The sequence below is a fragment of the Phascolarctos cinereus genome, unplaced genomic scaffold (assembly GCF_003287225.1).
Source record: "Phascolarctos cinereus isolate Bilbo 61053 unplaced genomic scaffold, phaCin_HiC Scaffold_5;HRSCAF=322, whole genome shotgun sequence".
Lineage (NCBI taxonomy): Eukaryota > Metazoa > Chordata > Mammalia > Diprotodontia > Phascolarctidae > Phascolarctos > Phascolarctos cinereus.
Genome location: NW_027555958.1, coordinates 245,422,275 through 245,542,976, shown reverse-complemented (window position 1 = coordinate 245,542,976; position 120,702 = coordinate 245,422,275). Strand labels below are relative to the sequence as shown.

General features: G+C 41.1%; 2 protein-coding genes, 3 long non-coding RNA genes and 4 pseudogenes across 12 annotated transcripts; 3 read left to right on the top strand and 6 right to left on the bottom strand.

Annotated features, from left to right (window-relative positions):
- Nucleotides 1–9,476: 9,476 nt before the first annotated feature.
- On the bottom strand, nucleotides 9,477–12,477 carry LOC110199329 (class I histocompatibility antigen, Gogo-A*0201 alpha chain-like; annotated as a pseudogene). The gene is made up of 8 exons (XR_013487066.1): nucleotides 12,131–12,477; nucleotides 11,552–11,798; nucleotides 11,123–11,377; nucleotides 10,869–10,966; nucleotides 10,332–10,364; nucleotides 10,100–10,144; nucleotides 9,853–9,864; nucleotides 9,477–9,816 (listed from the first exon to the last, which is right to left on the bottom strand). The product of XR_013487066.1 is annotated as a class I histocompatibility antigen, Gogo-A*0201 alpha chain-like (transcript).
- A 19,195-nt stretch (nucleotides 12,478–31,672) lies between these two features.
- Nucleotides 31,673–34,880, bottom strand: LOC110199331 (proteasome subunit beta type-8-like; annotated as a pseudogene). Its single transcript, XR_013487065.1, has 6 exons — nucleotides 34,630–34,880; nucleotides 33,980–34,127; nucleotides 33,704–33,815; nucleotides 32,929–33,058; nucleotides 32,222–32,425; nucleotides 31,673–31,984 (listed from the first exon to the last, which is right to left on the bottom strand). The product of XR_013487065.1 is annotated as a proteasome subunit beta type-8-like (transcript).
- A 603-nt stretch (nucleotides 34,881–35,483) lies between these two features.
- LOC144457609 (uncharacterized) lies at nucleotides 35,484–41,506 on the top strand. Its single transcript, XR_013487070.1, has 3 exons — nucleotides 35,484–35,888; nucleotides 36,230–39,765; nucleotides 40,195–41,506. It is a non-coding gene; the product is annotated as an uncharacterized LOC144457609 (long non-coding RNA).
- Nucleotides 39,634–51,052, bottom strand: LOC110199321 (antigen peptide transporter 1-like; annotated as a pseudogene). The gene is made up of 11 exons (XR_013487064.1): nucleotides 50,192–51,052; nucleotides 49,559–49,673; nucleotides 49,264–49,394; nucleotides 45,699–45,904; nucleotides 44,312–44,509; nucleotides 43,651–43,779; nucleotides 43,321–43,509; nucleotides 42,658–42,831; nucleotides 42,276–42,438; nucleotides 40,875–41,011; nucleotides 39,634–40,460 (listed from the first exon to the last, which is right to left on the bottom strand). The product of XR_013487064.1 is annotated as an antigen peptide transporter 1-like (transcript).
- Nucleotides 51,053–51,180: 128 nt separating this feature from the next.
- LOC110199328 (proteasome subunit beta type-9) lies at nucleotides 51,181–55,646 on the top strand. Of its 3 annotated transcripts, none has more exons than XM_020974118.2 (6): nucleotides 51,181–51,397; nucleotides 53,550–53,617; nucleotides 53,991–54,122; nucleotides 54,541–54,670; nucleotides 55,141–55,282; nucleotides 55,462–55,646. In XM_020974118.2, the coding sequence occupies exons 1-6, from the start codon at nucleotides 51,323–51,325 to the stop codon at nucleotides 55,587–55,589; spliced, it is 675 nt and encodes a 224-aa protein (XP_020829777.1). In that variant the 5' UTR covers nucleotides 51,181–51,322; the 3' UTR covers nucleotides 55,590–55,646. The 3 variants fall into 3 exon arrangements, with proteins under 3 accessions (XP_020829777.1, XP_078011568.1, XP_020829778.1); XM_078155442.1 differs by having other exon boundaries at nucleotides 51,182–51,397; nucleotides 53,535–53,617; XM_020974119.2 differs by lacking the exon at nucleotides 51,181–51,397 and adding an exon at nucleotides 51,411–52,453.
- Nucleotides 55,647–79,977: 24,331 nt separating this feature from the next.
- Nucleotides 79,978–83,791, bottom strand: LOC110199356 (uncharacterized). Of its 3 annotated transcripts, none has more exons than XR_013487068.1 (6): nucleotides 82,160–83,790; nucleotides 81,674–81,904; nucleotides 81,414–81,518; nucleotides 80,867–80,887; nucleotides 80,637–80,681; nucleotides 79,978–80,450 (listed from the first exon to the last, which is right to left on the bottom strand). It is a non-coding gene; the product is annotated as an uncharacterized LOC110199356 (long non-coding RNA). The 3 variants fall into 3 exon arrangements; XR_013487069.1 differs by having other exon boundaries at nucleotides 80,637–80,887; nucleotides 82,160–82,854; nucleotides 83,562–83,790; XR_013487067.1 differs by having other exon boundaries at nucleotides 80,637–80,887; nucleotides 82,160–83,791.
- Nucleotides 83,792–87,705: 3,914 nt separating this feature from the next.
- On the top strand, nucleotides 87,706–90,450 carry LOC144457930 (uncharacterized). Its single transcript, XR_013487533.1, has 2 exons — nucleotides 87,706–87,836; nucleotides 89,378–90,450. It is a non-coding gene; the product is annotated as an uncharacterized LOC144457930 (long non-coding RNA).
- Nucleotides 90,451–96,469: 6,019 nt separating this feature from the next.
- LOC110199355 (olfactory receptor 2G3-like) lies at nucleotides 96,470–97,280 on the bottom strand (annotated as a pseudogene).
- Nucleotides 97,281–117,434: 20,154 nt separating this feature from the next.
- Nucleotides 117,435–119,551, bottom strand: LOC110199354 (osteoclast associated Ig-like receptor; the record flags this gene model as incomplete). Its single annotated transcript, XM_020974160.2, has 3 exons — nucleotides 117,435–117,605; nucleotides 118,021–118,302; nucleotides 119,245–119,551. Coding segments are annotated over 3 exons (720 nt in total), but the record flags the coding sequence as incomplete, so codon positions are not given.
- Between the last annotated feature and the right edge of the window lie 1,151 nt (nucleotides 119,552–120,702).

The window sequence follows — 120,702 nt, the reverse complement described above, 5'->3', positions numbered from 1 at the left end:
AAGCACACCCATTCTATGGAGAGCCTGTGCAGTGACAGAAGCAATCAAGTACAGCATGGGCCCTGCCTTTTTAGAATCAGCTGGTATATAGGAAACAGAAGTTTTCACAAAGTGCTATCTGAGACCTGTTAATGAAAAAATCATTTCCACATGAGGGCATCTGGGAAGCCATCTTGGAAGAGGTGACATTTGTTGAACAGGGTCTGAAAGGATAAATAAGATTTCTACTGATTTGGTGATAGAGGTGCATTCTGGGCATAGGAAATGGTATGAACAAAGGTATAGAGATAGTGAAGTACAGGACATGGAGGAAGACTGATTTTTTTTCATGTGGGGGCAAATATTCCTCATTTATTAATAATTTGGATGGAGGGAAGCTGTGCAGGCTTGAAGACTTCTCTGAAAGGGAAACAAGTCACTATTCTGCCTCTGGGGGCAATTGTTTTCCTTAGTGACATGGATGTCTACCCCTGGCCCTCACTTAATATGAGGGAGGAGTTGGCCCATTTTAGAAGAAAAGTCTTCCCATTCCTCCACCCATGATGCCCCAGCAATCATATAGGACACTAAACTTATTAAACATACTTTAGAGATAGAACCCTTATTTGCAGTTAGGAAGATGAGGGTCAGAGACATACTGCAATCTGACAATGCCCAAGCATTAGCAATAGAAACACGATTCATCCTTGAGTCCTCTGCTTCCTGTTGGAACAACAGTGAATAGAAAGTAGAGAGGGCTTGAGAGGTACTAGTGGGAAAAGGTCCGGAACGCAGATTGCAGCCTGATTTTGGACGAAGGGTCCTCAATTGGATAAAGTACACAGCAAACCATTGGGACAAGAACACAATATGAGCTGGTCCTCTAGAGCTCAGTAGTAAAGCCTTCACCACAGTCAGCTGGAATAGTAATAGAGACAACTCATAGAATGGAGAAAATCTGGTGGAATAAACACAGTGTATCTTTGTCTGCCTTTGTTGCCCAGGGGTGTTTTCTTCCTGGTCAAAGTATTCTCATGTAAAGATCATTCTTTTTAAACTGCCCTTCTTATTTCCCTCTTTATTCAAATTCACAGTCAGCTCACTAACTATACTGTAAACATTTACTCAATTAATTAACAAGCACTTGCTACCTGCCAGGCTCTATACATAAGGATCCCAGGGCTGCATATTGGCTTAGAAAACCACATATTAACATTATTTGTGTTTTATTGTATCTCTATTTATTTTGTTAAATATGTTTGAATTATATTTTAACATGTTTCTAACCAGTATTTGACACCTCTTGTCTAGATCATTAAGATCTGATACTCAGTTCATCTAAAAGAGAGAGGAAGTCTAGAATTTCTCATCTTTTTCATCCTCATTTTTTTTTCTTTTGCTTTTGCTTTGGTGGGGCACAGTATTTTTCTGTATTTCTTGTATTCCTTGGGCCAGGACAATTGTCCAATAAAGTCCTGAAAATATTGAAATGGTGGAAGGTCCTTTAGAAGATCTGTGGGTCTTTAGGGTATGTGATATGTGATAGAGCCAGGGTTTCTAGTTTCCCAAAAACAAGGATTAGCTTATGTAAAAAGCAACAAAGCAGTCCCTAGGATTTGATTGGCCCTTGTCTCCCTTGAAGTAACTTCCTAATGGGCACCTAAAGTCCCATCCACATGGAGTTGTGGCTCCTTCAACTTGGTGACTTTTTTTGTTGCCCTGCCCTATTGATCAGATAAGTTTCCATGTGGAGATAAGAGGGGCCATATCCAGAAAAGTGTCACTGTATCCTTGTTACATATCCTGACTGTGTTAGGGTGAAGTAAACCTTTCTTTAAGTGTTCAATGATGTATGAGTGCTTCATTTCATGCAAACATTGAACCTGGACTACTGGATAGCTGTTGTTAGACATGCCCCTACCAAGAGGAGCAGACAAGATCCTGAATATCTTTGGGAAGAATAAAGACTCCAGAATACTGTAGGCAATCACTGGAAAGGATGAAAAGACTATATATAGGACTTTTGTCAAATTTCTTTTCTGTGTTGCCTTCCTCCTATCATCTCTTCCCTTCCTCTTCACTCAGAGTGGTCCTAGTCAACTAGGTTCTTGACAAGCTGAGCAGCCCAATACAACAAAGCCATAGCCTAGCATCTGACTTAGTCACTGATGCACAACCTGTAGCTGACATGAACCAGTTGTGACTTGATGGGAGTTAGTCTAAACTAGCACTGAGATTTTTCGCTGCACTTGTGCCATAGGCCCTGCCCATACTCATGTAGCTCCCTCTTCATACTGTTGCCACCTCAATGCCACTTAGACCTACAGAGTTGAGGACTGTGTTGGGGAAGTTACAGAACCAGGAGACATTGTGACTGTGATTACCCACAAGGGTTGGTACTTAGCATCCTCCAAAAAGATTCAGTTGGTTCATTGTAGGCTTCCCACAATTCATTTTGGAGAGGGGGGCGAAAAAATCAGAAGCTTCTGGAAGTGTTGGAACTTTGGCCTGAGAATAGCAGTTGAACTTGAGCTGTTACAGATAGGGGACTTTAGGTGAAGTTTGGCAGGAGCGATTGGAGGTACAGAAGATTTCCATTTCAGGAAAGGTGAAGGAGGAAGGGAAGAAGCATTTATTAAGTACCTAATATGTGCCAAGTGTTTTACATATATTATTTTATTTGATCCTCCCAATAACTCTGGGAGGTAGATGGATTATGGGGGTGAAACTTTATCTACTTGCTTAGGCTCAATTTTGCTTAAAGCTTATGTTTTTCTCTTGGAAGGAAGGGAACTATTGGGTAGAAAGGATGGGTCACTGGGAAATGAATCTTGTCAAAATTAAAATGTATTAGTAAAATATTTTTAAAACTAAAAATATAAAATGTATTTGAAGAATAAAAATTCTCCTTAGTGGAATTAAAACAGCACTTTAAAAAAACCCAGAAAACCTGGGAAGATTTATGAATGGATACAAAATTGAAGTGAGCAGAACCCAAGAGAATAGTTTTTCCAATAACAAAACTATTGTAAAAACAATCAACTTTGAAAGACTCAATAATTCTGATCACTGAACTGACCAACCAGTATTTCATAGAACTCATGATGAAACACATTACCCACTACCAGACAGAGAGGTCATGGGAAGATTGGAACATATGATTTTTTGGACAGAACCAATGTGGGAATTATTTTTACTTGATTAGCAATATTTGTTACAAAAGTTTTGGTTTTGTTTTTGTTTTTTATCAATAGGGAAGGGGAGCTAGGAGGAAGAAAAGTAAACTTTTGTTTATTAAAAATTAATTTAACTTTTTAAATTTAATTTTAACAATTCCAATAAATCTATCATGAAAACTGCAAAAATTAAAAAAAAAGTAAATCCCAGAACCAGGGAAGATTGTAATTTTGTAAAAATAATTTACTTATTTGTTAGATGGTGTTTGGGTCTGGAGAATGGGGTAATTTGGGAGCTGCTAGTACCAGTGACTTAAAAAAAGAAAAGAAATAAAATATCATCAAAGAAGCACATAAATGCACAGAAGAGAGCAGAAAGAAATTCAGAAACACAGAAAACAAGTCAGTTTGGGAAATGTATTTAATTCTATCCAAATTAAAATATGAAAATAAGCTGCATACAATCAATTCACAATTCCAAATACAGTCCATTTTTCTGTTCTTTCTTTGTTTAGGGAAAGATCATGTTTGTCAAGTTCATAATAACATAAAAGTAAAAACAGCAGTGCTCTGATCAAATGCAGTGACAGAAAACTGGTCCTAGATAAACTTCGACAGGATGTAAGTGCCTTAAAGGTAGGGGTTGTTCTATGTATATCTTTCTATCCCCAGCACTGAGGATCATCATACAGCAGGCTATTAATAAATATTTATCAATGAATTGATTGATTGGTTAGCAATTATTGTCTCCCATACATATATATGCATACACATATATACATACATGTGGGTGTATATACACACTCATATATACCAAAAGTGCCTAAGGGTACCTAACATGCAGTTGTATTTCTCTGATCATTCTGGTACAGGGAAACAAGTCTAGTTCTCAGTATTGCTATAGTCTAAAAAATTCATACCTATGTATGATGATATGTTTTATCTAAAATGACTTGGCCAATATGTTAATATTGGTATGGTTATTGGTCAAGACCAACAATTAACAGACTGACATTTACCTAATAACATGTTCCCTAACCATTTCTATTACTGTACCATCTACCCTCCACCTAGACCAGGGCATCTTAACCTCTTTGTGTGTCTTTTGGTGAAGTTTATAAATGCCTTCTCAGAATGTTATTGTGGTTTTTTAAATTTAAGAATTAGAGAAACTATTACATTTCAATTAGACATTAATCAAAATAAAAATGCATTTTTTCCCATCTAAATTCATTCCTCAGGGGTCAATGTATCCCAGGTGAAGAACTCCTGGCATAGATAAATATAGCTTTTACTTTGAAATCGAAGTCCCTTTCTCACTGGGAAGCCTTCCCTGGGTATCCCAGGCTATCTTTTCTGAGCTCCCATGAATGACCTAGCCTGGAGTCACAAGCTAACATCTAATCACAATCTTGTGTTGTTTACTATTATTCTATATGTGTGCATTTTATTTCCCAGTTACCTGAAAAGCAGCTTAAGGGCCTTCTATTCCCAGAATCTTCCTTCAATAATTTATTTATCATTGTTCTGCTTAATAATCAAGTTTTTATTTTAATTATCAAGCAGAATTTCACTTTCATAGAAAAGGCCTAGAGATCAGAGGGGTGGATTTGAGGATTGGAATCAGTCAGGCAAATAACATTTATTAAGAGTCTGCTATGTACTAAGGCACCTAAGCAGCTGAACTATATCCGAGGCCTCTTCTAGACTGATGATACTATTGGAAGTCCCTAAGAAATATGAAGGCTTCAAGTGCCAGTTTTTCAGAGGATGCACCCTCACTTCCCCTCTTCACACACATTATTTTAGAAGACATGCTACTATGATTCTATATCCTATAATACCATGAATATCCATTGGGTAGAAGGAGTGTCCCTGTTTAGGAGATAATTGATTGATGCCTCTTTCACACTGGGAGGGATTCTTTTTTTTTTCAAGCAGAGTAATCTTTATTTAATAACTTTTGATACTTAAAATACAACTTAGTTGTTCATCCACTAAAAAGAAAAAGATAGAATCCTTAATGTTCTTATAGTACTTTGGAAGTCTGACTTTTCTAAGGACCAGACGTGAAAACCTTTGTGTGTTAATAATTCCAAATAGGTGGAGCCAAGATGGTGGAGTGAAAGCAGTGACTTGCTTGAGCTCTCCCCCAAACCCCTCCAAATACCTATGGCTCTAAACAAATTCCAAAGCAGCATAACCCACAAAAAGAGAGAGTGAAACAAATTTCCAGCCCAAGTCAACCTGGATGGTTGATCAGAAAGGTATATTGTGCCAGGCTGGTGGAGGAGTGCAGTGTGGCATAGGCACACAGGTCAGTTGCAGCAAACCTGGAGCAGGCATCAGAGGACTGAATCGTGGGCAGCTGTGGCAATTTCCAGACTTCTCAACCCACGAACACCAAAGACAACTTAGAAAGTTGGTGGGAAAAGTCTGTTTCTATGCTAGGAGAGGGAGAAGCTAGCTCCCAGTAGCAAGTCCTGAGAGTGAACTAGGACGGTGGCTGCCCCCTGAGCTTCTGGCCCACAGACTGAGGGGGAATCTGGTGGCTGATCAGAGGGGGATTGCAGGGATCTCTTTGCCAGTGCTGAGGCAGGAATCTATTGCTTTGCCTGTGCTTAGACCTGGGTCATAGTTGTGAGGAGCAATCCTGGGGCAAGGAAGAGCACTGGCCTGGTGAAGCTTGTAGTGACTGTACAGAGAAAATCCTCCTTACAGTTCCAGGACAGAAGGGAGTGCTTGTGGTCACTCTTAGACAAGTGCACAGGCCAAAAAAGGAGTAAACACCTTGCCCTTGATCATACCACCTTGGAAGAACTGAAAATTTACAGGTCCCTAGAAGTATCTCTGAAAACAGATGTACAAACCCCTGAAGCTTGGGACAGTACATTCTCCACACTGGAAGCAGACCTCTACCTTAACAAAGAGTTTATAACTCAAGTAATTGGCTGGGATCATGACCAAACCTCAAAAAAAGAGTCAGACCATAGAATCTTTTTTTGGTAACAAAGAAGATAAAAACGTACAACCAGAAGAAGACAACAAAGTCAAAGCTCCTACATCCAAAGTCTCCACAAAAAATGTGAATCAGTTCCAGGCCTTGGAAGAGCTCAGAAAGGATTTTGAGAAGCAAATAAGAGAAGTAGAGGAAAAACTGGGAAGAGAGATGAGAGTGAATGCAAGAAAATCATGAAAAACAAGTCAACAGCTTGCTAAAGGAAACCCAAAAAAATACTGAAGAAAATATTACCTTTAAAAATAGCCTAACCCAAATGGCAAAAGAGGTCCAGAAAGCCAATGAGGAGAAGAATGCCATAACGAGCAAAATTGGCCAAATGGAAAAGGAAGTCCAAAAGATTACTGAAGAAAATACTTCCTTAAAAATTAGAATAGAGCAATTGGAAGCTAGTGACTTTATGAGAAATCAAGACACTGTAAAACAAATCCAAAAGAATGAAAAATTAGAAAAGAATGTGAAATATCTCATTGGATAAACAACTGACCTGGAAAATAGGTCTAGGAGAGATCATTTAAAAATTATTGGACTATCTGAAAGCCATGATTAAAAAAAGAGCTTAGACATCATCTTCCAACAAATTATCAAGGAAAACTGCCCTGATATTTTAGAACCATAGGGCAAAATAGAAATTGAAAGAATCCACCGATCTCCTCCTGAAAGAGATCCTCAAAGGAAAACTCCTAGGAATATTGTAGCCAAATTCCAGAGCTCCCCAGTCAAGGAGAAAATATTGCAAGTAGCCAGAAAGAAACAATTCAAGTACTATGGAAACACAAGGGACTGCAAGGCATGGAATATAATATTTCAGAAAGAATCGCCTACCCAGCAAAACTGAATATAATCCTTCAGGGGGAAAAATGGTCATTCAGTGAAATAGAGGACTTTCAAGCATTCTTGAGGAAAAGACCAGAGTTGAATAGAAATTTGACTTTCAAATACAAGGCTCAAGTAGAACATGAAGAGGTAAACAGGAAAGAGAAATCATAAGAGACTAATTAAGGTTGAACTGTTTACATTCCTGCATGGAAAGATGATATTTGTAACTCATGAGACCTTTGTCAGTATTAGTGTAGCTGGAGGGGAAAAAAATTATATGTACGTGTATATATAGATAGAGGACACAGGGTGAGGTGAAGATGAAGGGGGTGATATCTGGAGAATAAAATTAAGTGGTGAGAGAAGATTATACTGGAAGAAGGAGAAATGGTAGAATAGGGTAAATTATCTCACAAAAAAAACAGAAAAGAAAAGGCTCTTACAGTGGAGGGGAAACAGGGGAAGGTGAGAGGGAATAAGTGAATCTTATTCTCATCAGATTTGGCTTAAGAAGGGAATAACATACACACTTAATTGGGTATGGAAATCTATCTTACCCTACAGGAAAATAGTGAGGGAAGGGGACAAGAGAGCAGGGAGATAATAGAGGGGAGGATAGAGTGGGAGAGGAGGTAATCAGAAGCAATCATTTCTGAGGAGGGACAGGGTCAAAAAAAGGAATGGAATAAATGGGGGGGCAGGATAGGATTAAGGGAAATAGAGTTAGTCTTTCACAACATGACTACTATGTTTTGCATAACTGCACATATATAACTGGTATTGAGTTGCTTGCCTTTTCAATGAGGGTGGATGGGGAGAGAGGGAGAAAATTTGGAATCCAAATTTTTAAAAACACATGTTAAAAAATGTTTTCGCATGCAAAAAAGAAATATAGGAAATGGGGTACAGAAATCTATCCTGCCCTACAGGAAAATAGAAGGAGAAGGGAATAAGAGAAGTGGGGGAGAGACAGAAGGGAGGGCAGACTAGGGGAAGGGGTATTCAGAATGCACACCATCTTGGGGTGGAGGGAGGGGCAAGATGGGATGAAAATTTGGAACTCAAAATCTTGTGGAAGTGAATGTTGAAAACTAAAAATAAATAAAATCTGATCCAAAAAAAATAATTCCAAATAAAATCAGATAAAGTTGTACACACTAAAGGGCTGCAGTGTACTAAGAAAATAGTACTGTCACAGGGCACTTCTATCATAGTCAAAACAAAATGTTTTTTTCACAAATTCTATATATTTAAAATTTTTATTTATACAGAGTGTTAGTTACAAAAAGCTATTACCAAATAATCCAGTGGTATAGAAATCAATTACTTTTCAAGTTTTTACTGGGAAGAATTCTTATGGTTCTGACAGGATAGGACCAAGATCATAATTTTGATGAGTATTGCAATGATTGAATGACTATTTGTAATTGGCAAAATCATAAGAATTAGTCCTTGAAAGCTATAATAATAACAGCTAGTATTTCTATAATAAACTTTGCAAAGAACTTTATAAATATGATCTCATTTGATCTTCATACCAACCCTGGGAGGTAGGCACTATTATGATCTCGATTTCACAGATGAGGTGAGAGGTTAAATGACTTGCTCACAGTCATACAGCTATAAAGCATCTAAGACAAGATTTGAATTCAGGTCTTTCTGACTCAAAATCCAAGGCTTCATTCACTGAGCCACCTAGCTACCTTGAAATTTGGACCAATTCTCTGCAACAAATGAGGAAAGTAAGCCCCAATTTAATCTCACATGGATACCTATGAAAATAAAGTTTGGCTGCTGGCTTGATATTCCACTAACTTTAGATAGGACCAATTTGGTTGATTTCAGGCATGTCATTGAGGCTCAATGGCAGCAAACACAGGTGCTGGAAGCACATGGCAGTGATACACAGGGATGCCTCCTCTCCCCTCCCATTGTGCTTATACCTTTATCAAAAGATTTCAAAGATATGTACAGATTCCAAGGAAGATCACTACTATAAAAAGAGTATTCATGAGAGGGAAATGTACAGAATGAGATATCAATATTTAAGGGATTAAGTGGAGATTCAGAGGAAAGATTTCTGAGTTAGACCTTCACAGTTCTATCCATATCATGCTTCAACCAGGGCTGCTGCTAGGATTTGGAGTGTTGGGCTTGAGAAGCACCATGGTAGAGTGGAAGACCTGAGGTCAAGTCCTAACTCTGGCCCCTTCCCATCTTTGGCCCAGCCCCACCTGCAATCACAGGCTTAGCAGAGCAAATAAAAGAATTCTTAAAAGTCTTCAAGCTTTAACTTATTTTCCTGGTCACATGGTCAGGATATATCTACATTGTCATCCTGTCCCCTAAACTCCGCCCCCAACACACACACACACACACACACACACACACACACACACGTAAAGTCCAATTGAGATTGTGGAGAGAAGTTGAAGATTCAAGAAAAATAATTCATTATGCATGTTTTTTCAGTAGGGAAAAATTTTTATTTTAATTAATCAACAATCACTTGCATAAGCTTTCGAGTTTTACATTTTTCTCCCCTTCCCTCCCCACATACCTCCCCAAGATGTTTCAAATTCTGATATAGGTTATACATATACATTCAGGGGGGCTTATTTCCAAACCCCTCTTACTTTTACTACTGCTTGTCTACCTGCAAAGTGAGGCAGGCAGAAAGGAAGAAGGCAGAGGCGGGAGGTCTTAGATAACAGGGTGAGGGCACTAATGATGTTTCCCTAGGAGTTGTGATCTGGAGGCTCAAGAATTCAGATTGGCGAGACAGGAAGGGGGTCATTGGCCAATAGAGTACAATGATGATCGCTGGAAAGAGAAGCCAGAGGTCAACAGGAACAAGACAGGAATTGGAGACTTGAATATCTTTGTTTTCTTTCTCAGGTTCACACAAGGCAATTATCTCAAGCTGGAGAAAGACAGATTAAGGGAGATCCTCAAAGTCCCTTCTGGCCTCAGGTCTCTCATCATTCTAACGAGCCTGCTTCACTTCCCATTCAATTTTCACCCCAACCACTCACATAACCCATGCTCTTTGCTTGGCCCCCTTTACACCAGCCCCTCTCCAGTTCCATGACCCCCAGAGTCTCACCTTTGGCTGCAAGAGAGACATCTAACCCCTGTGCACTGTCACTGTCTGGTGACAAAGGAGGGAAACAACCCAGTCAGCCACATATTTTACAGAAGGGGAGCAAAGGAAGGAAAGAGGACACTGAGGAAAGGTTAGTGGGGTAAGCCTCTCCTCTGCCTTCTCATTTCTCATGTCCCAAAGATACCATGGGCTGGCCCCTTCTTTCTACCCTCCATGTCAACCTTTCACTTACCTGCAGCCTGAATGTAGTCCCCTCCTTTTCTCCCTGGAAAAGAAAAAAAAATTCAGTGGGGAATCCAGAAGAGGAGACCATACTAAGGCCCCAGAAGGTCACTGATTTGTCTTGGAGACATAACAAATTACAATTGTGGCTGCCCCCACCCCCCACTCCAGTTCAGTATCTAGATCCAACAAGAAGATAAAAGAGGCTCCACAAATGGGCATTTTCCAACCTCAGGTCCTGCATCAATGTGTTTCCAAGTCTGGTCTACAACCCCTGGCTGGGGAACACCCAGTTCCTTTGCAGAAATCCCCATATTCATTTCAGATCTGGGTCTGAAGCAGTTTTCCTACTTAGCCAGGCTGTTATACCACTGCAAGGCATTCTCAAGAAAAATGTTTTCTATTTACAGATTTGTTCATCTAGCCTAACAGTCTCTTAGATGGGAAATAGAGAACTTGGGGACAGAAAGCCAAGCTTCCAGTTCAGGGGAAGCCAGATCTCCACTGTGCCTGCTGCCCAATGTAATCCCCTTCCTGTCTTGTCTACCTGAATTCCTGTTCCCCCAGATCACAACTCCAGCAATGACTGCAATGAGGACAACATAATGCCCCCCACAATGATCCAGGTGAGTGAGGACTGTGGCTCTAAAAGTGGAAAAGGGAAATGAAAGGCCTTGATCCCTCTCTGGCCTGAGATTCACTAACCTCTTCTCCAGCTCCCTCCCAGTAACTCCACATCCCTTAGCTCTTCTTGGGAGGTGGGGGATGGCCTTTTCCCCAGCTCCTCCTCACTGTCCTTACCCCATTTCAGGGTGAGGGGCTCAGACAGTACCTCGTGTTGAACTCAGCAGGTATATTTCCCTTCCTGGCCCGAGGTGATTCCCACAGCTGCCCACTTCTGGAAGGTCCCATCTCCTGCTGGCCTGGTCTCAATGAACTCCGTGTCCTGGAGCTGTTCCTCCCCATCCCTCAGCCAAGTCAGAGAGATCTCCGCAGGGTAAAAGTCCTGGACCCGGCACCGAAGGGTCATCTCCCCATCGGGGGCAGTGTGGGTCCCTCGGAAAGAAGAGGGGGTCTGGAGGCAAAAGTCAGAGGCATTTCCAGGCTCTCTGGCGACGGAGAACAACCCACATTCAGGTAATGAGGGTCATGGGGCCCCTGATGTCAGGAATCTGGGACTGAGGCTGTAGGGGAAGTGGAGAAGGGCCGGCCAGGGGCCTTGTGTGCCACTCACATTCGGTCAGGGACCTGCAGTACCTATCCTCTTCAGAGCCTCCTTCCCGATCTCCAGGTACTTGTGCACCCACTGCACGCACTCCTCCTCCGGATAGACTTTCTCTCCTTCCATGATGCTTCTCTCGGCCTCCCACTTGCGCTTGGTATTCACAGCCTCGGGCACCGATGCCGTCCACGTGTAAGTCTCCGTGTCCAGGGCGATGTAGTCGTGCCCGTCGTAGGCATTTTGTTCAAACCCGCGCTTGAAGGTGAGGTCGGGGGAAACCTCGCAGCCGTACATGAACTGGATTGTGTGGACCCTTGCCCCGCCCCCAGCCCTGGGGTCAGTACAGTCAGACTTTCCCCACCAGGAGCTGATTCCGTGACCTGCCCGCCACCCGGGATGGAACCAAAAGTAGCTCCTTCAGCCTCGGGAGGCTTCCCCTTGCCCGGTGTCCCCAGTGAGACCCGCAGGTGACTGTGGCTCTCCTCCTCCCCACTCTGGTCCGTGGACGTGATTTGTGACCCTGGGGAACCACTTCACGCACCTCCCTCCCTCTGGTTGTAGTAGCGGCGCAGGTTCTGCAGGTTCACTCGGTAATCCTGTGCGTGCTCCCTTATGTTACGCATCTCCCACTCCCAATAGTCCCCTGGTCCACCTTGTGCATCCACGGAGCCCGCGGCTCCATCCTCTGACTCTCGCTGTCGCTGTCGAAGCGCACGAACTGTTGCTCGAGCTCCGGCCGCAACACGGCTGTGTAAGAAATACCTCAGGGAGTGAAAGCCTGAAACATGGGGACCTGGGCCCAGACTCAGGGCAGTGATCATTCAGCCCAGACCCTGGCGGCCCAGCGTCTGCGGCCAAGCCTGGGGTGTGACCCTTGACCCCGTCCCGCCCGGGGTGTAACCGCGGACTCCGAACCCAGCGGTCTAGAGTTGCCTCCCCACCTCCTGCCTCATAGCCCCTCCTCCCCCCTTCGCTGCAGGGGCACCGCGCCAGGTGGTAGTAATTCTCTAGACTATAGAGCTTTGAGATCAGCAAAATGCCTTACTGACAACAACCCAGGCAGGTCCTAGTGCCCCTTTTCTTAGACTTTGCCCTTCTGTCTCCGCTCCCCCCCCCACTTCTGGTACAGGTTCTGGATCTCTCACATTCCTCACCCTCAGCACCCCCAACTTGTGTCCTTGCCTGGCCCCACTCATCCCACCCGCCCCCCACGATCCTCTAGGAAACGCTTTAACAAAGCTTCACCTGGTTCTCTGTCCTCTCTCTTGGATGTCCGGGGGCTCCCAGACAGCCCTGCTCCTTCTTAACTCCCACAGGACTGTCGAACCCTTTCTCTCTCCTAGCACCTTTACCTCAACACCCTATGTCCTAACAATCCACTCGACACCACTCCCCAAACTAAGAGACCTACACCAGGACCCCCACTCTCCTACCAAAGCCCAGCTAAGGGATGGCAGACCAGTCTCCCAAGTCACCCATAGGCTTATTTATTGCTTCTTCCCTTCAAGCACCACCTTGACTTCACCTAAGATTAAGGAGCTGGTTCCCTGGAAACCCACTCTGGGCTGCTGTTGGAAGAGCTTTCTTTAGCAAAACCCCTCCTCACCCACACAACTACTCCTGAGTGCTTTATCCAGTCTCCAAGTGGCAGTTTAATACTATCCCCTACTCACCTGCCCAGGTCTCTGTCAAGGCCAGGGTCACCAACAAAAAGAGAAATCGAATGTAATTCTTCATGGTCAACAGGCTGATTGAAGCACAAGATCATTGAAGCCAGTTTACACTTATTGGCTTCAGAGATTCTGCCATCCAATAGTCATTGGTAAAATCTAAGAATGAACATGCACAATTGAGGAGACCAAAACCGAAACTAACACAGAGGAAATCTCCAGCTTTATAGACCTTTCATCTCTCTGCTTTATTCACAGAACAGCCTCCCTCCCTCCCATTATCACTCCAGGAACACATAGTTCTTGTGCTTCCAGCTTGAATCAGATAAAAATAAGGTCTCAGCTCTCAACCCTCCTCTGCTGGCCTTCCAACCTCCAGCCCTCCTCAGTGTGACCCTTTCCTTTCCTTTCCTTCCACACAAAAAATTGATGGCATCTGAGGACTGAAGAAATCTGCAGGCTAATTTGTGAAGGGGTGTGTTGCCACCTCCATTTTAATAACGTCTGTCCCAGCTCTGATTCAGGCAAGTCTTGTAACCTCTCTAGGCTTTGTAGATAACCAAGCAAGGGACCCCAGAATCAAGAGTAAATCAGAGTCCAATAAATGTAATTTGGAATCAGAGTAGAAGACTTTGTCTCACTGTAAAAGGGGCAGGTATGGGGCACAGTGGATAGAGCCCAGTGCCTGGAGTCAGAAAGACTGAGTTCAAATCCAGGCCTCAGACATTTACTAGATGTGTGACCCTGGGTAAGTCACTTAACCCTGTTTGCCTCAGTTTCTTTATCTGAAAAAATGAGTTGGAGGAGGAAATGTCAAACTACTTCAATTTCCTTGGGAAGAAAATACCAAATGAGGTCACAAAGAGTCAAACACAACTCAATAACAACAAAACAAAAGAGCTTAATTATTAAAATGAGGAGGACCACTATTTCAGCATAAGGTTGGTTCTGAACTGCCTGAAATATAAAGCTGTGAATCTCTAGAAACATTTTTTTCAGAAGCAAAGAACCTAGGCACATTTGATAAGATTTTCCCTCTTTCTAGTCCCATCACCAAAACTAAATGCCTAACCCTAACACTAACCCCAACACTAATTTGAACCTTAAATGCCTACAACTCCATACTTAATCCTAAATGCCTTCCATTCAGACTCCAAAACTCAAAATCCGATTCTAACCCTAACCATAACTCTAACCCTAACTCTACCTCTACCTCTAGCCCTAAACATAACCTTAACCATAACGTTAACCCTAACCTCAGCTGAACCCCAACCCTAACCCTAACCGTAACCCTAACCCTAATTGCACTCTAACCCTAAATCTAATCCTAACCCTAATTGAGCTCTACCCCTAACCCTAACCTAAACCTAAACCTAACCTTAACCCTACCCCTAACACTAACCCTAAACCTAACCCTACACTTGACCATAACCTTAACCCTAACCCTAACCCTAACCCTAACCCTAATTGCACTCTAAGCCTAACCCTAACCCTATCCCTAATTGTGGTATAACCCTAATCCTAACCCTAATTGTGCTCTAACCCTAAACCTAATCCTAAATCTAACCCTAAGCCAAACCCTAATTGTGCTCTAACCCTAACCTTAACCTTAACCCTAACTCTAACCCTAATCTTAACCATAACCCTAACCCTAACTTTAACCCTAATTCCACTCTAACCCTAAACCTATCCCTAACCCTAACCTTAACAATGACCAAAACCTAAAACCTAATCAAACTTTAACCATAACACAATGACAATAAATTTAACCCTAACCTTAAACCTAACCCAAACCCAAACCCTAACCCTGACCTTAACATTAATCCTAACCCTAACCCTAACCTTAACCCTAACCCTAGCCCTAAGCCTAACCCCAAGCCTAACTGTAACCATAACACTATGAAAATAAGCTTAACCCTAAACCTAACCCTAACCCTAACCCTAATTGTACTCTAACTCTAAGCCTAACCCTAACCCTAACCCTAATTCCACTCTAACCCTAAACCTATCCTTAACCCTAACCTTAACAATGACCAAAACCTAAAACCTAATCAAACTCTAAGCAAAACACTATGACAATAAGCTTAACCATAACTCTAAACCTAAACCCAAACTTAACCCTAAACCTAACCCTAACAATAACCCTAAAACTAACCCTAGCCCTAACCCTAACTGTAACCCTCACCCTAACCCTAACCCTAATTGCACTCTAACCCTAAATCTAATACTAACCCTAAACCTAACCCTAATTGAGCTCTACTCCTAAACCTAAACTAAACTTAATCCAACACCTAATCCTAACCCTAACCATAACCATAACCATAACCATAACCATAACCCTAACACTAACTCTAATTGTGCTCTAACCCTAAACCTAACCCTAACTGCACTCTAACCCCAGCCCTAACCTTAACAATGACCCAAACAAAAACCCTAATCAAACTCTAACCAAAACACTATGTCAGTAAGCTTAACCATAACTCTAAACCTAACCCCAAACCTAACCCTAAACCTAACTCTAACCTTAACTTTAACCCTAACCCTAACACTAACCCTAACAGAACTCTAACCCTAACCCTAATGCCACTGTAACCCTAGCCATTACAGTAATCCTAACCTTAACTTTAACCCTAACCCTTACCCGAATTCTAACCATGATCTTAACTGCCCTCTAACCTTAACCCTAACGCTAATTCAAATGATAATTTCTCTCTAACCCTAATGCTAACCCTAACTCCACCCCTAACCCTAACCCTAACTGTGCTCTAACCCTAACCCAAACCCTAATTGCACACTAACCCTAACCCTCACACTAACCTAACACTGTATACCTCAGATTAAGACTCTAACCAAAACATTCTGACCCTAAACTTAACCTTAACAATAATCCTAAGCAATCTAACCATAGGCCTAACCTTAGGCCTAACTTTAACCCTAACCCTAATTGGGCTCTAACCCTAACCTATCCCTAACCCTAACCTTCTGACTCTAGCTCTAATCCTACCACTATACCTGGAAAGTTAACCTTAACAATAATGTTAATCCAAACCCTAATCAAACTCTACCCATAACACTCAGACGCTAAGCTTAATCCTAAAACTAACATTAACCCTAAGCCTAACCCCAACACTAACCCTAATTGCAACTATAACCTGATAGCCAACTTGACCCTAATCCTAACCAAACTCTAACTCTAACCCTAATCCTAAATCTAACTTAATCCCCTAACCCTAACACTAATTGCATTCTAACCATAATCCTAACCTAACAGTAACCCTAATCCTATGCCTAACCCAAACCTTCTTGACCCAATGTGATGAGAGTAAGGTTCAAACAATGCTCATCTACCTCCCTTCTTTCCCTTTACTGTAATAGGTTTTTGTGCCTTTTCTTGTAATGTAATTTACCTTCATCTGCCTCCTCCTTTCCTTTTCTTTCAGTACATTTCCTTAATTAGATCAGATTAACCCACTTGATTATATTTTTTTATCATTACATCAAAGTCAACTTATATCCACCTCCTTTATGTATACCCCCTTAACATGGTGCAGTAACAATACAGTTCTCAAGAGCTCCAAGTATCATCTTCCCTTGCAGGGATGTAAACAGTTTGCCCTCATTAATAACATGTTGTTGTTTCTTTCTGTCCTGTTTACCTTTCTATGTCTCTCTTGAGTCTTGTATTTGAAGATCAATCAGGAAGATTTGGAAGTCCCCTATTTCACAGAATATTCATCTCCTCCCCTGAAAGATCATGCTCATTTTCGCTGGGTAGTTGATCCTTGGTTGTAATCACATTTTCTCTCTCAAGAATATCTGACACTTGGGCTTTTGTCATTTTTATTGCTGTTTTGATGAGAATTTTGTGGCATTGGATGGACTCTGTTTTGACTTCTCATTGTGCCATCTTCCTGGAAGCCTCAATTATTAAGATCCTTCAAATAGAGGGAGATTCCAAAAGAATTTAAAGGTTCTGAGTATTTTACCACCACCACCACCCCAAATAAAGGCAATGAAGAAGAAAAAAGTAACTATCAGAAACCTATCAGCTTGTTGTCCCATCTTTGCAAAATCATTATGAGAATAGTCTCTGTATCCTTAGAGGACAGTTTCTATTAAAAACTGAGAAAGGGCAGGACTTTGCAAAATAGTTTCAAAGCACACATCTTGTCAGATAACCAACTGAAACATAGAGTATATGAGATCCCATGCTGTCCACTGCTAATGTGTTTTTTAAAAAAAACATTTGACTCAGTAGAACTGATGTTCCCTTAAAGGTTCTCATCAAACAATTTCCCATCATGTGTTAAAAAGACAGAAGATTTTTTGATAAATACAATAGAGAAATGTTACATGAACTACAGAGCACTGCCATGAAATGAAAAATAAAACAGAAACATGTACACCTATAGTTATATGACATAGATATAATTGAGATTTTAGACATTATTTACACCAATTCTTTTACAGGGAAGGAAACTGACTCTCAGTAAGGTTATAGTAAATAAGAATGCCAGGATTGGAACTCAGAACATTGGATTTTAAACATTATTTATGTTCCACTACACCAATCTGTCAGTAGCATGGAGTATGTTATGCACAGACTTTAAACAAAAGAACAAGCCTTTCTGGATGCCAGGATTCTCCAGTTCCACCCATCCACACAAATTAGAGCAACATTACAGAGCCTCTGAAGTAAAATCTATGGCAACACCAAAGAGATTGCTCTAACCATCTATATAATGAAAGAGTAAAGAGGAGAAAACCCCGATATTGTTTGAGCTCTCTATGATAGGCACCTTGATGGGTAGTTTGTTTATCCAGGCTGTCTGTTAGTCTCTTGGACAAGAACATCAGATGGATAATGAGCTGGATCCAGAATTGAATAGGAGGAAAAGAGTAGACTATAATTCATTTGAAAAATTGCGTGGTGCTTTCAATAATTACAAACTGCCCATCTCATTAATGTCTATTTCTACTGATGACATGCCTGCCTAGGAGTCACAGAACACCACAATCTAGTGGGAGGAAGCAACAGAAAAAGGCATAATTTGGCATAAGTAACCTGCAGTGGGTTACAACAACTTGCCCAGGAGAAGTGGCATGAAATCCATTATTAGACCAGAAAGGACATGACCATTCATGTAGTGAGAATTAGAAACAACATATGGGTGGAGATTAGCAAGATATTAAGAGAACCAGAGGGAAGCCTATGGTAGGTTTATTGAAAGACAAGCATCAAGGAAGGAAATGTCCCTTCTTAGCCTAAATAGCTGTTTTACATGGGCTTTAGGTTCCTCACCTATAACAGCAAGAAGGTTAGAACAAATCATGTCTCCCCTTTCCTTCAAGAAATCTCTCTTATCACTGGAATATAGGTACTAGTTTAGGAAGTGAGAAATGTCATGATTTGCCTGCTTCTATATAAAATCTAGAAGGTGCTTGCCCATTGCCTAACTTCAGTAAAAGAATCTGATGGGAGATGGTATGCAGACATAAAAGCAGATTGCCCCTCCTGACAAGTTGGGTGGAGAGCAAGAAGTAGTGGTTTCATGGAAAGAGACCACCAAAGTTTGTCATTTTTACCTTCACAACAGTTTTGCTGCATGTCCCCTTCTCTCCCCTCACACAAATGTCACTCTCATGGGTCTCCCTGCCTCAAGCCTCTTCTCACTCCAGTCCATCCTCCACTCAGTTGCCAAAGTGATGTTTCTAAAAATAAAGGTCTGACCATATCACCACGCCCCTTACCATTCAATAAATTCAAAGGTCTCCCTGTCACTTCCAGGATCAAATACAAAATCCTGTTTGATTTTGAAAGCTCTTTGTAACCTGGCTGCTTCCAACCTTTTCAGTCTTTTTTTTTAATGGTATTTTTCCCCACAATTACATATCAAGAAAATTTTTAGCATTCACTTTTACAAGATTTTAACTTCTAAACTTTTCTCCCTTCCTCCCTTCCCTACTTTTGAAAATGGCAGGCAGTTTGATATTAAATATATATATATATATATGTATATGTGTGTGTGTGTGTATAAATATATTATATATATATAATGTAAAATGTATTTCCATATTCATCACAGTTGTGGAAGAAAAAACAGATCAAAATGGGAAAAAAAACATGAGAAAGAATAAAGCAAGTGAAAAAAAATATGCTTCAATCGGCATTCAGAGTCCATCAGTCCTTTGTCTGGATATGGGTAGCATTTTCCTTTGTGAGTCCTTTGTACTTGTCTTGTGTTGCTGAGAAAAGCTGAGTCATTCAGAGTTAATCATCACACAGTGTTGCTAATACTATGTATATTGTTTTCTTGGTTCTGCTCTTTTCATTATGCATCAGTTTGTACAAGTCTTTCCAGGTTTTTCTGAAATGTGCCTGTTCATCATTTCTTATTGCACAATAGTATTCCATTACATTCATATACCACAGCTTATTCAGCCATTCTTCAATTAATGAGCATCCCCTAAATTTCCAATATTTTGCAACCACAAAAAGAGCCACTATAAATATTTTTGCACACATAAGTCCTTTTCTCATTTTTATGATCTCTTTGAGATACAGACCTAAGAGTTGTATTGCTGGATCACGGTTTGGTTGCCCTTTGGGCATAATTTCAAATTGCTCTCCAGAATGGTTGGATCTGTTCTCGACTTCACCAATAATGCATTAGTGTCCCAATTTTCCCACATCTTCTTCAACATTTATGATTTTCACTTTTTGTCATATTTGACAATCTGATTAGCGTGAGGTGATACTTCAGAGTTGTTTTAATTTGCATTTCTGTAATCAAAAGTGATTTAGTGGGGGCAGCTAAGTGATGCAGTGGATAGAGCACTGTCCCTGGATTCAGGAAGACCTAAGTCCAAATCTGACCTCAGACACATAACACTTACTAGCTGTGTGACTCTGGTCAAGTCACTTAACCCCATTGCCTAACCAAAAAAAAAAGTGATTTAGAGCACTTTTTCATATGCCTATATATGTCTTTGATTTCTTCATCTGAAAACTTGTTCATATCCTTGGACCATTTATCATTTGGGGAATGGCTTGTATTCTCATCAATTTGACTTAGTTCTCTATATATTTGAGAAATGAGGCTTTTATCAGAAACATTGGCTGTAAAAGTTGTTTCCTAGATTTCTGCTTTCCTTCTCATCTTGGTTGCATTGGTCTTGTTTATATAAAAGCTTTTCAATTTAATATGATCTAAACATTCTATTCTACATTTTGTAATGCTTTCTGTCTCTAGTTTGGTCATGAATTCTTACCTTCCCCATAGATCTGACAAGTAACCTATTCCTTGCTCTTCTAGTTTGATTACTTTGTTGTCTATGGTACCTTTTAACAAAATGTAGTTTCCTTCTTTATCTCTTTTAATTAGGTTTATTTTTGCTTTTACTTTGTCTAAGATCAGAATTGCTACCTCTGCTTTTTTTTTTACTTCAGCTGAAAGGTAATAGATGATTCTGCTCCAACTTCTTACCTTTATTCTGTGTATGTCCCTCCGCTTCGAGTGTGCTTCTTGTAGGCAACATATTGCAGGATTCTGATTTTTTTTTTTAATCTATTCTGGCATGTGCTTTTGTTTTATGGGAGAGTTCATCCCACTGACATTCACAGTTATGGTTACTACCTGTGTATTTCCCTCCATCCTATTCATCCTCCTGTTTATTCTCTCTTCTTTCACCCTTTCCCACTTCACTAGTGTTTTGCTTCTGTCTACCACCTCCCCTGATCTGCCCTCCCTTAATTCAGTCCCCACCATTCCCCTTTACTTCATATCCTTCCCTCCTACTTCCATGTTGGGTAAGATAGATTTCTAAATTCAATTGATTGTGTTTATTATCCCTCTTTGAGCCAATACTGATGAAAGTAAAGTTCAAGCAATGCCCATTGCCCCACTGTAATAAGTCTTTTGAGTCTCTTCATATGACATAATTTACCTTATAATACCTCTCCCTTCCTTTTGTACCCATTGTGCTCCTGTTTCTCATCCTTTAATTTTTTTGACGTCATTCCTTCAGATTCACCTTATACCCACACCCTGTTTATGTATATTCCTTCTATCTACACTGTTAGTGATACAGTTTTAAGAGTTACAAGTGTCATCTTCCTGTGTAGGAATGTAAACAGGCCTACTGAATCCCTTATGTTTTCTTTTCCCTTTTTACCTGTTTATGCTTCTCTTGCATCTTGATATTGGAGGTCAAATTTTCAGTTTAGTTCTGGTCTTCTCCTTATGAAGGCCTGAAATACTTCTATTTTGTTGAATGATCATTTTCACCTTGGTGTATCATGCTTAGTTCTGCCAGATAAGTGATTCTTGGTTGTAGTCCTAGCTCCTTTGCCTTCCTGAATTTCATGTTCCACAATCTCCAGTCCTTTAATGTTGTAGCTGTTAAGTCTTGTGTGATCCTGATTGTGACTCCCCAATATTTGAATTGTTTCTTTCTGGCCACTTACTGTAGTTAAATTTGGCTATAATGTTCCTTAGGGTTTTTATTTTGGGATCTTTTTCATAAGGTGGTTGATGGGTTCTTTCAATACCTATTTTGCCCTCTGATTTTAGGACATCAGGGCAGTTTTCCTTGATAATTTCTTGAAAGATGATGACCAAGATCTCCTTTTGATTATGGCTTTCAGGGAGTCCAGTGATTCTGATATTGTCTCTCCTAGATCTATTTTCTAGGTCAGTTATTTTTCCCATGTGATATTTTATATTTTCTTCCATTTTTTCCTTCTTTTGAATTTGTTTGATTGATTCATGATGTCTCATAGAGTTGTTAGTTTCTACTTGCACAATTCTAATTTTTAAGATGTTATTTTCCTCAATTAGCTTTTGTATTTACTTTTCCATTTGGCCAAGTGTACATTTTAAAGAGTTTTCTTCAGTGGATTTTTCTATCTCCTTTTTCATTTGGCCAATTCTACTTTTTAAGCAGTTTTCCAAGCTGTTGTCTCTTTTTTTCATAATTCTCTTTAATCACTCTCATTTCTTTTCCCAATTTTTCTTTTACCTCTCTTTTTTTGTCATTATCTTATTTAGTCATGTGTTTGTACATTTTGTATGTTAATTCACGAATGACTTTTTTTTCAGTTAAAAAAATACATATCCAAGGGGGGGAAAAAGGATAGAACAAAGAACAGAAGTTGGTATGTGGGGAAAACAATATAGATGGTTAAAGAACTGGTAGCACCATGGGGGCAGGGACAATATGATTGATGGAATATCTGAAATTTGAGCTGATAACAACCCTTCTTTTCATCTTGAAAATGTCGATACTCGGGGCAGCTAGGTGGTGCAGTGGATAGAGCACTGGCCCTGGATTCAGGAGGATCTGAGTTCAGATCTGGCCTCAGACATGTAACACTTACTAGCTGTGTGACCCTGGGCAAGTCACTTAACCCCATTGCCTAACTAAAAAAAAAAGAAAGAAAAAAAAAGAAAACGTCAATACTTTCCACATGGATCTTGCAGAAATAACTAATGATAGATTAAAAAAATCCTATAATTGTACAAAAAAAACCCTAGAGACAATATTTCCAGGAATGGCACCATCCTAGCTGGTAGAGATAGCAACAAATGTCCTATAATTGAATCAGTATAGTTAAAGATATAGAAGATAACAAATTTCCTTGACATGAAGTAATTTGCAGGTGGTACTCAGTAATAATTCCTTTTGAATTCAAGTGTTTTCTGAGAGCCCTGCACTGTTAAAGTTAGCTCAGTTTTTCTTCAATTAAAAGTTACTGATAGAAAAACTGAACTTTTGCATTTAACTGAGAGAGGAACACTGAACTTTTGGACTCATGAGCTTTTTTACCCACAGATTGTTGTTGTTGGCCCTTTGTTCTCAAAGAGGACCAATGACTTCAGGGGGATGATGTCTTGACTTGCAAGTGAGTGGGATTTAAGTGAGGCAGAGCTATGCAAAATCATCAGCCTCATTTTCTCCTCCAGAGTCATCAGAGTCCAGCGACAAGACAGTAACAACTGGTGATGGGCTCCACCATTTCTATATAATCTATAAACCTATCCACAACTGACAGATTTTAGGGTCCCAAAGTCATGGCTCCACCATTGTTTACAAAAACAAATCACAAAATTATAAGATTTTACAAACTAATTTATGGTCCAGTTTGGTGTCACCTTTGGCAGCTACCTATCTCCATTTGTCAAGGAAGTCAGATGTTTGCTGATAAGTGTACTTCTAAACTCTCTTGGTCTCCTTTGTTGGAATAATTTGTAATGCTTATACTTCTCATTAAGGAATTATATGATAAGAAAAGAAAATGAGCTGGCCACATGGTAAGGAAGAGGGCTATTAGGTGGACAGCCAGAACACTGCACAAATCCCCTTGAGGAGAAAGGAAGGAAGGACTCCATCATATTAGATGGATCCTCTGTGGTGAACTTATGAGAGGGCATAGAGAAGAGTCACATAGGATGGAAAGATAGACATGGATGGTTTGAGATCTACATTATTGGAAGGAGATTCCAAATTGAAGAAATCACACATCTGGCCATCAGATTATATAAGTTAGTCACTGTGTATATTGTTTTTCTTGGTTTCTTCTACCTCTCTTATATGATTTTTTAAGTTCCTTTTTGAGTTCTTCCATGCGTTCTTTCTGGGCTTGAGACCACTTCCCATATTTTTGTGGTTTTACCCATAGGTGTTTTGACATTGTCCTCTTTTGAGTTTGCGTCTTGGTCTTCCCTGTCACCATAATAGCGTTCTGTGGTCAGATTCATTTTTGTTGTTTTTGCTCATCTTTTTTTAGGCCTTTTTCTTTTCTTTTAAATTTGATCTCTGCTCCCAGGATAGAAGGGGCTCTGTCTTAGGCTTCTTGTGCCGTTGGCTATAGGCCCTGGCTGTTTACCTGGTGCTGTGCTGATGTTGCCCTAAGGCCCACAGGAGACTCTTGTGTCAGGTGGTGTGTTGAGGGAGTGGGGTATGGGGTGGCTGGCACTGCTGGAGGCTGTCAGAGTCTAACAGGTGCTGAGCAGGGTTCCTAGTGGCAATGTCTGGCATGTGCTGAGGCTGGATGATATTTTTCTTTGTTTCCCTGGAGCTGCATTGAAGCCCATGGAGATCTGGCTGCTGGAGGGTGCCTATTTGCCCTGGGCTGCACAGAAGCATGTGGTAGCTCTTAGAGATGGAGTCTGCCCATTCTCCTGGCTATGTTAAGGCACATGGTGAGGCATGGGGTCCTGCTGTTAGCATTTGCCTGCTCCACCACACTGGGGCTCAGAACCTCCCACTGAGTTACTGAGGTGGGGCTTGCTGCTGGCTTGCTGGGATGCTTCCCATCCTGGAATACACACCCCTTTTACCTGAGTAAGACAGACCTTTCTTGTGGATCTTCCAAGTCCCCAGGGCTAAAAGGCCATTCCACCTCAGAGAGAGCCCTCCTGGAAGTCCCGCCTTTCCAGTCTTTTCACGCTTTACTCCCCTCCACTTACTTTTGGATGAGGAGACACTGGACTTTTTTGGCTGTTCTTCCCACAGGACTCCATCTCTCAACTTTGTGTTTTTCACTGGCTGTCCCACATGTCTGGAATGTGCTGCCTTCCCACTTCTGTTCTCTGCTTTCCCTGGCTTCCTTCCAGATATAGCTCAAATCCCATCTTCTGCAAGAGACTTTTCCTGCTACCCCACCCACCCACTGCCTTCCTTCTGAGATCACCTTTCATTTGCCTGGTATATATCTTCTATGCACATAGTTGATTGCATGCTGTCCCTTCCATTAGACTGTGTGCCCCTTGGGGGCAGGATCTATTTTTGCCTTTCTTTGTATCTCCACCTCTTAACACAGTGCCTGGCGCATAGTTGGTGTTTGATAATTGCTTGTTGAATGACTGACTGGATTCACAATCCAAGAACCTAGGTTAGAAATCAAGATCTGATTCCTATTACCTGTGTGATCTCAGACAAGTCATTGAAAAGTTCTTTGCTTTATTTTCTTCATCTGTAAAATGATGGAGTTGGATGGCAGGATCTCTAAGGTCCCTTCCACCTCTAAATTTTATAGCCCTTTATGTTGTTATACACACACACAGAGGTAATGAGTGCTTCAGGAGGTACCTGGCTGGGGGTGGGGGTGGGTGGGGAGGTGAGGAGGTAGTTGGAATAGTTACTCAGACAGCTATATCTCATAGAGACACAAGGTGGCTCTCTAGGCTTGAGCTCACAGCTCACGTAACTACTACTATAGACGACCTATCAGTTCCAGCACTGAGAGAATGTACTTGGTTACACCAGTCCGTTGATATCTACCCTTAGTCTCTATAACTCCCCAGTTGCCTAAAGTCTACAAATTTTAATATTTCCTTAATATTTTGTAACTCATGTAGCTCATTACCCTCATGTCTTTTGGTTCCCAGATCTCTTTTCCCTCTTTATTGTGACTCCAAAGAATTATTCACTAAGCAATTAAATGCTTTTTCTTTTTACTATAATGAAAAAGAAAAGACAACTAACTTCAGATCAGACATTTCACATGGACAGCAGATCCTCTGGTTAAAATATGCAGGGTGTTTTTCTTCTACATACACCATTTCTTCTGCACCTGGGTTTGTTGTTGTTTTGTTGTTGTTTTTCCTTTTTAAAAAACTTATTTATTTTATTCTGAACTTAAGAAATACAACAAGCATTTCCATAACAAAGTAGGATAGAAAAACAGAGGATTGCACCTGAAATTGCCGGTCCATTACTGACAAGCTGCTATTCGTTTCAAATATGCAAGTTATCATGTAACTGTTTTTCCCTTTCTCCCTACCCCAAACTTTGAGATGGTTACCATTAGACACAAATCTGTATGCGGGTATGTACTCACACACATGCATATACATATATGTATGTACATATACATATATATGTATGTGTGTGTATGTGTGTGTGTGTGTGTGTGTGTGTGTGTGTGTGTGTGTGTGTGAGTTCTTTTTCTGGTTTCAAACAGCATCTTCCTTCATAGGATCTTTGTGTTTAATTTGGGTATTTATAATAGAACGATTTGGTTGCTCAAAGTTGTTCTTAAAACAATACTGCTGTTACTATACACAATGTTCACTTGATTCTGCTCATTTCATGGAGGCCACTCCATGCTTTTCTAAAATCATTGAGCTCATCATTTCTTATAGCAGAGTAATATTCCATCATGACCATATACCACAATTTGTTTAACCATTCCCCAATTGACAGATATCTCTGCAATTTTCAGTTTTTGCCACCACAAAGAGAGATACTAAAAATATTTTAGAACATGTAAGTTCTTTTCCATTTTCCCTAAACATCTTGGGAAACAGACTGCATCACCAATAGTGGTATTGCTAGATCAAAGGGTATGTGGTTAGATCAGTTCACAGATTCACCAACAATGAATTAAGGTCCCAATTTCTCCACATCGCCTCCAACATTTGTCATTTTCCCCATCTTTCATTTTAGCTAATCTGATAGGTTGTAAAATATCTCAAGGTTGTTTTAATGTACATTTCTCTAATCAAGAGTGATTTAGAACTTTTTTTATTTGACTATAAATTGTTTTGATGTCTTCATTGGAAAACTTCCCATTCATATCCTTTGACCATATATCAATTGGAGAATGACTCACATTCTTAAAGATTTGACAAAGTTCTTTATCTACTTGATATGAGACCTTAATATGATGAACTGTCTATAAATTTTTTTCTAGGTTACTGCTTTTCTTCTGATCTTAGCTACATTTGTTTTATTTGTACAACAACTTTTAAATTTTTTTTGAGTTTTAAACTTTTTTATTTATTTAAATATTTATTTTTAGTTTTCAACATTCACTTCCATAAGATTTTGAGTTCCAAATTTTCTCCCCAGGGACAAGATAGATTTCTATACCCCATTGCCTGTATATCTTATTTCCCAGTCACATGTAAAAACAATTTTTAATATTTGTTTTTAAAATTTTGGGTTCCAAATTCTCTCCCTTCCTCCCTCCCCACCCAATCTCATTGAGAAGGTAAGCAACTCGATATAGGTTATACATTGTGTAGTCATGCAAAACACTTCCATAGTAATCATGTTGGGAAAAACTAACTATATTTCTCTTAATTCTATCCCACTACCTGTTTATTCTGTTCTTTCATTTGACCCAGTCCCTCCTTAGACATGTTTGCTTCTGATTACCACCTCACCTAATCTGCTCTTCCTTCTATCATCCCCCCTTATCCCTTTCTCCCCTATTTTCCGGTAGGGCAAGATAGATTTCCATATTCAGTTGAGTATGTATTGAGTATTATTCCCTCCTTAAGCCAATTCCAGTGAGAGTAAGATCCACTCATTCCCTCTCACTTCCCCTCCACTATAAAAGGCTTTTCTTTTTTGTTTTATGTGAGATAATTTACCCCACTCTGCCTCTCCCTTTCTCCTTCTCCCAGGATAATCCTCTCTCACCCCTTAATTTTATTTTTTAGATACCACCCCTTCATCTTCAACTCACCCTGTGCCCTCTATCTAGCTATCTATCTATGTATCAATCTGTCTACCTATATTTGTATATCTATATCTATATCTGTATATATATAATTTTCCCTCCACCTACCCTAATACTGACAATGGTCTCATGAGTTACAAATATCATCTTTCTGTGTAGGAATGTAAACAGCTCAACTTTAATAGGTCCCTTATGATTTGTCTTTCCTGTTTACCTTTTCATGCTTCTCTTGAGTCTTGTATTTGAAAGTCAAATTTTCTATTCAGCTTGGTCTTTTCTTCAAGAACGTTTGAAAGTCCTCTATTTCACTGAATATCCATTTTTCCCCCTGAAGGATTATACTCAGTTTTGCTGGGTAGGTGATTCTTGGTTGTAATCCTATCTCCTTTGACCTCTGAAATATCATATACCAAGCCTTTCAGTCATTTAATGTAGAAGTTGTGAAATTTTGTATTGTCCTGATTGTGTTTCCATAACACTTGAATTGTTTCTTTCTTGCTGCTTGCAATATTTTCTCCTTGACCTGGGGACTCTGGAATTTGGCTATAATATTCCTAGGAGTTTTCCTTTGGGGATCTCTTTCAGGAGGTGATCAGTAGATTTTTTTCAATTTCTATTTTTACCCTCTGGTTCTAGAATATCAGGGCAGTTTTCCTTGATAATTTCTTGAAAGATGATATCTAGGCTCTTTTTTTTTATCATGGCTTTCAGGTAGTCCGATAATTTTTAAATTCTCTCTCCTGGATCTATTTTCCAGGTCAGTTGTTTTTCCAATGAGATATTTCACATTGTCTACTATTTTTTCATTCTTTTGGATTTGTTTTGCAATGTCTTGATTTTTCATACAGTCACTAGCTTCCATTTGCTCCATTCTCATTTTTAAAGAAGTATTTTCTTCAGTGAGCTTTTGGACTTACTTTTCCATTTGGCCAATTCTGCTTTTTAAAGTATTCTTCTCTTCATTTGGCTTTTCGGACCTCTTTTGCCATTTGGGTTAGTCTATTTTTAAGGTGTTATTTTCTTCAGTATTTTGAGAGGTCTCCTTTAGCAAGCTGTGGACTTGTTTTTCATGATTTTCTTGCATCACTTTTATTTCTCTTCCCAGTTTTTCCTCTACTCCTCTTACTTGCTTCTCAAAACCCTTTTTGAGCTCTTCCATGGCCTGGGACTGATTCATATTTTTCTTGGAGGCTTTGGATGTAGGAGCTTGAACTTTTTTGTCTTCTGGTTGTATATTTGATTTTCTTTGTTACCAAAGAAAGATTCTATGGTCTGACTTTTTGTGCAATTTGCTCATGACCCTAGCCAATTACTTGAGTTTTAAACTCTTTGTTAAGATAGAGGTCTGATTCCAGTGTGGAGAATGTACTGTCCCAAGCTTTGGTGGTTTTGTGCAGCTGTTTTCAGAGATACTTCTAGGGACTTGTAAGTTTTCAGTTCTTCCAAGCTGGTATGATTAAGGGAGAGGTATTTACTCCTTTCCTGGCCTGGGCTCTGGTCTATGAGTGACCACAAACACTCCTTTCTGTCTTGGAACTGTGAGGAGGATTCTCTCTGCATCAAGACACAAGCTCCACCATGCCAGCCCTCCTCCTCGCCCCAGATAACTTCCCAGAACTCTGACCCACATTCAAGCACAGACAAAGCAAGAGAATCCTGCCTCAGTACCAGCAAAGAGATCCCTGCAATCTCCCTCTGGTCAGCTGTTTGATTCCCCCTCAGTTTGTGGGCCAAGTTCTGGAAGCAGCCGCCACTCTAGAGCTGCACTGGGACTGGGGCTGGGACTGAGCTTCTCTCTCACCATGGTCACAGACCTTTCTTACTGACCTTCTAAGTTGTCTTTGGTGTTCGTGGATTGAGAAGTCTGGAAATCACCACAACTGCCCATGGTTCAGTCCCCTGAGGCCTGCTCCAGGTATGCTGAGGCCTGGTTTTTGTCTGTGCACCTATGCTGAACTGAGTTTCTCTCCCAGACTGGCACAATAGACCTTTCCAATCAACCATCCAGGTTGTCTTGAGCTGGAAATTTGTTGCACTCTATCTTTTTATGGGTTCTGCTGCTCCAGAATTTTTAGAGCCATTTTTACAGGTATTTGGAGGGGTTTGGGGGAAAGCTCAAGCAAGTCACTGCTTTTACTCTAGATTTTTTTTCTCATCCATTCCGCTGAATTTATTCTCCATTTCACGGACTTCATTTCATACCTTTAGGTGTGGCACAGTGGGTAGGTTGCTAGGCTGAGAGTCAAACCAATTCAAATATGATCTCAGAAACTTGCTAGTTATGAGGAGCCTGGGTGAGTTGTTTAAATTGTTGGGCTCAGTTTCCTCAATTGTAAAATGGAGATAATAATAACTATTTCTCAGGATTGTTGTCAGGATCAAATGAGCTATTTGTAAAGAGCTTACTTAGTACAGTGCCTGGCATATGTGCTTAATGCCTATTTCTTTCCTTTCTTGCTGTTCCTACATTCTTGGAATCCTACATTAATTAGCATCAATGTTGAGCTTCCTCCTTTATTTCCTTTTTAAGATTATCATATTTATCGTTTTTTTTTTTTGCTGTGTCTCATTCCTGGAAATATACATTGATGACTGATGATTGTCCAACAGAAGCAATGTCTTATAGCAGGAGTCCCATTGTCCTGAGACATGAGGTGTGAGCATTCACCTATTACTATGCCCTAGTTGACAGAAGTGCTTCCATGATTGACCACTGATTGACCCATTTCTATAATGGGAAGTTCCTTTGTACCCAAATATTGACTGAGTCAGCTACAATGAGATTTGGGAAGTCCAGGTCAGCAAGCTATGGTGTTAGCACACTTCCTCTGATGCAGGTGGGTCAGGTTAAGAAACATTATTAATCAGTGTCCTTGTGGATAAGGGGAGTAGAAGTCCATACCTGCTAATTGACTGCTCCTGCCCCTGCCCCCTATATCCTCCTAAGTCCCCATAATTCCCCCCAGCAACAACCAGATATAAGGGTAGAGACTCAGGAGATCTGAGCTCTACATTTGGGTAGGAGCCTGCTCTGCACCCAAACCACTGTCATCACTGTGTACCTGTGGGTCTATAGAGTGAGGATACCATCACCCTCAACTGAAATGCCTGTGAGTAATTAATAACCTTTAAGTGCTTATGTTCCTTCTTGAAATCTCCTCTCCTACAGCTCCCTCAACTGAGGCCCAGCCTATCCTCTCCCTGATTTCTGGTCACTGCTAAGGGCAAGTTATCCTACCTCTGCTTGTCTCCGCAACACCTTGGGTTCTTGCTGCTCTTGGGAATTCATATATCCCCTTCTCCTGGGAGAAGGTGCTAGCTATTTATTGGGTCTGAATCTTCTCCAAACTGTAAGGCTAAGAGCCCCCTCCTAAATGTTTGATTTTGAGCAGGATGTCATACAATACAGCTAGTGTGTCAGGAAAATATTTTAATTAAGTCATGACATTTAAAAAGTCATAACATAATTCTCCTTCTGTCCCCTGCCCCCAAAAAATTTTGGGTATAGACAGTGGAGAACAGTGAAGCTCAGAGTTTCCCCTTTCCTGTTCATTATTCCAGCAGGAAAAACTCTTTCTCATCTCCTTTTGCCTATGCTGGTTCCTTTCTTTACTTTCATACCTCAGCAACTCACTCTTGTCTTTCTCTGCTATTGGGAATTCTCTGAGAGGCCTCACAGAGGATCCCTTGGACAGAAGGAACTACTAGACTCTGAAGAAGACCTCAAAGATGGAGTTCTTAACTGAAAGAGATATTAGTCAGTGCTGCCAAAAACAAAGTCCAACCTCCTGTAGGCCTGGAAATAATAAGAAAGACAGAAGACCCTGAGGAGGAATAAAACCATATGTCTGAGAAGTTTGAATATTAGGATCAAAACTCCAGAGTGTATACCTAAGGGGAATCCTAATGTCTCCCCATTTTACCAAAATTCTTTCCCAATCCCACAAACCTTCTAATAACCATAGCTCCAGTCAGCCATAACAGAGTCCTTTTTTGAGCACTTATTTTATTTTACAAGACTGACTACAGAAAATGCTACTAAGTTAGAAAATCAATGGAGAATTGAATTATGCCTCAAGTCCGTTTTATCTCAGTTGGGCTCAGGGTGCTGCTCTTTCTTCTCCTGGGGAATCCTGTTCTCCAATTTCTGGGGCCTTGGCTGGATCAGCTTCCTGAGTCTTCCCAGTGTCAATCCTGCAGTCTCCAAAGTCATCCCTGGGTCTTCAGGTACTCATGGAATAGGTTACTGACATCTGAACTCTCCACCTTCATCCAGCCATCCTCTTTCATGTGGTACACTGTGGGAAAATGGAAAAGAAATGAAGAGTTCTTTATCACTGGAAGAATTTCCATGCCCCTTATCTCAGTACCCTTAAATTTTGACAATTAGAGCTCACTTTTCTTTTTAGGATATTTAGTACCCTGAATATCTCTTATCCCTCCCATGACAGCAACACAAGTCTTCCACTTCCTCTTGGCCTCCTGATCCCTGACTCTAATGGGACTAGGAAAGGGAGTTGGTGTTAGTCTTTTACTATTGACGAAACCCCAGAATAGCTATCCCGGTGGATGGCATGGACGATGGCCCGCCAGCCAAGGGCATAAGCTTCCTGAGGACTGAGGTCAGGCCGGTAGCCACTGTTCAGAACTCCATAAGCATAACTATTTCCACTGCCTGTGGAAAACATAGGCCCTGAGAGTCTTGTCCCATTGTCATCCACACAATACAGTCCAGGGCCCTGAAGGACAAGAGGAAGACAGACTTAGGGGGAGAAAATAAAGAATTCAAGAGAAGCAATAAAATGAGTCTAAAACCAAGGCACTGATCACAGAACCTGGGAGATTCTTGTAGAGCTTTGAACAGAAGCATGGGATCTTGGAAGAAGGTGTGAAATCAGGTGGCATAGGAGAAAGGTTATGGACCTGGTATCAGGAAACCTGGATTTGAATTCCAGATGCCACTTACTAACCATGTCTGGGAAGCAATCACTTAACTTCTCTGAGCCTCAGTTTCCTCATCTGAAACATGGGAGAAAAGTGTTCATAATATGTTTTTGTGAGGAAAGGGCCTTCTGAATCTTTAAGTACCACTCAAACAGCAGCTGTTATGGCAGAGGAGAGGAGGAGAGTTTCCTCCAGTCATACACCTATCTTGTAACATCTAGCATGTCTGATGAAGTGGAGTCACCAGGAGAATGAAGCTCAGGCAGTTCACATTTCCAGTGCAGTGAAAACAATACACCTTCTTGTCCCAACCACAGATCATACTGCCCATGGACAGCCCCATGCCTCGGTACTGGCACAAAATGTTGTACAGCAACTTGGAAGTAGCAGACACAGTGATGCACTCCCCATTGCTAAGGCGGTACAACCTGAGGAGGAAGAGGTTGGTGGAGGGCATTTTAATCAAATCAATAAGCATTTATTAAGTGCCTACCAAGGGCCAGGCATCCTGCTAAACATTTAGGGCTAGAAGGAGACGGGGAGAGGGAGGAAAAACAGGTCCAAGTGGTCTACTTCAGCAGACAGAGTTCAAAATGTGTGAGGAGTCAAACAGTGGATAAAGATGCCTCTAGGGAGCCTGAACATTAGGGGAAATTTGGAGGTTAGATTTTGAAAGACCCAAGGCTTCAAAACCCCAGAGAGCAGAGCATGAGGGAGTATGCTCAGAAAGGGCCCTGAGACTCCCAAACCATTTAAACTTTTTAAAAGCTCCTAAGTCTCTCCATTTTCAGAAAGGATTAAAGATTACATACAATCCATGTTATACTTTTTAAAAGGTCCATATAGTTTGGATTTCTCTTTCATAGATTTTTACTCATTTGTAGGGCAGGCTGTGAAATCTGAGAAGGCTAGTGTCCTATGGAAAGCTTTATAAGGTTTGTGAGGCAGACATTTGTGGGTGGAGATTAAGTACAGGATGAGGACCAGTTAAGAAGAGGTGAGGAATTCCATCTTGGCAGGAGTGGAAAGGAAAGAACTGAGAAGCTTAGGGTGATGTTTAGGGGCTCCCTTACCTACACTCTTTGGCCAAGAGACGCTCCCATTATTGACAGTCAGCTGCACTGCCTGACATGGTGCCCAGAAGGTAAGGATTAATCTCAATTACTTTGTTCATATGCAGAGTGCCTGAGTGAGCAATGAAGCAAGGGTTTAAGTAGAAGGCAAAGAGCCTGACCCACATCCTTTCCCAGTCCCAAATCTTCCTTCCTCAGTCCCAATCACAGATGTAGGTTGGAAGCGCCTCCCTTATGGAAAATGTCCAGACTCCAGACCCCAACAGTCAAACTCACTAATATAATTCCCAGCTGAGGCCCAGGAATCTACTGCCACAACCACACCGTGCTGGAACTTGAAGGCTAATGTGGTAGTACCATGGGCCATCTCAATTCGGACTTGATTGGCAGCATTTGCCTCCAGGGAATGAAGGAACTCAGGAGGCTGCCCGGTGGAAGGAGAAAGGGGGCCAGTAAGAGCCTCAGAATGAGTGGACCAGGCAAAGGGATTTGGACAATGTGAGAAAAGGGGGGAGCACTGAAAGTCACCCATCAGGGCACAAGAGCTTAAAGGGCTGAGTGATAGGAACGGTCGAAGGATCCAAAAGGAAAAAAAAAATACCATGTAAGTAACAGGTTGGGAATTGGCCTAAGGGGACAAGAAATAAGACAGGTCTTTCACCTTCCACAAGAACATTTGTCCCCCTGGCAGGCTGGCAGAAATAGAGGAGAGATTTGACTAGAACTCACTCTGAACTCTGAAAGAACCCCTTCTTCTCACTCCCACTTTTGACTCAATCTCACAGGTCAGCAATCTATTTCCCACATGGCCGCTAACATCTTTGATGTTTTCTGACAGAAAGGATGCCTTCCTAGCCTCACCTACCTCCGTCCCTCTACTCATGCCAGCTTTTAACTCATTACTCCCATTCCAATCCAGCCCTGACCTGCAGCCCTCGTGGGACGGCCAGTTCCGGGGTCCGCAGGGAGAAGCTGTAGTGTCCGGGATCTTGGCGGCGTCCACTCTTGGTGCCACACGAAACCTGACTCCCCCAGGGAGCCCCGCAAACTTCGAGTAGCGCCATGATCTTTCCTCTTCCACTCCGCTCACGGACTAAGCCTCCTAACCCACGGGAAGTGAAAGCGAAAGCCTGGTACAGAGAGGGCGGGAGCCAGAACTAGAGCTTTCCTTCCCCATCCACCCACCTCGCCCACCCCACCCCCCATACACACACACCTCAAGCCAGGGGGAACCAACGTGGATACTGTCACAGTATCGTAGAGTTCTGTCACGGAGGCCTCAGAAGAGAGAGAAAGTGTGGATAAGAAAAGATGGGCTGTCAGAGGGAGGGGAGACGAGGAAGATGGGGACCACATGTAAGGACAGGAAGTTCAGAGAGAGCAGCTTTCTATCGAGGGACATCTGAAAAAGACGGGCTGAGCCTTGGACAAGATCAGAGAAGCTGGAACCTGCAGGAATGGGGCTTGGGTCCGATTAACTCTCCTGGGCTAGGGAGTCGCAGAGATGGGGGTGAGGATTGAGGGAATCGCCCTCTGCACGGTCTGGCTAGCAATCCAGAGTGTGGCAGTGCTGTGGGGTGGAGTGAGAGATGCGTCTGGAGACACCTCACTCCGTCCCTTCTCCCCACCTCTCCGCCCAGCAGCCACGATACTTTGGCAGTGTGCAGTTCTACTTGGGGAGATGAAACAAAATACTAGGGGAAGGGAACGCCCTCCCGCCCATCTATTTTCTTAAATTGCTGCCACCCAAAGGCAGAGTCTCCCCCCCCCCGCTCTCCGAACACCCCACGGTTAACTTCATCTAGCTTCTCAGGGTGCAATTTCCTAAACTAAGCTCCAACCTGTGACAGCCTAATCTGCCTAGCAACCAAATATGTCACGATACAGATCCCTTCTTGATTGGACTAGATTCTCAGGCGCTCTCCACAGGCGAACCTGAGTCAAGAAAGCTACCAAGAGGCAATTGCGAAACCTTGGAAAGCTAAGAAATGCCGTTGGTTTGGAAAGACGGTGCAGAGAAGTGAGGGGAAAAAAGAGAAGAGGGGTGAGCGCTTCAGTGGAGAGTGCAGTGAAGCCTGTTCCTCAAAGTGCTCCCTCTCTTTGCTCCGCTCCCCTACCTCCACCTTTCACTTCCAACATAGAATAGAGCAGCAGGAGCATCCCACCCCCAGCCCCAGGACACCAGGTACCCGTCATCCTGTAACAGATGCTGGAGGGGAGAGAACTGGGGCCGGAGGAAGGCGGAGAAGAGGTAAGGTAGAAGAGATTAGAAAAGGGATGGCTAAGGGGCTAGTAGCGGGGCAGTAGAGCAGCAGTCTGAGAATTGATAATGATGAGGCATTGCATTTGTATAGAGCTTCCCATTTTACGTGCACTGATTTGCCGATTATAGCAGCAGCAGCATTCTGCTTTTAGTACTTTGAGGTTGGCAAGGAGTTTTAGGTAAGTCTTCCTATTTGATCCTCTCATAGGGTCATAGAGCTAGGAATGTTAGCGGCCAATTAATCCAACGTCTTTATTTTACAGGTGGAGAAAGCGAAGCCTACATAAGTTAAATGACTCACTCGAGGTCATACTGGTAGTAAGTGGCAAACTTGGATTTTAATCCAGATATGCTGTCTGCAAATCCAGCAATTTACTCACTGCACCGTCCTGATTCCTCCAAACTTGCGGTTTTACAGCAGAGGGATCATCAGATTTTGACGTAGGCAAAAGCCTTAGGGATCATCCAGAGAATTTCAACGTCCTCCTTTTGCAGAAGAGGAAACCAAGGCTCAGAGAGAGGAAATTTGAAGCAAGCTCCTCTAAATCCCAAAGCAGTGCCCTTTACCTAACAACTCAATACAGCATGCTTTATAAATCTTTAGGCTTTATATGTAGTGCCTCTGGGGATTTCCACCACCCCCTGCAACTCACAGATTTGGTTTTTCCCAAAAAAATAGCTCTTCACTAGTTTCAAGGTACTCTGAAGGTCTACATTTCCCAATACCATAGCTCATGGGTCCCATAGTTAAACTTTAATAGACAGAGGAAATACTAATAAATAAAACATTTCTAGCATAAACATGTGGTGCACTAGCCTACAAATTCACACATCACTGTTTGGAGTGGACACATGTAGGAATATGAATGGATAGGGGCACACGTAAGGAAGGAGTGTAACCAGAGCACAAACACAGAAAAAGATTATGGAGGCCACTGGAAGGACGGGTCATATTATTGTGCTGCTCCCACCAGGTCTACCTGGGCAGGGGGAGGGGGAATACTCGTGGTATCATAGTTTCACTCTAATACTGCTCAAATAGATGCTACTTATTGCCTCCAATTTCTGACTCAGCAGAAAGCCTTGGCTTTCTCTTCCTCAAAGGAATAAAATGACAGTGCATCCATTTTCTTTTAATTTAAAGTATATAGGTCTTTCCTATTCCTTTTAGAAAAAGTCAGAACCTTTGGCATGGCACCAGCAGGATACCTCCACTTGGGTTCTCCTGGTTTGTTCCTCTAAGCTTTTCTTGTATCATCCAGTCCTTTGACAATCTGCTAAAGCCTATGGACCTCTTCTAAGATTGATATTTTAAAATACAACATGAAATAAAATACTGAGGATTACCAAGGAAGCCAGTTATATTAAAACACAAAAATAATTTTAAATAAGTTTGTGGATCCCAAGTTAAGAACTCCTGCTAGAGTATTGCTTTCTACATTATTCCCACATAGTGCAAAGAAGCCTTTTCTCTCCCAATCAGGTGATTCTCAGCCCTAGATGCTAAGTTAGCCAAAGATCTGGGTTCTTTCAGCCCAGCTAACTGTTTTACCTTAAGCCATTTCTCTGAATTTGTCTTCCTGGGTCAGGATACTGAGTCCCTCTACCAAATACCTCAGCCTTGCTTATAGTGAGCATTCCATATCCTTCTAGTTGTAGGCAGTGGTTATTTGTCTAATAACTACCAAACAGCCCTGGGATTCAAAGTTCCCCAGTTTTCAAACTCTAATTTTTTTCTGCTGTGGAGATGAGTAGAGGAGGAAAAGGCAGAGATATGCTAAGCTCAGGAGATAAACTCTCTCTTCTCCTCCATATAACCACATTCTTGCCCCCTTTCAAATGAAGACAGAACCAACACAAAGTCTCTGAGTAGCTTGAGAGACAAGCTCCGGAATAAATGTGCAAAGGTCTTTTCTGGAGATACAGACAGAAAACTGAAAACAGACTCTTTCCTTCAGAAACTTACAGTCTCCTTGGTATGCAACATACAAACACATAAGTAAATATAATTTGCAGTGGTAGAGAGGGAACAAGGGAGATTAGGAATGTCTGTCCAGAGAAAGTGAATCCCAAATTGAAACTTAAAAAAAGCAAAAAGGCTCAAATGAAGAAGGAATGATTTCCAAATATGGAAGGACAGCCTGTGCAAAGTCCTGGACATGTAAAATTCAATATCAAGCTCAAGGAATAGCAAAAGGGGAAATTTTCCTGAAATGTGCAGTACTTGGAAGCGAGTAAAATGAAACGTCTTGAAAAGGAGATTAGTGACCATTTGTGAAGAACTTTAAATGCCAACTGGATCACTTTGTATTTTATTCTAGAGGCAATAGGAAGCCAATGAATACTTTTTTTAAGATCAGGATTGGGAATGAGGGACGGTAATGGTCAAATCTATGCCTTAAGATTATTTTAACAGCTGTGAGGAATATGGAATGTAGAAACAAGACAGTGGAGGTAGAGAGACTAATTAGAAAGCTGGTGTAATAGTCCAGGAGAAAAGGGGAGAAAGGCTGGAACTTGAGGAAAAAAAAGTGGAAGTAAGAAATGTTGTGGAGATATAAACAATAGGAGTTGACAACTGATGGAATGGTTGAAAGAGACTGAAGCTCCATGGATGACTATGAGGTTGATGACAAATCTGGGTGACTACCAGGATGGTGGAACACGCAATAGTAATAGGAAAATTTGAGAGGGCGGTAGGTTAAGGAAGGAAGACAATTAGTTCCATTTCTGGACGTGTTGAATTTGAGATGCCTGTGGGACAATTGAATTGGAGATGCGCAGACAGTTAAAGATGGGAGACTGGAGCTCATGAGAGAGATGATGGCAGACTATATAAATTAAGAGGTTTTCTCAAGAGACGTAAATGAACCTCGTGGGAGCTGATGAGATCATTGAGTCTAGAAAAAGAAGAAAAAAGGACCCAGAACAGATTTAGTGAACACTCATGCTTAGGGGGCAAGACAAGGTTGATAACCTAGTGAAAGAACCTCAGGAAAAATGGTCAGATAGGTAGTAGGAGAACTAGGAAAGAACAATGTCATGAAAACAGAGATGAGGGTATGTATCTAGGAGGAACCTGTCAACAGTGTCAAAAACTGAAAATTCAAGAAAAATGAGAACTGAGAAAAAACCATTGGTTTTAGTCATTAAAAGAGCTTTACTAACCTTGGAGAAAACAGTCTCCACTGAATGATGGAGGGACACAAACCAAATGACGTGAAATGAGAGGAGAGTGATAGGAGGAAGAAATGGAGTCAATGACTGTAGAAAATTTTTGATAGAGTTTGGAAATTAAATGGAGGAGATATGCAGGAGGAAAGCTTTAGGGGATGGCAGGATTTAAGGAATGAGGGAGATCTGGGTTTGTTTCTAGATAGCAGGAAAGACACCAATAGGTATAGATTGAAAATGAGAGAGAAGAAGGGGGCTCAGAGTCTAAGTGACTTGCCCAAGGTTACACAACTAGCAGATAACAAAAATTTGAATGCTCAACTCTTCTGACTCCAACTGTATACTTCTAACCATACTTTTTTAGGAGACTAGGGAGAAGAGGACAGAAAAGCTGAGTTTTGAGGATTCCAATACTTAGTCGGCATGACATCTAGGAGAAGACCTGCAGAGGCCCTGAACTACTGTAACTGCAAAAACAGAGGAAACACAAAACTTAAGAAAATACCAAGTTTATTCTCAACACCAAGAATTTCCACAGTACTTCTGGGTCAGCTGCATAGAGGATTAATCCTCCAATGCCCCTATCACCACTTTGTATATAGAGACACCACAGTCAACCTCTCTGGTAACTTTCTTCCTCACTTTCTGTGCCCCTTTAACTCAAAGGTCTTGAACTCTAGCTCTATAAAATATGACATTGTTATCTGTACTTTACAAGCTCTAGAACTAGGCAGTAATAAAACATAATCTCCTTGGTGTTGTTTTCTTTCTGTCTTCATATCTCCAGTGCCTAGAACAGTGCTGGCACAAAGTTGGTGCTTAATTAGTGCTTGTTGAAAGGATGAATGAATTCCCACTAAGTTATTCCCATTAAGAGAACATTTGCCTTCCCCTCCACTAATTGTAATTTAAAAGAGTGAAAGGAATTAGTATTGGTGATGGGAATATAATTAGTAGGAGTATAATTGTGGCATGGAAAACCTTTCTGGAACTGCTAAATCATATCATGTGGGAAAAAGAGACTAACATTCTTCCTCTGTCCTTCCATTTTCAGGAGATGAGAGAGTTGTATGTTCCATCATAATGGGGATTCAAGTATGTCACTCATTCCTGAGGAGCTGAGTTCCCACTTATGGCCTCCACCATGGTCCAGTATCGGCCCTTTTTCTCCATAAGCTGCCTATGGGTCCAACTCTCCTGAATGACCCCCTCCTCAAAGAAGAGTATGTGGTCAGCCCTTTCCACAGAGCTGAGACTCTGGGTGATGAGTAGCACTGCCTGAGAGGCCCTCCTGGGGGCCTCATACACAAGCTGCTCCACCTGTAGGAAGGAAGGCACAGATGCTGTTAGTAGTTTAGAAAGCCTCATGCACAAACCACAGCATTAATGCCATTGGCATTAACTGTCTCATCCATAGTAACCCCTTACTGTACTCCCATCCCAAAGAACTAGCTATAAGAATTCTATGAGCTCTAGGGAAAGAAGAATAAACCCAGCACCTCCCTAGGCATAGTTCTGCATGTAATCAAGGTTTTTTGGTGGTGCTAATGATGGTGATGATGCCAATGAAGAAAAAAAAGAAAAGAAGTTAAATTTAGGAATTTTATCTAGAAGATTTGTATAGTATAGGCTTTCTCAAACAGAAAATTCTCTGGGCATACCAGGAAAGAATTAGAGTTCCCTTCAGATTTAAAGATTTGGGAGTTAGGAGAGTTGGACAGATTGCTGTCTCACCCTCAACTGGTTGTCTGTATCCAGGGCACTGGTGGCATCATCTAGGATGAGGACTCGAGAGTTCCGGATCAGAGCCCAAGCCAGGGCCACTGCCTGCCGCTGACCACCTGACAGCTGGCTCCCAGACTCTCCTATCTCTGGAGAGAGAACCAGATGCGTTGAGAGCAGGACAATTACAGCCACACAAAAACATATGCTTTCTCCCTTGGAGTAAAGGAGATGGATAGGGCTGAGACCAGTTCCTCAACACAGTAGTGGGATGATAGACATTCTGTGAGAGTCCATGGAAACCAAGGAATGAGATTTCAAAGGCCTTAATCCACCCATCTTTGTAATTCCTGCCCTAGAAGACAGGAGTCTGAACTATCTAGGCTCTTGAATCAGTGGGAGAAAACTCACCTAGCCCACTGTATCTAGTCAACCCCAAACCACATTACATACGCCATCCACTCATCCATGTGGATATCTTGCCATGGGCACTGCCACTGCAAGTGTACACTTTCCTTCTCTTTCCACCTCTTCCTTTGGACACAGTCATGCTATCAATAGTACCATTGCTTCTAAAAAGGACTGTTCTATGGATTACTCAACATCCCTGTGATTCTACAGTATAAAATTATTTTCCTTGGCTACTCCTTGCCTATGTGTGTTGCCTCTCTTTATTAGAAGATAAGCTAGTTGAGGGCAGGGACTTTCTTACCTTGGTATTTGTAACCCCAGCACTTAGCACAGTGCTTGGCACACAGTAAGCACTAAATAATAATAGGTAACATTTATATAGCACTTACCACGTGCCAGGCACTATGCTAAGCCCTTTATAATTATTATTTATTCTACAATTATTATTTCATTTGATCTCCCAGAAACCCAGAGGGGTGGGTACTGTTATTATCTCCACTTTACAGGTGAGGAGACTGAGGCAAACACTTAAGTGACTTGTCCAGTGTCACCCAGCTAGTAAGTGCCTGAGACTGGATTTGAACATTTATATTTTTGAGGCAGCTAGGTAATGGTATAGTGGATAAAGCCTAGGCATGGAGTCAGGAAGACCTAAGTTCAAGCAAGGTCTCAGACACTTAACTGGGTATGAGACCCTGGTAAGCCTGCCTCAGTTTCCTCAGTAGTAAAAATGGAAATGATACTAGCACTTACCTCCCAGAGTTGTTGTGAAGATCAAATAAGATAACATTTGTAAAGCACATAGCAACGTGCCTGGCACATAGTAGCTACTTAATAAATTATTGTTCTATTTTCCTTGTTCCCTTCCTCTAGTATTGATTAAATGCTTTTTCAATGATTCATTCATTACTTGCCTATTTCTGATAGCCGAATTAAAGATGAAATGGATTTAGCCAGGTGTTGGAAGGGAAATGTCAACTTGGGAGTGAATTTTCACAGTACCTGTGTAGTAGCCCTGAGGCAACTGAGAGATGAAACTGTGAGCTCCAGCCTGCCTGGCAGCCTCCATGATCTCCTCTAGCTCTGGCTTCTGGTCCAGCCCATAGGCTATGTTTTCATATAGATTCCGTCCAAACAGCTGTGGTTCTTGTGACACTGCAGCTACCTGGGATGAGCCAGAATAAGGGAAGGTGAAGTCAGGAGGAGAAGGAACTCAGATCAAGGCTTGGATATTTCCACTCCTCATGATAAATTCTTCATCATTGTCACATCCACCAACTGCTGCTAGGACCAGGAGTTCTGCCTGTCCTTCTTTCTCCTATTCATTCCTTCATTGACCTATTCTCCTAAGGGTATTCTGACCTACCCAGGTGATAATCCTCACCTGTGAGTGCAGGTATCAGTGCTGGTATTGGGGCAGTGGCTTTCCATCTAGCAGCAGTTGGCCCTTTGTAGGCTGATACAGATTCTGCAGCAATGCAGCCACTGAGCTCTTCCCAGCCCCATTGGGCCCCACTAATGCTGTCACCTTCCCTGGGTACAGAGTGAATGTCACTCCCTAAAGGAACAAGAAAGGGAAGGCATCAGGGGAGAGATAGAGAGAGCCTATCCTCTGGTTGAGCAGGTACATACCAACCCCACCATCACATATAAATACAGGGACATCCTCACATCATGAGACAGGGCTAGAGTAATTCCTGCATAAAAGGGAGGAAGAAAGAGAAGGGAGAATAGAACAGAGTTGAAAGGGGAAAAAGGTACTCGGTCCTCACTACCAGAGCAAGGGGAAAGTGGAGACACTTCATAGTGAGATTTTATGGCTCCCTTGAGACACCCAACCTGATTTGTGAGTTTGAGACAACCTTGTAGGTAGGTTCTCTCTAATCTTTTCTCTTCCTCATATGGAAAGAGTGGGGGAAGTTAAAGCAAAAGCATCTCATCCAGACCAGGAAAGAGGACAGATGAATTGAGGAAGGGTTCTATCTCAGAGGACATCTGAGAGCCTGGGAGTTGGAAGAAATGGAGTGTGAGAGGCAGGAGGTGATACCTGTAGGACCAAGAGATCTGGCCAGCTGGAGTAAGCAAAGAAGACATCTTGGAACTCTACAAGGCCATGCAGGGTAGGAGGTGTCAGGGGACCACTGGAAGGGCATTGGGGTATCTGGTCTAAGTACTCAAAAATCTTCTCCGAGGCTCCCACAGCCTTCTGCACACTGGGCAAGGTGGAAAGCAATACCTGAAGAAGAGGGATGAGCCATGAGGAGGGTGAGGGGATACCATGTGTTGTCTGGGATATCTGACAGGAGAGCTGGAAAGGGGACACTGAAAGTGATGGGAAAGGAGGAATAAGGAGCAATGGTCAATGCAGAGGTCTCACCTTAACAGCAAAGGTAAACTGGATCTGGTAAAGGACAAAGTTGACAAGGTCTCCTCTACTCACATCCCCATTGGTCACCATCTTTCCCCCCATGTACAGAATGCCCACCTTCAGCAGGAGTCCTAAGAGCTGAGGATAGATCAGAGAGTACAAGTTGGGGACATCAGAGGACTATAAGAATAACTACTTCACATTCACGGAAATAATGGCATTGTAGCCTCAAGTATAGTCACAGAATCACATCATTAGGTATCATACAAGAACAGGAGTGGGGATCTAGGGAAGGAACTAAGGACTCTCTCTGAACTCATGATATCCATGCCCATTGAACAATATGTGTTCTTATCCCCAAATGCCCCCTCCATTAACCCTGGTGCCTTAGATGCCCCAAGAAAGGGAGAGGCAAGATGCAGGGACCTCATGGCACCCCAAGGAGGCTGGGAAAAGAAGGACTACACAGGAGAAAGACAAGTTATTTCCATGTACAGGAAGTAATGCTCTGTATCCCCTTGATGAAAGCAACTATCTAGAACCTCAAATAAGGGAAAGAGTTATAAGGCCAATCATTAGAAAGGGAAATTTGGCCCTGGAGCCCCTGGATGGTGATTAGGGTCTATAAATCCTAGGCTAGTAAGTGAGTACTCTATCCCCAGATACTTACATTACTGATGCACATGTTGACAGTGTAGGCCAGTGCCTCCTTCTGATTAAGTTTCTGTATCTTCTGGAGCTGATGGGCAAACTTCTGTGCCTCTCCCTCCTCACTGGCAAAGCTTCTGACTGTGGGCATAGCAGACAGTGCCTCCACAGCCACCTGGCTTGACTCTGCCAGGGATGTCTGCACTTGGATTGCCAAGGCCTGTGGGGACACAGTGTTGTGCAGAGAGGATTTTCTTAATACATTTAAATGATTGTACAGAAATTGATGGTGTGAAAGAAGAGGGAAGGCAGTCCTGTGGATCTGAGCACTTTCTATGTCCCTAGTCACAGAAGGGGACAATGTCAGGGGGTGGTTGAACATTCTCCCAGGTCCCTGCTGTAGAAAGGAGGCAGTGTAAGAAAACAGTGCCAAGAGTACTGCTTAGGGAGTTAGGAATCATGAATTCCAGTGTAAGTTCAGCTACCAGCTGGTTAGCCACAATGACCTGACAAGTTATTCATGTTGTCTGTTCTTCGCTGAAAAATAGGAATAGGAAAAAAATAAAAATAACACTTAAATTAACTAACTCATGGATGGGTGTGAGGAAAGAGATTTGTAATCTGTGAAATATTCTGTGGCTGCGTCATTAAAAACTATATTACATGACCTGCTAGTTGGTATAGTAGATAGAGAACTTAATTTGGAGCCAAGCAGACCTGAGTTTAAATCATCCCTCAGACATTAGCAGTGTGGCCCTAGGCAAATCACTTAACCTCTCCCAGGCTCAGTTTCCTCATCTATAAATTAGAGATAATAGTCCCTACCTCTCAGGGATATTGTGAGGATCAAATAAGATAATATATATAACGTGCTTTGCAAATGCTAAAGCACAGTGTAAATGACAGAAAATATTGTTATTGCTGTTGTTGTTGTTGTTATTCTCTAATGCAAGGATATAGAGACACCAGTACATACAGAGGAATTCAAAGACAGAGAAGAGTGAAAGCAGAAGGAAGGGATATACCAATCCCTTGAGAAACTGTAGGAATATAAGGATTCCAGAATTTGGGTACCCAGAGAAGAAAGAAGAATACAGGGAAAGGGAAAGAGTATCTTAGAAAGGACTGCAGACAATTGGTATAATAAGGGGACATGGTGAAGAAAAATGGGTAGAGAATGACCTAGAGACAGAGGCTATGGTAGGAAAGGGCCAGAATTCAGGCAAGAGAATCATCATGGCCACAGGGCAAAGGCTATGCACCCTATAGTCTTTTTAAGTATAGGGGGGCAAAGGAGGGCCAGAGGAACTAAGCTTGTCAAAGCTAAGTGTAAAGAACCAACTGGGGCTCATGAAAGTAGAGACAAAGGTGGGGAAGGATGCCGGAGAAGAGAGGTTCCCTGGACTTACCTGGTGCCACTTGCCCATCTCCTTGGGTATGAAGAAGAGTACAGGCAAAGCAATCAGTGTGACAAGGGTGAGGGTCGAGGACCCCCAGAGCATAAGTCCCAGCAGACACAGTCCTCAAAAAAAGTACCACAAGAGCAGGTTTAGCCTCTCATTCAGGGACTCACTCAGCATGACTGTGTCCTGTGACACACGAGAGGTGATAGCACCTAAAGAGGAAGAAGAAAAGTTGAGGGTCTGGAATAGTTGGAAAGGGAAATGGAAACATGAAAAGGGGCTGAGGCAGATAGGAAAATGTCTGGGAAATTTTTGGAATGAACGTAGGAGCTCATTAGTTCAGCCACTGTCTAAGGGCTCCTAAAGGGGTTATGGGGCCCCAGAAATTTTAAAGAGGGATGTATAAGGTTGGGTGCTGGAGCAGGACCACAGCTGCAAAGTTCCCCTTGAGGATATAATGATGTCAGTCATGCCATCATGAAGCCAGAGGACTAAAGGTTCACATTCTAAATGTGGCAAGTTATGGGGGAACAACAAAAGTATTAGGAGGCAAATCTCTCTGGTTCTGAGAATAAAGTGAGTGTAAGATTAATATTTTTGTATAGATGGGATATATAGTAGTTTGTCTTTTCTGATCTTAAAAGGCTTAAAAGGCCAAGGAAAGTATGATGAGTACTATATAGGACTTTATAAAAGGCATAAGGAAAGAAAGAGTGTGGGGGGTGATATGTTTCATTCCCACTGATACCACTCTGGGATAGACCTTCCTCCTAATTTCCACTCACTTGGACTATTGCAAGAGGTTTTTTGTCCCTACTCTCTTCTTCCCCTAGTCTATCCTTCATATTGCTACCAAACGATTCATTCTTGTGCATAGATTTTATCATGTAAATCTCTCTGTACAAGTTTTCAGAAGTTCCTTATTGTCTACTAAATAACATTTGGATTCCTCCTGTCTATCATTCTAGGTCCTCCCCAATCTCCCACTTTCACTCATTTCATAATATTCTCTACACAATCAGCTCCCTATCCTCGTAAACTGTTCTCTCATACTGACATGCCTTTGTTCCTTATGCTTGGAATGTCCTCTTTCTCCACCTCTGCCTGTGAATTCCTATACGTTCTTTCAAGCTCAATTCCAGTGCTACCTCCCGCAAAAAGCTCACTTTGATTTCCTCTTATCCCTCAGACTGCAAGTAATATTTTTCTTTCCCATAACTTTCTATCATACTTATCATTTGATATTATGTATTGTAGCTAGCCATATTAGCATTCTGTTCCTCAGATGCTGTAGTGCCCCTTAAACTATGATTGACATGATTCATCTCAGTGTCCACTTTGTGACCTTTCTTACATTGTGCATATGGACATACTTGCTTCTTAGAATTTTGTAACTTCAAGCAGCACCCTTGCTCTCAGGAATAGAAATTAGTTGACATTGTTGCCAGAAAACATAAACGTATATGCATATATATGTATGTATATATATTATACATACTACATTAACAATGAAAGCTACACACACACACACACACACACACACACACACACACACACATGTTAGGAACTGGAATTTTATTTCCTCCTCCTCTACAGAATCTGAGCTAGCATTCATGTGTAGAATGTTTAGGAGAAAAGTTGTAAGTTCTTTCATCAGAAAACCTTTGATTTTTCACTTGAGAAAATGACCCAAAGTCATCCTTCTCCTACTGGTCAGGCACTTTAGAGACAGAACTCCTTGGAAATACCTTTACCTCTATTACTCCACTAGTATTCCACCCAGATGCACTCCTCTGGACATCTCCATCTTTGGGACCCTCTTTGTCCTGCAAAATCACTTCAGCCCTGGAACTCACACTGCATCAGCGCTCTCTGCCCCTGAGGCCCCTTGCTCCATCTGATTGGAAAGCTTTCCCAGAGCCTCTTCCATTTAAGGATAGTGCCCAGGGCACCCATCTCTTCATTTCTATCCCAGCTGCATTTCACTCTTCTGGATTTCCCCATCATGCCCCTGAGCTGGGTACCACCCCTCTGTTCCCACAGCTTTTCAGCCTCATTTTAGATGTTGTCTTTCTTCACTAAATTATAAATTCCTTCAGGGTGGGAGCTGTTCTTTCCCTTTTTTTCCCAAAATGCTTAGCACAGTACCTAGCACATTGTTGTTGTTTTGTTAATTAGTCATGTCCAACTCTTTGTGAGCCCATTTGGGGTTTTCTTGGCAAAGATACTGGAGTGCTTTGCTATTTCCTTCTCCAGCTCATTTTACAGATAAAGAAACTGAGGCAAACATGGTTAAATGACTACTCCAGCGTCACACAATTGGTAGGCATCTGAGGCTGGATTTGAACTCAGGTTTTCCTGACTCCAGGTCTGGGACGCCATATACTGCACCACCTAGCTGCCCCACCTAGCACAAAGTAGGTGCTTAATAAATATTTATTGACAAACTATCCTGTATACCTAGGTGTAACCTAGTTACTCCTTATAATTTTTTGTTTTCACCATTCTACCCAGCCAAAAAGGTCTCTTCCATCTTCTGAAATATGACTACATAGGTAAGTATACATCTGGGCTCAAAGTGTACACTCCATGATAACTGGGATCATGGATCAGATCCTCCATCATCTCCCTTTGTTGGCCAAGAGTAGATTGAGAAGCATTTGAATTCCATACTCTCCCTAAACCCCCACCTTCAATCAACTGTTATACTCCAAAATCGAAAAGCAGAACTTTGGAAGCGAAGGTTGCAGATAGCACTTGTTCCCCATCATTTCCCATGTGAGAAGTCCTGCCCCACAGAAAGAGGAGTTTTTAACGTGCGTTAGAGATGGGTCTTTCCCTGTCCAAAAAGGAGAAGCTGGGAAGCCATATTTGAAGCTGCCACATCAGCTCAATTGGGACACAGGCGATAGCAAACAAGATTTAGAACTGCAAAAGCCCTAAGAGGGCACCAAGTCCACCCTTTTCTTTTTACAGATGAAGAAACAAAAATTAAAAGACTTGCCCAAGGTCATGCAGCCAGGAAGTGCCTGATGCTGAACTGAAACCCAGGTCTTCCTGACTTCCAGTCCAGGACTGTATCCACTATGCTATGTTGCCCTTCCTTTGAGGACCACCACACTGCTCTTGTCTCCAGTAATCTTCAGGCCTCATCCAGCTTTATAGACTATTCTTTGACATACGTCCCTTGGAGACAGAAGTCTTAGGCATGGTTTTCTCTTTGTTCCTTGGTGTGGACCCCTGAATTACTACATGATCATTGATGTGGGGAGGCCTTTGGGGCCAAAAGTCGAGGACAGCTGATCAAATGTCCTCATTTTAAAGCTCCTTGAACTCACACAGATCTCACATTCAAATTGATGTAGTGAGTAGTCCCTCTTCACCCTATTATTAGACGATAAGCTCCAGAAGGGTAGGGACTGGGTCTTATCTAAATTTTCTATCTCCCCTAGCACCCAGCACAGCTCTCTGAATAAAGCTAGTGTTTAATGAATGTTTGATGCTTTTTGTTGTAAGGGAATAGATAGAAAGTAGTATAAGAATGTTCTTGTGTGAGGGTACAAGGACCCACCTGCTTAGTTCTGTTGAAAAAAATCAGCCTCCTGGGACAGCACAGCCCGGAACACTTGTCCCTGAAGGTTGTTGTGGGCTTGGCCCATTGTGTAATTGTAAATTCCATCACCCAAGAACTCTAACAAAGCACTGGGAAGAAATGAGAGGAAGGGAGGAGGATTAGGTGGAGGCTTAATATTTGGGAGTGAGGGAGTCTTCTGCTGTATCAACCTGCCCAGAGTGCCGGTCTAGCTTCCAACTTCCTCAGTTCCCTAGTTCCCCATTCTCTGAGTTTCCAAGCCCAGTTCCCAGACCTGGCTAGCGTGAGTATCGACATGAAAGCGATGTTGCAGTTGAAGACGGCAGCTGCTTCATCCTCCAGGATCCAGTCTGTGAGGCGACCAGTAAAGAATGGGATAGCCATCTCTCCTGGAGGTGATGAGGTAGCATCAGGGAGGGAGAGAGTGACAATTAATCCACTAATAGATGCTTATTGGAGGTTTACTATATCAAAGCTGGGGACTTGCAGTTGGACTACAACTCCATCTTCCCTGGTACAGAGATAAAAAGATAATTCCCTCATCTGAAGAGTCACCTTTATCACACAGTTACACCCCAATCCTCTCACTATTTCCACAAACCATAGGATGTTACACCTCTCTGTTAGGCCCCTATGAGATTACACAGGCCAACCCTCCATCTGAGACAGAAACCCAGAGAGGTAAGATGAATTTGCCAAAGTCATACAGCTTAACACACAGCATTAGGACGTAGATCTCCTGACTCCTAGGCAGTTGTGGTGTAAAGGCAAGACAACTAGATTTGGAGTCAGACGTTCTGGATATAAAGTTCTGCCTACAAACCTCTCTCCTGTTCCCCTGACTCACCGCCCATAATCTTCAATTCTCCCCAATTTGCCCAGTCCCTTGCATTCTCCCTCTCCTCACCTAGACAGGACAACAGGAGGAAGAAGATCACTAGTGGGAAGCGACGCAGTTCTGGGCCCAGGAAGCCCAGCAGCCGGTGTATGATGGACCCCGAGCCCTTGGGACTCCCCGGCACCCAAAGATCTCCAAGTTTCTGCCACAGGAAAAGCGCCAGCAGTGCCACGGCATAACTGAGAGCGAAAGCATCGAGCCGGCTCCCCCAGTACAGCTGCCCGGCCTCGCCTCCACCCCTCGGAGCCTCCCTCCCTCCCAGAGCCCTGAACGAGGCTAGCCCGGGCAGCGTCAGTCCCAGTGCTGCGGTTAGGGGCCCCAGCGCAGTCCTCCAACTTTTAGCTCCGACCCCTTCCTGCTTAGTGGTCCAATGCACTCCCAGCCACAACATCCCCCAACGGCCCAGGCCAGCCATCCAGAGCCGGAGAAGCGGAGGCCCAGTGGGCAAGAGCACAAACAGTAGCTGAGGTAGCGCCGGACGGAGCAGCGCCCAGTCCATGAGAAGCAAGAGCAGCAGCGCCTGCAGCCCCCCAGAAGAGGTTCGGGGGCATAGGAGCGACCCGGGAGACCCAGAGCCAGCCATGCTCGGGGCGCTGTCCGGGGTCCTGAGACGGGTTCCTCTGCGTCCCTCCGCCCTGTGGCTAAAAGTCTGGGTCCCAAACCAAAGGGTGCCCAGTGTCTGTGTCTGGAGAGGCTCCTGGACAGGGCTAGGCGTAAAGGAAGAGTGTCAGATAACTTCAGGCAGCGAATTGTGCGGGTCTGCTCACTAGCAAGAAGCGAGGCCGTTTCCAGGAAAAGAAATCGAAACCTACTGAGGTTCCTTGAATCAGCCCTGACAAAACCGCCCCACTCAGGAGACCTGGGCCTGAGATTTAAAACAAGCCGCTTTTCCCCGCCCCTAACCCCACGTCTCCAACCGCTACCTCAACCCCACAAGTAGCTCAGTTCTCGGCTCATAAGAACCACTCCCTCCAACTGCCCCTAGCACAGCCTGTAGCGTCACCAATCACTGAGCAGATCAGCCCTAAACAGGTTAGGAGCTGGACTAGACCACAGGCCAATGCTACAGAGGAACCCGTAGAGGGAAGCAGAGCAAGAAGGGGCGGAGCTGGCGCTCTGTACCGCTGGCGGAGAAGAGCAATGCACAGCGCTGTCAGGATGCTGGAGAGTTCTTATTTTGGGAACCTTCCCGGAGTCGGAGAAGTCCATACCGGGGTAAGAGTCTCGAGGGACAGCAAAGAGGGATAGAGAGGGGGTAAAGCTTTGGAAGCCCGGCGTCACGGACCAAGCCGAAGAATACACGTGGAAGGAACCCTTCACCATCCTTCCTCTGGCAGCCCACAGTAGAAGGAAAAGTCTCACTTTGGGAGAGGCAGTCTAGGGGTATGGAGTGCGGATGAACTCTAAAGGCTGCCGGAGGAGGCCAAAGAGGGGCGTCCATACTCCGCGGCAGAGGCCGAGGGAGAAGCGACTTCAAAGCCCTTTCGCTTTCGCTTCATTGGGGAAACTTGGCAGGGGTGGATTTGGAGGAAGAGTAGAGAAAAAGAAGGTAGATTCCAGGAAGGAGCCCCGTGGTCACTTGGACCATGGGATCTGTATGAGTGAAAAAGTAAAGGAGTAAAATTTTTCTTTAAGAACGATCAATTCATCGCATAGACTGCTTCCAGTAGTATTCATGGGGGAGAGGGATAGCTATAGGAGGAAGTGGGGGAGTACCCCTGGTCTGGTGATGCCCCAGGTAATCTTCATCCTTGGTTCAGGCGTGACCATGCTAATCACGTCACACAAAGCTATTCTGGGGACCTAGTCCATAAACTGATTGCCTAAGGAAGATAGGGAGGAGGAAGTGGAGTGGCAGCAAGCAGACAATTGACCTGCCCTCACTGCCACTACTCAAGGATTGGGGTAGGCACAGCTCTGTAGCACACCAATGACTGAGGAATGTAGGGCTGCCTCATCACTCCTCGTGATCGATTTAATTCAGCAGACATTTAATCAGCACCCGCACAGACCCCAAAGCACTGGGTGAAGAGATAAAGAAAGTCAAACAAGGTCACTGACTTTATGGAGCTTTCAATGTTAATGGGCATAACACTGTGCAACATCTACACAGAAACTACAGTTCCGAAGAAGGAATGAGGTGATACAGTGAAAAAAATTTTGGAGGAAATGGCGTTCTTTTAGTTGGATCAAGAAAACTGGACAGGATTTAAATGGAGAGAGAGAGAAGGCATTAGAGATATAGGGAAAGACATGAACAAAGGCATTGAGGTAAGAAAATGGGGAGACTGGGGATCAAAGAGTTGAAATCATTAGTCCAAGATCACACAGCTGTTTAGTAGCAGGCCTGAGTTTGGACTCAGGTCTTCTGAATCATAATGAACAAATGGTAAATGAGCGGCTAAAAAAATAAAATATTTAAGGGACAATAGCATGAGATAAGTGTAAGAAGGTAAATTATAACCAGCTTGTGGATAGTGAGTGGTCTGGTTTGAATAAGTCACAATAAGTCATTAGGACAGTCTTCTGGAATACAGAAGTAGTGATTTTTACTTCAGGCAACAAAGATAATAATAACAGATATTTACAAACCAGTCAAGCATAAGTGTATAATGTTCTAACTAGGTTCAAACCATAGATTCCAGCTTTTTTGGAACTCAAGATTTCTCCTCTGGCTACCAGAGAACTCTATTCCCCCCCCCTTATCAAAACCTGCTTAACTAAATCTCTTCAGTTTAAAAAAAAACGTCCCCATGGCTGAGCTCCTAAAGACCCAACCCTCACTTCATCATCCTGAGAGCTTACCAACACAATCATCTAAACTTACTGGGAACAGCCAAGCAACAATTTCCATTTAACAAATTCCTGGTCACCCCCTTAGCTAATGCCATACCATATCTAGATACAAAACATCACAAATTCCAACTTTTTACACTGGAGGTCACTTCAACATGGGAACAACCAGGCCTGTAAAGGTACCCACAGTCTTCCCCAATCCCACATCCCACAACCTTCCCTCACCAAAAAGATAACAAGTGGTCCCTGGGATTTTTCTAATATTCTTTTCCCTATGGTGGGGAAGGATGTTCTTGGGGGAATCTAAGATTTAGGCACTGAGATCCTGACCCTTTGCCAGGTTGAGATACCTCCTCCCTACCATATAAAGGAATGGGGCATAATAGTGAGAATAGCATATTGGAAGTCAGACCTCTTGATTCCTCTTCCAGCTTTGCCACTAACCAACCTTGTGACAGCTTTTGTGTGTCTGTTTCTTGTAATCTGTCTGTTTTCTGTTACTTGTAAAATGAGGGGGAGAGTATAAAAGTATCTTTCAGCTTTAACATTCTAAAAGTTTATGTTTCTATAGACAACTATAATGGCAGTGGAGTTTGATGGTGGTGTCGTGGTGGGTTCTGATTCCCGAGTTTCTGCAGGGTAAGTATCAGGGGAGGATCAGGGATTAAGGCACTCTCCCCAACAGGCATGTTGCCTAGCCCAGGCATAAAAAGCACTGCAGAGGTAGTTTTAGAACAACTGGGGGTCAACATGAATAACAAAGCAGGGGCCGGCATAATAAGAAGTTGGAAGCAGACTATGGAAGGAAATTTAAAGGGATGAGGACCTAGGTAAGTGTATACTTAGGTAAAATAGGGATACTGGGGTGGAGGATATCTTTGCTAAGACTGAGAACACCAGGATAATTGAGAAGTGTAACTAGAAAGGATGAGCAAATAAGGATTATGTCTTTATTCCTCAAGTCTCTTCCTTAATAGCCTCTCCTTTATCATCTCCTTCCTCTACCATTCAGAGAAGCTGTAGTGAACAGAGTGTTTAACAAGCTGGCCCCTCTGCACCAACGAATCTATTGTGCACTGTCTGGTTCAGCTGCTGATGCCCAGGCCATAGCTGACATGGCCACCTACCAGCTAGAGCTTCATGGGTATGAGTCAAGAATGGTCTTGGGATTTTTTATTCTCTTCTTCATATACTCCCCACCTAAACTACTACAGCTAGATTATCTCCTTCATTATATTCCCCTAATCCAATGCTACTTAACACATATAGAGTAAGGAGACTGTGGTGGGTGGTGGGTGATTAAGTGACACAGTGGTGAGGGTATAGAGACCTCTTTAGACACAATGAGAAGGACTCTAGCTCTCATCAAAGGAATTTATAGTTAGTATTGGAGTAGAGAAGGGGAAGCAGATAACAAATGAAGAGATAAGTGAAAAATCAAAAGTGTACTGAAATTAAGTTTGGAGTATTATAGGTGTAGGTTTTCATGTTTGGTTTATGAGGATTTGAGAGAGAGGCAGGAGTGTGGTAGTTCGGGGAACAATGGCTATCAATCTCCACAGGATGGAGTTAGAAGAACCCCCTCTTGTTCTGTCTGCTGCAAACACAGTGAGGAATATCACTTATAAATACCGAGAAGAGCTTTCAGCCCATCTGATGGTGGCTGGCTGGGATCCATACGAAGGAGGACAGGTGAGACCCTCCCAAAAGGATCACTACACTTGCAATTAGTTAGAGGAGTAACAAATCATCCTGTCAATGAGGGCCAGAGCTACTGTTGCTGTAGGTTAATGTGTGGTTTCAGTGTGAGGCCTGAAGTTGGGAATCTAAGGCCTAGGCAAGGGAAAGAGGCTCTCTCCTTTGGGACTCCAAAAGAGGAGAACTGTAGTCAGGAAAACCTGAGTTCAAATCTGGCCTCAGACACTTACTAACTGTGTGAGCCTGGGCAAGTTATTTAACCTCTTTTTGCCTCAGTTTCACCATCTGTTAAATGGGGATAATAATACCACCTACTTCCCAAGGTTGTTGTAAAGAAAAAAAAAGATAATAATTGTAAAATGTTTAGCATAGTGTCTGGCACATATTAAGTGCTATATAAATGTTAGTTATCATCATCATCATCATCATCATCATCATCTAACTTTTTGATTACCTTATCTCAGGTGTATGGGACCTTAGAAGGGATGCTGATTCGACAGCCTTTTGCAATAGGAGGCTCTGGGAGTAGCTACATTTATGGCTATGTGGATGCCACCTATAAACCAGGCATGTCCCCTAAGGAGTGCCAACAGTTCACTACTAATGGTAACTATCCCTTGGGGAAGGGAAGGGGGAAAATTAAAACTAAAGCAGTGATCCCTGGGGAGGGAGAAACAAAAAGGATGGATACCCTGGGCTCTGAGAATAGCCTAAAGAGATAGACAAGAGAGTCTATAACCAGGATAAACCTGCCTCTTCCTCTGCCTGTTCAAATCTTTCAATAGCTATTGCTCTGGCCATGGGCAGGGATGGCTCCAGTGGAGGGGTCATCTATTTGGTCACCATCACAGCTGCCGGCACCAAACAGGAAATCATCCTGGGGAAAGAGCTACCCCAGTTCTATGATGAATGAGGCATCATCACATATTACTCCATCTCTTTGATTTCTAATAAACTTCTTGTATTCAGAGTCTGGTGTAGTCATTGGGAGCAACTCAGAGGATTTGGAAAGAGGAGAAGACAATGTGGCATAGGGGCAAAAAACCAGGGCTGAGACTCAAGAGTGTAGCTCTAATCCCTATTCTTCCATAATTTTGCTGTATGACACTGGGCAAGCTACATCCTTTCTCTGGGACTCAGTTTCCCCATTTATCATCTGAAGTTGACTTATATGATCTGTAAAGTCATTCTAAGATTCATTCCTGCTCAACAGTCTATGAATCTGTTAGTATGAATCTGAAGAACATGGTTCCTCATCAGTGAGGAAGCAAATATTTCTATCTCCCTCCTGACTCTACCCCTAGGCCCTGCTTTCACAGAATAGAAGAGACAAACAAGGCCCCAATCTTGGAAAGAGCTCTCTTACTAGGTCCTATGAAATGTAGGGAAAACTAGCGATAGTGTGTGTGTGTGTGTGTGTGTGTGTGTGTGTGTGTGTGCGCGCGCACATGTGCATGTGCGTGCGCATGTATCATATATAGCCATAGCTCTGATACGGTTCAAGTCTAATAGTGCTTGGTAAGAGACAAGATAAATATGAATTGCAATGAATTTAAATGTAGCTTCAAAATGCTTAATTTCTGAAATAACCATAAAACAAACATTAGCTATGGAAAAGATTTTAGAGATTAGCTTAATATTACAATCTTCAGTACTTAGCACAGTGATTGGCACATAATCGATACTTAACAAATGTTCATTGACTATTGACTATTCTGCAGTGAAACAGAGGTACAAAAAGGAGTAGCAACTTGTCCAAAATTGTATAACTGGTGTTACCTAACCTCATATTGTAGAATACATAAGTGTCATATACTGAGAAATAGCAAAGAGGTTCTAAGAGGCAGTGTGAGCTAGTGAATAGAAAGCCAGCATCGGTATCACTATAATTTTCATTCAGATTTCACCTCTAATGCATGCTAGTTCGCAAATCACTTAACCTTTCAGTTTCCTAGGAAACTTTCTAAATCTTTACAGAACAGCCGCTGGTCTGTGTAAAAAGAGGGAGCTTCATAACCAGGACTCCCTATTCCTATAAAAATCACAAGTTTGGGTAAAATAATAAAAACTTTTACAATAATGTAACATTTGAGTAAATAACAACATTGGGGAAAATTAGGAAGCAGGTTAGCAGAAAGCACATTTAGTGTTTTCTAGTTTCTAGTATTAACTAGAAACTAGTTAGACTAGTTTCTTGCACCATATACCACTGTAAGTTCCTAGCAGAGTCAATCAAAACAAAAAAACAAAAAGAAGGAAAAATAGGAGGTGACATTCACAACTGTGTTCAGAAAGGAGAATCTGTAACCAAACAGAGGAACAGAGGTGATCTTAAAAGATAAAAGAAACAATTTTGATTATGTAAAATTTATAAGATTTTTCATGGACAAAAGAAATTTGACTACAATAAGAAATAGAAGATAATGAATGGGGAAAATTGTAATCATCACACATCTAATAGAAGTTTCATATTCAAAATCTGTAGAAAATTCTCTTACAAATTACATATATGTCATATATCCAATATATGTAGAGAATTGTCTTAGTCTTTTTTTTTAAAGGCAATTGGGGTTAAGTGACTTGCCCCAGGTGACTTGCCCCGGGTCACACAGCTAGTAAGTGTCAAGTGTTTGGTCAGAGGCCAGATTTGAACTTAGGTCCTCCTGACTTCAGTGCCAGTGCTCTATCCATTGTGACACCTACCTGGCCCTAGAGAATTGTCTTAGTCTTACAACAAATATGTAAGACACTAATCTATTCTCAAATAGATATGTGGTCAAAATATGTGACAATTTTCAAAGATGAAATTAAATCTATCAATACACGTATGAAGAGAAATGCACATCAAGACAAGGGATGTGAAAATATCAGAAAAGAACAGTCACTACTGGAATTTATCAATGTGGGTGTTAACAGAATTTCCCTGAGCCATTCTCTAACCTGGGAATTCTTGGAGCCACACAAAGCAGGCCTAGAAACAGGAGTGCCAGTAATCAAGTATTGGTTTGATTCATCAGTTTCAGAGTAAGGAATGCTCTCTAAGCTGGGATAAAAGCACAGCTTATATACATGAATCACAAACAGGGAAGGAGGAGTGGATTACAAACAATCATTTCCAGGGCCTTAGTGGTTTCCCATGACAAGCCCTCAAGTCCACAACATAGGTGTTCTGGAGTCCTGTGGGAACAGTATTGTTTTGAGTACTTGGGGGTCGTTATTTAGTGGGGTGCAGGACAAGAGTTATGTGATGAGAACAAGTTCTACAATCTGATTTGCTTCACTTAACATACACTAGCACAGGAATGTGGTGATTGTGAGAGTGTTGTCAAGGGTTTGATTGACCATTTCAAGCTGCATTGTAAGACTCTGTCTCACAAGCCAGAGTCTCCTGAGAAATCTAAATTATTGGTATATCCATTGCACATATCATATCGATTAATATGAAAATCGTAATTCCCTTCACATTCCCTCCTTTTGGTCAAAGGGTAAGAATGACTTGTAGACTGAAGAAGAACATTCATTTGAAACATGATTTTTATAAAACATTTTATAGAAATTTGCTATAAAAGGGAAAAGAGGGACATGGTAGGGAAAAGTTCTGATTCCAGACATAAGTCATATCTGACAGCCAATCATGTCAAGGCTCAGGATTGACAAAGTGGGAATTCTCCTTTTCCAGAAAGGAAATGACACAATGCAGAAATAGAATCAGGAGGATCCTACCTAGGTTGTTCCCACAACCTTTTCCAGGCACAGATATTGACTTTAGCAGTCCTCAGACTGCTCAACATGCCATTCTCTATTATTGGCTTTGTGACAATTCAGATAACCACCCCAGTAATCAAAATTCAAAGCAAATTACAGTCCCAGGAATTTTTACCATAAATGGCAAAACTTTCACTAATCACAACTTAGGGAAAGAAGTGCAACATAAAAGTGAAAGGAAAATATACTGCTACTTCCATGAACACTGAGACAGTAACAAGGAGAAAGAAAAGGCTTAGTTCATAAAGAGAGGAACTGCAAACCTCAGCCCATGTCAGATTTCTTGGATCGGTGGTCTACATCAGTTGTAGTCTGCCTCTCAGCCTGGGGGTCTTGAGAATAGCTGTTTACCTCTGATGTCAGCTGCTTTGGAGCCTATTTAATTTGGGGGATCAGGTCACCAGTGGGTTCTGCAATCGAAGTGGCCAGTATTGCCCTTTTGATATGTGACAGGTGGATCCAGGACTCCACTCCCCAGAGTTTGGCAGCAGTGGTGGTGGTTATCAAGACTTCAAAGGAGCCTTTCCACTGTGGTTCCAAGGAGTGTTTTTGGAGATGACATTTCCAGTAGACCCAGTCACCGGGTTGGATCAAGGGTTTAGTATTGGTTAGAATTTCTAAAGGATGGGAATAAGACAAGTTGGTAAGTCTCTATTACTTTCTGAGTATTGGAGGGAGCCTTTGGCTGCTATGCTTCTCATACATGGGTACAATGGCATTGGGCATCTTGTTACTATCTCATAAGGACTGAGCTTATGGGAACCAAAATGGTCTAGATCTAAGGCTTAGCAGGGCTAAAGGAAGGGCTTTGGGCCAGGGGATACCTCAGCTCCTCAGAGAATATTTCAAGGGAGGTTTTAAGTATCTCATTAACTCTTTCAACCATTGCTGATGATTGGGGGTAATAGGCAGAGTGGAGGTGCTAAGTAATTGGCCGAGATGAAAACAGCTTAGCTAATGCAGCTCCTGTGAAATGGGTGCCTCTGTCACCTTAGGAACCCCCCCATAATGGAATGATTTTTTCCTAAGAGTATTTTTGTTACCCCCAGAAGCTGTGGCAGCATGACAAGAGAACACTTCCACCCATCAGGAGAACATACAGATCATAACCAGAGCATATTTGTAACCACGGGTGGGTGGCAATTGAATGAAGTCATATCTGTTAGGTTTCAAACAACACATCTGGGAGAGGAAACTGCCCACAGGCTGGCTTCAGAGGCTTTGATGCACTGTGCTAGGGGCAGGTGGGACACATCTCATAGGCCATGACAGCAGCCCTGTGGAAATTCCCTCACCAATATTTTCAGGCTAGCTCCATTAGCTTGTTGGGTCCCCAATGGCTGAATGAACAAAGGTGCTCCATCATACAGAGGAATAAATCCTTACGGAGTACTGTAAGTGTGTTTGGGCTGACTCATAGTCCTGAAATCTTATGAAGTCTACATTCCTCCTTTTGAAGCTTTTCGTGCTTTGTGATAAACACTATTTTCTGGGTTGTGGCTATCTCTCCTTTTGTTAGGTTAGGAGGCATAGCCAGGCCTTCAGTTTGATATGAAAATGTTAACAAGGCCATGCTTAGAGGGTCTTGTACCTCAGGAACTTGAAGAGTCAGTTCTAGCTGCTTAGTGTGGGGTAGAGGGAACTGAAAGATAGATTTAAAGTGGGACAAAGTCTAAGCAAAGGCCAGGGGCAGAGAGATGATGTCCTAAGAACTTAATAGAGGGGACGGCAAACTGGACTTTGTCCCTCGATACCTTATGACTTCTTGCTGCTGAACCATTAAGGAGGTATACAGAGTCGCAAACAAAAATATCTTGGGAAGGAGAACAAAAGAAAAGGTCATCAACAAACTGGCAGAGGAGAGAGTCTTTGAAATCTAACTGGGACAAGGCTTGTATTAATATCAATGAGAATTAGGATGGTGACTCAGTGAATCCCTGTTGGAAGGACAATCCAGGTGTATTGGCGTCACTCCCAGGTAAAAGCAAAAATGAATTGGCTTTCAGGGGCAACTGAGACTGAAAAGAAAGCACTACAGAGGCCAATCACCATGAAGTAGGTGGCCAACGGTGGTACCAGGTTAAGCAGTGTGGGGGTTTGGCAGATGGGTGCTCTGGGTGTTACAATAGCATTAACTGATAGAAGATCATGCACAAGTCACCAGCCCCTCCCACCAGGCAAGATGGGCATGTTCACAGGGGAAGTACAGGGGGCAATAAGGCCCTTAGATAGATAGGCATTGATGAGGGGCCAGACTCCCTCAACAAATATTGCTGATAAATATGCCAAGTGAGTGTTGATGTATGGACGGTAAGGTAAGTTTAAATGGGTCCAACCGCAGAACAATAGATGGGGCACTGGTAACTAACCCAATATCAGTAGCATCTGAAGCCAACAAGCTAGAATGAACTCAATTGAGAGCTGCATAGTCAGAAGGGGTTAAGGAAAAGAAACCTAAAGGAATGGGAACACTTTCAAATGTGGAGAGTGTTGGGGATAAAAGACACAAGGAATTCTGGAGGGAATATCTGTGCTATCCTTGTTGCTGTTTCTTGGGGTATTGACTATTGTGTTGATTCAAGGTCTCAAGACCAGCTCAAGCTGGGGATCTATAAACTTTCAATGATCTCAGAGCTGTCTGATTCAAGGCAAAGTCTGATAGTTTCTCTCCCTCCCCTTTCCCCAGTCTGAGTTCGGCAAGTTCCTAACCTGGGTTTGGATCTGAACAATAATAGACAAATGTGGACTCAGCCACTATCAGCCAGCTGGGTAGCTGAGTGATAGAATGGCAAATTCTCCTTTGGCCTGGTATTCTTGCCCTGGTTATTCCTTTGCAGACTTCACACTGGGCTACAAACTGGAAATGAAACCCAGCTCAGCTCCTGATGTTGGAGCTACATTGTTGCTTCTTGCCTCTGAACTTGTTCCCCTCTTTACATACTGCCTAAAGCCATCCCTGGGTGCAGGTAATCTCCTCAGTCTGCCTTGGATCTGTGACTCAGAGATGGGGTAACAAAGCTATTGCTGTCGGAGTGGCCTGGTCTGCATCTGGGAGTGCCAGATATGGCCTCAGACCTTGCCCTAGTGTACAGCTTCTTCCTGTGCTGGAGTGCTCCACGTGGGCTGTGCTCTTCCCTGGACCCTGTCCTTCTCTGTCTGTCTTCCTACACTGACCTGGCATGGGCATATGACTGGCCATTACTTTTTCTTGGATTTTTCCATCAGGAGTCAGTCTAGTCCATTTTCTAGATTTCTTTTAACAACAGTAGATGATTTCATCAAATAAAATGAAAGCAATAAGACAACATGCCAAAAATTTGTGTAATGTGGTCAAAGCAGTCCTGAAGGTTAAGTTTATATCTCTGTATAATTTCATAAATAAAAAAGCAAAAGGAAAAATAAATGAGTTAGACCTAACTTTAAAAAAAAACTAGAAAAACAACACATTTCAAAATCCCAAATAAATACAAAAAAAGATATTCTAAAAATCAAAGAAGAGGCAAACAAAATTGAAAACAAAAACTAATAAATTAGTAAGCCAAGTTGAAGTGTAAAATGGCTAAGTATCAGTCTCATAAAACTGCTTTATCTTCTAATGAGACTTGACTATTAGCCTCCCAATCCATTGTAACTAGAGTTAAGTGGCTGAATTCTTTTTCAACCATTCTATTACTGCATGCTTTGATTCTTCCATGTTTAGCATTTTATTTCTGTATAGGAATCAACTACTTGTCTTATATCTAATTCATGCTTCTACATTGAATGCCATTTTACTCCCCCCTGGGGAGAAGTGGCTAGCTGTAAGCTGTAATTGCAACTTTTCCCTTAGACACAGTAGGGGATTAAAGAGCTGAAGAATGTGAGAATAGGAAACCTAATCTCCCCAATTACAGGTCAGACTTCCCCAGGACTGAATCCAACCCACAAACCACAATGTCTCAGTACACAGGGAATCACTGCGGAGTATTAAACACTCTCCCTCACTTTCTCTTGATCCACATTCCACCTGCACCCCAAAACTGAAAACTACACTGCATAATACTGCAAACAAGAGAATTCTTAAGTCTTCCAGTCATATTTTCCCCTTCATTGTACTGGAATGCCTCTTTCCCCTTCCTGCCTGATTTAGATTTTTTAAAATAATGAACTCTAAGCATCAGGTCATGCTAACAATATTCCAGATTTATATGACACTTTAAGGTATGAAAAGTGATTTGCATACATTATTTTATTTTATCTTAATAATAACCTGTGAGGTAAGTGCTTCCTGTTTTACATATGAGAAAACTAAGGATCAGAATATTTCAGTGATTTGCTCAAAGTCATAGAACTGATAATTGTCTAAGGTCGGATTTGACCTCAGCTCTTTTTTTACTCCAAGGCCAGTGTTACACACTACATTGAGTGTTAGGTGATATGGCTTTAAGTCTTGGCCCTGTCATTTACAAGCTGAGTGGGATTCAATTTCCTCATCAGTTAAATGAGGGGGTTGAACTTGTTCCCAGGGAACCATGGCCAAAGTGCTGAATTTGAAGTCAGAAGACTTCAGATTGAATCTCAATTCTATCAGTTAGTACCCATGTGACATAATGTTGGATGTAAGGGGGGGGGGGAAGAAAGTGAGGAGATAGAAGGAGGAGGAGGAAGAGAGAGAGAGAGAGAGAGAGAGAGAGAGAGAGAGAGAGAGAGAGAGAGAGAGAGAGAGAGAGAGAGGAGAAAAAAGAAAGAAAGTGAGAGGGAAGGAAGGAGAAAAAGAAAGAAAATAAGAGAGAGAGGAAAAAAGGAGAGAAGGGAGAGTGAGACAGAGAGAAGGAAAAAAGTGAGAGAGGAGGAAAGAGAAAAGAAAGTGAGAGAAGGAAAGAAAAAAGCAAGAGGGAAGGAAGGAGAAAAAGAAAGAAAGTAAGAGGAGGGGAAAGGAGGGAAGGAAGAGAGAGAGAAACAGAGAGAGAGAGAGAAGAGAGAGAGAGAGAGAAACACAGAGAGAGAGCTCTGAGAAGAGAAATAAATGGGGAAACAACTTGGATGTCAGCCTGAGCCCCAGTCCCTGCTTCTGCCTTCTCTCCACATCATCCCCACTCACCAACACCACTGAGTACCAGCAGGGCTTTAGTGTCACTAGATGCCAGGCTGATCATCTCTGCACTAGTGAGGAGTTAAATGGGACTGCAGCCATTTCATTTGAGGGGGAGGAGGATGGAAGTGCTCCAGTAAGAAATATGTTGAGGGGCCCACATAATGTTTACTTTAAAGAGCTTTCTCTCGCTCTAAAACAGGCTACAAGAAACAATGCAATGCTTTGACAGTCTGCACTCCTATGACAGTCTGCAAACTTTGACTTGGAGGGAGGCAATCTGGATGTGTAGGTCAAGGTAGGACTATCTAGACACCTACAGGATCCTGGGGAAGAGGCTCCCGAGCACTTTTCCTCTCACTCCTTACGGGAATATCTGGGACTTAGAGTTGAAGGGTGAAAGTTAGAAAGGAAAGCGGCATCTGGGATCTCTTGTACCATGGGAGGGGGAGCTGGGAGCCCCTAAGACTCTGCAATGAAGCCATAGAAAGGTATTATTTGAAAATAATTCAGCACACAATCTACTTCTTGTGATACGCATGTGGGGAGAGACAACTACAGAGGTGAGTGTAGAAGTCTCCCTGGTATAGTCGTGTTCCCAAGAGATAACACAAAGCTTGCCCCCATTTCCCCCCTTCCGTTCTTGGCTCAGGTGCTGCCATTGTAACCACATCACCCAACCCTGCCTCCCACTGTGGGAACATTGTCCATAGCCTGAGGACATAGAACATATGGACAGGAGGGAGTAGTAAGTCTCCAAGCAGCCACCTGGTCTTCATTCACTGCCACTACCAAAGATCTTCAATAGGCACAGACCTTTGGAATATCAATAGCCCAAGGGTTTTGAACCCAGAGTCCATGAACTTCGATGTATGGATGGATACATACATACATATTAGTAATTGCATTTCAATATTACTGTTTCCCTTTTTATTCAATTGCATTTTATTTTATGCATTTAAAAATATTCTGAGAGAGAGTCCATAGGCTTCACAAGAACTGCAAAGGGATCCATGACTCAGAAATGGCTGAAGAAACCCTGCTTTAATTTTACATGGTGAATGGAATTCAGAAAACACTTAAATATTTACTATGGACAGGAATCTACACACTGGAAGGAATAACAAAATAAATAAAATACCTTTCTTCCCTTTATGAAGTTTATAGCCTAGCCTGGACTAATCAATACACCCCACAAATACCTATTTATAATGCAGCTTTAGAAGAGTACAAAGTACTATTTGAGGTATGGGGAGGACATAATCATTTCCATGAGGGAAGGCTTCTTGGAGGAGATGACGTGTTGAGCTGGGTCTAGAAGGATGGGCAGGATTTCAAAAGATGCACCAGTGAAGGGCGTTCTAGGTAGAGGAGTGGCATGAACAAAAGCGTGGAATTAGGAAAGTGCAAGTTAATAGGATTTAGAGCTGGAAGGGACTTTAGAGATAAACTTTGTTTGGAGATGGGAAAGTGAAACCAGAGATGGGAAGTGACTTGCCTAAGGTCATATGGTCAGTAGCAGAATTGGGATCCCAACTCAGGTTCTCTGAACTACGTGGGGGTAAATGAGGAGTAGGGTCTTTCCAAAGTAGGATCTTTGATAGAAGGATGACCTAGTCCATTTACCCTCTATCAGTACCAAAATATCTACATTTCTCAAGAGACATGATTTGTTTACACACTGCATCCATATAACCATACATGTAGGTGTTCACAGACTATGCACACGCATACACACACACTTTATCTCTCTCTTTCTCTCTCTCTCTCTCTCTCTCTCTCTCTCTCTCTCATACACACACACACACACAACACACACACACACACACACACACCACACATACTTGCACCCCATAGCCAAGGGCTACCTAGCTATTTGAAGAAGATAGTACTTGAGAGGCAGTAACAGAGATAAAGCTGAGAAGGTTAAGTTGCACCCAAATTGTAGTCAGTGAGTACTCCATTTTGAGTGAGTCACAGTATATAGGAAGGGGGAGGTTTAACGAAGAGGATGATATTGGAGAGGAAATGGACTGAGGCAAAACTTCCTAATTTGGCATGGACATTTAAAAGGAAAAAAGAAAAGCAAAGAATTAGGATCTAAGTGGGTGCCTTAGATGGTCTCCCACCCTCACTCCTGGCATGTAGGGTGGACCTCTCTAGAGAAACTCTGGGAGGTCATGGATGAGGATTGTCAGAGAATACTCATACTGAAGAGATCATGGTTCATATAGTTCAAAGGGGGAGGGGTTATCTATGCAATATCTCCTTTGACAAGCACAGAAGATAATTATAATAGAAAACATTTCTGTAATTCCTTAAGATTTGCAAAATGTTTTGCTTATTTTGTCTCACAATCCTGTAATGCAGGTGCACTCACTACCCCAATTCCCAGATAAGGATGCTAAGGCTGACTGAGGTTAGGTGATTCCTGCAGGCTCACATAGCTAGTTAGTAACTGCCTGAGGCAGCATTCAAAGACGCATCTAAGGTAAATGCAGTGAACTAATCATGCACTGGACATCTAGGCCGTGAAAATATTATCACAACCATTTTAAAGATGTAGCTACTTTAAATTGGAGGAAAGCAAAGTTCACTATAGGATCTCAACCGATCTTATTACTTACTTCATGCCCCCTAGTATCTCCAGAATATAGGTGGGAACAGTTCACAGATACCATTTAGAATAGACACTAAAACTTAATTGAGCAATAAACATTTATTAGGAGCCTACTAAGGGCCTGGCACTGTGCTGAAAATGGGGCATACAAAAAGACAGGACCTGTCCTGAAGGAGCTCACAATCTATTATGGGAAATAACTGTATGCAACCTAGCTATAAGCAGGAGAAATAAGAAGTAATTAAAAGAGGAAAGGCACTACTAGAATTAAGAGGGCCTGAGAAAGGCTTGATATAAAGATAGGATTTTAGCTGGGACTTAAAGGAAGCCAGGAAAGTCAGTAAGCAGTATTGAGGAGGGAAAGCATTCCAGCTATGGAGGATAGCCAAAGAAAATGCCTAAAGCCAAGAGAGGTGTCTTGTTCCTGGAACAGCAGGAGGCCAGTGTCACTGACTCAAAGAGTATTGTCCCGGAGTAAAGTATAAAGAGATTAGAAAGTGAAAGGGGGTTATAATTTTTATATTAGTCTATATAATATGTCTAATGAATATACTAACAATTTTATTTTCTCAAGAGCTGCCTCTCAGGCTCAGGAGTCAGAGTTCACAATGCAGCTGAAATTGATTAATCAAAACTGACAACATTCACAATCACTGGATCTTAAGTGAAGCGAATCAAAGATTATAGAACCTGTTCCCATCACAGAACTCTGGTTTTGCACTCTAGGGGAGGTGGTCATGACCACCAAGGATTTGACTCCAGAATTGTTGCATTGTGGGAAATCATGGGTTTACTCTTGGGAAACCACTAAATGATTGGTTGTAATCCACCTTCTCCCCCCTTCTTCCCCGCTTCTAATTTAAGTATATAACCTGTGCTTTTTCTTCAGCTGAGAGAACATTCCTTACTCTGAAACTGATTAACTAAACTACTTGATTACTGACACTCCCATCTCCAGGCCTGCTTTGTGCATCTCCAAGCATTCTCAGGTTAGAGACTGGCTCAGGAAAAATCATTTTAACAAAAAGTAGAAGGGGGTTGGGTTATAAAGGCTTTGAATGCCAACCAGAAAATTTTATGTCTCATCCTGGACAATGGGATGCCACTGGAGTTTATTGAGTAGTGGGATAGTGTGACCAGAACTACACTTTGGAAAAATCACTAGTACCCTAATGGAGGCTGGATTAGAGTGAGGAGAGACTTGAGGCAGGCAGACCCACCAGGAGGCTGTTGCAGTAATCCAAGCACTAGAGTGGTGTCAATGTCAGAGGACAGAAGAGGGCAGGTAGGAGAGATGATGCAAAAGTGAAACAAGGGCATAAATGAGATGTGTTGCAAGGTGAAAGGTAGAGAGGGAGAAAAGAAGGGCTAGGACAGAGGACCCCCATTGTTAATGGATATGACATGGCTGAAGATCCAGCAAAGGAGACAAAAAAGCAGGAATCATATTGGTGAGAGGAGAACCAGGAAAAAGCAGTATTACAAAAACTTGGAGAGAAGAGAGTACCAAGAAGAGGGTGATCTACATAGTCAAATGCTAAAGAGAGGACTAAAGATGATGAAGACGGAGAAAAGGCTATTGGATTGGCAATGAAGAGAATGTTACTAACATAGGAGAGACCAGTTTCATTTGAACGATAATGTGGGAAGCCAGACTGTAGTAAGTTAAGAAGAGAGTGAGAGGAAAGGAAGTGGAGCTGCCGAATGTAGACAGCCTCCTCAAGGAGTCTAGCTACAAAAAGGAGGAGAGATTGGGGATGATAGATGGCAGAACTTAATGTATGCAGGGAGGATTTTTTGGTTTAGTAGTTCCCACAATTGCAGATCAAGGCAATTTTGATCATTCATTTTTACAAGATTTTGACTTCTAAATTTTTCTCCCTCCCTCCTTCCCCTCCCCTCCCTTCTTCCAAAAGTGATAGGCAATTTGATATAGGTTACACAGGTGCTATCATGTAAAACATATTTCCATGTTAGTCACAGTTGTGAAAGAAGAAGCAGATCAAAAGGGAAAAAAACATAAAAAAGAAGCAAGTAAACATAACATGTTTCGATTTGCATTGAGAGACCATCAGCTCTTCATCTGGAGGTGGATAGCATTTTTCTTAGTGAGTCCTTTGTACTTGTCTTAGATCATTGTGTTGCTGAGAAAACCTGAGTCATTCATAGTTGATCATCATTGCTGATGTGGTTGGTGTACAATGTTCTCATGGTTCTGCTCATTTCACTCTGTGTCAGTTCATGTAAGTCTTTCCAGGTTGTCTGTCTGTTCATCTTTTCTTATTGCACAATAGTATTCAATTACATTCATATATCACAGATTGTTCAGTAATTCCTCAATTAATGAACATCCCCTCAACTTCCAATATTTTGTCACCTTGAAAAAGGCTGCTGTAAATATTTTTACATATGTACTCCTTTTCCTTTTTTATGATCTTCTTAGGATACAGACCTAACAATGGTATTGTTGGAATGGTATTGCTGGATCAGAGTATATGTGAAGTTTTATACCTCTTTGGGCATAGTTCCAAATTGTCCTCCTGAATGGTTGGATCAGTTTACAACTCCACCAACAGTGCGTTAGTGTTCCAATTTTCTCACATCCTCCTCAACATTTGTCATTTTCTTTTTTTTTTCATCTTAGCCAGTCTGATAGGTGTGAGGTGGTACCTCAGAGTTGTTCTAATTTGCATTTTTCTAATCAAAAATGATTTAAAGCACTTCTTTGTATGCTTTGATTTCTTTATCTGAAAACTGCTTGTTCATATCCTTTGACCATTTATCAATTGGGGAATTGCTTGCATTTTTATAAATTTTATTTGGTTCTCTATAAATCTGAAAAATGAGGCCTTTATCAGAAACACTTCTCTAAAGATTGTTTCCCAGCTTTCTGCTTTCCTTCTAATCTTGGTGGCATTTATTTTGTTTGTACAAAAGCCTTTAATTTTAATGTAATCAAAATTATCTATTTTCCATTTCATAATGCTTTCTATCCCTTGTTCAGTCATGAATTCTTCCCTTCTCCATAGACCTGACAGGTGGACTATTCCTTGCACTTCTAATTAGCTTATGGTATCATTCTTTATGTCTAAATCATGCGCTCAGTTTGACCTTATCTTGATACACAGTGTGAGAAGTTAGTCTATATTTATTCAGTGTCCTATTATTTTCTAGTTTTCGTAGCAGTTTTTGTCAAATACTGAGTTCTTATCGCAAAAGCTGGGGACTTCGGGTTTATCAGACACTAGGTTACTACGGTCATTGACTACTGTTTTGTGTACTTAATCTATTCCACTCATCCACCACTCTATTTCTTAGCCTGTACCATATAGTTTTGATGATTACTGGTTTATAATATAGGTTGAGATCTGTTATTGCTAGGCCACCTTCCTTTGGTTTTTTCATTGATTCCCTTGATATTCTTGATCTTCTGTTCTTCCAAATGGATTTCATTGTTATTTTTCTAGCTCTCTCAAATACTTTTTGGTAGATTGATTGTTATGGCACTGAATAAGTAAATTAGTGTAGGCAGAATTGTTATTTTTCTTATATTGGCTCAGCCTATGTGTATCTCTCTGTGTCAAATGTGTTTCTTGTAAACAACATGTTGTAGGATTCTGCTTTTTGATCCACTGTGCTATCCCCTTCCATTTTATGGGAGAGTTCATCTCATTCATATTATCAGTTATGATTACTGTGTATTTTCCTTCATCCTATTTTTCCTCCTGTTTGTCCTCTCTCTCCTCTCACCCTTTCCCTCCTCACCAATATTTTGCTTCTGTCTACCACCTCCCCCATCTGCCCTCTCTTCTGTCCATCCCCTCCCTCCTTACTTAATTTTATCTCCTTCTATAATCTCCTTCCCTCCTACTTCTCTGTTGGGTAAGATAGATTTCTATATTCAATTGATTGTGTATTATTCCCTATTTGAGCCAATACTGATGAGGGTAAGATTGAATCGATACCCATCTCCTACCCTCCTATGTGCCCCTCCACTGTAATACGTCTTTCCCACCTCTCCATGTGAAATAATTCAATCCATTCTACTTTTCTCTTCCTTCTGCACCCAGTGTACTCCTCTTTCTCATCCCTTAATTACTTTTTATGTCATTACCTCAAATTCACCTTATACCCATACCCTCTGTCTATGTATATTTCTTCTAGCTGTACCATTAGTGATACAATTTTTAAGAATTGCAAATATCATCTTCCCATGTAGGGATGTGAACACTTAAGCTCTATTGAGTCCATTATGTTTTCTTTCCCCTTACCTGTTTGTGCTTTTCTTGGGCCTTAATATTGGAGATCAAATTTTTGGTTTAATTCTGGTGAAAGCTTAAATCCTTCTATTTCATTGAATGACCATTTTTCCCTTGATGTGTTATGCTTAATTTCACTGGGTAAGTGATTCTTGGTGGTATTACTAGCTCCTTTGCCTTCCTAAATACCATGTTCCATGACCTCTGATCTTTTAATGTTTCAGCTGCTAAGTCCTGTGTAATCCTAATTGTGGCTCGTTGATATTTAAATTGTTTCTTTCTGTCCACTCACAGTATTTTTTTCTTAACTTCATAGTTCTAAATTTTGGCTATAATGTTCCTGGGAGTTTTTATTTTGGGATCTCTTTCCCGAGGTGATTGGTGGGTTCTTTTAATACCTATTTTACCCTGTGGTTCCAGGATATCATGGTAGTTTCCCTTGATAATTTCTTGAAAGACGCTGTCCAGGTTCTCCTTTTGATTATGACTTTGAGGTAGTCCAATGATTCTGACATTGCTCTCCTGGATCTATTTTCCAGGTCAATTGTTTTTTCCATAAGATATTTTACATTTTTTCTATTTTTTCATTCTTTCCCATTTGTTTGATTGATGTCTCATAGAGTTATTAGCTTCCACTTGCCTAATTCTAACTTTTTTTCCAATTCTAACTTTTAAAGAGTTGTTTTCTTCAAGTAGCTTTTGTATTTTCTTTTCTATTCAGCCAATTGTACTTTTTAAGGAGTCATTTTCTTCAGTAAATTTTTGTACCTCCTTTTTCCATTTGGATGATTCTAATTTTTAAGCAGTTGTTTTCTTTTTCCAAGCTGTTGACTTTTTTCATAATTCTCTTGAATCACTCTCATTTCTTTTCCAAATTTTTCTTCTACCACTCTTATGTGTTTTTCAAGCTCTTTTTTGAACTCTTCCATGAGTTCTTTCTGGGCTTGAGACCACTTCCCATTTTTCTTTGGGGTTTTGCCCACAGGTGTTTTGACATTGTTGTCCTCTTCTGAGTTTGTGTCTTGATCTTCCTTGTCACCATAATAACTTTCTATGGTCAGATTCTTGTTGGTTTTGCTCATCTTTTTTGGCCTTTTTCCTTTCTTTTCAATTTGAGCTCTGCTTCCAGGGTGGAAGGGGCACTGCCTCAGGTATTTTGTGCCAGGGACTGCATGCCTTGGCTGTTTACCTGGTGCTGCATTGACGTTGCCCTGAGGCCCACAGGGCACCCTCTTGTCTGGTACTGTGTTGAGGGGTGGGGTGGGGTGGGGGTGGCTGGCACTGCTAGAGGCTGTAGGGGTCTAGCAGCTTACCTGGTGTTGAGCCAGGATCCTAGCGCTAGTGTCTAGGGTGTGCAAAGGCCAGTGGAATGTTTTCTTCATTTCTCTGGACTTACACTGAAGCACTGGTAGTCTGGCTGCTGGAGGTTGCCCAGGACTATGCTGAAGCAGGTATTGGTTCTCTGAGCTGGAGTCTGATCATTCCCCTGGCTATTCTGAGGCATGGGGTTGGGGAGGGTGGTGTTGGTATTTGCCTGCTCCACTGTACTAGGGCACAGAATTTCCCACTGGATTCCTGAGATGGGGTTTGCTGGGATACTTCCTGCTGTGGAGTGCATTCCCCTTTTACCCAAGTGAGACAGAACTTTCCTGCTGATCTTCCAAGTTTTGTGGGCTCAAAAATTGTTTCACTCTATCTTTTTACTGGTTCTGCTGTTTCAGGATTTGTTTGGGGACACTATTTTATGGTTAGCTGGAGGTGAATATGGGAGAGTTATAGCTTACTCCACTATCTTGGCTCCTGAAGTGAGCTTTTTTTTTTTTTGGAAGAGAAGAGACATAGACATTTTTGTAGGTAGTAGGGGAGAAGCCAGTAGATAAAGAGAGATTGCAGATAAGTGAGAGAGTGTGAATGATGGAGGAAGCAATGTGCTAAAGAAGACAGGAGAAAATGAGATCATTTGTACAGGTAGAGGAGATGGCATTGAGAAGGAGAAGGGCCACCTCATTATGAGACATTGGTGTGAAGGCATAGATAGTGGCTGATAACATTTAAGAAACTTCAATTGAGGAGGAGAAGAGAAAGCTCTTAGTGAATGGCCTCAATTATTTTCAATGAAATATGAAGCAAGGTTCTCATCTGAGAGAGTTGGGGAAGAGGAACTATGAAAAGTTTGAAAGGGGATGAAAGAGTCTCTGTGGACAATGGGATTGTGAGTCAATTAGGAAACTGCAAAAGAATTGCCTAGCAGTAGTGATGGCCCAGTTAAGATTACTTAACATGAATTTGTAGTGGATCCAGTCAGCATGGTTTCATGACTTTCTCCAGCTTTATTCAGCAGTATGTGAGTGGGAGGGAAGACAGCAAAGACAGGAAGGTATACTATGTGATAATCAAAACATGAACTATTATTATTATGAGTCACGTGACCCTATCTAGTGAAGTGGTTTGGACATTAGATGAACTCTGGGACAGTGCTGACACGTAGAAATGACTGGTTAATTTTAGGACCTGATGAAATATATGGACTCAAGGAGATATTGATATAAGGCACTAAGGTGTTCACTGACCTTTTAATTCAGTTCCAGAGCCCATACCACTGTACATACTGCCTCCATATTCTTTAACTATTAAGTCAAAAATGTTCTGCATTTTAAAATACTTTCTTCCCCACAAGTACCACAGATACCAGTAAGCAGTAATACTTTTGAGTAGAGAAGTATGGAGATTTTGTACAAGCCGGAATACATTCCAAAAACCAGTTACTGTTTCTTTATTTGCTTTGTCTTCTGTTGTCATTTATCTATTTATTATTCTATGTTTCTTTATTCATTTGTTTGTTTATTTGTGCTGCTTACTGATATTAGTAATGTCTGGCTTCCTGTAAGTCCCAAGTGAAATTACATCTTTTACTGAAAGTCTTCCTCAACCCCTCTTAATTTTAATGTCTTCCCTCTGTTCATTAATTCTTAATTATTCTGTACATAGCTTGTTTGTACATATTTGTTTGCTTCCTGTTGTTGTCTCTTTGTGGGCAGAGACTGTCCTTTGCCTCCTTTTGTATTCCCAGCACTTAGCATGGTGCCTAGGTAGGCCATAACAAGCACTTAATAAATGTTCATTGATTCCAAGATGTTGGAGGAAATGATCTTATCTTCTTTGGTTGACTTTTGTGCTCATCCTCCCTCAAGACTCCTTTGAGGTTTCTTTATCAGAAACCTTGAACACAAATTTTGGGGGCAAAGAATCCCTATAAGAGTTTAATTAAGAGCTATGAGGAATTTTTAGCCCTTTCAGGCCATCATGCAAGTTATATGGAATCAGATATTTTGGCCTATCTGGTTTAGATCTTGATACTACAGTAAAGAGTTATGGGTAGGCTAGCCTTTATTATCCTGAAAGGCAAAAGTAAACTGCTCTATTAATGGGAAAATTTGCTACCTCTAGGCAGGATAATATAAAGCACCAGTTCAACTTGTAGCCTTTATTCCCAGAAAGTTCAGATCACAGCCTCATCACTGTGACTCACTACCCATACCTTCATCAATCTACTTTGTACCACCCTCAGTTGATTCTTCTGTATTCTCAAATAATTATAAAATTGTTAGGTATACTCAGCTCAGGTGACAAGTGTGGCTATGGTTTCTGGTTAATGTCTGTCATCAGAACAATGTCTTTGCTGAACAGGTATGGAGGATACTGAATTAATTCTTCAACAATATGTGCAAAGGATAAGATTTGAGCCCAGCCAGAGTCAATGCTCTTTATGCAATGCAACAAGATTCAGGTTGGCCTAAGGGGTTCCTCTTCATAAATGATAATGAAGAACATGGATCAGAGCGTATATTGAAGGATATTTTTAGTGCCATTCCAAGACCCCAGGACAGACATAATTATACCTCATTTTGAGTTTCCTCAATTCCAAAATTGTAACCCAGTGGGCTGGGTTCCAAGAGTAACCAGCAACTTCAGTAAGACAAGACAGTCAATTTTATAGTATAATGATGTTGATTGCACAACAGAAATTATGAACATTAGAAAAGGAGGAGAGGTTTCTCAAGAGTTTAGGTAATGGGGAGGGGTCCCATCCTTGGTAGAACTGTACATGTGATTACCCACAATGCATACAGAAAAACCCATTGGGGGTATTAATATATGATAATGATATTATAATAAGCTTCTCTTCATCATAAGTTCACCTAAAGGACAAGTTTTTGCTATTATTGTGCAGGGGCCTACTTAGGTAAAGTCCCTTCTATTATTTTGGGATCCACCTCCTACTTAGGCATCCTGGTGGTGCTGCTTTCTGATTGGCTGGCTACTGTGCTTCTAAGATCAGATGGATGTGGTTGAGGTTGAGTGCATTGGACACACCTGTTGTTTCTGTGAGGAATATGAGGGATGGGTCTGGAAGTAGAGGTTAGTTAGAGGCAGTGGTTAGGATCCCATCACATGGACATACCTGCTGTTCTAGTTCGGTATGAGTTTGTGGATATGCCTGCTGTTCTAGTGAGGCAATGAGCCATGTATGAGGGAGTTAGGATATTGAGTTGGTGGGGAGGGCAGTGGCTAGGTAGGGGCAATAGGCCTGCTGTTCAATGAGGCATATGACTGAGTGTGTGGTCCTGTGGTGTGGTTAAAGCTAAATTGTGTGGTTAAATCAGAACATGTCTGCTGTTCAATGAGGCCCATAAGGAAGTTAGAATATTGGGGCTGAAGGCAGCTTTATTAGGATTCCATCAATGCCTCTATTTCCTCTCCTCTCACTGTCTTCTAAACCCTCTCTAATCTGTCTCCTATCATTCAAGTGAAACTTTCTCCCAAGATACCACAATGTCTTTCATTGTGAAATCTCATGTCCTCTTACCATTCCTCATCCATCTTCACCTGACTGCATCGTTTGACAGTATTGACCACCTTCTCCTCCTTGATATTATCTCCTCTTTAGGTTTTCATGACACTGCTTTCTCCTAGTTCTCTTATGTATCTGACCACTCCTCCTTGATCACTTTTCTGGGTTCTTCATTCATGTCATGTCCACTAATTGTTGGTATCTCCCAAGGCTCTGTCTTGAACCCATTTCTCTTTTCTCTAAGCACCTGGTGATCTCATCTGTTTCTCTGGGTTCAACAATCATCTCTATACTGATGATTCTCAAATCATTTTATCTAGCCCAGGTCTCTTCACTCATCCTAATGGTCAAATCATGAATGACTTCTTAGACACTTCAAACCAGATGTCCTGCAGGTAATTAACTCATTCTTAGTGACTCCCCACTGATGTTTTTATCCTACATAACTGGTTGCCCAAGTCCCATTTATGATTATGAGATTAGATAGATTATGATTAGAGAAAAAGAATCAAATTGTTATTTTTCCACTGCAAAATCCAATATATAACTACTATACATATATATATATATATACACACACACACATACATTATATATATATATATATATATGTTTAATCACGACTTTTAAGAAGAAGGGGGGAGTGAAGAAGAGTAGGGGGAGCTGTAAGAGGAGGAGGGGAGGAAGAATTAAAGGAAGAGGAAATACAGCAAGAGGATAAGTTAAAGGAGGAAGAGAAGGAGGAGGTGGCACAAGAAAAGGAGGCAGAAAAAATAGAGAAAATAAAAGACTTTATGACCACGAATTTGAGCTTGCCTCATTATCGAATTCCTGGGAAGGGAACTTGTTTCTTAAAGGAAAGAGCCTTTATTTTCCTAAACAGAACTTGGAGGTGGAGGCAGAAGACACAGCCAACCAAAGTGATTCTGATGCCATACTTTCAGAACATATTTGAACTCCATTGGTCCTCTAGAGAGAGATTGGAAAAGAAAACAAACCCAAAATAAGTTCATCTGTGGGGAAGGGGATCAGAAGGGGGCAGGGCAGACAATTTATCCTCTGGTCACTGGGGCCAGCTGAGCTTTGGCTAATGCTGGACTTGACTAACTAGACATGGGGGTAGCAAGATGCTGAAAGACTGAGCAGCTGCTTAGCTTTTTCTGCTGTTAGAGAATTTCAAACACAACTCCATCCTACACACTCCAACGGCTACTGAAATTGACTTGACCACTCCCAGGCAGATTGTCCCCAGGGTGCAAATACAGAAAGACAACCTCCAGACATCCAGTCCTGTTTTTTACAATGATATACACCATAAGTCACCCAACTCACAAAAATCATGAGGCATTAGACTCAAAATAGTCCGGGGGGAGGGGGGAAACTAGTTCAGTCTCCTTACTTTCTTGGATGGAAAAACTGTGGTCAGTTGGATTTCTGAACACTGTGGCAGCCTATTATTATCAGGACAGAGGTATTCATTTATTCATTCATTGGTTTGTTCAGGCAGGCAGGCATGCGAGCAGGCCCCCAAAAGCAGCAGTAACAGAGGTGCCTACAGTTATTCAGGAGTGACTCAGTAACGGGAGAAATTCCAGAAAGGTTAGAAGCCATAATGAGAAGTGGGAAAGGGTGGTTTTCCAGATTACTTTCCTGGGTTCCGAGGTTTTTGTTTTGTTTTGGTTTTGCTGTTCTTCCTATTTTTGCAAAGAATCTCGGTCCTAAAGGTAGCATTGCCTGAATCCCAAGTGAGACTGACTGGGGTCAGAGGTAGGATGAGAGAACCGCCCAGGGCAAGGAGCGAACTGTGGCAGCCTGCCCTACTAGCGAGAATTGGGGATGTTTCTGGAAAGAAGAAACCGAAAGTTGAGCTGGGTCCTTTGATCCAGAGAGCCAAGCCCTGGAAGCAGGAGTAGAAGCGCTGAAGCCGGAAAAGTCGGGAAGCAATGCAGGTCCAATCTGAGCTCCAGTCCCTGAGTTTCTTTGGGTCTCGACTGCTTCTCTGATCTCCCCTGCCCACACGCTCGCTCGCCCGCAGATTTTGAAAGTCATCAGCCCCCCGGCAAATCAAATTCTAAGTCCTGCGGATCACAGGGAAGGCAGGAGGGCTCCTATTGGGAAGGTGGGGCCGAAGGTCTGATTCATTTGGGCTCCACGTCTCTGGTCCGAAAGCAGAGCTGGAGCCTCAAGGCATCAAGTCGGTGGCTGGACTATGCGGGAGGGTGAACACGCTGGGCACTTTCCCAAAACCAGGAGATGTGCACATTGGATGTTGCTGGCAGAAACAAAGAGGGGTTGAGGAAGAGGTTCAGAAGTTGGGTTTGGCTGAGCTAGAGCTTCGAGGCTACAAGTGAAGCCTTTTGTCCTGGCTCCAGCCCAACTGAACTCGGCACGTGTGGAAGAACAATGAGTGTGGGGTGGGCGGGTCGAGAGTGGGCATTAGCTTCTAGGAGAAGAGACTCCCAAGCCAGTTCACTTTTATTCTTCTTGGGAATGTTGGGATCACCCAGAGGGGAAGTAGTTCTAAAAGCAAAGAGAAAACTATCTTTGGGGAGGAATCCTGCATGGGCAGAGGAGAAATCGGTATGCAGTAATTTTGGTCTGCATTTTCTTTTGCAACACGGCTAATATGGAAATGTTTTGCATGATTGTACTTGTATAATCTATATCAGATTGCTTGCCTTCTCAAAGAAGGAGGAGAAGAGAGAGGGAGAGAAATTATTTGGAACTCAAAAAAATTTTAAACGGATGTTAACTTTTTTGTTTACATGTAATTGAGAAAAAATAAAAATTAAGTATAAAAAAATACATAAATAAGTTTCTGGGGTGAGACGGAAGACCTGAGACTCAAATTAACCAAAGGAAAGAGGGAAATCCTAGAATTTCTGGCTTTTTTCATCCTCCATTTTTTTCTTTTTCTTTTGGTTACTCTTTGGTGAGGCATAATATTTTTTCTTTACTTCTTATATTATGTGGGCCAGAATAATTGTCCAATAAGGGTTTGAAAATACTGAAATGTTGGAAGGTCTTTTATAATATCCCTGGGTCTTTGGGTATGGTATGTGATCAGATCAAGGTTTCTGGATTATTTTTCCCTAAAAGGCAACAAAGCTGTCCTTGGTTTAATCTCTTTAAGTAGCTTCTTGTTGACTTGAGGGCACCAAAAGTCCCATCCACATGGAGTTATGGCTTCTCAAAATTGGTGGCTTTCTGGATGCTTTGAGTTACCATGCCCTGACCTAATGACCAGACAAATTTCCACATGGAGATGAGAGGCACCATATCCAAAAAAGTTAAGTGTCACTGTGTCCTTGTATATCCTTGCTGTGTTAGGGCAAAGTAAACCTCCTTTCTTTAAGTGTTCAGTTATTTGTGTGTGCCTCATTTCATCCCAACTTTGACCCTGAACTAACAGATTGCTCTTATTAGGCAAGCCCCTATCAAGAGGAGGGCACAAATATCTTGCAAAGAATAAAGACTCCAGGACAGTGCAGGTGGAATCACTGGAAAGGATGAAAAGACCACAGACAGGTCTTTTGCCCCATTTCTTTCCCCTATTATCTCCTCCTATCATCTCCTCCCTTCCCTCTCACTCAGAGTGGTCCTAGTCAGCTGGGTTCTCGACAAGCTGACCAACCCAATATCAAGTGGCCTAGCATCTGGCTTAGTCACTGATGCCCAGCCTATAACTGATATGGACCAGTTGTAGTTTGATGGGACTTCTCATTCTACTTTCCTCACAGGCCCTGGCCTTACTCATAAAGCTCCCTCTTCATGATTTGTCCACCTTAGTGCCCCTTATACCTACAGAGTTGAGGACTGTGGTGAAGTTACAGAAGCAGGGGAGATTGTGACAATGATTTCCCACAAGGGTAGGTGCCTTCAAAAGAATCTATTGCATCATGTTGGGGGTGGGGGAGAGGTTAAAAATCAGAAGTTTCAGGAAGCGTTGGAACTTTGGCCTGGGAATAGAAACGGAATTTGGACTATTATAGATACAGGGTTTTAGGTTCGTTTTGGCAGGAGTGATTGAAGAGACAGAAGATTTGAACTTCCAGAAAGGAAAAAAGAATAAGCATTTATTAAGTGCCTACTGTGAGCCAAGTGTAAATGATATTTTGATCTCCCTTTTACTTTTGAGGAAACTGAGGCAGATATAGGTTAAGATATTGGCCCAGGGTCACACAGTTAATAAGTGTCTGAGGATGGATTTGAATTAAAATCTGCCTTCAGACATTTATTAGCTGTGTGTCCCTGAGCAAGTCACTTGATCTGTTTGCCTCAGTTTCTTTAACTGTAAAATGGGGGGAAATAATAGCACCTACCTCTCAGGGTTATTGTGAGGATAAAATGAGATGATTTTTAAGCATTTAGCACAGTGCCTGGCTCATAGTGAGCACTATATAAATGCTAGCTCTATTATTATTATTAATTGTTATTATTAGCATTATTATCTTATTAACACCAGGCACAGCACTCTATCCACTACTTATCAGCCTCTTTGTGTATAGTTCCAGTTACAGGAAGAGTATGTAGCCTGGGCTCTGTCTGAAGCCCTGGAACAAGTCAGAATATACCATATCAACAAGTGCCCCTGAGCAGTACAAATCAAAGCCAAACATCTGCACACTCACCGTATGTACAAGGCACTGTTCCTCTCCAGGACTCCTTCCCCTTTTTGCCCCAGTCCCAACCTATAATCACAGGCTCAGCAGAACAAGCACAAGAATTCTTAGAATTCTTCAAGCTTTAATTTATTTTCCCCTTCACATGTCCAAAACATCTCCTGCAGGGTCATCCTGCCCCCCCCACAAATTCCCTACCCAAATGTGAAGCTCAACTGAGATTGTTGTGAAAAATTGAAGTTTCAAGAAAAAAAAATTAATTATGTGTGTTTTTGCAGTAGAAAAAATATCAGGAGTTCAATGCAACATCAAATGTGAAGGAGGGCTCATTTCCAAAGCCCTCTGGCTCTCATAGCTGATTGTCTCTCTACAAAGTGAGATAGATAGAAAGAAAAAAGGCGGGGGTGGGAGGCCATAGATAATGGAGTGAGAACACTAATGATGCCTCCCTGGTGTTTGACCGAGAGAGTGCAGTGATGACCACAGGGGCCAATGCTGCAGAAAAAAGCCAGAGGTCAACAGGAATAAAACAGGAACTAGAGACTTGAATGTCCTTCTTTTCTTTCTCAAGGCAATTCTCTCAAGCTGAAAAAAAGAAAGACAGATTAAGGAGGACCCTCAAAGTCATCTCTGGCCTCAAGCTTCTCATCATTCTGAAAAGCCTGTCTCACCACCCAAACAATCCTCACCCAACCACTCACATATCTATCCTCTTTGCTTGGCCCCCTTTACACTAGCTCCTCTCCAGTTCCAGGATGCCCAGAGTCTCACCTTTGGCTGTGAGATAGACATCTGACCCCTGTGCACTGTCACTGTCTGGGAGCAAAGGATGGAAATAATCAAGTCAGGGACATATTTTACAGAAATAGGGTATGAGAGGAAAAGGGAACACTGACTTACTGGGGTAAACTTCTCTTCTGACTTCTCATTTCTCATGTCCCAAAGATGCCATGGGCTGGCCCCTTCTTTCAACACCCCCCCCATGTCAACCCTTCACTTACCTGTACACCCTCCTTTTCCACCTGGAAAAGAAAAAAAATTCCAGCAGGGAATTCAGAAGAGGAGACCATATTAAGTCTCTCTGGGGCTTTCACTAATTTGTCTTGGAGACACAACAAATTACAACTGTGATTCTACCCTACCATTCCCCACTCCAGTCCAATATCAAGATCCAACAGGAAGAGAGAAAAGAGGCACCACAAATGCGCACTTCACAACCTCAGGTCCTGCATCAATAGGTTTCCAAGTCTGTTCTACAACCCCTAGATGGGGAGACACCCAGTTCCTTTGGCAGAAATCCCCATATTCATTTCTGATCTGTGTCTGAAGCAGTTTACCCACTCAGCAGCCTGTTATACCACTGCAAGACATCCTCCAGAGAATGTTTTCCATTTACAGGTTTGTTCATCTAGAGTATTAGGGTCTATGTAACATTCTATTAGATGGAAAATAGAGAATTTGGGGACAGAAAGACAAGCTGCCAGTTCAGGGGGATGCCAGAATCTTCATGGTGCTTACTGCCTGATGACCCCCTTCCATCTTGCCTACCTGAATTCTTGTTTCTCCAGATCACAACTCCAGCAATGACTGCAATGAGAAGGAGGACAACAGGAATGACCTCCACAACGATCCAGGTGGATGAGGACTGTGGCTCTAAAGTGGAAAAGGAAAATGAAAGGCCCTGATCCCTCTCTGGCCTGAGACTCACTAACCCCTTCCCCTACTCCCCCCCAGTAACTACACATCCCTCTGCACTTTCTGGGAAGTGGGGGATGGCCTTTTCCCCAATTCCTCCTCACTGTCCTTACCCCATTTCAGGGTGAGGGGCTCAGACAGTCCCTCGTGCTGGAGTCGACAGGTATATTTCCTTTCCTGGCCCGCGGTGATTCCCACAGCTGTCCACTTCGGGAAGGTCCCATCTCCTGCTGGCCTGGTCTCAATGAACTATGTGTCCTGGAGCTGTTCCTCCCCATCCCTCAGGCAAGTCAGAGAGATCTCCGCAGGGTAAAAGTCCTGGGCCCGGCACCGCAGGGTCACCTCTGTCGGGGGTAGTGTGACAGGTCACTCGGGCAGAAGGGGAGGTCTGGGAGCAAAGGCCAGAGGCATTTCCAGGGTCTCTTTTTTCCCCCTCCCCTCCAGGGACACAAGGACAGACTGGGCGACGGGGAACAACCCACAATCCGAGTCCTGAAATCCACGGGAACCCTGAGGTCGGGTTGAGGCTGTGGGGGAGGTGGAGAAGGGCTGGTGCGGGGCCTTGAGTACTTGGCACCGTGGGCGAGGCCAGGCGGTACCTGCCCTCTTCAGCATCTCCTTCCTGATCTCCAAGTACTTGTGCAGCCACAGCACGCAAATCTCCTCCAGATAAGCTTTCTTTCTTTCAGCTAAGCTCCTCTGCGGTCCACGTGTAGGTCTCCGTGTCCAGGGCGATGTAGTCGTGCCCGTCATAGGGATATTGTTCAAACCCTCGCTTGAAGGTGAGGTCTTGGAAAACCCCGCAGCCACACATGCCCTGGAAGATGTGGACCCCTGCGCAGCCCCCCAGCCCCAGGGGTCAGTGCAGCCAGACTTTCCTTACCAGTAGCTAATTCCGTGATCCGCCCGTGACCCGGGATGTCCCGCTCCCTGTCCACAGTGGGACACGCAGGTGACTGTGGGACGGGTCCGGACCCGGCCTCTCCTCCCCACTCTGGTCAGTGGACGTGATTTGTGACCCCGGGGCCCCACGTCACGCACTGCCCTCTCTCTGGTTGTAGTAGTGGCGCAGGGTCTGCAGCCCTACTCGGTAATTCTGTGCTGCCACTGTGGACAGTCGCATCTCCCCCTCCCAGTACTCCTGGTCCATCTTGTCCATCCACGGCGCCCGCGGCTCCGCCCCCTGACTCTCACTGTCGCTGTCGAAGCGCACGAACTGCTGATCGTCCACGTAGCCCACGGAGATGAACCTCGGCTCCCCAATCTCGGGCTGGTACACGTCAGTGTCGAAATACTACAGGGAGTGAGAGCCTGAGACGTGTAGACTCGGGCGCGGACTCGGGGCAGTGACCGCATAGCCCCGACCCTGGCGACCCAGTGTCTGCGGCCAAACCCGAGGTCTGTCCTCGGACTCCGCACCCCGGTTGTCTAGCGTTGCCTCCCCACCCACTACATCCCAGTCCACTGCGCCCGGGACCTTAGTAATTCTCACGACAGTAGCGCTTTGAGATCAGCAAAACGCCTTCAGTGACAACCCACGCAGGTCCTAGTGCCCCTTTGTCTAGACTTTGCCCCCCTCTCTCCCCGCCCCCTGGACGCTCTGGTCCGCGTCCTGGTCTCTCGCACTCCTCAGCCTAAACCTGGGTCCACACCTGCACCCAGCCTCATCCCACCCTCTCCGACGCCCCTCTCTGAAGCTGCTCCTAGTTCTGCATCGTCCCTCTTGAATGCCGGGGGCTTCCATACAGCTCGGCTCCTCCTTAACGTCCCCAGCACTGTCACACCTATTCTCTCTCCTGGCACCTCTGCCTCAACGCCCCATATCCTCACACCCACCGACCAATCCACTCACACACAGCCAACCTAAAGAACCTACACTAAGACCCCGCCCCCTCACCGCCCAACCCCACCCCTCGCCAAAGCCCAGCTAAAGTATGGCAGGTTCCCCAAGTCACACACGCGCTTAGTTGCTTCTTCCTTTCACCACTACCTTGAATTCACCTAAGATTAAGGAGCTGGTTCCCTGGAAATTTACGCTGGATGGTGTTGGAAGAACTTTCTGTAGCAAAACCCCATGCTTTGTCCAGTCTCCAGGCAGCCAATTTAATACTATTCTCTACTTAGCTGCCCAGGTCTCTGTCGGGACCAGACACTTCAGCAAAAAGAGAAAGTGCATATAACGCTTCATGGTCAACAGGCAGATGGAGCACAAGACGACGGAAATCAATTTACACTGGGTTTATAAAGAAACCAATCCTTAACTTCTAGTTGGCCTCAAAGAGTCTCTGCTACCCAATAGACAATGTAAAACAAAAAACGTCATTGGTGAATGGGCAGAATAAAGGTTAGGTGACAAAACTGAAACTGACACACAGGAAATCCCCAGCTTTACAGATTTTTCATCTTTCTGTGTTATTCACAGAGCAGCCTCTAATTGCAGACAGTGCCTGAGTCTCCCTCCCTCCCATCATCACTCCAGGAACACACAGCTCTTGTGCTTCCAGCTTGCATCAGATAAAAGTAAGATCCCAGCCCTCAACCCTCCTCCGCTGGTCTTCCAACCTCCAGCCCTTCTCAGTGTAACCTTTCCTCTCCTTAGAAGTTAGGAAGAAAATTTCCCCACGCAAAATTGAGGGCATCTGAGGACAGAAGAAAGCTGCAGACTGATTTGTGGAGGGGTGTGTTGCCACATAACACTAGCTGTGTGACTCTGGCAAGTCAAGATTGAAAATTCTTTGATAGATGCAATGGAGAAATTTTACATGAAGTGCAGAGCACTGCCATAAAATGAAATATAAAACAGAAACATATGTTTATCTATAATCATATGAATTAGACATAAACGAGGTTTTAGACATCATTTATACCAATCCTTATATGGGAAGGAAACTGACTCTCAGTAAGGTCACAGTAAATAAGAATGCCAGGATTGGAACCCAAAACATTGGGTTTCAAATGTTATGTTCCTCTGCACCAATCTGCCAGTAGCACAGAGCATGTCATGCCTTGAATCCAAGCAAAAGAATAATCCTCTCCAGATGGCAGGATTCTCCAATTCCTCCCATTCCTATATGACATCACACAAATCATATCAACACTACAGAGCCTCTGAAGGGAAATATATGGCAATATCAAAGAAATTGGTCTATCAATACAATGAAAAAGAAAGTGGAGAAAACCCCAATATCACCTAGACTCTTTATGACGTGTACCTTCATGGGTAGTTTGTTCGTTCAAGCTGTCTGTTAATCTCTTGGATAAGAACACCAAATGAACAATGAGCTGGATCCAGAATTGAATAGGAGGAGAAGAGTAGACTGTATTTCATTCGAGAAATTGTGTGGTGCTTGAAGTAATGACAAACTGTTCATCTAATTAATATCTATTTCCATTGATGACATGCATGACTAAGAGTCATAGAACACCAAAATCTAGTGGGAGGAAAGAACCGAATTATAATTAAAGCAACAGAAAAAGGCATAATTAGGCATAAACAGCTTGCAGTAGGTTACCAACAACTTGCCCAGGAGAAGTGGCATGAAATCCATTATTAGGTATATATACAGACCAGAAAGGGCATGGTCAGCGATTTAGGGTGAGTGAGAATCAACAAATTGGTGAATATTAGCAAGATATTAAGAGAACCAGAGGGAGGCCTATGACAGATTTATGGAAAGACAGCCAAGCATCAAGGAAGGAAAAGTCCTTTTTAGCCACTAATACACTATTAGTGACCTGTTTTACATGAGCCTTGGGTTCCTCACCTGTTAAAGTAAGAAGGCTGCATTAAATCATGTCTCTCCTTTACTTCAAGAAATCTCTTATCACTGGAATAGGGGTACTAGTTTAGTAAGTGATGATTTGCCTGCTTCTATCTCAAATCTAGAAGGTGCCTACCCATTCCCTAATTTCAGTCAAAGAATCTGATGGGGTGTGGTATACAGACATGAAGATAGATTGCCCCTTCTGACAAGTTGGGTGGGGAGCAAGAAGGAGTGTTTTCATGGAAAGAGATCACCAAAGTTTGTCATTTTTACCTTCACAACACTTCTGCTGCATCTCTCCACTCACACAAATGTCCCCCTGGTGGGTCTCCCTGCCTCAAGTCTTTCCTCACTCCAGCCCATCATCCACTCAGCTGCCAAAGCCATCTTCCTAAAATAAAGGTCTGACCATAACATACACCCAGTCCCCCATTCAATAAACTCCAGGGTCTCCCTGTCACCTACAGAATCAAATACAAAATCTTATTTGGTCTTTAAAGCTCTTTGCAACCCAGCTGCTTCCAATCTTTCCAGTCTTCTTGCACTTTACTTCCCTCCATTTACTTTTGGATGGAGAGACCTTTGGCTGTTCTTTCCATGGTACTACATCTTGCAACTCTCTTTTTCACTGGCTATCCCCAATGTCTGGAATGTGCTGCCTCCTCCCTTCTGTTCTCTGCCTTCCCTGGCTTCCTTCCAGATACAGTTCAAATTCTATTTTCTACTAGAGACCTTCCTGGTACCCCACCCACCCATTGCCTATGCCTTCCTTTTGAGATCACCTTCCATTTGCCCTGTATATGTCTTCTATGCACACAGTTGATTACAAGCTGTCCCTTCCATTAGACTGTGAGCTCCTTGAGGGCAGGGAATGTTTTTGCCTTTCTTTGTATCCCCACCTCTTAACACAGTGCCTGGCACACAGTAGGTGCTTGATAATTACTTGTTGCCTGACTGGATTTACAGTTCAAGGATGTAGGTTAGAAATCAAGTTCTGATTCCTATTACTTGTGTGACCTTGGGTAAGTCATTGAAAACTTCTTTGCTTTGGTTATTTCATCTGTAAAATGAGGGAGTTGAACCAGAAGATCTCTAAGGCCCCTTCCACCTCCAAATCTTATAGCCCTGTAAGTTGTTATATGCACAGTGAGAGGCAGCGAGTGCTTAAGGTGGCACCTGGCAGGGGGGGAAGGTGAGGAGGTAGTTGGAAGTTACTCAGACTGCTATATCTACTAGAGCCACAAGGTGGCACTCTAGGCTTGAGCTAATGGCTCATATAATTATGACTATAGACGACCTATCACAGACCTGGACAACATACTGCCTGCAGGTCACTTGCAGCCTGCCAAAGGATTTCAGGTGGCTGTCACCTGACCCGTGGCAACCAACCATCCTCAGTTTGTCTCTAGTCTAACCTATCTGCAGCCCAAAAAAGTTTACAAGTTGTACAGGTCTGACCTATCAGTGTCAGCACTGAGAGAACATCCTTGGTTCTCTCAGTCCTTTGATATCTACTCCTAGTTTCTTTAACTCCCTAGTTGTTTCCAGTGTGAGTGTCTCCAAATTTTAATATTTTCTTCATACTTTGTAACTTTGTAGCTCATTGCCCTCATCTCACTTGGTTCCCAGATCTATTTTTTCTCCTTATTGTGACCCCAAAGAATTACTCATTAAGAGATTCAATACATTTTTTACTACTATAAAAAGGAAAAGACTACTAGCATCTAATCAGACTTCCACATGGACAGCAACCCCTCAGGTTAAAATATACATTTCTTCTTCTACATACACCCAACTCTTCTGCACTTGGTTTTTTTATACACGCAGAGGAAGACTTTTGGGGGAGAGGGCATTCTTTTAGCCAAGGTCAAGTCCTTCAGGTCAAATCTCAAAATCTCCTGGGGAAATGGGCAATCATCTCACTGATATCATCTTCTTCTCCCTAGCTGTCAGTCAATCAGACCTTTGTGCCAGGCACTGACCTAAGCACTTGGGAATATGAAAAATAACAAAAATTGTTACTGCTCTGTTCCTTGCAGTTTAATGCTTCAAATCACTGTAAAACTCCTAGGAAACCCCTTGGTGAGTTCTTTCTTGCTCCAACCCTACCCCAAGTGGTCAGGTGGCTTCTGGGCATCTCCTCCTGGCAGCAGCACCTTCCCATGCTTACTTCCTCCCAACACCCCAAAAAAGGGAGAATTCTTGAAAGGCACCTGGTAAAAGCTCAAGCTCAAATCCAGGCTGAAACACTGGGCACTGCTTTCTGCCCTTTGAAAAAAAAATGCCTCCCAGCTTGACAAATAACATTTGTTTGACCTCTGTGAATTCCTTTTTACTAAAGTCCTGATTCTTTTACCTCCAACTTCTGTCTTCAGCAGAACCTGGAGATATCAATATGCAGAGGAAACCAAATACCCCCTGTACAATAAGAGACTGAGGCAGGAGATGTTACATTCTTTTATCATAACTGCTATCTCCAGGACATTGCCAGGAAGTTTGGTGAGCAGGCCAGGTGAGTAGGAACTTCATTTCTAATGCAGGTGCTAACCCATGGATTACATAGTCACTAACTGAGGGAACTCTGTGCTCACTTACCGTGGTCCCCTAGAACTGTTTTCTCTCACTGATCTCTGGGGATAAGCCCCTTTTCTCATCCTTGGTGCCCGGGGATGGCATTTTTCTTAGAAGATGCTAAACCAGAGGCATAAAATCAGGAGCCGGAGAAGGAAATGGCAAACCACTCCAGTATCTTTGCCAAGAAAACTCTAAATGGGGTCACGAAGCGTCACAAATGACTGAAATAACTGAACAACAAAAACTCTTCCATGAGCCACAATTTCTAGCCTGGTCTTTCTGTCTTGGTGTGGATAAGTTCATAGTAGTAGTTTTATCTAGAAAGGTAGATATCTTAAATTTTCACTATTAATTCTGAGGAAAAAAGTAAGAAGAGAAAGAGGAGAAATTCAGGGGAAAGGAAGGAGAAGCAGAAAAATCTCAAGGTTCAGGAAATAGTTCTAGAAGACCAACTGCCCAAGAACTCTTCTTTGTTACCTATTTAAATATGTAAGGTGCCAAGATTCCTCACAGCAAAAAATATTATGGTATGAGAAAAAAAAATTTAAAGTTTGATAGCCAATGTTCCAAGCTAACATTAAGCTATTAACAACTACTCTTTGGGTTTGGCAATTTGTTAGTACCAAAGTCATCATCTAACCTACATCTCTTCATCTTGATCACAAGAAAAGAATTAGAGATTTCTCAAATGATTCAATAACATCAAGATAAACTGTCAGCCATATTTCACGGATCTACCAGTCTTATCCAATTGCTAGTCCTTTTTAAATCATACCTCAGTCTTCAAATGTTTATGACTTTTTAATTTTCTTAGTTTTGCTCTCTTTAGTCATAAAATATGTATGTACAAATTAAGGGAGATGTCCATCATGCCTTAGTTCTGAAATCTCTGGCAAGGTTCACAGTCTTTTTGGTGCCCTTGAAGTGATGTTTCTTTACATTCACATTTCTCCATTTTTAATAAATAGAAGCTCTTTCTCTGCCTCTTTATAATGCTGATCATTTCCCACACAAGTAAGACATCACTCCACATTATTAAAAAAGATCCGGTTCCCCAAATTTTTAACAAGATTATTGTCACTCCAAAACTGTCCCAATCCCATTTGAAAGCTGTCTTTAAACAGAAATATTAGCAATTCATACTGAAACCAAGCTTTTTTTTTCTATTTTCATTACATATCTAAATGTTCATCTATAACAGAAACATCTCACAGCCTTTGTCATCTCTTACTTTATACAAAACGTTTTTTCTATCCTTTTCATAATAAACTGCTCCTCAGGAAAAGGAACTCATAAAGGCAATGTACTTTGTAACAACATTCTACCCATAGACCTGGGACCCTCAGATACAGTATCTGTGTGGGAGAATAGGCATAAACTTACAAAGGTATAGCCAAGATGTCGATGAATAGGGAATACATAATTAGGTACAACTCATGACTCTGGAGTGTGCACCTTGATGTCCTTGTTCTCTTTCAGGTGGTCTTCACAACAATTCACTGATGAATTAAGCCACTTCTCTGCTGGCTACTATTCCCAAGTCTTCTAGTTGGCTGTTGAGGCAGTGTGAAGTTCCTTCAGCAAAACATATCCCTTGGCCTGGGAAATGCAGAATTTTTCCAGAAAGAATCCACACAATGGATGACAGTGTAGGAAAATATAAAGGTGAAACCTTTAGCTTTCAATCAGCTCTGCCAAACTGCAAAGCATTCCTTTCAATCAGCTCTTTCAAACATCAAAGACTTTCTTCAGTATGTTCTTCAAAGCAGGAGGTGGTAGTACATGCTTGGAGGGCTTACTGTGACTCAGTTCTGCATCAGTTCTTAGGTCCAGCTTTTAGGACTTTTCCAAGATTTACTCAGAGAACTGATCTCACCCTCAAAAGGCTTGTCTTGACCAATTCTATGACTGTAAAGTAGGGTTTTATGTGAAATGACTCAAGTTTATCTTATGATGAAAAATCAAAATCTACAGTTTTGTACATCAAACCACAAATAGGAGATAAGCAGTTGTTACTCTTCAAACACTTCTAGGTATCAGAGTTTCTTGTCAACCTAAAAGTCCCAATATTAGTGCATAAAATAAATGCTGGAAAAATGGACACTTCAGCCATCTTTAGTCCTCGTGTCTTTTCTCTGATAGGCTGCCTTTTCAGCGTCCTTCTCAGAAATGTCCCCAATTCATCTCCTTTCCCTCAGCAAAACTGTCCACAAATGAAAGGTGAACCACCTTATACATAAATTGGTACATGCAAAATAACCACAGAGTACAGTAGATGGGAAGTCACTTTGAAAAAGAAGGCACTAGCAAATCAAATAAACTTGGTTTGTCACCTAAGGGTGAGGAAAGTGATAGTTGATTTTAGGTCTTATCTCCTTGTGAGGAAGAGTTCCACATTGTGTGGGAAGCTGTGTAGAGATCAGGTTTCCTTCTAATAAAGGAAAGTAGGGGTTTTGCCTTTTGCTTGTCTTTATTGCCTTTGAGTTGGGAAAGGCCATTTCAAATACCAAGATATTTGTTAAATGTCTAATAAACAGCATTCTTTGATGAAATTTGTTAAAATGTTCTTTGTTCAGTAAGTCTGCATAATTCTGTATCTGGAAAGTTGTGACTTTTGCCTGTGCATGTGAGATTGTGAGATCTGTGCCATGATGACTGTTTTGAGACTCTTTATATAGGGCACGTGAGTGACTGGGCAAGCTTGTGCCTCTCCAAGATGCAAGAGAACTGTTCTGAAGGGGGAATATGGAGAAGGTGCTCAAAATACACCTCAGCTAATTTACTGAAAATGGCAAGTTTTTAAAATTGGAAGTGAGGAGGTTGCAGGGACCAACAAAGCCCAGGCTTTTATGAATAGTATGTTCTGCCTAATATAAATCCTGCCTTTATTTGGACTTTCTGATGCACTAAAACAATGGTACAGAAATACACGTTTTTATTGTACATTGAGTTTATTTTTAATAATATTTTATTTTCCCCTATTATATGCAAAAACAATTTTTAACATTTGGGGTTTTTTTCAAGTTTCCCATTCCAAATTCTATCCCTCCTTCCTCTCCCTTGCCCCAAGATAGTAAGCAAACTGATACAGGTTGTACATGTGCAATCCTATAAAAAAATTCCATATAAGTCATTTTGTGCAAGAATATTTGAGAAAGAAAGGGGAAAAAAGGAAGAATAAAAGGAAGAAAGAAGGAAAGAAGAAAGGAAAAGTGAAAAATAATATTCTTCAGTATGTATCTAGACAACATCATTTTTCTCTAAGGTAGATACCATTTTTCATTAAGAGTCCTTTGGGATTGTCTTCTATCATTGTATTGCTGAGAATAGCCTAATCATTCACAGTTCTTCATCATCCAATTCTGCTGTTACTATCTACAATATTCTTCTGGTTCTGCTCACTTCACTTTGCATCAGTTCATGTATGTCTTTCCAAGTTTTTCTAAAATCATCCTGTTTTTCATTTCTTATAGGACAATAATATTCTATTACAACCACATACCACAGCTTGTTCAGCCATTCCCCAACTGATGGGCATCCTCCAATTTCCAATTCTTAGCTACTACAAAAAAAAAAAAGCTGCTATTTTTTTTTTTTACAAATAGAACCTCCACTGCCCTTTTTTTATCTTTTTGGGATACAGACCTAGTGGTGTTGCTGGATAAAAGGATATGTTTTTATAGCCCTTTGGGTATAGTTGCAAATTGTTCTCCAGAATGGTTGGATCGGTTTACAACTCCACCAACAGTGGATTAGTGTCCCAGTTTTCCCACATCTTCTCCAACATTTATCATTTTCCATTTTTTGTCCTATTAGCCAATCTGATAGGTGTAAGGTGGTACCTCAGAGTTGTTTTAATTTGCATTTCTCTAATCAATAGTGATTTAAATCATTTTTCATATGACTAAAGATAGCTTTAATTTCTTCATCTGAAAACTGCCTGTTCATATCCTTTGACCATTTATCAACTGAGGAATGACTTGTATTCTTATAAATTTGACTCAGTTCTCTATATATTTAAGAAATGAGGACTTTATCAGAGAAAGTTGTTGCAAAACTTTTCCCCAGCTTTTTCTTTTCCTTCTCATTTTGGTTGCACTGGTTTTGATTGTGCAAAAATGAGAAATAAATTTCTGATTGGCTATTAAGCCAGAGCTGAGTGTGCATTCAAAAGGCACTAACTGTGTCTGTCTTTCTTTCTTTTCTTGGCTAGGATCTGAAAGAAGACTTGCTGTAAGATTGTGGGTGGGGGGAAAGGTCTTGGACTCTTCTCCATTAAGGCCAACATGTGGCCATTGAATATATGGCACTTCTATTCTTTGGTTCTTTACTGCTTTTAGATAAAGAAGTATTGGAGATGGCTATAACTCTGTGAGCTTTAAAAAGTCAGATGACATGATACTATAGGTCTACAAACCAGAACCCATGCCAGATTTGGCTGGCAGCCCAGCCAAATGAGGTAACAGTACATCCCCAAGAGAGCCAGATCAATGGAAGCTGAGGATGTGATTTGTCCAGCCACTATGCCATCGTAGGAAGTGAATTTGTTGGGGCAACTTTGTATCAGCTGCTTTGAATTTGAGCCCACTCTTCCCAGGGAATGAGGCAATAGAAGAGATAATATGTTCCTGGTTTGGAGGAATTATTTATACTCCTGTTTAAGCTATATCTTCTGAGAAAATGTCCCTTTAAAAAGTTAATTTATTTTATTTAGCTAACTCTTACTGGGGTGCTAACCATTAAATCATTCAATGATACAAAAGAGATACTATCTGTAACTTGTGTTTAACATTAGGGAGATCACACCAAAATGGCAGTTTGAGCCAATGGCATTAAAAAAAAAAAAGATGCTGCAAATCCCTTAAAGATCCCACTAGAACCTTGAGAGGGAGATGTAGCCATGAGCTTCGCTGCGGGGACATGATTCATCAGTGAGAATAGAAGATGAAATAAGGGTCCCTAATATTTACAAAGGTCACAGAGAAACTGGAAAAGGGTGAGTTCCAGATGAAAGATAACAATTTCTGTTTTGGTAATCACCTGCATTGATATGAAAACTGAACTCATAAGAGTTCATAAGATCATCCAGGAATATATTATAGAAATAAAACAGAAGACATGTAGGAGGAGAATCAGGGGAGAACACTGTCATTGAAAGCTAGAGAGGAGAGTAGTCAGAAGAGAGTGATCACCAGGATAAAAGGCTGCAGAGAAAACAAACAGGATGAAGATTCAGGAAAGGCCATTAGATTATCATTGGTAAATGTGGAGAGAGCAATTTCAGTTGAATGACAAGGCTGGAAACAAGATTACAGGAGATTTAGAAGAAAGTGAGAGGAAAGGTGGAGGTACCAATTATATATAGATGACTTTCTCAAAGAGTTGAACAACAGAGGATAAATATGAGATTAGTAAGTGATTTTTAAAGATTGAGGAGATGTATGTTTGTAAGCAGCAAGGAAATAGCTGGTAAATAGGGAAACAAATTGAAGATTAGTGAGAAAGAGGTTGATAGATAAGGTAATCTTCTGGAGAAGATGTGATAGAATGGTATCAAGGTGCACATATAGGGGTTTACTTTGGTAAGATGGGTACAACTCTGTGAGATTTAAAAAGTCAGAATGGCAGGGGCAGCTAGGTGGTGCAGTGGATAGAGCACTGGACCTGAAGTCAGGAGGACCTGAGTTCAAATCCGGCCTCAGACCAAACACTTGACACTTAGCTGTGTGACCCTGGGTAAGTCACTTAACCCCAAGTGCCTAAAAAAAAAAGTCAGAATGGTAAGGCACTATAGGTCTACAAACCTATCTTTTTGTGAAGGAGGAGATACTAGGGGAAGAAGTATGAGTGATGTGTGATGAAGAGGAGACAAGAGGCAACTCTCAACAAATGGCTTGAGTGTTTTCACTGAAGCATGAGACAAGATCCTCATTTAAGAGGGCAGAAGAGGAGTATTGTGGGAAATGTGAGGAGAGATGAAAGTGTTTGAAATAGCCTCTGTAGTGATGGAAATAGTGAATTGGGTGGTGTAGTATAAAATAACTGCCATACTGTAGTGAGGGACCAGTTGAGATTATGTAGTCATCATGATTTCATTATTTTCTCTAGGTTCATTCAGTATCATGTGAAAAGAAGCAAAATTAACAGATGATGGGAAGAATCCAAGTTTGGTACTAGGTGAAGGATGATATTTGAAGAATACAAAAAATGTCAGTGAAATATGTTCTGGTTTTAATGAGGTTACACAAATTAATAGAAGGCAGAGGTAACACAATCAAATTAGTTATAAACACAAAGCAATGTATATATGCAGTTAAAAATCAGGGCAAAGGGGGTCTTCCAGAATATCTTTAGTGGTTATTTCATCCTGAATACTAGATAGATAGATAGATAGATAGATAGATAGATAGATAGATAGAAGATAGAAAAATAGATAGATATTAAATACTGAAGATACAGAGTAATGGATTAATAAATTAAGCAAATCTGTGTGTGATTAATCAGAAAATTTCTTGGTGGAATTGAGTTTTGATCAGGATTTTGAAGAAAGTGAATTGTAAGAGGATTCTGGGAAGATGGCAGAATAAGGCAGAAAATTACCTGGCTCTCCCAAATTTCTCCATAAACAAATTAAAATCATGCCTCAAGGTGAACTTTGAGCAGCAGAGAGAACGAAAAGTCAGGGTAAAACTGTTGTCTGCCTAAGACAACTTGGGAGGACCTTAGGAAAGACCAGACCTCCTGGGGTGATGGTCTGGCCTGATTGAAGTGTAGATAGTGCCAATAAACAAAAAATAAGCCCTGGAGCCAGCTGTGTCTGCAGCCTCAGCTTCAGGAACATTTTCATCATGGACACTTTGGGGGTCAAATGACTGACTAGGGGAAGATTGAAGAGCTGTCCACTGTTCCTGATGGCAGGCCCTGATGCCGTGGCTTAAGGGCAGAGAGGGATACCTGAGATCAGGCCCCCAGATAGAGCTCAGAAAACAACAGCACAAAAAAAACCTGAACATTACCCCCCATACCTCAGGACTAGAGCCAAACTATAACACAAAGTTCACATACATTAACAGAAATAACGTAACAGAAATAAACCACTAAAACAATTGAGCAAACAAAAGAGAAAGGACCTAACTATAATTTGTTACTATGGTAATAGAGAAGATCTGGGTTCATATTCAAAAGATAATGAAGTTAGAACAGCTACTTCTGCATAGTAGTAAATGATTATAATAACCTTGTAAATACAAAGATTTACATTTTGGGAATTAGAATTTATTACTTGGTAAAAATGTTGAGAAAACTGGAAAGCAGTCTAATAAAAATGGGGCAACAACCAATATCTTATACCATTTACTAAGATAAAGTCAAAATGGATATGTGACCTAGATGTAAATTAAATATATTAATTGTCAAACTTAGAGATAGGAGCAGAATTTATGAATAAATAAGAGATAGAAGGCATTATGAGGTATAAAATGGATAATTTTGATTACATTAAATTAAAAAGGTTTGGACAAATAAAACCAAAGTAACCAAGATTAGAAGGAAAGTAGAAAATTGGACAGGAGGGAATTTATAGAGAGTTTCTTAGATAAAGGTATACCCTTTGACTCAGCAATACTACTTTTAGTTCTGCTTCTCAAGGTGGTCAGGGGAAAAGGAAAGAACTTATATATTCCAAAATAGGTATAGCAACTCTCTTTGTGGTGGCTAAGAACTGAAAGGGGATGCCCATCAACTGGGGAATGGCTAAACAAGTTGTGCTATATGATTGTGATGGCATGCTACTGTGCTATAAGAAATGATGAGCAGTCTGATTTTAGAAAAACATGGAAAGACTGGCAAGAAATAATGAAGAATGAAATGAGCAGAAGCAAAAGAATGTTGTGTACAGTAATAACAGTATTATTCAAAGAACAATTGTAAATGACTAAGTTATTTTGAGTATTATAAATATTTAAGTCAAATACAAAGGACCTATGAAGGAAGATGCTATCTGCCTCTAGAGAAAGAATTAATAAATAGAAGAACACATTGTATGGTTTTACACACACACACACACACACACACACCCCTCTGCGTCTAATAGTGGTCTTCTCTAGTGGGGGATGATAAGGGAGGAAGAAAAAAAAGTACAGCAGAGAATAAAAGAAAATTCAGAAGAAAGCACAGAAAAACAGGATAGCTTGGAAAACAATATGTAGTATTTATTGCATAGTTTTTCAAAAAAGTTAATAGTGTGAAATGGAGATTCATGATTTCTTATTGAATCCTCTCTTTGTGTTGCACTGTGTGAATTAGTTTTTTGTGTCTTTTTTGTATTTAAGTTCAGAATGAATAAAAAAAAAATTTTAAAAGAAAGTGAAGTGCATGGATTAGCAAGGGAAATAAGCAAAGCCTTTTGGTCTCCTGGGATAACAGCTTTAAGCACATCACAGATTCACCAAAAAAAAAAAAAACACCACACCTTTCTCTTCTTATCTTTGCCTGATGATCAGGAAGCCTTTCCTCAGAAGTCTCCTCAGTGCTCCCTTTACTTCCTTGTTCCTCAAAGTATAGGTGAAGGGATTAGCCATAGGGGTGATGACGCAGAAAAGGAGAGTCAGGAACTTGGACAAATCTTGGGAACTACTTTTCTGAAGGCTGCATATAGATGTAGATTCCAGGACCATAAAAACGAAACACCACTAATAAGTGTGAGGAGCAGGTATTGAAGGTCTTGTGCCTTCAATCAGCAGAGGGGATTTGAAGCACAGCTTGAATAATGTAGCAGTAAGAAATGAAAATCGTGGAAAGAAGACCCAAAACCAAGAAGGTAGCACCCACTGCCAAGGTGATCTCATTCACTGTGGTGTTCACACAGGCTATTTTAAGAGGCTAGGCAATTCACAGAAGAAGTGGTCCAGTGCTCTGTGATCACACAGGGGAAGCTGGATTGTGAGTGTGGACTACAGCAATGAGTTGGCCAAACCTATAAGCTAGGCAGTGCTGGACAACTGTAGGTAGAGCTGGTAATTCATGATAACAGAGTATCTCAGAGGTTCACAGACAGCCACATAGCAATCCAAAGCCATCATGCTTAGAAGGACGCACTCAGTGCAACCTAACCACTGAAACACATAGACTTGGGCTACACAGCCCACATAAGTGATTGTTTTAGTTGGACACCCTAAATTGACCAGCATCTGGGCTACGGTGGTGGTGGTGAAGCAGACATCCAGAAAGGAGAGATTAATGAGGAAAAAATACATTGGGATGTGAAGTTGAGTATCAAGTTGAGACACCAGGATGATGGCAATGTTCCCTACTAGAGTAAAGATGAGGTGAGAAGGATGAGGAAGAGGGGTAGATCCAGCCATGGGTAATTAAAGAAACCCATTAGGATGAAATTATCCAGAAAGCTTCCATTTATGCATTGCATATCACTTTGCTGTGAGTCACCTGCTGGGAGAAAGCCTTCGGCAGGAGAATTGCTGAAATCAGTGGAAAAAATGTGGGGATTAAAGCTTCAGGTATCTGCTTCCCTAAGGGTGGTAGCTAGTACAAACATACTGCTCTTCATAGGAAGCAGTAAGAAATCACAATTTACTAGAAGTTCTTTCCCTGAAACAATTAAACTTTTAAAGAAAATATAAATCTTAATGAAAAGTAACTGAAATGATAGTTTAAAGTATTGAAAATGGAGTTTGAAGAGAAACAGTCAATTGTTTCACTAGTACTGCCTAGGGAGATGGTAACCAGAACAACTGATAAAGACATCTGGTCAACTTGGGAAGGTGCTTTCTTTATTTTATCATATTCTCATTTAGCAAATTACTGAAAGATTCCATGAGCAGTTTTCTCTCCTGGTAAGAGAATACACTAGTTTCCTATTACTGTAGGAATCCCTATTCCTATTTTCTTGACGTGTATAATTCCAGTTGTAAATTTTAAAGCTCCACTACAATTATCCTTTGATGTCTCATGGAGTGGAAATAACTCTGGATTCTTCAAGGCTATGCTATCTTATGTAACTTTTAATAAGTACCTATAGAGGACAATAGTTTTATTATTGAATTGTGGATGTTTGCTCTTTCTCCTGAATCCTATCTTTAGCAACACCAGGTTTTTATATTTTTTTCCTTTATATATGCACATTGTGTTTTGTAGTTAGTCCTTATTTGTATCTTTTTTGTGTAGCATCTGCCTCTGGGTTATTCATTTAACTTTCACACATGCTGAAAGTTGAAGTGCTTTTATATGCATTATCTTCTTTGATCCTTACAACAATTCTGAACTAGATTGGAGATAGATATTATTCTGCTCATGTGAAGAAGAAGAAGAAGAAGAAGAAGAAGAAGAAGAAGAAGAAGAAGAAGAAGAAGAAGAAGAAGAAGAAGAAAGAAAGAAAGAAAGAAAGAAAGAAAGAAAGAAAGAAAGAAAGAAAGAAAGAAAGAAAGAAAGAAAGAAAGAAAGAAAGAAAGAAAGAAAGAAAGAAAGAAACTGAAGTTCAGGGAGGTAAAGTGGATATTCCAGGTCACTTAACTAGTAAGTGGTGGAGCAGGGTCTGTAGCCAGGTCTTCTGACAAAAAGTCTAGCACTCTGCTTTGTTGTCTTTATTCAAATTAGCATGCAAAAACACTAAAGACACGCATATTATTTGCAAACAGTGGTTCTGCAAATGCCTTTTAAATTATATTTGTCTAACCATCTGGATTATACATGGCCTCAGATTGAGGAAGAACAGGGCTCATGTCCCACCTCTGACACAAACTGTATTATCCTGGGAACATCATTTAAACTTTCATCTCTCTAGGGCAATTGCTAATTTGTATTAGTAGAAGGAGCTTCTTCACAGGAATTCTGGCAAAATCAAAGGTCTGGATTTAAAAAAAAATCTTCTGTTATTACTGTTGCAAATATTATCCCATAGAGTATCCTCAGAGTAGCCATTCCTGGTTTCAGGTGACCATGTGGAAACTTTAAGTCCTCTTATTAGATGCAGAGCCATTACAGCCCATGAGTCAGTGAATGTACAAAATAGGAGAGTGATAGTGCAGAGCTGAGGTGAAATATAAAATACCTAATCAGTAATTCCCAGACTGCTTCATGTTTTGATGAAGTTTAAGTGTCTTATTCCCAGCAGAATGTACCACTAGTTAAAATTTGAGTTGCTGAGTACTGTTCAATTAATACACACTTCTGATTCTATGTTTAGCATGGTTTGTGTATATAGGAATAAATTACCTATACCAAAAACTATTTTTATTTTGTACCCCCTTTTTACTCTTCACTTCTGGGGGAGTCCTTAAATATGAACCAATAAGTAAAGGCATTCCCAGGATCCCCAGAGTAGGAGGAACTTAAAGGGATAACGAATGTGAGAATAGGAAACTGAACACCTCTCATTAGAAGTAGGCTCCCTAGGATTGAATACAATCCAAAATGCCTATCTAGGTATAGAACAGGAAATGATTACAATACCCAACCTCATGCAGTTACCAGCATGAGAAGTGGTTAGATAATGATTATCATATCATCAGCAAAGAGGATAAAATTTTGAGAATGCAGAAATTCTGTGAAGAGCAGAACTTATTGTGTAGGAAAATAAGGACCAATTAATAAGTGAGAGACTGGTTCATCTCAATGGCTTTTATGCTCACAGAGGGAGTAATGCAGGGTGGAATTAATTCCTTAAAACAGACTAGGAAAATGTACAGTGTTAGATCCCTAGGCAGTGTCTCTGTCATTTCTTTCTTCTCTATCCGATGGATATGTGCCTCATATTTGTTACTCCATGAGTACACTGCTTTCTGTGTAAATGCTGCTTAAGAAAGGAAAATGTGGGATAGAGTATCCTCAAGTCATTCTTAGGAATAGGAAAACAAATGGATTATCTTACACCAAAAAGCTAAGTAGAAAATTTTGGGGTACATTTCATTCCGCAAACTTGCCATTTCTAGTGTTCTATATGTTTATCTCTGAACTCTGTGAGGAGAAAAAAAAAGGAGGTCCACTATATTCCAGAAAATACTGAATCTGTGCCCTAACTTCAAATTCATTACCTTGCCTTAACTCAATTTCCCCCTGAAATTCAATACTATACCAATCCCCATGACTTAGTGACAGCCTCTGAGCTAAACACATGTCTTCAAAGTCATTCCATCATCTAAAACTCTACTTTTCTGTTTCAACTCCCTGATTCACCAGAACTCAACCCCTTTTTAAAAATTTGCCTGTAGGAAAGTATTGAATAAAATGGTCAGAATAAAATTCACAAGTCAAAGTAAATATACATGATAAAAGAAGGTATGTGGACAAGAAAGGTAGAAGGCAATGACCTTGCCTTCTTTAGCTAATTTTCATTCTTCCCCACCTTCAAATGTATGTCAAAGAAGCTTTGGGGTTCAAAGTGAAATTTGTGGGCTCAATTCTACACAATTTTTGTTAGATATTTTTAAATTTGCTTATTGACTAGAGACTCCAAAACAGATATTTGAGAACACTGGCTCCCATTCAGGAATAGAATAGGGTATATTAAAAGGCATTTCCTAACCTCAAGTCAGATAGTAGTGTGGGACCAAGGTCTTCAAATAAATCCCCAATACACTGAGTAAAAAGAGAATAAATCTGTTCTCACTCTGGAGGCATTCTTCTGTCCTTTGTTGGCTCTTCCTGGCTACATTCAGTGGATTATAGTTAGGTACTAGAAAAGATGTAAGCCGGCTTTTGTCCACAGACCCTTTCTAGGGAAAACACTTCATTAGCTGGGGTCAGCTTAGTAGATGTTCTTTAGAAGAAAATGCTCAATATATGCTATTAGACAGCTTGTGGAGACCACAAGACCATTCAGAATGCTCAAAAGAGACAATGTGATGCCTAACAGAGATTAAAAATGGACCCTCCAGAAGAGAGCAGTGAGACAATATCACTAGCAATCATAGCTAGCAGGATGAAGCATGAGTTACCCCAGCCTCAATAGCATCCTGGCTTCATGGACTTTATGTATGTGTGTCCTCCATATATTTGTTGTGGCCATATCGTTTCTTGGATAGCATCTTTTCATGTGAGTGGCTTAGCCACATGGCCCTAAATGCATCGTTAGTATGTGTTCCTGGTTCAGAATTAGTTTCTATGTGTGTGCCTTTCCCTGAGGTTGTATGATAACCTACAGGATCATGCATACCATATGTGTACCCCATACATGCATGAGGAATTTTTTTTTATTACTTTAGCTGCTATGCTGTTTGATTTAATTTTCATTCATTAATTTTAACTAAATTTCATTTATTAATTCACATTCATAATGTGTTCTATGCCTGGCTGTAAAAGTAATTACATCAGAATTAACTTGTGAACTATTGTTTTGAGTAGATGATGATTCACAGAATGCCTTAGTCCTAGGAAAGCTTTTGGAAGGTACATTTGTAAATGTATGCCCCCCTCCATCTACTTCACTTTCTACCTCCAAATTCCCACTAATGTCACTTCCCTGCTTGCACATACACACTTTCAAAATCCAGTCCATTCTAGATGCACAGGAGTAAACTTAAAAAGGAGACACAAAACTATGATTCCCCAGGAAGATAATGGAGTCTGCCTCATGCTGGGATCATGGCTTTTAGCTGACTGAAAAGTCTTCCTATTTCAGGAAAAGTGAAAAGAATGAGGATCCTTACTTCTGAACTAGTTTTCTAGCACTTGTGATGTATTTACTACTCCCCACTGGCAGAATGACTCTAAAGTCAGCCAAATGAAATTACTTGTGACAAAGTGATTAGAAAATTGTATGTTTTGCCATGGGTTTCTATTTTTATAATACATTATCCTCTGCAACCCAAAAGGAAGCACAGATCCTTCACAAAGGAAAGAGTTGAATTTGGTAGATAATTGATAGATAATAGAAAATTGACATAACATTGTCCTCTAAAAACTCAGAACATCACAATTATATGACTTTGGTGTGACTACTTGAAATAAATGTTTGCCTGACAGGTACTGATCAAAATTTTACTTCAAAAAAGCAATGTTTTTTGACTGATACACATCATCTCATATCCCTCATGGTTAATAAGCATATTTGATATGGATGTCTGATGAGTTTTTCTCTGAAAGTGGCTCTGCCAAATAACCTTTGTCGCCCGTGACTAAGTGTTGCATCAAATGGAGGAGTGTGCAATGAAGAAACGTGGGCCAGGTGGGTCAGTGAAAGACTGAGCCATATTCTGAGGGTCCAGTTTAAATACTGAAAGCTAACAATCACCCCCCCAGGCATTCGTGACTAATCCCAGCCATAAGGTGTTACTTTAATTATACACACCTGCTTGCTATTAAGGTTCAAGGATCAGTAAGAGTATTCTAACACCTCCCAGGCAGGAGATATTGGTGAGCCAAATATTCTGAATAATTAAGCCCTTATGGGTAAGAAAAGGAAAGAGTCAAGCTCTAACCTAAATTCCTTATCACATATTAGACTTGTCAGCTCTGGCCCTCAACAACCTAGACCTTATGGGCACCACACTCTCAAGATTGGGGCCAATTAGTTCAACTGAGCCTTGATCTGAAACTACACAACCATTTTTTAAAGATCTTTAATAGATGGCTAGAAATACCCTGGGCATTGTAGATTTTACACCATTCAAATCCAACTCAGTACCTGTCAGGTAAACATTTACTCAGATCTACCCTCTAATAGGTGGACTCCCACACAGATCAACTAAGCTGTTGAGACTTTTTTGAAGATTGAGAGTGGCAAAGACCATCATCTCTGAGAACTCTACCTATCAGTTGGCCTTCATGGGGGTTTCATCTGGCCCAGTTGGCTACCGTGCCTCACCCACTGATTTCAGAAGCTTCCACTTCTAGGTCTCTCAGCAAGAAAATGAAAGGCTAATAAAGATGAATCTGAAGTGGGAAGGACAGAGCTAGGAGGACATACCTCTATTCATCTCACTTTAGAAGAGGCAGCTTCCTGCAGCCACATGGAGCATTAAAGAGCAGAAGTAGATGGAGATATTGAGATAAGATTCAGCAAGTCCTGTCAGAAGAAAAAATGAGAATTGTTCCCTCAGGAAAGACCTGTTGTAGGCTGGAAATAAATCTTTGGACTTTAGCTACCTTGAAGTCACTTGTCTAATATATCAAGCAGAAAAGTGAGAAGTATTTCTCCCCAGGAAGTCCAGGATTTTGGGGGACACTGATAAATTTCTCTTTATGGAGCTTCTAGGACTGGGCTCACTCAAGGATAATTAGCATTCTTCCTCTAGAGCCTTCAGAAGATTCCTCAGGGGTGAACAAGGGGGAGAATATCCTTGAAGAAGCAGCATCTACTTGTTTACTTATTGCTTCATATTACATCAGTTCTTTTAAGCCTTTCCACACAGGAAGGAAGAGCACAGAAGGTATTTACCATTTTATAGAGATGTTCTAATCCTGGGGTGGGGAACCTATGGCATCAAGGCCACATGTGGCCCTCTAGATCCTCAAGGGTGGCCTTCTGATAGAATCCAAATCTCACAGAACAGATGTGAAGTTTGGATTCCATCAAAGGGCCACACTTGAGGACCTAGAGAGCCACATGTGGCCTCCAGGCTGCAGGTGCCCCACCTTTGGTAATCACAATTTTCATTTCCAATCATGGATATGGCTTTGTAAACAACCTCATTTTTGTGTTGGGCATTGACATTTCTACATTCTGGATGAATTGATTTATTTACTTGTTGCTGTATAAATACCCTTAATCTTCTGTATGTTTACACATTTGCTAGTCTCAAGTACATTTTGAAGTCCTTGGCAGAACAAGATCCATACTCCTTCACTCACTTGACTAAAGCACTATCAGACAAGCAGTTTTAGAAAGTATATTAAACTTGCAGTCAAAAACTTCCAATGGAGTTCTGACCCCACTATTTCACTTAATCTCTCAAAGTTTCAGTACATTATTTGTAAACACTTCAGCAGTTTTAGGTTCTGTAATTTTGTTAGTGTGTGTATTTGCCCTACCAAAAAGTTTACAATCCATCCTTGACATATGGGGCCATATTTATGAGCTAGTGTCACTGAAAAAAAATCATTAACTTGTAGTCATCCTTGTAGTAATGAGTTTCTTTGAACTTACGCTAGTCCTCTGACAACTGATGATTGAATTAAAATCAATACATATTTAAAGCATGTGGTCTATTGATCAGCTCTGTAAGTCCATGTTCAGTTACAGGCATCACTGGATCATGAGTCAGATCATTTGGTTTTGAGTTCTGGTTCTCCATTTACTCATTGGGTGACCTTGAGCAAATCACTTCTCATCACTCCTCAGTCTCAGTTTCTTTAGATATGAAATAAAGAGGGTGGATAAATAATATCTCAGATCACTTCCAGCTCTAAATTCTATGTTCCTACTCTCTTCATTTCTCCTTCATATTAATGTATGATTTATTCAGGAGGTATAGCTCACAGGTTCTCCTCAAAAAGACAAAGAAAAGAGCTAGTTGGTTTTATCATTTATCCAAAATAATCAAGAAACATCATGGCAGAGAGTTCTTGGCCTTCCCAAAATGCAGTATTAGCAATAATCCCTTGTAAGAGGACCATCATGTAAATCATTGATCAATATCTGTTGTGGAATATCTTCAATATCTACTGTAGAGAGTAGATAGGTACACAAATTCTATGAAGAATTTGGTATGACTTCAAAATTAAATCAACATATATTTTTATATTCAGAGACTGCAAAACAAGGACAAACATAAGGAACAACAGGTTAAAATATGTTAGCAAACAGTTGGGTATTTGAAAGAAGAGGCTTATAGATTGTGGAGAAGCTAAACCTCTCTATATAATAACTCTCCTTGAGGAGAGAGTTGGAAAGAATTAGATATAATAAGCTCCAGAAAAACACAAACATTGAAATTGGTTTTCATTCAATAGACAAGAGATGATTAGGCTCCTCAGATGGGAGTCATTTATGACTCTACATGTTGAACAACTTAAAAAAAAAAAAAAAGATCACAAATTCCAGGCGATGTGAGCAGCAAGACAGTAAACTCAACTTTTTTCTGATTCCCTATAACCACTCAAATGGCCCCCAGACTAAAGTTATGTGCCAAACACGAAGCAATTGCAGCTATTTTTGTGGTCTAATGTACCAAAATCTAAAATAAGGTAAAAAACAAAAAAATACCAAAAGCCAGAAATTGACACTGACCTTGAGCTCACTCGACATCTCTCCCCCACTTCCCATGCAAGGCAACATATGTAAACCCAAAATTATGGCACACGCCTACATCAAAACCCACTCCATACTAGGGCTATATGCCAAAGAGATCATAAAAATGGGGAAAGGACCCACATGTACAAAAATATTTGTAACAGCTCTTTTTGTGGTGGCAAAGAATTGGAAAGGGAGACGATGCCCATCAATTGGGGAATGACTGAACAAGTTGTGGTATATGAATGTAATGGAATACTATTGTGCTATAAGAAATGATGAACAGGCTGACATCAGAAAAACCTAGAAAGACTTGTATGGTCTGATGCTGACTGAAATCAGCAAAACCAGGAGAACATTGTACACAGTAACAGCCACATTGTGCCATGACTAATATTAATAGACTTAACCCTACTTAGCAATACAAGGATCTAAGACATCTCCAAAGGCCTCATGATGGAAAATGCTATCCACATCCAAAGAAAGAACTATGGAGTTTGAATGCAGATCAAAGCATACTATTTGCTATTTTTTTTCTCTTGTCGTGTTTTGTTTCCTCTTTCTGGTGGTTCCTCCTATTAGTTCTAATTCTTACTTACAACATCACTAATGTGAAAATATGTTTAATAGGAATGTATATGTATAGCCTAAAAACATAAATACAAAATAATCTTCTGTCAAAGACTAAAAAGAAAAAAACCCACCCCATAGACCCTGGTTCCTCATCCCTCTTTTCAGTGACATAGAAACCCCAACTCCAGACTGTAGAAGTTTTCTACGGTCTCAACAGCCAGCTGGCCCATCACCTTTCAGGAACAAAAAACTATCAGGGACTGCAACCCGGAATCATCAACTCAGCAAAGCTCTAAATTGCCAAGAGCTCTGAACTGTTGGTGCCAGGCCAAAGAACTATGGAACAGAGGGAGTGGGATAGGTCACCAGGACAGGACACTGTGCATGTGGGGAGCGACCCAGCACTTCACCAAATCTGAGTAAAGAACACAGCATAAAGCTGGGGCCATTTCTGACTACCCAAAAATCAGTTGAGGTGAAGACCTAGGCTAATAAACTATAAATTGTCAACTGTGCAAACAGGCTGAGAAACTTTGAGATCCAGCCCACAAGGAAACCACAATCAGAGGGGAAGGGAGTCGGAAGTGAGTAAAAAAGAAAATAAGGGGATAAGAAAAAGACTGAAAGTAACAAAGATGGCGGGAAGAACACCTCAAGGACTGTGAACATACACAGATAAATAAATGGGAAAAATAGTAACAACAGAAGGAAATATGGCCTCCAGATCTAGTAAATTAATTTCAGGCAGTTGTGAATAAATATTGCAAAACAAAGAAAAATGAACCAATACTTGATGAAGCAGAGAACCCTGCAGAAGTTGAGGGGAATATGGAACTATAGCACACTGTTTTTGAGCTTCAAGAAGACAGACAATAATACAATTAATAAAAGAATTCAATATCCCTCTATTAGTTTTGAATAAGTCTAACAGAAAGCTTTAAAAAAAGGAAAATATAGAACTGAACAAATCTCCAGAGAAACTATAGTTAAAAAACTTAAGGATTCTTCTAAATGGGGCAGCAAAAAAATATACATTTTTCTCTACATCAGAAAAGTCAACCAGGTACTATGTAAACAAATTTACCATGTAAACATACTGCAAGAAAATGTAAAAAGGCAGAAATAGTCAACACATCTTTTATAGACAGTATTGAAATAAGAATAGAAATTGGCTTAGGGACCACAAACAAAAAACACAGACTCAAATGGAGAATTAACAATAAAAATTAAATAATGAGTGAGCTAGAGAAAAAATCATAGGAACATTTAATAACTATGTAAAAGAAAATGATAATGATACCAGAATTTCTGGGATGTAGCTAAAGCAGTCCTCAGGAGTCCCATCATGGCCTTACTGACTTCAGAAAAACCTGGAAAGACTTATATGGTCTGATGCTGAGTGAAGTGAGCAGAGCCAAGAGGACTTTGTACACAGTAACAGCCACATTATGGGATGACTAATATTGTTAAACTGAATCCTTCTCAGCATTACAAGGATCTAAAACATCTCCAGAGGCCTCAGGATGGAAAATACTGTCCATGTCCAAAGAAAGAACTATGGAAGTCGAATCACTATCACTTATTTTTACCTTCTGCTGAGTTTTGTTTCATCTTTCTGGTGGTTCTTCTTATTGGTTTTAATTTTTACTTATAACTTCACTAATGTGAAAATATGTTTGATAGGAATGTAAAGCCCATATCAGATTGTGCGCTGTCTTGGGGAGGGTGGGGGGCGGAAGGGGGAGAAAAATTTTCAACTCAAAAGCATATGAAAGTGATTGTTGATAAATCAAAATAAATTAATAAAATTGAAAAAAAAAAAAAGAAAATCATGGCCTATAATCAACAAGTAGGAAAAAAAGATTAATGAATCAACAAAAAAAACATACCTAAAATCTACATAAAATAGGACACCACAAAAATTTGAGGAGAAATAGACAAATTGGAAACAAAAAGAAACATGGAAATGATCAATAAAACTAAAAGCTGGGGCTTTTAATTAATAAAATTGATAAACCACTTATCCAAAAAAAATTGATAAACCCTTAGCTTATCTGATTAAAAAAGAAGAGAGCAGAAAACCAAATCAATAAAATAGCAAATGAACCAGGTGAAATCATAGCAAAACCATAAGAAATTAAAAAATCAATGATATTTTACATTTATATGCTAACAAAACTAAGAACACAAAAGAAATAGAATACCTTCAGAAGTAAAAAGTACCAAGACTATCAGAAGACCAAATATAGATATTAAATAACCCAATCTCAGAAAAAGACATAGACTTAGCCATAAATGAGCTACCAAAAGGGTGAGGGTGGTGCAGGAACCTTGGACCCAATGGATTTACAAAAGAATTTTTGAATCCCACTTTAAAAGAATGGTTAGTTTTCATGCTTCACAACTTATTCTCAAAAACTGATAAAGAAAGAATCCAACAAGAATCCTTTTGTGAGACAAATAAAAACTGAATATCTGAAGCATGGTATATGGTTTATATAATAGAATATAAATGCATAATATTATAATATAAATATAATATTACAATATAATGTAAATATAAATATAAAACTTGCAAAGAAAACTATAGGCCAATATCATTACTGAATATTGACTCAAAAGTTTTCAACAAAATTCTATCAAATAGATTACAGCAGCTTATGAGAAAAAATATTCATTGTAATCAAGTGGGATTTATACCAGAGATTTAAGGATGATTCAACATTGGGAAAATAATCAACATAATTACTCATATTAAAACTCCACATACCCCAAACCACATTATCATCTCAATAGATGCAGGAAAAAATTTGTGACAAATTACAACACTTTTTTATGCTGAAAACCCTACAAAGTACAGGCATGGAGGGACCTTTTTAATATATGTGTATATATAATATATATACATATATATATTATATATAAACATATATATGCATATATATATATATATACCATCCATCTAAAACCCAAAATAAACATTATATGCAATGAGAATAGACAAGAAACATCACCAATAAATATAGAAGTGAAGTGAAGATACCCACTCTACAGACTATTATTTGATACAGTAGTGGAAATGTTAGCAATAACAATAAGACAAGAAAAAGGAAATTAAAGGAATAGATAAAGAGGAGATAAAACTATCCCTGTTTACCTATGATCTGATGGTTTACTTGGAAAACCCCAGGGAATCAGCAAAGACACTAATTAAACAATTAAGAGCTTCAGCAAAATTGCATGCTACAAAATAAATCCTCAAAAATCAACTGTGTTTCTATATAATAGTAACAAAACACAAGAATCAGTAAGAGAAAGGGAAATCCCATTGAAAATAACTATAAAATAATAAAATATTTGGGGATCAACTTCCCAGAGTACAAAAGAGACTTGTATAGATTCAATCACAAAGCATTCTGTAAAGAATTAAAGTACAACCTAAATAGCTGAAGGAATATTCAGTGCACATAGCTAGGCTGCGCCAACATAATAAAAATTACAATACTGCCAAAAATTAATTTATACTTTTAATGTTATACCAATCAAATTACTGAGATGATACTTTACAGAGTTTGATAAAAAAAAATAATGAAATTCATTTGGAAAAATAAGTTGCAGAATATTAAGAGAAATGATGAAAAGAAATAAAGGGAAATAGCACTTCCAGACCTCAAAATGTATTATAAATCAGCAGTCATCCTGTGTCCTTTGAAATTGTCTTGAATCATTGTTTTAATCAGAGTAATCAGAGTAATTTCACAGATGATTGTCCTTACAATATTACTGTTATTATATACAGTGTTCTACTGGTTCTGCTCACTTCACTTTGCATTAGTTCATATAAGTCTTCCCAGGTTTTTCTGAAACTATCTTGCTTGTCATTTCTTTTAGCACAATAGTATTCCATCCCTACCATATACCACAAATTGTTCAGCCATTCCATAGCTGATAGGTATTTCCTCAATTTTCAATGCTTTACCACCACAAGAAAAGCTGCTATAAATATTTTTATACAGATAGGTCTCTTTCCCTTTTCTTTGATCTTTTTTTGGGGATATAGACCTAATAGTGGTATTGCTGGGTGAAAGGGTATGCACAATTTTATAGCTCTTTGGACATAGTTCCAAATTGTCCTCCAGAATGGTTGGACTAGTTCACAACTCCAATGGTGCATCAGTGTCCCAATTTTTCCATATCCCCTCCAGAATTTGCCATTTTCCTTTTCTCTCGTTTTAGCCAATCTTGTAAGTGTGAGGTGATTTCTCAGAGTTATTTTCATTTTTATTTTTCTAGTCAGTAATGATTTAGAGCATTTGTTCATGTGACTAACTTCTTCTGAGAACTGCTCATATCCTTTGATCATTTATGAACCGAGGAGTGGTTATTATTTTTAATAATTTACCTTAGTGCTTCATGTATTTGAGAAATAAGGCTTTTATGCTGTAAAATTTTTCCCAGTTTCCTGTTTTCTTTCCAAGATAGATAGATAGATATAGATGTGTAGAGATAGATATATGTATCTACATATACATGCATATGCAATATGTGTATGTGTTTATATACAATGTATATGTGTGTGTGTGTGTGTTAGCTATGTGAACCATCTGCATAGAAATAGTTAGATCCATAAAAGCTGATGGATTCTGAGAGAGAGAGAGAATCCAAGAAAGAACTGATTGTCTGATCACTCAATAAGGTGAAGAAAGATTGATAAATGGACTGATCTTGGGAAAGATAAGTAGAAGCAATGATCCAAGTTATCCGACTGGGAGAAACACAATCCATATCCTTAGATTAACAAAGAGGAATAAGCAGGTTGTTTCTTATAGTAATTCTTGCTATTTGTGGATCATATCAAATATACATAGATGACATCATCATCATCATCATCATCATCATCATCATAATCCCTAGAATTTATATAGTGCTTTAAAATTTGTAAAAGTACTTTACATTCATTACTTCATTTGATCATTCATGCTGGTCACATTTTTTGAAAACATTGAGGCATTAATTCTTTAAATATATCAAAGAGAAAGAGAGCAAACAGAAAAATGTGGGCTTACGTTATTATCAAAAAATGGATCAAATATCAACAAATCTCAACTCTATATACATTTTTCCATCTCTACAAATGTTTTATGAAAAGAATACATACATACATCAGAACTGTTCTCGATGAAGATTAAAAAGGAACTTTTAGGCTTTCACAAAAATCTTTCAAAACAGACCTCATCTTTAATCACATAATTTACTGAAAGGTATAGAATTAAAATATCACATTCATGACCTACAACACTCCTGACTGTGGCCCAAACTAAATCAAAATGTAATTGAGAAATATTCAACAAAAATACAATAAAACACAGACAATATTATATTTTAAAATTAAATCAATATATGGCCTGCAGGGATCCTTATATTTGGATTGGTGGCCTCTGCTTCTATTTGAGTCTGACACCTTTGCTATGAGAATACAAGGACACACTCTGCTTATTGTTTGTTGACTATAAAAAAAAAGTACTTAATTTGGTAGAGCAAAACATCCCCTTTAAAAATCTTCTCCAATGTGGTTTCTCTCATACAATTATCAGAATTGCAGAAGATTCTCTAATTGCCTGCCCTACACCCACCCTTCTTCTCTCTGCCACCATCACCATGCAAATAAGAACAGCTATAACATTTTGCATTAATGAAAGAAAGCTCTTTAGTCAAGAGAAAGGGCCAAATATCCAGATAGTCGCACCTCAACACTGATCTGTGGTGGTCTTCTCAGACCCTGGGGAGAAGACACTAAGCTAAAGACTCACAGCTAAGTGTGACTGCCAATGACAGTACAAATTAGAGAGTGAGTCCAAAAGGGCATAATGACTACATTGTGTAGTTTGACCAAGAATAGAATTAACTAGATATACACACACATGCATGCATACATACATACATACATATATACATACACATATATTTTTCTAATCAGTAAAAATGAGCCTTCAGGTGAGAATAAAAGAAAAACAAGACTCCTATTATAAACTTAGTCAAACAAAAGAAATGTCTTTCAGCCATGTCAAAAAAATATATATATATTATATATATATATATATATATATATATTATATATATATATATATATATATTTGTTTCATTCTTCACTGAATCCTTTACCCCTCAGTCAAGAGGTAGGTAGCATATTTCATCTTTAGCCTTCTGGAATTGTACTTGGTCATTACACTGAGAAAAGTTCCTAATTCTTTTAAGGTTGTTTGCATTTACTTGTTGTCTTGTTTCTATTCACTTTCATTTGCATCAGTTCATCAGTCTTTCCATATTTCTCTGAAACCATCTTCTTCATCATTTCTTACATCACAATAGTATTCCATCACATTTACATACCCAAACTTATTTAGCCATTCCTCAGTCTATAGACATTCTCCCCACCATAGATTCCTTTTTTGTCACCTCAAAAGAGCTATAAACATGGTTATATATTAGAATTTTGTTTTTCTTGGGATTAATCCATTTTTCCCTTTATCTCCCCACCCTCAAAATTTCCCCTTGCCCTCTTTTCCCTTTTCCTTATATTTTCCTTGTATTTTGAGTGAAATATATTTCTGTACCCAGCTCTGTATGTGTTCTTCCCTCCTTTGACTACTACAGATGAGAGTGAAGTGTCACTCACTTCATCCTCTCCTTCTTATGCATATAGATGTCTACTTAGACACCCTAATTGTGTAACTTAATTTTCCCTAACATTTGTTTCCCTACCCAACCCCAGTGTATTCTTCTTCCCTTTCTTTCTATTACTTTATTAAGATCATCAAAGACATCAAAGAACCATTTCCAGACCTTGTCTAATATGACACCTTGCCTTACATGACCCCTGATAATGATGGGATTCAGAGATGACACATATATCATTTCCCAATATTAGAATGTAAGCAGTTTATTCTTATGATTGTTCATCTGAGTTTACTTTTTTTACGTTTCTCTTACCTCCATTGTTTGAGCTCCAAAGTTCTTACATGGCTCTGGTATTTTTTCAGGAATGTTTGGAAGTCCTCTATTTCATTAAGTATCCATTTTTCCCCCTGTAGGATTACACTGAGTTTTCCTGGATAAGTTGTTCTTGGCTGTAAGCCTGTATTCTTTGCCATCTGGAATATTGTATTCCAAAACTCTCTCCTTCTTTATGAAGTGGCATGGCTGCTGAATCATGCATAATTCTTACTGAGGATCCTTGGTACTTGAATTATTTCTTTCTGGTTGCTTGCAGTATTTGCTGTAAGAAATGATGAGCAAGCAGACTTCAGAAAAACCTGGAAAGACTTATATGGACTGATGCTGAGTGAAGTGAGCAGAACCAGGAGAATATTGTACACAGTAACAGCAGCATTGTTTGAGGACCAACTTTGGTAGACTTAACTCTTCTCAGCGATGCAAGAATTTAAGACAATTCCAAAAGACTCATGATGGAAAATGCTAGCCATGTCTAGAAAAAGAACTATGAAGTCTGAATGCAGATCAAAACATACCATTTGCTCTCTCTCTCCCTCTTTCTTTTTGTTTGTTTCTTCTTTCTTGTGGTTCTTCCCGTTGGTTCTAATTCCTCTTTGCAACATGACTAATACAAAAATATGTGTAACAGGAATGTATATGTACAGCCTATATCAGATTGTACACCATCTTAGGGAAGGAGAATGGGAGGGAGGGGTAGTAAATTTAAAACTCAAAAGCTTAAGGAAGTGAATGTTGAAAACTAAAAATACATTAATTATACAAAAAATAAAATTTTTTAAAATTTAAAAAAAGAAAAGTAAAAGCAATTCCTCTTGTAATCTATATGTTAGATTAAGAATTGCACCAAAAAATTGGGGAGAATGAATGGGTTAAGATAAACTTCCAAGTGTTGTCAATATTTAAGAGGAATTTTCACCTAAAAGTCTTATCAACTCTGGGCAAGAGTTTTCTGTGTTGTGGAATTCCTACTGAATGACTGAGAATCTTTGCACAAAATAAGGGTGTGATTTCCAAACCTGTTTCATCTAAGGATATACATTTATATATGTACTAATTTGGAGGTTTGTGAACTACCACATTCTATCTATGTGGAATTCCAAAATGTAATTATTCTCTTAATTTCTAGTGATATATTTAAGGATAGAGGAAAGAAAAGATCCTGGGTAAATTTTTTTAAAGGCCTGGTAAACTTTGTTATCATGATAAGGCTAATTTAATTGGGTATGTTCTTCTTGACTTATAAAAACTGAATCTCCTCCCCATTACAAACACCTTTTTCACTACAGTCAGGTGGTGACTAGGAATTTCATTTGTTATACTACTTTAAGAATTTATTTATTTTGCCTAAAGACATTTTGCAGCAACTTAGTTTTGATAAATGCCAATTTTAAAGATTTATTTTTGCTTTAAGATTGAAAAGAGAAATAAGTATCATTTTAGAGCTTTTCAACTAACTTACTTCATAAAAGTTTAGTGATTATTCCTTTTAACAGCAAGATAAATTTTAGCTGTTTTTAAGAAAGGGAAAGACTTATAAAGAAATGTTTTGTAAAAATCTTTTATGTGATTTTTGGAAAGCCTACTAAATTTTCATCTGTAAGCTAATTTATTACTAAATTACTGTAATGAGCTGTAAGTGGGAGAGATCTTGCTGTTTAATCTGAATTTGTAGTCATTCCACGGCCCAAGCAAGAGTTAATTTAGTATTTAAATTTATCATGTGTTTAAGATTCAATTCCTTAAGTACCTCATTCTTTCAGAATGATGAGTATATTTAGAGAAAGATAAACAAGTTTGTGAAACAAAGATGTAGATCTATGAAGTTGGGCAGTTAAAGTCAGGAATTCTTTTTGTTTTAAGGAATAGGATTTTAGTACAGACAGTTATGTTAGTGAAGAGTAGTAACTTATGAGCTATGTTGTATTATCCTTATGGAAAATCTGATTTTACTTGTATTTGTTACTTAATTCGGAATTTGAACATGTGTAGAAATGTATGCAAACTACTTAAGACTCACCTTAAAGATGTTCCCATTGTTTAAAGAGATTCTGAAAGCCATAGTATTTTTCTGCGATGAAACTCTTACTGTTGTCAATGTGAGATTATAGTCAATACATATCATCTAGAATATGTGATCCTTTAAACCTAAACCCACTTGAATCTCTGATTATTGAAACCTGCTATTCAAAACTTTATGGGACTGTAATTTACTATTGTTTTGAGCTTTGATTACAGAGATAGTTGTCTGAATTATCATGAAGCCAGTAATAGAAAACAGCATGTGCTGTAGGCTGAAACTGCTAAAGGTGGATGTCTATGCCTGGGGAAAAGTTTCGGGGACAACCTCAGACATGACCTAGATAGGAACCCCCTGACTCTATTTCCCCATTTTGCAACTTTCTTTCTGAAAAGGAAAATTCCCCACCTAGCTAATTCTGAGCCCTGCTTTTAACATCTTGCAATTACGTGATTGACTGTCAGATATGACTCATGCCTGGAATCAGAGTTAAAGAAGTTTTTCCCCTCAGTTATGATATATGACATTGTTATAACTATACCTCTCTTTTTCCTTTTATAGCAAATTTCTATAATCAAGAAGTTCTGTAAGTACAATAGTAAGTCAATTAAATTATAGATAGGTACTGAAACATCTCTGAGTTAATTCACAATTTTAACCTGTATTTGTGATCAAATAATAATGTAGGGATGATATCCTCCTGAGGGGGAAATGATTAGATTTTCCCATTATTAAGTATCTGTCTGATCATTTTAAAAGGAAGAAGAGCTCATTTTATGGTTGGAGCCTTAAAATCTCAAAAAATTCTTATATTGGGTACAGGATTTAGGTAAGGATAGAAACAGCAAATGGTATTTAACTGAAATTCTCTGAAGTTTCAAAACTGAAGAATGAAATTTAAGTGATTGTACTAAATTATACTAAGAATTATCTAGAAACTTCTACATTTCAACAAGAGAAGCAGAACTCCTTTTAGAGCTATCCTGGGTATAAAACCTATTATCCAAGAAAAGATATTTGAGACCAGATAACTACATGAGGCATCTGGGATTCAAAAAGGTGCTGCTTCAGTGGACGTTGAGAATGGGTTACTGGTGTACATATAAATCTCCCTTCTCAGAATTAGTCTTTTGTAAGCCCTCTAAGTTGTTTGTTTTCTACCTGACTTCATGTTATTACACAATTGTGGGAACTGTGTGAACAACTATATTGCATTGTTTGAAGCTAGGCCTACATGACTGGGAAAGTGGACCATCTCTGCCTTTAACAAAGAACTTTTGTTATACTGACCAGAGACTCTGAACTAAAGATTGATACAAGGAGCTTTCTCTAAATTGTCAACTCAAATGTCTTCTAAGAGCCCCTACCAGGTCTTTCTGACTACTCCCACAGCTGCCAACTTGTGGGTATGGACTCCTGGATCATCCGAAGATGATCCCCACTCCCAAGTGGATATCTGAGCCCACAGGAGACTATGCCCTTTGGCTCCATAAGGGCCTGAAGAAGACAACAGCTGATGCAGCCAGCTTTCCCAAGACTACAGACCAGGCCTACAAGAGGAAGGACTCTCTCCCCACTTAAGCCCCCCTTTACAGATCCTTCCATGCTATACCATCATTTGCCTGTACCTTTAGGTTGCCCTATTTTTTGTTCTGGTTGCCTGGCTGTGTGATTTTTTTTTTACTCTGTTTTTCATTCCCCCTACCCAGGCTTCCTTTTAGTTCCTTCTTTGCTTGCTTTTGGTTGCTTTTCAAAGGGCTGCTAAAGCTCCCCTTTCCACTCCCTGAGGAAGAGTGAGGTTCCCCCCCCTTGCCTTCCTTGGTCTTCAGGTGGCACCTTTGGCACACCTTTGATCAAAAGGAGGGGAGATACAGAACCAGCTTGCATCCCCATCTCCTGAAAAAGTACAAAAACCTGGATTGTCCAATCAGAAAAGGACATTTTGGCCCACTCTGAATTAACATGTCATAAGGCTTTGCATGTTCTCTGAGTGAACCCCAAATTCTTACTGTGTCAGCAACCATGAGGCCTGATGAAGCTGACTAGGAGCATTCTCCTATTTGATATGATAAGGACCAGGCACCTTAAACCAGACTCTATCTTGATTAAAGGCATTCCTCACCATCTTACTATAACACTCTTATTTTATGACATCCTTGGGGTACCCTCTTTTTCCATGAAAACTATAATTTTGGCTGACACAGGCATCCTGAGTCAGGAAGGGAAGGGGGAGCCCTTCTTTGCTCTAAGGGTATATAGTCTCCTTCAATGGACCTTTCTTTGAGCTCCTTTCCAATGAACTCCCACTCGTGGGCACATGCATGTCTGCCTGCTTTGAGAGAAATAAATGTGCACATACAGCCTAATTTGGATTGTCTTTCTTAGAATGAACTCTGGCAGGTTGACAATTTTTATTGAACTTAAAAATTGAAATCCACGGTCTCTCTTCCAGCTGAACTAATCTCTTCTGCATTCCAAGATGCTCACTGCCCCCAAGTCCATGCTCATGCACAGTCCTTCCCACCTGGAATGTCCCTGTCCTTTTCATCCCAAGACTCAAACTTAACCCTTCCCAGACAGGCTTTTTTTCTTAGGAGAATGGTGTGAGACAGCCTCTGGCTAGAACAAAGGCAGAATAAGTTCCTGCACTCCCTCATCCCTCTCCAAGGAACCCTCCATGACACCAGGTGATATGCTCCCATATCGTGTTCATTGCTGACAAAGACCACACACCTCATGATCCACTGTCTTTATTTTAACTCCATCTGTTGCTCAAGGAGGGAGTCTCTAGGGTCTGTCTTGGCAGCCCCTCCATCTGTGCCAGTCCAAAAACAACAGTATCCCCAGGGTGAGGAGCACCAGTCCAGCCAGGCCTATTCGAATGAGGTTGCCTAGAGTATAGTCTTGGGGAGTAGAACCTGGAGGGACAGACAGGACTACTCAGATCAATGAGTTTAACTTAATCTGAACTAGGGAAGCTGAGAAGCTAGCTAGATAAATCCCTGAGGGGACATAGGCTGGGATAAGGAGAAGAGTGAATTCCTAGCTCTGTTTAATAACTTTTTTAAAAAAGAGAACATAGTATACCTGGATATTCAAAAAGTATTGTGAGCTAGAAAGGGTGACAGGTTCCCCAGAAAATTATAGGCTAGGATACCTGGCTATAGGAGTTGGGGAGGGGTAAGAGTAGATAGAGGTTAAGATGCCAAGATATGGAAAGAGGTCCAAGGCCAGGGGATGAGATGCTAGGATTCCTGAGAAGTTTATGGGACAGTACACTTGGCTTCATGACAGGGTTAGAAGGATACCACCCAAGTTCCTGGGTCCCCTCACCTGACCAGCTGATGATCAAAGGATCACTCCTCTCAGATAGGATGTATGGAGCAAAAGGTGTATGGTAGTAGCAGCTATAGGTGCCAGGGGCCATGGAGTCCTGAAGGGGAAAGTCAGCCCAGGGCTGGGCAGAGCTGAGGTACTGTAAGGGCCCTGGGAAACCCACACGATAAAGAGCAAAGCTCATTCCCCCTAGTGGACCCTGGCAACGCAGACTCACATTGCTGCCTGCTACCACCACAGGACCTGGCACTGCCACGAGCCAGGGCTTGGGTAACATGTCTGTAGAAGGAAAAAGAGAAAGCTCAGGCCCCCTGCCACTTTTGCCCCTCTGTTCCTGTGACACTCCAGCTCTGCACCCAGCACCCCCAGTTTGATTTTCTTTCACTTCAATGTCATGTCCCAATGTGAGGTAAGAGAAGAAAGGCCCTGACCCAGGAATCAGGAGACTGAAGCTCCAGGCCTAGCTCTGTCCCTGACCTGCTGGATGACTTCAGTCAAATGCCTTTCCCTCTCTTGGGACTCAATTTCTTCTACAAGGGGGTTACACTGGATCTCAAAGACTCTTTCCAATTTGAACATTCATGACTCCACTATTCCATGTATGTCTCTGTCTTAGACTCTGATACTTTTGCTGTCTTGCTGTTTTTCTGAGCCTCAATTTACCCATTAAACAGATGACAGGGTTGGGCTCTGTCTCTAAGGGCCCTTCCAATTCTGAATTTCTCATGATTTAATTAGTGACAGAAGCCCCTCTATATGTGAAACCCCTTCTTTCCCATATTAGTTCTTTAAAATACTTGGGAACATCAATTATTATCATCCTCCATCACCACAATCTCCACACACCTCTTCTGCACCCTACACCTTTCCCATACCTTCAACTGCTTCTCTTGTGGCTTGGTTTGCAGTCCTATCTGGTCACCTCCCTCTGGACATATCTCAGCTTGACTATGTCCATACTGAGATTGAAATGTGGGTCTTCTCATCCCCGGGCAGGTCAGAGCTCTTCCCTCCACCCCTCCTACAATATGGCCCCCCTCAGGCTAGACTCAATTTTCCATATGTGATCTGGCCAAGGCAAAAGTTCCATTTTCCTTTACAGTAAAATAGAGATGCGATCATTTACAAGGGTCCTTTCATATTCTGCCATTTCTCCTCCCTCCACTCATCTTTGTACTCTTACTAGGTCCCTGAATCTCCCTTCCCATTCCCCTGCCTCACCTGTCACCCATACCTCCAAGGAGTCACTTGGCTGAGACCAAGCATAGTAAGAGGCATAGGTCTGGTAGCAGCAGCTGTAACTGCCCCCATGAGAAGGGGTCACCCTTTCAAAGAAGAACTCAGCTCCCTCCTCTGAAGATTCCTGGATCTGGACTGGATGGGCCTCTCCCACTTTGTACAAGATGAATCTTGCAGCTGGAATTGACACTCTGCACCACAAAGTCATGTTCCCCCCTGGGGCCAATACAGGTCCTGGTCTAGCACTGAGGGTGGGTTTGAGGTAAGAGAGCTCTCCTAGGAAAGAAAAGAATTTGGATGAATGCCATCAGTGATCCCCAGTCCCTTAGGACTCAGAGAGCTTGGGTTTGGAGTGATGTGACCTCTTTACACCTCAATTTCCTTATTTGTAAAGTGGATAAATTGGAATCAATGATCTCTATGTCCCCTTTTTGTTCTGTCTATGATTTTTAGGGACTGAGTGTTGGGGAGGGAATAAGGATAGATTCCAATGGGATAAGGCCTAGAAATAGGGGACAGGATCCAGGCACAAGCTGAATGCCTGGTTCCTAAAAGGTTGAAGAGACCAAAAATAGGAAGGACTCAAGGGTAAGTAGGGAAGAGAGACAGGAGGAGGGCAGGATAAATGCAGTTACTCACCAGGTGGTGTGCCAGCCATGTGACCCATATGCCCTACAATGACGGTGAGTAGAGGTCAGCTCCCAATTTGCCTTCCATCAGATTGGACCCCTCATGGAGCCAGGCATCTGTTAGTCCCCACCCCCAAATGATCTAAGTGTCGATCTCACAACCTGAGACCCTGTAACGGATGTCTCTGGTGTCTGGGCCCTCAGCCCATGCTCCCTCACATGCCCAGATATCCATCCTTCCAACCCTCTAATTGGAGACCCAGCTATCCTAGTTCCTGCTTCCTTCACTCACTGGTGAGGAGTACAGGGGGCAGTAGGAATCAAGAGGAGGTCTGGGTGGACTCACAGAAGCACAGGAGCAAGAGAAGGGAGAAAAGCAGGTTCATGGTTGATGGCTGGAAATAGCTGAACAGACAGACGCAGCGTAGGCAGGGAAAGGCCCCTTGATGAACCCTCCCTTCCTATCCCCCAGGAAATGAGCCATTGGAAACACAGAGCCATAGCCTGGCCTGGCCCAGTTTTCCTATGGGCTGATGTCCTGGGAGCTTAGATATCATCTCATAAAACCCCCTCATTTTTCAAAGGAGGAACTTCAGCCCCAGAGAAGGGGAAAAACTTGCTCAAGGTTACACAAAGATAAGAAGGGGAAGAATCACAGCATTTCAGACTTACGAGGGACAACAGTGGCCATCTAGTCTGGTCCATACCTGAAAAAGACCTCTCTTTAGAATGGGCAAGAGGTCATCTAGCTTTTGCCAGAAGCCCACAAATGGGAGAAATCTATTGTTTCCTGAGAGATCCTTTCCATTTT

Bases quoted from the DNA above. Each gene is read 5' to 3' on its own strand.
- LOC110199328 (XM_020974118.2), top strand. From the start codon at position 51,323: ATGCACAGCGCTGTCAGGATGCTGGAGAGTTCTTATTTTGGGAACCTT. The intron at 53,618-53,990 runs GTAAGTATCAGG...TCTACCATTCAG, and splicing joins GATTCCCGAGTTTCTGCAGG to AGAAGCTGTAGTGAACAGAG. The intron at 55,283-55,461 runs GTAACTATCCCT...ATCTTTCAATAG, and splicing joins CCAACAGTTCACTACTAATG to CTATTGCTCTGGCCATGGGC.